Source organism: Adiantum capillus-veneris, chromosome 30 (assembly GCF_014529385.1).
Source record: "Adiantum capillus-veneris isolate H3 chromosome 30, ASM1452938v2, whole genome shotgun sequence".
In the NCBI taxonomy this organism is placed as follows: Eukaryota; Viridiplantae; Streptophyta; class Polypodiopsida; order Polypodiales; family Pteridaceae; genus Adiantum; species Adiantum capillus-veneris.
The window spans coordinates 58,267,591-58,411,769 of NC_140960.1; the positions used below are offsets into that span (position 1 = coordinate 58,267,591).

Below are 144,179 nucleotides of genomic sequence, written 5' to 3' on the forward strand. Positions count from 1 at the left end.
ACATACCCAATGGTGAAGCCCCTTCTGGAGTCAATGATAAATTGCCCGATACTTCCTTATTTCTAGTCAAGACCGTGCCTGAATGGAGTGGGAAGATTGTGAACTTTCTAGTTAATGGTTTTCCACCCAAAGAGCTTTGTAAGGACATAGCTCAAAAACTGCTAAAGAATGTGAACCTTATTCTCTTATTGCAGGAACTCTCTATAGGCTAGGGAAGGACGATATTCTAAGACGTTGTGCCCGTGAGGATGAGTATTTATACATACTGCAAGAAGCCCACATGGGTATAGCCGGAGGATATTTCTCAAGGGAGCTAACAGCTAGAAAGGTGTTGCAATCAGGCTATTGGTGGCCTACCTTATTCAAGGATGCATCACTCTTTGCAAAAGGATGTGATGAATGCCAACATTACAAGATCACACAACGAAAGGATAAGATGCCCTTACATACTATTAAAGTGACTCAACCATTTGAAAAATGGAATTTAAACTTTGTAGGCCCAATTAGTCCGGCAGCTCGTAGCACTCAATCTCGATATATTATTGTTGCCACTGACTATGTGACAAAATGGGCTGAAGCAAAAGCAACACAAAAAGTTGATGCAAAGACAATATCTAAGTTTCTCTTTGAGAATATTATCACACATTTTTGGATGCCCCTTTGAACTTGTGAGTGACAGTGGAACCCATTTTATAAATGAAGAGATAAAAGAACAAACATTAGACTTCATGATATCCCACCACAAGTCTACACCTTATTATCCACAAGCAAATGGCCAAGCTAAAAGTACCAACAAAACTCTCATCTCCATTTTGACAAAGACAGTTGAGGCTCATCGTATAGATTGGGATTTAAAGCTTACATCAGCTCTATGGGCTTATCTTACTTCTTACAAAGTGGTTATTAATTGTACACCATTCAAAATGGTATATGGCCAAGAAGCAGTTATGCAATGGGAGTTTGTAATTCCTAGTCTGCGCGTAGCTTCACAAGAAGGTTCGGATGGTAACCCTTTAGTTGAGCGCTTATACATCCTTGAGAGGTTAGATGAAGAAAGACAATTGTTTGGGAGTGCAAAATGCACTTGTGGAGAAAGATAGAAGGAAGAAATGGTTTGACCATCATTTAAAGAACAAAGATATCAATGTTGGTGATAAAGTCCTTATGTATGGAGTGCTTAATGAAAAGAAAAAGTTAAAATATTCGAGGAAATGACCATATCGAGTGTGTGAAATTACCCCGCAAGGAACCATTCGTGTGGAAACTCTAGATGTAATTGAAACCATTGGATTCCTCAATGGGAGTAAATTCAAAAGGTACTATGATCCTCTAAGATAGCAAGAGTTACAAGCCATCCATGAAAAGAAAGCGGCCAAAGAACAGGCAGAGCTTAAAAAGATCCAAGCAAGAGTTGAGGCTCGAGAAAGACAACAACATCTTGAACGCCACGAAAGCGTTTTTTGAAGACACAGATGATGATTCATTGGAATCTGAGCCACCTCTACAATATCCAATTGAACTAAATAGCCTCTATGGGAGAGTACTATATAACACATTATTGGATACGGGAGCTCAACATAATTTGTTATCCTGTGGAGTTTGGTGTCAGCTAGGAATGTTGGAATTAGGGTTGCAAGGAAACGCACACAGCTTGGAGAAGACGAAGGAAGCTCAAGGCACACAATCAAGAGTGTGTTACTTAGTGTGCAATAGAAAGATAGATAGCCCTAGAGTGATGGGCGTATATACAATGCACGGGGAAAATAACCTCCTAAAGAGGGAAAAAATACCCCGATAGTCCTAGTGTGTTCACACACATCACTACCACATGTATATGGTAACAAATCCCCCCTGGAGTGATGCGGTGAACAAGAGCTGGCACATATGTAAAGGAAAGTGCCATGCCCTGAGGACATGATCAGTCCACACAGGGGAGTAAGCCCAAAGCTTTGCGGAAAGCTTCGAGCTTCTCATGAGACAATGCCTTTGTGAAAAGATCTGCAAGGTTGTCCTGTGTTGGCACATAAGCCAAGCTGATCTCTCCTGCTGAGAGCCTCTCCCCAACATAGTGGTAATGCACCTCAATGTGCTTTGTGCGAGCATGAAAAACTGCGTTCCTCGCAACTGCCAATGCGCTCTGACTGTCAGTGTAGATAGTGTTGGCAGTGTCCTATCCAACACCTACACACTCAACCATAGCTGTGAAGATTGCCGTCTACTCAGCCTCACAACTCGAAGTGGCCACAATAGGTTGCTACTTGCTCAATCATGATATACATGAACTACCAAGCATGAAACAAAAACCACTTGTGGACACTCGCGTGTCAAAACAACCAGCCCAATTTGACAAAAGCATGTAAGTCTGGCAACAATGATCCCCCCTTGGGATAAAACAAGCCAAGATGTAAAGTGTCACTAAGGTAGCGAAAAATCCTCTTGACAGCCTGCCAATGCTTAGACCCTGGGCTATGCATAAATCTGCAGACCTGTGAGACTGAAAACTGAATATCCGACCTCGTGTTGCATACATAAATGAGACATCCAACAACAGTTTGATAAAGAGTGACATCTACAGGATCACCAGCATCATGAAGACTCAATTTCAAACCTATTTCCATGGGAGTGGCAATAGGTTTGCAATCCTCAAGTCCAAACTTACATAGCAATGACTCTATGTAATTTTTCTGACACAAGGCAATACCACCATCACACTGCTTAAACTGTATACCCAAGTAATGATGCAACAACCCCAAAATTTTCATCTTGAAAGTAGCATTCAAATCAGCCTTAAATTTAGCAATATGTCTCTCATTTGGTCCAGTGATCAACAAATCATCGACGTAAAGAACCACAATGAGAAGTACATCACCCTCACGCTTTACATACAATTTGCTTTCCATTGGATTGTTACGAAAGCCTTGTTTGACCAAATGAGTGTCAGATTTCTCATACCAAGCACGAGGAGATTGCTTCAACCCATACAAAGCCTTCTTACATCTGCACACTTTGTCCTCTTGTCCTTTCTTGACAAAACCGCAAGGCTACGTTACATAAACTTCCTCAAATATGTCACCGTTCAAGAAAGCAGTAACAATGTTTGATTGATGTACATCCCAACCAAAATGAGGTGCCAATGCACAGAGAAAACGCACAGTAGTCATACGACAAGTGGGAGCAAAAGTCTCTTCATAATCTATGCCTTTTTGCTGTGCATAACCCTTTGCAACAAGTCGAGCCTTATGGCGATCGATCTCACCATCCGCCTTGCATTTCAACTTGTAAACCCACTTCGTACCAATGGCCTTTTTGCCAGGAGGCAAATCACATAAACTCCATGTGTCATTTTTTATAAGTGCATCATATTCTGATTGCATGGCAGCCATCCAATCTTCTGAATTTTGTGCTTCATCAAAAGACAGAGGTTCCTCAACATCATGTAAGCTAGACACAGCCAAAGCATAACAATCTGATGCATAAGATGCATTGTGAGAGCCTGAACGAGTACGACTAGACAAAGGTGCATCCAATTTACTGTCATGCAATGTATGCACCAGCCATTTTGGCATACCTCTAGCCTGCTCATTTTCAACCCTTTCCTCATCAAGTACATCATGTACATCTGCATCAGTAATAGGCTGATCTGTAACATTTTCAGAAACCCCCATAGGCTATACATTTGCCTCATTGGAATTTTTATTCGTATTTCCACCACTAAAAAGAGGTAACAAAGTGTCATAAATGTTCTGTGAGCTTACATTACTGTCTCTAGTACATGACAACAAGGGTTGAACAGAATCTTCCACAAACACTACATCTTGTGAAACCAGAATAGGCTTTGTTTGTGGATGATACAACCTGTAACCTTTGCTTTCAGCACTATAACCAAAAAAAATACATTTGACAGCCTTATCATCCAATTTTTTGCGCTGTGTTTGTGGCACCAAAGCATATGCCAGACAACCAAAAACACGCATGTGCTCAATAGAAGGCTTTCTATCATGCCATGGTTCATATGGAGTAATAGACCGCAAAGCTTTCGTAGGACACTTGTTTAGTACATAAGTGGCACACATGATGGTCTCAAGCCAAAAAGAATGCGGCAAAGCTTGACTTTTGACCATACATCGTGCCATTTCCGTAAGTGACTTGTTTTTCCTCTCAGCAACACCATTTTGTTGAGGTGTATAAGGCACTGTACATTGGTGTTTTATCCCATGACTAGCCAGAAATGCATTAAATTCAAGAGACATATACTCCCGACCTCGATCGGAACGGAGGGTGCCCATAGTACATTTCGAGACATTTTTAGCCATAGCCAGAAATTGTTTGAAGCACATAAAAACTTCGGACTTCACTTTAAGCAAAAATACCCATGCATGCCTGGAGCAATCATCAATGAAAGTCATGAAGTAAAGGTAATTGCCCAAGGACGGAGTTTGCATGGGTCCACAAACATCACTATGCACAAGCTGCAACCTGCATGTGGCCCTAATTGAACCATCCTTTGGAAACTTCAAACAGTGCATCTTACCCAAAATACAGCCTTCACAAACATGTTTGACAGGTGCTTCAAGAGGCGGAGAAGCAACCGTATCAGATTTCTACAAAGGTAGCAAACTGGCAAAATTCAGATGACCAAAACGTGCATGCCAAAGTTTTGCATATGAAATAGCCCTTGAATCAACAATTGTATTTTCAAAATTTTGTCCACACTTCTCATACAAAGTGAGCTTATACAGCCCATGGTACAACACCCCAGATGCAACAATTTCATCACCAAAACTGAGATCATGACAAATACTGTATATTTGTCATCCACAAATTTGACTACAAGTCCAAGTCTAGCAAGTGCAGATATAGACAAAAGATTCTTCTTGATCCCAGGTACATAAAGTGCATCAACGAGTGTGAAAGAACTGCCATTTGCAGCAGTAAAGCACAATCTTTCCAACCCCGTGAACTGGATAAGAGGCATTGCTGGCACAAGTGACTGAATTCCCATGAGGGACAGACTCGAGAGAGGTGAACAATTCACGATGTGAGGTAATGTGCTTTGTAGCACCACTGTCAAAATACCACACATGTGAATCTGCAGCAACTGATAAGCATGCATCATGGACATCAACATTATAAGTGCACTCTGCGTTAAAAAGCCAATTCTACATCAACATCAGCATCACAGTCTCCTTTCACAGAAGACTCAACAATGGCTGCATTGTAGTGGAACCAACATTTGCAGTGGAACCATCCTCTTTCTTCGTAGCCTCTTTGGCCTTCAACTTAGGACACTGCTTGATCAAGTGATCATTAGCTTTACAATAATGGCAACGCATCTTCTTTTTGCCCTTATCACCAGAATTTCCAGACGAAGTGCTGCCAGCAGAAGCATTGGGAACAGAAGTTTTGCCACTCGCACCATAACCATAAGAAGTGGCTGCATTGTTGTTACCACCCTTTCTTTGAGAAGCAATAAAAGCATGTTCAACTGCATGCTGTCTAGTCCTGTTTTTTGTGGAAAGTGACTCTTGCAACAACAATGTGCATAATGCATCAAACTTGACACGTTCAGGATTTCCTTGGGCCATAAGTCTCCAAGTACTAGCAAAAGTCTGGTAAGAATCTGGTAAGGCATCACGAAGAGTCTGCACAAGGGAACCGTCTGAAATGACTTCAGTTGCAAAATAAGTTGCTCATTGATATCCTTGACACCAGCAAGAAAGTGTCCATATCATCTTCCTCGTGCACAATCTTCGACTCCAGCTCTTTACAAGCAATTTTAGCCTCATTTCAACTTGCATAAAGACCAGCCAAAATATCCCAAGCTTGTTTTGCAGATTTTGCTAAAAGAATGTGAAGAACAATGGTGCGCTTCACAGATAACGCAATCAATGCATGAGCCTGTGCATCCTTTACATCCCAACGAGATTATTATGTCATAGGCAAAACAACTCTAATAGCAGCAATTCTTGTAGCAAGACCTGCAACATCCTCAACATCTCCTGCATCCTCAGAACCAGGACGTACATCAATGCCCTAGACAATATTCCAGACGCCCTTTGACACAAGAACATGTTGCATCATGTAAGCCCACATAGATTAATTGTCCCCATTTAATCTGTCCTTAGCAGCAAACATCTTGAACACATCTATGTTGTTGTCAGCCATGGTAAATGTTGCACCTGATGTGAAAACTGCCCAAAAAGAGGAGAAACGAAGCGGGAACAGCACATGCTATATAGCACAAACCATAGAAGACTATCATACACCTGTTATGCAAAAAATGGCACTGACAAAAATTGTGCACAAAATGACAAAATAGCATGTGTAGTACTACCTGCAGCAGAAACGGAGGCCGAAATGAACCCGAATCAAAAATCTGACCTAAGAACGCTCGCCAAAGCTCACAGAATTTGGAGAAAGTGAGCAGGCGTGTACTGGAGCTGCTGACAACTGAGCCCACGAGGATGCAACCTGCTCTGATACCAATTGTTGGAATTAGGGTTGCAAGGAAACGCACACAGCTTGGAGAAGATGAAGGAAGCTCTAGGCATACAATAGAGAGTGTGTTACTTAGTGTGCAATAGAAAGATAGATAGCCCTAGAGTGATGGGCGTATATACAATGCACGGGGAAAACCCTCCTAAAGAGGGAAAAAATACCCCGACAGTCCTAGTGTGTTCACACACATCACTACCACATGTATATGGTAGCAAGGAAAACCACCCCTATCCACAAAGCACCATCCAAGTCAAGGGTGTGAATAAGAAGAAGACCACTGTTTTTGGAATCCTACACAATCCTGTTATTTATGACAATGGAACCGTGGTTCAAAGCTTTTTGGTCACGCCTGTTGGTACTTTGGGGGTAATATAAACGTGGGGTGCAAATGGATGTCTGCAGTCAAATGTAATATCGATTGGGAGACCGGGAGTATCACGACGCAGAAACCAACTCATGGCCCTACGGCTCAAGGAATAACACCTAAAATCGCACCTCTTCATAACACAAAAAACAACAAAATATTGCCAATCCAAAAAGTCACAACATCCTTGCCAGTAGCACAACCCTCTAAAGCTTCAACTTCCATGGCTACGACAAACAGTGCTACATCAAAGGATCCACATGATCTGACCAAAGGGTAAAAAGCAATGGGTCCCCAAGGTATCGTTATCGGACCCCCCTATGGTTCAAGTTAATTCACAAAGGAAACCTCGAAGGAAGGTGTCCACTCAGGTTAAGAAGGTGAAAACCAAATCATGTTGCATACGCAAACAACTACTAGAAGCCCAAGGCTACTATGGTGGAAATGATCAAATTCGGGTACCTAAACATAAATCGTGTCCTTCCCTATCCACTACGAAACCATGTGAGTCAAACCTTGTGATTCCAAAGCCGATGGAAGACCGTGTGAAGGGAAAGATCACAGAATGCTACACACCTATTCCAGAGCTAGTTTGGGTTCCAAGGCAAAACCAATCTATTCGGCTTAGCTTAGGAAAGGGGGAGTTCCATAAAGCTTCTAGCTCCTCATGTAATGCATCCATAGAGGTAAAAGCTTCTACACAACCTCACATACCATAGGAGCCTCCATGAAGCTACAAAAGATTCGACATCTCTCATTGTTCAATTATTACCGGATGCACTACTTCAAGTTCGCTCATGAGAGAGTACCTTACCACCCTTGCAATGAGGCACCCAAGGTAATAGAGAACTATTGGCTAAAATCCTCACCTATTATCAATTGGAATAATTGGTTTCAAAAGGTCATGACATCCTTTTAAAGTATGATCTACCCAAGGAAGGGGGGAGTCACGTTAGCCTATTGAATTATTTTCCTCTTACCCTTCTTTCCCTGACCTTTCGATTTTAGAGATTGTATATATATAGATACATAGTAACTAACCACCCTAGTTTAAAACAAAATAAAAATTAAAAAATAGTAAAGAGCAAGAGCAATTAGCAAACGAGTGTGCACAATACTAGTCAAAATCATTGACCCATGCCTACACATGTCACATCAGGTACATTGAAACAGAACCCTATGTCATCAAACACCTAACCATCCTCTATTTGTGTTCACAGATATGGCTGATTCTTATGAATATTCTTTTTACTTGTCCCAAGTAATGCATTTATGTTATCCTCATATTTCCTCTGAATTGGATTCGGTTGAAACACTCGCTTGGGAGAGAAATGTTGAGGAGTTAGAGTGGTTGGTCCGCCTCTTGACTACGACGGATCCCTATTCTATTGAGGAAGTTCGCCCAATTGCCCAAGTTCATCCGTTTGCCCAGGCTGAGTATGTACGCATCGTGACATTCCTAATACTATTCTGCACGGAAGAGGACAAGGACGATAATGGTGATTGGACAGACGAGACACACAGTCTTACCGAAGAGGATTACACCTACCTTGATGATGAGGATGGCGACCTACCGATCAAGCTCTCCAACCTCCACTTACTTTGATCCTCATCACTCGAGTGATGGAGGGTAGGTAGGACTAGTACGATAGGAGTGTTTCTGTTTTAGAGTTTAGTGATTAGCAAAGTTCTTTTTTCCCACTGATGTGCCTCTAGAAGATGTATGTTTGGTGGTGACTATTGTTGCAGTTTGTGACTACATAAGGATGCCTTCAAAGGATAACGACAATGGATGTCTACATGTTACAACGGACGTTCTCCATTATATCAGGTGTACTACTTCCTTTATCTATGCTTTCCATAGTTGCATGTTTGCATCTTGTCATTTGAGTTTCTAACAATGCATAAAATTTATGACGTTATGACATTGCCAATTTAGATGCTATAATTTTTTCAAATTTCTAGTATCTTGTTCTTCTCTTTGAGTTTGGTCCATTAGTTGGCTTTAAGTAGGTATCAAGACCTTAGGTTAAACTAGGCCACTTAATTGCTGACTTTAATTCCTAAATAGTCTATTAATTGTAGTAACTTTAGTAATGTTTTAAGCTATGAGGATATAGTTCTCTCTAGCTTATTCCACCTAACTGTGACTTGTGTTGTGGAAGTTCATGTGTTAAGCTAAAATTTGAGACCTCGAGTCTCTCGACTAGTTTATGCTCAAGCTGGTATTTGAGACCTCGAGTCCCCCAGCTACTTGTAGCAACTATGACAACAACAAAAAAGAAAAAAGAGAAAACAAAAAGCAAATAACACAAACTTCCTTGTGTTTTATGTTGATCACACTTAAGTGGTATAAGTGACACGATCACTAGTCTTTAGACCCGACGAGCATTCCTAGGGTTAACTACTCTTTAGTCAACATTTTTTAATTAAAGTTGGTCAATCTAGTACTTACTTTAGTCCTAGCTCTTGTGTACTTCTCTTATAGTCAACCTAATAGACCTTAATTCAATTGCATTTCATTCAGGTACTCCCCTTTCCAAGTTGGCAATGTTACAATTCATGAATTTTTCTTTGCATTTCCTAGAATATCATGCATGCATCTCACTTATTGCATGCCTGCACATGCTGCCTTTGAGCTTTCACAATGTTGTTTTTCTTACGCTACTACAGGTACTCCTATCGTGGATCCCAATGCTGTACTGTTATATTCCGAGGGCGGAATCTACATTAGGAAGGGGGGCATGTTAACCACCGAGGTCCACTTCTAGTAGTCATGGGTCGGGCTTGTCGGTCCAATAGAAAAATGGTAAGAGTGATCGCCGACGAGAGGCACACTCTAACTGGAACATTCAAGGGTTAGTTGGCTAAGCATGGACGGACAAGTGTGAATGGGCGAGCTTATATAAAAGTCACCTCAACCTAAAAATCACTCATTCTCTCATTTGTGCAATTGAAGAGTGCTCTTGCTCCATCTCCATCTTCTTCTTCATCTCCTTGTGTGTGTGTGTGTGTGTGTGTGTATATGCGTGAGAGAGAGAGAGAGAGAGAGAGAGAGAGAGAGAGAGAGAGAGAGAGAGAGAGAGAGAGAGAGAGCATTGTGACGGCACGGTGGTTGAGTGCGACACGACGGTAGCTCCCTTTTCTTCGCGGTGAGGAATCCTCCACGAAGGCGAGTGTATGGCGGTGAGTGACACACCCTTGCTCTCTTGAGCTTGCTAGATTAATCTGGTTGTGTGCTTGCATCCATTTGTGGCTCGCACACAGTGTACGGCAAGTCCCTTGCTTTGACACGTGCAACAAATTTGCACACCTACATAGAAGGGGGCGAGCCCTAAGAGTAGGGGATGAGAGAGAACACACACACACACACACACACTCAAGCCAAGCCCAAGACTCAAGAGGCATAAAGGACACATGTCAAGCCCCTAGCCCTGTTGCCCTCATAGTGTGCCTGAATCCTATTGGATGGCCTATAGGGGGACCCAATGAGATTTTTGATGCATTTAATTAATTATTTAAGCTCTCTCTCTCAAAGGGAAAAAGAAGGACACTTGTCTAAATGCTACCCCTATTGCTTGATATGATCATAGCTTGTGATTGGTCAGGCCTGGCTTGGACCAATAGGGTGCAAGCTAGAGTAAAGAGAGAGAGAGGTCGACTAAGGCAAGGGGGAGCCCTCCTTTTTGCACATTCTCCCACACACACATACACTCTCTCATGTGTTGAGCAAGAACTTCATCTCCTTTTCCAAGCTTGAGAAGTAGAGAGCCTACACCAACTCCTCTTGGCTATGGAATGCAAATCCAACCAAGAGCCATGATTCAAAGCAATGATTTCATCTCCATTACTATGCTATGCTATGCTCTAAGAGTAATGATATGTGAGAAGACTATTTCTTTCTCGTAAGATACATCTTTTCCCTCTCCCCTTCCCTCACTCCCTGCTAGCTCTCTCCACCTTTGAAGGTGCTTGAGGTCTTGGGATTGAGGTCGGGGACAAGTTAATGTTTTTGTAAGTTAGTTATGGGCATAATATTGGTGCATGAAGCTTATCATCTTCATGGCATCAACAAGGTCTCAAGGAACACAAAGCATGTATTGTACCAAGTCTTTTCAAAAGCCTTTTGGAGGGGGAACCGCGGCTCCAAGTAAATCGGGGCCTCAATTGTTGTCAATTTCTCTAATTCTCTCTCTCTCTCTCGCAAGTATTGTTCATGCCAAGCTAACTAGGTATAATGTGTATTTTGCTACCTTCAATCAAGTACTCTCCTTACGTTCATTAAGAATCCTCTCAAGGAAATGATCACTACTGCTACTTTAATTCCGCTACAATCAGTGTTATTAGCCATATTCCGTTACAATGCTTTCTCTAATATGTTTCATTTTTAGTCTAGCCAAAAACCCTTTAGAAGTACCATGAATATCTTAAAGCTCTATATGCCGAAGTAAGACTCTGTCTCTCTTAGCTAGCTGCTTCATCGTGATCCTTAAGTACTTGTCTTGCTTCAGCTAGTCTCCCCATTTGCGACTGATCTAATTGTTTTACATCATGACCATACACATCCATAATACATTCAATTGCATCCTTAGATTATTGTTTATTGAGGTTAGCCATATGTTTTCAACATCCCTACATGCGTGAGCAAAAAGATTACCATGCCTACAAAGGATGCCTCTTTCACAAGCAAGTGAGTGGTGACAACACTTTCAAACAATTTATAATGCAGCAGGTTATTATTCACCACTATGCAAAGAACCACAACTTTTGTATCTTTTCCCATTAAATAAGTTCTAAAATTGTAAGCTCTAGGTTTAGTCTTCAATGTAGTTCAAGTCTTGAAGAATCTCTGGTTCCCGTTTCACTTTGGGTAATGCATATGTGTACTCACGCTGTCTTGTTGAGTAGGGGCTTGAGTTCTCATGTGCACATGAGTTCCTATTACACAATTGCAGAACTTTATGTGCTAGTGTCAATGTGCATACACATCCCATACACACACATACCCTAACACACGTGAGAAAATGCATCTTGCTCACAAAAAAGTTGGTATAGACCTTTAGAGTCGTGCTTCCACATAAGTGCGATAAGTTGACATGCATGGTGGGAAATTTTCTTAGGATGTGGTCACACAAGCATAGTTATTCATTTTATTGATAACTTTGTCTCACAGTAATAAAGACGACGCAACTAAGCCCTCAGTTTGAGACATCTATGGTCACCCGCGCCATGGTTTGTTGAGATTACTGGTAGGTGCATGCAGGCTTTAACGTGTCGATGCACCCACTTGCGCGTGGAGAAAATATTAGCTAATGATGGGCCCACACTATGCATAACGAGTTGTATTGCTGAAGAGCCACACCGGACAACACATGATTGCGTCAACAACTGCTACCTTTATTAATGGTTACAAAATCGATAAGTTATGTAACTATGCCGATTTCAGCATAATTGCCAAAAGCTCATGCATAGTACAACTATGCCTACCCCCTTTCCTTGGGTGACTCTAACAAACATAGAAGACACATAATCATTTGCAAAAGCTCATGCATAGTACAACTATGCCTCCCCCTTTCCTTGGGTAACCATAGTAGACATAGAAGATGCATAGTTATCTGTACAAGGAACTAAGGCCCGTGTCTGATGAGGGCGGATGACCTTCCACCAGGCTGACGTGGCTCAATTAGCACGGTTGCCTTTGGCAATGACTATCACACAAGGCGGACAGACTCCATGGTTGTAGTCGATCTGGAAGCCAGCTCGTGTCCAAGATTCTCTGCTTTTGTGGGTGAACCCCCCCCCCCCCCCCCTTCCCCCCCTTGCCCGACACTTGCCCAAGGTACTTCTAAGCGCTGATTGGTTGCGCAATTTCCAACAGCCTATTTTCTCGTAGCTATTCTTCACTCAGTGTGAAAGTGAGGTCCGACATCCTTCGTGCACAGGAGAAAGGTGAACGCCCAAGCTTCGACAGGTCACACTTGGCTGCCTGCCATGTGTGACAGAGGCCTAATAACCATGCAGTGTGTGACCACCATCTTATCTACACAACATTTTGATCAATATCCACGTGGCAGCTAACAAAGACGGCACAAGGATCGCCAAGTAAGAAATGCTTACGTGTCACTTCTCAAGGGCCATGACTGTCATTTTTCTTTGATTAGGGCTTCTACTACGGAGACTCCATCGTCACGCAGAAGGAGATGCACATGCTCAGGTCCGCACGCAAGTGCACACACACGCTCGGAAACACACAGTATACGCATTTGCGATAACCGACCTCTTTCGTGTACACACACACACACACACACACACACACACACAGACACACGCTTGCTCATCAAACGCAGAAATTCACCCGCGATTGGAGGTTTTTAGAGAGCTTGAGCGCAGAGGGCTTGTCGTTCGGGATTTCCAGGTTGTATCACTTTCTAATACTTTGCATACCGTTTTCGACATCAACGTATACGAAAGGTTTTCATCGCAGGAAGACACTGTACATAAGCGCAAGAGGTACCTTTTGATTGCTACCTGCTGCTCTTCCGCTACAAGGCACCCTGCTCCTATCAGAAGGATTTCAACAGAGGGGCCAAGTCCGTTGTACAATAAACACTGTAGATACCTTTTGATTGCTATCTGCTGCTCCAAGGCACCCTCCTCCTATCAGAAGTATTCAACAGAGGGGCCAAGTCCGATGTACTATACTTACTGACACATTTTTAATATTTCCCAATTCAAAAGGTCTCCTACTTGTACAGAGTTTCCTCGTCTTCTACTTGTACAGAGTCCCTCAGAGCTGCCGAGACACAGCTATCTTCTTTCTCTTCACCTTTGTATATAGCCGCCTAAAGTAGCCAAACTAGGAGGAACCCTAACATCTGAGTACATCCTAACGAAGGCTTTCTCCTTGACCTGTTCATGAATAACTCTCCCCTATCCTTTCTAGAGCTTGTGTGGTTGTTTGTCATAGTGCGACATTGAAAGAAGTTCCTACAGGAGAATGCAGGGATTTGTGGACAGTGTCCTGGGAGTTGCAAAAGAGTAAGGAGCTCATTTCTTGAACAGGATAGATGCTTGTTTGTAGTCACTTCTTTGTCGCTCGTGCTCAACATACCTTGGTGTTAACATTTGCTTGTCAAAATATAACTGCTACTATTTACCATTATGCATTTTATACAAAGCCAATCTGGGCCTGTTTGGTATGTATGTGTGTGTGTGTTTTGTGTTCACCTTCCTTTTTTTTTTTTTGGGGGGGGGGTTTGTAATGCAGCAAAATCTTCCTCACTGCTGGTTTCTTGTGCATTCCAGGTCATTGAAAGCTTTTAGTCAAGAAGCTTTTAGCAACACCATAAAGCTAATCAATGGCATATCAGCTTTGATTCTTACATTTTTGCCGGGAAAGGCAACTATTTTGGAAGGTGTTCAAGGATGGGAGTTGCGGCCTACTTTAAGAGCACCTCGCTTACCTCGGTGGATGGAAGAGTATGACCTTAAAATTAAAATCAACCTTTTAAGCTTAATGAATGTGTATGAGGGACATTTAAACACTGAATTTTTTTCCTGATTGCAGTGGTGTGTCATCATTCAATCAGTTCATTCATGATTATGCTGCTAATTCAGATAAAGATTCAGATTCAGAATATGAGTCAGGGCTAGAAGATAATGACAGTTTTGCACCATCCTCGCCTTCTTCTCAATCTTCTCATATTTCAAGAGCAAGCTCTTTTCAATACGAGAGGAGAAACATGTTTAGTTTCAAGGCAGGTACATTTTCAAGGGCTGTACCTGGTTTTCTAAAGCAACTGCTTGGCATTTCTCCCACACAACAACCAAGAAGGGCAGATCCCCCCAGACGTAGTGGTTCATCTGGCAGCTTGTATCGTATGTATGGTTTAGCAAGCAAAGGGCTTACGAGTGTCAGAGACTTTGTTGTTCATAAGAAAACTGACAGGAGAAGAGGAATTATAGAGGTTTGTATGTGTGATTGCAATCTTATTGTATCAAAACTCAGCATGAGGTGAGCTCTTCACAGCTTTATAAGGTTTTGTACAGGATATGCAGCTCATTGTGGAGCTCTCTATTGAGAGAGTGTTTGATGTTGTCCGCAAGGTGCTTCTGTATTGCCTTTCGCCCTTACAAACTGTAAAGTTTTTGACTGGGAAGCTCTTTACTCATCCTAAGAGGAAGGAAGAGAGTGCAAAAGTTCAGACAGCAACTTTAGGTGATTCAAATCCGGCTCCTTCAATGAAAAAAGAGAAGTATCACCCAGCCATGAACACGGATGCACGTTCTTGTGAAGATTTCATCACGGATATTGGGTATGCTCTGGAGTATTTTGTGCAGAAATTTATCCATGCTCATATGTTAAAACTCATCAAATTGTAACTCCACAGGTATCCTTACGAATCGATACGAGTTGTGACTGACGATGGTTATGTACTTTTGCTAGAACGGATTCCGAGGTAAATAGTATTTGTAGACTATTTGAAAGACTAATGTTAATTCATGTTTAACAATGTGTTTACTACATTAGACATGTTAGTCCCTCACCGGATCCATCGTGCACACATGACATGACGCAAGCCAAACTCACACCTAGACACATAGTGTGAGCGGACATCAGGCTCACCTCCCAGGCATAGAGGCTCATCCCCGAGCCTGCAGCCAAGCGGGCTAGCCCATGCCACAAAGGCCGGGTGTCCCATACCATCGAGCCGACACCAATATGGGTGTGCGAACTGTCACGAGATTGTGACAACCACTATATATATTTGCTAGTTTCTTTCCCTTGATTTGTATTTAATTTTTGGGTCCCTCTTGTTAAAATCACAAATGCTTGGACATTGAATGGCCAGTGTGAAACGGTTGTTGGCCGAGAGTTTTACCCGCAGTCGAGAAGAGCAGGTCGCCACGAGATGGTCACCCCAGTCGGCACTAAAATCCGAGGAGTAAAAGGTTGGCTAGGTTCAAAGTTATTAAGACCCCTCAGCAAGACTTTGAGTTAGTGGGTACTAGGAAATTAAACCAAAGGGAGTCAAATGGACACATGGCAGTAGGGGAGCTGCATGCAGGCCAACATGTATCTTCCCGAAGCCTCATCCAAAAGGGGGCGCTCAAAGTTGAGACTGGGGCTGATTTTTGAACACAAGTGTGCTACACATTGTGTGTGAGTAGTGGCTGTAGATGTTCATAGCTTTAATGGAAAGCTTGCCTTCTCCCTTGACTCTCGCACATCTCGCTCTCCTTTTTGCACATATGGTAATGCCCCACTAGTTGGGCTTCTCAGATGACCATGTACAGTTCTGGGGTTTTATGCACGTTTGCCAAGGCAAGAGCGTTCTGTACAGGAACCGGATTAGCTTATTGCTAATCCCCTTCAGGTACGCATAATGGAGCCTTTTCTAATATATAAACCATTCGTGATTATGGTTGGGTTCACAAGAGCCGACGAAAGGCATTCAAAAAGGAGCATGACTCCACCATGGAGGTTGTCCATTGGCGCAAAAAGAAATTTCACTTCTCTGGACCCAGAAAAAAATTAGCGACCCCCCCCGCGGCCCCCTCCCTTTGGAAGAGCAATTCTATCGTCCACTTTTCAACACGAAACGTAGATCGGCGTGATTGAACTGAATCCAGTGGCTATGTGCTCAACAACACTACCACTAAACTAGAGCTCATCGGACATCAAAATCGTGCCGGATTAATTTTCATAGAGCTACCTCTTTCCCTCGTTAATGAAGGGAGAGTGGAAGAAAGAGTGCGAGATTTTTGTTGCCCGCTCTTATGAATCTAGCTTGTGTATGCAATGTGCATAATGTATGTATAATGAATAGCCTATCCTAGATTCATGTAGGTATATATATTTTTATTTTTTTCCCTTCTCATTTTAGTTTGTTTTCAAATGATAACGTACAATGTGCAACTTTCACCTTATTATAAAACCATTTGTGATTATATATGTATAATGGATAATATAAAGTTATATTAAAACACAACAAAAAATTCATGTGATTGTAGGTGCTTATTTAAACTTACTTCCCATAAATTTCATTCCCCCCTTAACTTAGTAGGCCTACATGCCTCTTCACCTTGTTTATGAGAGCATTAAGATATTCTTTTGCTTTTTTTTTTTGGTCAATGGGTCTTGTTCATTTTTTGATTTTATCAATGGAATATCACTAACTATTGTGAGTTGTGAAAAAATAAATATTCCTTTGCTTTAGTTTGTCAATCATTTTATTGTTTTTATTTTATTTTGTTATAGAATGCCAATGTGAATCTTTTACTATGTTGTTTAAGTGAGGTCCTTTGTAATATATAAGGCATTTGTGATTATATGTGCATAATGGACAATACAATTTTCTATTAAAACACAAAAAATGACATGTCCTCCCTTAACTTCAGCACGCCTTCGTAACTCCTCACCTTGTTAATTGCTGTCCTCAACAATATCCTCACTTACGAAACCGGGAAAGCGAATCCTTAACAATCTTACTGACTCCCTAGTGGCTTGGGATTCAGGACGATGCTTCCACTTGATCAAATATTCAGGGTCCACAGTCTTGGAAGACTTGCGAACCCTTTGATCAAGAATTGATTCGGGTTCAAGTGGAACGTACCAGGTGGTATCTTCCAAGTTTGGGACGTGCTTAGGAGGAATCACTAAGTAATCCTATCCTAGCCGTTCTTTTAGGCGGCTTACGTGGAACACGAGATGTACAACAATGCCTTGAGGCAAGTTCAACTCATAAGAAACCCCACTTATGTCACAAGATGGGCAGTACGTGCCAATAGAAAACAACAGACTGAACAAACTTTTAGCACTTCAATAACAACTGAACTGAGAGAGAAACGACACGCGACACGGAGTAGCGGAATTCCACCCCAGAGAGTATTGGCCCCAAACCTTGGCGCCCCTTTCAGTATTTCTTTATATTGCAGCAACACAGTACAAGCCGGTACTCCAGACTCTACACCTTCTCCACGAAGCATGCTAGAGAATGAGCCCTTAACACATATTTAAAGGCCCTTGGCCTATGAAAAGCAGTTTACATAAAAAGCCTTCAAACTCAAAAGCTTCTAGTCCAAAAGCAATTCCAAAAAGCTGCCAGCGTCAATCACGGAATTCCGTACAACTGCCACGTCAACAGTCAACGCAAAACGCGGAAATTCTTACAGCCCTGCCACGTCAGCATTGTCGGTGTAATTTCTAGAAATCTGCCACGTCATCAGTTTCGGGTCCTGCTTTATTTTAATTTTTTATGTCACTTGGGGCCCCATCGAACGGGGTCCCCATAAGTTGGTAGGACTTCTTCTTCTGTTTCTTGTTCTTCTTAGGGGTTAGGCACCTCGGTCGGCATTGCAAGTTGGCTCCATTCTTCAAAGCTTTGACATCAGTAGTTCGTGACATTTTCTTTTCTTGAAAGAGAGTAATCGTTCGCGATTACAGCATATCTGCAAAACAACTCAAGTTTTCCGAGGGTCATTTCGAGGGACAATCAGTTTGCTCTTTTTGTGAAGGAGTTAGCTTCTCCTTTCGGCTCTTTTGATCAAGGAGTTGGCTTCTCCTTTCGTCCAAGTTGGAACTCTTGATATGCTGGCGTAGTAAAATTAGCCATCACACCCAGACCACACTGATCTTCCATGGGTGTCTTGATGGACTAAAATTACATACCCAGACAATCTCATCTAGTTAGAAATTTTCAGTAGTTGGCACATTACAATGCAACACAAATGCTTACATATGCATGTTACAAGACACAACAAACAGCGACGCTGAGCACTCCCCCGAGACAAAAGGTCTGCGATATGAAGCTACTCAATGACTACCTCGTCACTCCCCCCGCAAATAATCTAAAAAGGTATGGGCCATGGCTCAGAGGAGTGTACAACTAGACGCTCCCCAGGCATCGGCCTGCGTCGTTCGAAGGTTTTCTAGCATACAACGGAACGCTCCCCAGACATCGGCCTGCGTCGTTATGAGGTTTTCAAACATACAATGAAACGCTGCCCGGGCATCCGCCTGTGTCGTTCCGAGATTCAAACAATCATTGAAACCAGTATTAGAACCAGAGTTAAACAGTTCAAATCGGCACCAAGACAGGTTCAAAACAGATACCATCCATTTCAAACAAGATCACCAAACAAGTTCAAACAGAACTCAAACTTAAAAAGCAATCTCGACATTAGCCGAGCTCGAAAAGTCGACCGACTTTCCATCCTGAAACCTACACCAAAAATTAGGGTTAGGTTTCTTCCATAAGGTCGTAGCCGAACACAACATAGTCCATCAGCTCTTGGACAGACAGTGTTCCTCTGGAGGCGATGTTAGTTATCACGAGGACGTGGCAATTATTAACTATGTCACGAGAACGTGGCAACTGCTAACCTTTGTTGTTGGTTTCTTTCCAATGATTTTTGTTTTATTTTTGAGACCCTCTTTTTGAAGTTGCAAATGGTCGGACATTGTATGGCCAATGTGAATGGTAGTTTCACCCGCAGACGGGAAGTTGGTCGGCATTGGAATTCGTATAGCAAGAGGATGTCTAGGCTCAGTCCAAGGTCATGTAGGTCCATGTTGACGTGTCGAAACCCTAACCCTAAAATCAAAAACCCTAATTTTGCCCAAAACCCTAATTCTGCTGAAATCCTAATCCTAAAATCAGAAACCCTAATTCTGCCCAAAAGCCTAATCCTAAAATCAAAAACCTTGATTCTGTCCGAAACCCATATCTGTTGAAACCCTAACCCTAAAATCAAAAACCCTAATTCTGCCTGAAACCCGAACTTTAAAATAAAAAAACCTAACCCTAACCCTAACCTTGATTTGCTGATGTGGCGGGCTGACACGTGGCTTGCTGTACGGAGACCAGCGCGATTTACGAAAAGCTGGCAGCTTTTGGCATTACTTTTTGGACTAGGAGCTTTTGAGTTTTGAAGGCTTTTCACTATAATTGCTTTTGAGGCCAAGGGCCTTTATATATGAGGTTAGGGCTCATTCTCTGGCATGCTTCCTGGCGAAGGTCCAGAGTTTGGAGTACCGGCTTGTGCTGTGTTGATGCAATATTAAGAAATACCGAAAGGGGCGCCAAGGTTTGGGGCCAATACTCTCTGGGGTGGAATTCTGCCACTCTGTTTCGCATGTCTTCTCTCTTTCAGCTCAACTGTTATTGAAGTGCTAAAAGTCTGTTCAGTCTGTTCTTTTTCATTGGCACGTGGTGCCCGCCTTGTGAAAGTGGTATCAGAGCATCAGGCGTGTGCTTTTCTGAAAGTATACCGGTCCTACATAAGAGCAGATAGAGCTATTGGAATTTTATTCGAGGTATCTTTGCCCTCCAACCCGGACTTCGCGCATCGGGCGCGCTCCCGTCTTCACCGCTCATGTCTTGCAGAGCATAAGCCATTAAGATCACTTGCAAAGAAGGATCCGATATTTGTTTCGAGTCACTGTTTTTCTCAAAAGCAGTGCCATGCAGATGTTGATGTTTATACCTACCAAGACGCACACTCCAAGTACTTGGCAAGCTTTCAAGTTTTTTTTTTTTTTTGCCCGAAGTTATATGGTTTCTGACATCTTCCTTCGGAGTGCAACTTCTGGTAGAGTAGGGTATCCTGAAATGCTTGCCATGGAAACCCTAGCAGATTATATCTTGAAATTTCTCGACATCTCTCAGTAGATGTCTCTTCATGAGCAGATGACCTTGGAGGTTTAGTGCGATTGCTATCTTGGGACTACCATCGCTGCCAAAGCAACACTGTTTGTCCAAGAGCTGACGGGCCATGCTGTGCTCGGCTACGACCTCATGGAAGGAACCTAACCCTAATTTTTCGTGCAGGTTTCAAGATGAAAAGTCAATCGACTTTTCGAGCTCGACTAATGTTGAGATTGCTTTTTAAGTTTGAGTTTTGTTTGATCTTGTTTGGTGATCCTATTTGGAATTTGTTTGAAATGGATGATATCTGTTTTGAACTTGTTTTGGTGCCGATTTGAATTGTTTGACTCTGGTTTGATATTGGTTTCAATGATTGGTGATTTTACTCCCGCGTGGAGAAGTGAGAAATACTGTTTTTGTATTGTTTGAACCTCAGAACAACGCAGGTCGATGCTTGGGGAGCATTTCGTTGTATGTTTGAAAACCTCGGAACGACGTAGGCCGATGTCTTGGGAGCGTTCCGTTGTATGCTAGAAAACCTCCGAACGACGCAGGCCGATGCCTGGGGAGCGTTTGGTTGTATGGTTGAACCTCCAAGCGACACAGACTGCAGTCTGGGGAGCGTTTGGTTGTACAGTCCTCTGAGCTCATGGCCCGGACCTTTTTAGGTTATTTGTGGGGAGAGTGACGAGGTAGTCGTTGAGTAGCTTCATAGCGCAGACCGTTTGTCTCAGGAGAGTGCTCAACGGCGCTGTTTGTTGTGTCTTGTAACATGCATATGTAAGCATTTGTGTTGCATTATGATGTGCCAACTACTGTATATTCCTAATTGGATGAGATTGCCTGCGAATGTAATTTTAGTGCATCAAGACACCCGTGGAAGATCAATACGGTCTGGGTGTGATGGCTAATTTTACTACGCCTGAATATCAAGAGTTCCGATCTGGACGAAAGGAGAAGCTAACTCCTTGATCAAAACAGCCGAAAGGAGAAGCTAACTCCTTGATCAAAAGAGCAGAAAGGAGAAGCTAACTCCTTAATAAAAAGAGCAAACTAATTGTCCCTCGGAATGACCCTCGGAAATTTTTGAGCTAACTTGAGTTGTTTTGCAGATATACTCCGCGATTACTCTCTTTCAAGAAGGGGAGATGTAACAAACTGCTGACGTGTCGAAACCCTAACCCTAAAGTCAAAAACCCTAATTTTGTCCAAAACCCTAATTCTGTTGAAACCCTAACCCTAAAATCAGAGACCTTAATTCTGCCCAAAACCCTAATCCTAAAATCAAAAACCCTAACCCTAACCCTAACCTTGATTTGTTGACGTGGCGAGCTGACACGTGGCTTACTGTACGGACATCAACGCGATTTACGAAAAGCTGGTAGCTTTTGGCATTGCATTTTGGACCAGGAGCTTTTGAGTTTTGAAGGCTTTTCACTATAATTGCTTTTTAGGCCAAGGGCCTTTATATATGAGGTTAGGGCTCATTCTCTGGCATGCTTCTTGGCGAAGGTGCAGAGTCTCGAGTACCGGCTTGTACTGTGTTGATGCAATACAAAGAAATACCGAAAAGGGCGCCAAGGTTTGGGGCCAATACTCTCTGGGGTGGAATTCCGCCACTCCGTTTCGCGTGTCGTCTCTCTCTTTCAGCTCAACTTTTATTGAAGTGCTAAAAGTCTGTTCAGTCTGTTCTTTTCTATTGGCACGTGGTGCCCGCCTTGTGACAGTCCCCCCGTTGCACTTAGCAAGTTGGTGGATACTAGGAAGTGAACTCAATAAAGGCATAAAGTCAAGGTGGGATCACCAACAGAAAGTATCCGATAGTTGGGCCACATTGCACTTTTGGATGCGGTCCCAATGAGGATAGAGGGTCAGAAGACTAGTGGGAGCCCAACGGAAGCATCTCCTAAAAATTAGGGAATTGCTATTTTGGGCCATGAAATGTGTTTGCGTCATTACCTTCGGAATGACAAGGGAAACATTTTACAGCTCTGCCGCGAAGTCAACTGGGTATGGAGTGCTTTCTTTCTATTCTATATGTAGTGTGGTGCTAGGAGGGATGCCCTGCACACTACACTGCTCTCTCCCCCCCCCCTACGTGCAGTTATGTGATGCCCCACAAGAGGGCTCTTTATTTGACTAATGTACAGTTGTGTGGGTTCATGCGCGATTGCCGAGGCAAGAGCCTCTTGCACAGGTATTGGATTAGCTAGTTGCTAATCCCCCGCAGGTACAAGTAAATTCGGAGAGGTTTCACGTGAGAAATCTCGTCTGATTCAAAGGGCAAGTAGCCCTATAAGTGCAGGAGTCCGAGGACTTGCTACGGATGCGACCGGCTCGCAAAACAGAGCCCAAACCAGGGAATTACAGCCTGCTGTCTATTTTTGCAGGTTTAGGGTTTTGGCCCTAAACGGTCCCTAATACCCCCAGGAGGTCCGGGGCAGAGTTACCCGGAACGCGGAACAGGAACGGCGCGGAACGGGAGGCTAAGAAAACATCCAAATATTTTAGCGTGATGTGTTTGAATGCAAGTAGTACTAGAGTCCTTTGACTAATATACCCACAAAAAACACGATTCGAAGACCATTCAACCTTATTATGACTTGATTGGGATGTGCGGCGCCCTGAGTACATAGCACATATACAACATTGAGCAAACACAATGCCCATACACAATGCTCTCAAATAATTGCAAGAGGAGTAGTAAGAGATAACACTTTGGAATTAATTATGGCTAACAAGCCTCAAGGGCCGCAAAGGTGCTACAAAAAAACCCAAGGGGCGCAAACCAGTGACCACAATACCAAAAGACTGAAGGTGACAAATACCATAAAGATGCTAGTAGCTACAAATGGCAAAGAGAGCAAGGCTCAAGCAGCCATACAAAAAGGTAAGGATAAATGGCAAAGACTCAAGACTCAAGAGCCACTAGCCTGAGAGGCCTCCCAATCCGTAGTAGCCGGTTGTAAATCATGCACATCCTCCCATTCCTCATCATCGAGCTCTAGGCCCGGCTTGATCTCAGCCACGGATGAAGTACCTGGTGTGGGTGGATGTGCACCAATGTGGCTAAAGGTACTCCACAATTGCTCCAAGCACGAGGTACTAACTGACTGGCTAGAATACGGATCGCCAATCTCTGAAGCTAAGGGCCATCATAGCCATAGTCCTCCCACCATAGCATTGAACCTATCTTCCTGCGATCAATCTAAGCATCTGGACTGCCAAATGACCCACACATCTCTCTGTACTGTCTCAATTGATCTCTGACAATGCGTCGCCCATCTCTGTTTAGAACCATCTTGTTTAAGATCTCTGTAAATTGGTTCATGCCTTCTCTATCTGTCTCTTGCCCTACACCTTGGAACTCTGGATCCACCATGTACGCTGCCCCATGTAAAGGAGAGGCATATGAATTCCACCTCGAGTTGCAAAGCGCATGGATCTCCTCATATCGCTCCACTTTCGGCTCAAGCTGTGCAAGCTGCTCAATCATGCAGTCCATTGCCTCATAAATCTTGCCAATGCAAGGATCCATGCCATCCAGAACTCAAAGCAAATGAACCACCGGTTTTACCTGTGCGTCTAGACTCTTGAGCTCCTTCCAGAACTCAAGATCCTCTGCCTTATCCTTGCACAAAATCCCTGCTACTGTCTTTGCATAGGGGGAGGTGGTGAACTCATCACTGATGAAGACCTGTCTGACCGCATTTTGACATTCAGACAGCTTGCGCACAAGAAGAAAGTTGAATGCGAAGCGGGTGTCTGAATACTTTAGAAGCACTTTGCCGCTCGACCTCTTGAGGTACTCACTCCGAACCAAGTTGTGATTGTTGATGAAAGTAACAATCTTCACTGCATCAGCAATGACTGGAATGATCCAGTAGCTTGCCGATGTCTTTTAGAAGGTTGTTCAAGCAGTGTGCCATGCAAAAGCACACTGTCACATGCGGAAGTGGCCCTCTATAATAGCTGCTGCTGCCCTATTTGATGCCTCCCCATCTGTGACAAAGGCCACCACGTGTTGCTCACTGATGGTTTCTATGGCTGTTGTCCACTCTACGGAGAGGACATTGGCAGACTCGCCACTCTCGGTGGCATCATGAGAGTGCACAAAGTACATCTCTCCACTCGAGTATGCGACGAGACCATGGATAGATCTCTTCTTTGTATCGCTCCACGCGTTGGCAATGAGGGAAACGCCATGTTTTGCCCAAAGACGCTGAATATTGAGGGTTGCTTTCTTCACAATAGCCTTCTCTCGATCGAGCAAAGTGTTCGGAGAGCCTCTGAAGATGGCGGCCCATATCCGGTGCCATACTCTCCTATCCGTTGCACCATGACTTTCCAATACTCCGACCTATTTCGATCAAACACAGAAGAGGTTAGTATCAAAAAGGTGGAACCAATGTCGACGATAACGGAAGAAATGAGAGAGAAGATTGATAAAGTATAAAACAATGAACATACCTCGCCGCGACAAATGGGATATGGTCGTGATAGAAGAATCGAGCCACGGCCGCATCCATCTCTTCCTTCTTCTTTGGGTCCCAAGAGGTGGCAAGGGTCCTTTGGCGACGAAGTGGACCTTGTGAAGATGCACCAACACCTACACCGGGTAGAGAGGAAGATGAGGGTCTTTGGATCAATACCTTTTGCGTGCGGGCTTGGCTTTGTGGTTGAATTGCCAGCTCCTTCCTCTTCTCGATGGTTATGTTGGTGCAAAATCTCACCTCATGTCCCGGCACTCGAAGAAAGTGTGCCCTCACTTTGTCATGCCCCCCTTTCCGCGTGTAAGAGCATAGCTTGCATGCCCAGAGAACCTCCCGCCACCGACAAGGTGCCCTCCGAGGTCACTTCATCCCACCACGACCATTCCTTTGCCTTTTGAGCGTTGCCCGCATGAATGGAGGGGGTTGTACGAGAAGAAGAGGCCATGGAATCTAGATGATGGAAATTGGAATGAGACTCGAGAGAGCTTGAGGCTTAAAGCCTTGAGACTCGAGGGCAAGAGAGAGCTTGAAAGTTGAGAGCCTTGAACTTTGAAGGCTTGATGCTTGAGAGCTTGAGAGCAAGATAGAAGTTGAGAGCTTGGTAGCTTGAGAGCTTGAGAGATTGAGGATTGAGCCTTGAGAGCTTGAGAGCTTGGTAGCTTGTGAAGGAAAGGGGTGAGGGCTTGGCACATTATATAGTTTTTGAGGGCTTACCGTTTTTGATTTTTAAGTTTCTGCCCGTTTTTGAACGTTGGCAGTATCTGCCCGTTTTTTTCCGTTCCGACTCCGTTCCGACTCCGTTCCGGTGGCGTTCCGGTCGTCCGTTCTTGTTTGAGCGGACTGTCGGAACGGCAGTCCGTTCCGGGACGTTCCAAGTTTTGCCAGCCGGTCGGAAGGTCGTTCCGGCGTTCTAGGCAAGGATTTACGCGTTCCCTGGTAACTCGTGTCCGGGGACACAAGGGGACCGTTGTAGAGGTGATCTACCGCATTTTTGGGGCAGAAAACAGAGAATTCAACGTGCTGCAGATTCTCGCCTTTTTGCAAAGTGTCCCTATGCGTCGGGAAAGTCAGCTATTGCGTGGGGATATTGTCTGTGAAGTGTCCTAGTGCAGTTATGTTGCCGAAATCGGGCTAGAACAGGTGGATTTCAGCCTGGATTATGCGGGACAGCTCATAGGAAATCACAGGTTTTATTCCCCGTGTTAAAAGTATAAAGAAATACCGAAAAGGGGCGCCAATTTTGGGGCCTATAGGTTGTCGGCGTCTGCTCGGAGCATTCTAGCTTCCGAGTCGTGTGTGTACTTAAGTGTTAATTCCCGTCGCAGGTTCCCTTTGCAAAGTGCTCTATGTATGTGTCTAAAGTAAATAATTTTGGGTGAAAGCCAAAGCCTACCGCCCCACGGGCCGGTTTCAAGGTTCCGTTGCCGGGACATGAATCAGTTTTTCCTCAAAGAGTGAGCCTCGGTTGTTTTGGGTAAAGACACGGAGTGTAAAAACGCGGGATTGTAGTATGGACGACAAAGGGAAGGGCATCATGGAAGAGGGTTCCTCTTCGAAGGACATGCAGGAAACTTCTATGGTCTTCCATTGGCGAGAGCTCATGGCCACGTCAGACTGTACCTTTTGTTGATGTGAACGTCCCTCCAGTAGTACAGGGCTTTATGACTGGGCAACTGGAGGATGATGCGTTCAGGACTCAGTTAGTTGCCGTGGTGAATGTCTTTTCGCAACTGGTGCAAAATCCAAGGTTTATGGAGTTTTTGCAAGCGCCACCAGTGCAACAGCAAAATAGGCAACCCACACCGCGAACGGAGCTTGTTGAGGCTCAAGCCCAAGTACTTCATGCAACTCAGCAAGATAGGGAACACTCGCATGTTGCGGAGTCAGGGGCTCCAAAACAGGTTCCTCCCGTCCTTGAACAGGTGGTTAGGACGCCTATTCCACAGGGTATGCCAGTTCAGTCCGCCACCTTCGAGAGCCCGCATGCTGTCTTGAATGAACAGGGAACTGGTTACTAGGCCATGCATCCAGTTTTTCCACCACCCACAATACATTCTGGGTTTTTCGGGGGTGGATCTGTGTTCCAGAGTATGGTTGGTTATGCGCCTGGAAGTCAGCCGTACATGCTAGGAACAATGTTTGGGGGTATGCAAGGCATGATGCCAAACCCCATGTATGGTACCATCGGCATGCAACAAGGTTTTCAGTGCAATCAGGGCCAGTTTGGGGTGCCATAGGGTCATTTTGGCATGGCTTGTTTTTCTGGACAGCAGCCAGATATGGCACCTCTGGCGCAAAATGTTAATGGCCAAGATGTGCCGATGATGCCTACTACAATGCCCATGTTACAGACTATTCCGTATGACAATTTGGGGGCACTGGAGAAGCCGAAAGCTTACAAAGAAGGTGGTGCAGCTGTAAAGTTCAGCACTTTCTGTGGCTTCGAGGATAAAGCAAAGGCTCTCACTTTCCCACAACTCCCGTTTTACCTGTGGGTAGTTCCTTTGTCGAGTACTTAGAACCTTGGCTCCAAACCTTACCACATACCTACGTCCCTCTTCATCATCCTACCCTATTGCCCATCCAATTCTTGTCAGACTCGTATCCACTATCACTATTACCGGCTTTCCACTCTCATAGTTTACCCTTCTTAGAGTCGGTGCTTGTTGTAGCAAATCCTTTAGCTTTCTTATAGCCCTTGCTTGTGCGTCTCCCCAATGAAACTTTTGATTTTTTCTTCACAACTGGTACAAAGGATCTACTACATGTGCATAATGTGGAATCCATATAACATAAAACACACATGCACCAAGAAATCTGTGAACTTCACTCACAGATATGCATACCTCCTTCATCTTCTGAATTGCATCAATTTTTGCTGGACAAGGTCGTCTCTCATTGGGACCACACATGTGCCCAACAATCAATACCTCCTTCACTCCAAACACAGACTTTTGTCCTGAGAGGGCAAGGTTCACCTCTTCCAGTCTGGATAGGATCTTGTCACAATCATCTATGTGTTGTGCCACAAAGTTGCGGCACCTCTTGGAATCCAAAGCTTTATCTTTATTACTTATTTCACATCCTTTGATAGGAACATCATCAAGAAAGGGCATAGTTACTTGGGGAATAAAGTCACGTAAGACCTTATTCATACCATTCATTATATGTGCAACCGGATTGGTTGCTCCCTGTGGTAAGGTACACATCCTTACCAAACCCAAAGGTGTTCTCATGGTAGTCAGATCCCTACTTTCCATTGCTAGTTGGAACGGATCATACCCTGAGTACAAATCTCCCATAGAATATATTGCCCTTCTTGCAAATGCTTTTGCAAACTCATCCACAATTGGCCCTGTACCCATATTCCTGATTGTGACTTTGTTGACTGGCTGCATATCTTGGATGAAGCGCAAAGCTCCATTCTTCTTTGATACTGTGAACCACCTGTTTGAGTATGGAGCATTTGAAGGCTCCAAAATACCCATCTTGATCTTCTCATTTAGCAGCTCAATTAACTTTGGTAAGTGAGCCTTTAGGATTGGCATGGGCCGTAAGTTCCAAGGTACATTGAGGGATGGTAAAGATCACCATAGGAGCAACAATGGTAGGATCTACACATCCCATCGCATGTGGCTTAAATGCAAATGCTTTTCCATGTTTAGAGAGCATCTCTTCAAAACATTCCCTTTCAACGTGTGTCAAGGAGTCCTCATTCCCAATCTTCCATTGCTTTAGAGACTCCTTTGTAAACCTGTGTCCAATTCCTTTTGGATTTCTGAGACTAGGTTGCAAAGAAGCCTGTTCTAACTTTTCCTTGCAGTCCTTTGGCAAAGGAAGTGCCACTGGTTTTACCTTCTTTGCCAGAGTCTTGTACTTGATGTCCACCTTTACTTCATGTTTTTGCTTCCTATCCTCCTGTTCCTTTTGAAATGCCTCAACCACATTGTACATTTAAAGTGAGCACACTTTCACTATCTCATTTTGGTTATGCGAAGGATAATCTACTATAGACTGCGGATCCTGTAATGTGTCCACAAAAGAAAACTCCTCAAACACACCTTATGTTTTCGTTGTTGTTAGTAGACCATGTTCCTTCCACTCCTTTTGTAGACTATGTACACTCTGTTTGCGGGAACCTCGACTCAAGTTCTCACATCTTAGAAAAGAGACATATCCATATTCTGTTAGACCTGCAAAACTTGTACAGAAAACCTCCTTGTGCGAGAACTTTTCGCTTTTTGTACCATCGTAGTCCCGCTCTATAATGGTACCTGGCCAAAACCCATTCTCTCTCGATAATCATAAAACTCTTTACTCAATGTGGACAATGGGCGCTCTCAAAGACTGTCACGATTTCTGTCATGATTCACACGGACAGGGAGAAATTGAAGAGCACGTTTTCTATCTTTACTTCTTATCATAGGATAAGCAGAACCATCATCCATTACCTTTGTTTCCATTCTAACCCCTACAATGTAGGGTTGTCCAAGAATGAGATCATAAGAAGATGTGTCCCGTACAAAGAAATTCTGCTCTTCCTCTACATCTCCAATAGTCACTTTCACACTAGGACAAGCTGTATATAATTCACCTGAGGAATTATTTGCTACCTTAACCATCCAGCCATGATCTGTGTCCATTGGTAATTTACACTTGTTGAATAAGCTCTTTGACATTATGTTTATTTCTGAGCCATGGTCAATCAAGGCAAACAAAGGCTCTTCAAGATCACCCACCTTGACCATTGTCCCTGTTGTAGATCTGGCCCAATGATTTTTGGAAAAGTGACTTCTTGAAATGGCTTCGTACTCCTCATCTCCATTTGAAAACCGTAGTTGCTTTGTTCTTCCAGAAGAATGGTAGCACCCTACGACATCCTCATCATGCTCTCTGTCTTTCCACCTGTATTACCTGTGTCTTTAAGCTTTCTCCTTCAGATTGCGGACGAATGGTGTCAAAAAGAGTTTGCCTCTTCCTCTTGATGATATCAATGATCTCCTCGTGAAACTCGCGTTTGGCTATGCCAAGGACCTCCCCCAAGGTAAACTCTATTTTGCTATTCAGAATTCTTTCTTCTAGAACTTCCTTTAAGTCTGTAGGAGCTTTAATATCAGACTGTAACTTATAAGTTGGAGTTTTAGGCTTACCCTTTGATGACTCCTTTTTCCTCCCAGTTGTACTTTCTTCCATAGTCGCTTCAGGTGGGTGTGCTTCATGTGTCGGAGGCGCTCGAGGAGGTATTGTGTCGCTTCTTGTTGTAATTCTTTTTGATGGTCCTTCGTCGCCACTCTCTCGCTTGCGCTTTTCTTCTACAAACACTTTGTCGTTTTGACATTTTGCAATATAGACATGCACTGACAAGGAGTCCATAGGGTTATTCCATCCTGTTTCTAGACAGATATAGTCACCTGCTTCATGTAGGACTTTTCTTGTAAGCTTCCCTTTCCTTGCTAGCTCCATAGCACTCGGCCACAGCTTACCATTTTCTTCAAAAATCCTCAATGGTTCAATCTTGACTGTATAAGTAGATGCCTCGGATGCAGAGATGGCATGGGTAGTGGCCATATCCTCTACCAGACTCTGCATTCCTTCTTTCCCAAAGTTACTCCTTAAGGGTAAACCTGTCTCTCTTAAGAGAATCTTCCCATCCTTGAAGAAGACAAGATCTTTTCTCAAAGCTTCACTGAAGCTTTCACATTCTCTCCTAGCATGCTCTGTGCTGTCACACCATATGCATCTATGAACAAAACCTTCTTTAGGTTGTTGTTTTTGCCTTGAAGATGGTGCCAATGGTTGCCCCTTCTCTTCAAGCTTTGTGAGATTTACTTTTAAATCCCTCATACCTTTCACAAGCTCATCTATTACAGCGTCATCAACTTTTGAAAGTATAAAGGAAGAAGGCTTTACCATCTTTTCAGAAGCTGTGGAGGTAGATGATGCACTACCAACAACCATCTTATCTCGTCTCCTTTGGCGCTTGGCAAGTAATGAAACAGCAGCTTCAACTTCGTTCCAATCTCTCTTCAATCCCTGCTCAACATCTTTGTCCTCAAGAAGTAGCTTCAATTGCTCCTGGAGCTCCTTTCCTGTTGCTTGTAAGAAGAGCTCTGTCTTTTCTGAGTCGAGTGTGGCCTTCTCTGTCCTTGTGAGTTGAGCATGTCGTCACTGAAAATCCCTGAGTAGCTTTGTTGGAGAGAGCCCCTCCTTCGGCTTGCCTACCCACTTCAGGAAAGTTCTCTTTGTTACTCTCTCAAAGTCTTCCATGAAATACTCCTCCTTCATCGCTAGCTTGAACTTCTCCCAATTTCTTCCATGCTCATTCTTGATTCCTCTCACATGCTCTCTAATCTCGGGAGTCACAACAAGATCAAAGCTTTGAAGTATCTCATCTTCTGGCACACGATGCAACTCCATCTCCTCTACATAGCCACGAAGATACTTTGCGACATCTTTCCCATTAAGCTGATCCATTTTGTGCACCACTGCTTGAATAGCTTTGGTTGTTGACACTTCTCGTCTTTCTGTAGCATGTTGTTGTTGCATAAACAAGGCAAATGCTTCAAACATTTGCATTGTAGCGGGATCAAAAGGCATACCTTGTTGCTGCGGATGATGAACACCCATGGTTGAAGTAGCTAATAGATCCCCACTAACTCACCCTGACAAACTTCGCGTCTGGTTCACCAAAAAGTGTGTCAAAAAGTCGGTCTTGCCAGGAAGGTGTCGGGCCTCTAGCTGTGAGGGTTTGTGGGGAGACTGTGAAGGCTTTCACTTAAGCAAGCTTAGTGTTTGTAGCAATTACATTGTGTGTAGCCATTGGAATCTTACACGCACACACACATACGCACACGTGAAACCCTCAAAACAAAACAAAGATGAAAACATCAAGGTTTTGATCGTATCTAATCAATGGTAAGATGAAAGGGTTCACTAATGCATTTATTGCAGCAAGTCGTTGTGCTCCAAATAGACTGCGAGTGGTTCTTTAAAACTGTAACTTAGTGCTTACAAAGATGTAGATGTTTTACCTAGTGATTGGAGTGAGCCGTGTGTACAATAAGTGAGGAGATAGAAGGCTTGAGGAATGAAGTAGCAAGCTCAAGATGTGTTGGGCTGAAATTGAGAAAAAGTTCCACTCAAAGAGATGGCTAGGAGGTTGGGTGATGGCTTGATAGAGTGGCTTGATTATGGGGATTGCTTGAGCACTTGATTGCTTGATGATTTGTTTCATACCCAAGTGAGGGGCAAGAGGCTCTATTTATAGGTGAACTTGCCCCTTGAAGAAGATATTTACTTAGAAATATCCGATATTTTCTAAGAAATATCCAAGAGATTTGTGTGAGAAGTGTCTATGTTTTCAAAATATCTTGAAATTATTTTTAAAGTTTTTAGATCTTTCTCTTCAAGAAATATCTAGAGGTTGTTCTAGATGTTTCTCTAAATATCTTCTCCTTGCCGCTACATGTCAAGGGTTAAGCCTCCAAGAGTTGTTGAGCTATGGTGGGAACATGTGCATAAAGTATCTTCATAAAAAATTGAGAGAGAGCTTGACATACATCATGGATGACATCAAACAAACTCGTAACCACTTTTTTAGGTCCATAATCACTCCAAAGTGCACCTACTATGTGTAGAATGACACCTCATGGGGTATACTATGACTAAGGCCACTTTTGGCCATGCTACACATCATATGCCACCTAGGATGCCTAGTAGATAGGAGGTATGTTTTATAGGCTCATTTCATCATGGCTCCAAGAAGAGGTTCACAAAGAAGCCCGGGATCATTGGACGAATCCCATTCCGAACAAGAGTGACACATCAGACTTCGACTAGCTTTTTGCATGCTAAATAGAAAATGCATATACTTATGCATACTAAAGGCATACACATAAAATCCATAATATTGTAGGGCTTAGCTTCCGTTGCCACTATGCACGTGCTACGGCACGACAGCACGCCAAAAATTGGCGTGAACTTAACATCCCTATCTGAAACAATTGATTTTGGCAAACCACAGAGGGGGTACCAATGCTTTATGAACAACCGTGCTACATCTTTTGCTGTGACTGTGGCCTTACAAGGAATTAACATGTAAAACTTGCTGAAACGATCAACAATTGTCAAACATTGAGTGTTCCTTGAATGCAAACTAGGTGGAAGGTTAGTCACAAAATCCATGGAAATATCTTGAAAAGGTTCATCGGGAATAGGTAGCGGAAGCAAGAGGCCTTACTGCTTATCCCGAGGAGCTTTACCTTTTGACATATAGTACACTGTGTGACATAACGAAACACATCCTTTCGCATTTGAGGCCAATAAAATAGTCTTTTTATTTTTTCCAAAGTGGTGTTCATTCCCCTGTGCCCACCCGTGAGAGAATCATGTGCATCATGCAATATGGTTGGCTTGAGAGAGGACAACACACATAGACGTTGACGAAGATACAACAAACCATCACGAATGAGATAGTTGCTTGGCCCTTGGGAAACAAGAGCCTGCAACCATTGCTTACTAAACTCGGAATCCGCATACTGGTTCTTCATGCTGTCGATAGACACACCCTGAATAAAAACTATGGATCTTGACTCAAGAGCCAAAATCTGTCCTTTGCAACTCAATGCATCTGCAACAGTGTTAGCTTTTTCAGGCACATACTCAATCAAACCTCCAAATTGCTCAAAAAATTGTGACCACCATGCTTGGCGATCACTCAAATGTGCACTAGGCATAGACTGGAGCCACTTGAGGGCTTGGTGATCTGTGCGAACTGTGAACCCTCTACCAGAAAGAAAATTCTTCCAATGCTTAAGAGAGTGAATGACAGACAAAAGTTCTTTATCATAAACTCAATTGTTCTTTTCTGCACTATTGAGCTTCCGGCTAAGGAAAGCTACGAGATGACCATGCTGCTGAAGCACAGCGCCTATGGCGACATTGCTTGCATCCGTCCATACCTCAAAGGGGTCATCCCAAGAGGCAAGGATAAGACACGGTGCTTCTGTCACCGCAGCCTTGAGAGGTGCGAAAGCCTCAACGGTTTGTTCGGGCAAGTCTACGCGCTGACGGCGAGTCTTTACCCCTTTCAAAACATCAGTCATAGGTACGGCAATGCGTGCAAAATTCTCTATGTGCGAACTAGATGCTTGACATAAACCAAGAAAAGAATGCACATCATATGCAGTTTTGGGCAAATGCCAATTACGTACCTGTTCCACATTTGCGGGGTCTAGCTTGACGCCTTCTGCAGAAATGATATAACCTAGATAAGTAACTTCAGTGAGAAAAAACTCAGATTTCTTAGTGCCGGTGGCGTGCTTCCAGGTATCAGATCAATGGTTTGATCTTCTGGCCCTCTGAAAAGCAATTGGTACGAGTGTGGAGAAAAATCTTGGCGTTCTTTTGATCAGGTCAAAACATATTTAACCTTTATCCAGCGTTCAGTTCTCTCCCAAAAGAATGAGTGAGAAACTGAAGTTTATCAAGTACAATCTCTAAACCCTTCATTTATCAAAGTCGCTTTTTCGGCCCGGTAGTCAACCACGGCGTAGTTCTTGTGGTACCAAGGGATCCTGAGTAGAACGTCACTCGCGTGCCCTGAACACCCCTGTCATTGCAAACGAAGCTTGCTAATGCTCGGTGTAATGGCAACATCCCATCTGGGTGCCAGTCGAACTACCTCCGCCTGTTGCGTCAGTCTGTTGGGCGTAATTTCCAAATCGAGCCGCCAATTCCAAGTGAAAAGAAGTTGGCCTTGGCTCCTTCAAAAGAGCCAAGGCCAACTTCTCGGCCCGGTAGTCAACCACGGCGTAGTTCTTGTGGTACCAAGGGATCCTGAGTAGAACGTCACTCGCGTGCCCTGAACACCCCTGTCATTGCAAACAAAGCTTGCGAATGCTCGGTGTAATGGCAACATCCCATCCGGGTGCCAGTCGAACTACCTCCGCCTTTGGCGTCAGTCTGTTGGGCGTAATTTCCAAATCGAGCCGCCAATTCCAAGTGAAAAGAAGTTGGCCTTGGCTCCTTCAAAAGAGCTTCCTGATCCTTCACTTTGCCCCAAAAGCGGCAAAGTTTGTACTTTCATTCATTAGATTCGGTGCGGGTCCCACGCCATGTGGTATTAGTTCTGTTTTTCTATCTGCCTTTTTTGCCACGTTCCTCAGCTGCTCTCGAACTCTCAGGCCCGTCGTCGTCTTTATCATGCTGTTCTTTCTGTGCCTTTTTAGGGCACTTCGCGGAGATATGTCCATGTTCCCCGCATCCAAAGCACTTCCCCTCTCTGATGAAGCGAGCTCTCTTCTCAGGAGTAAGCTTGGGTCGTGCATCCTTTTTCTCTGGGTTGCTCTTTTTCTTTCTACTTTCATTCCCAGAAGTCTGTTCGGCTCGTTGTGTCATGGCCTTATCTGTGGGGTAGGTCAAATTGCCAGAGTGAATGGCAAAGCCCCCCTTCGCATGACTCATCAACTCCTAAACAGAAGCTGACTTCTATTCCAAGCAGTGATCTCGGATCTCTGTAGGTAGACCCAAGGTAAACCGTTCAATCTGTTCTCTGAACAAGATCTTCTTGAATGAAGAGGCGGGTAGAAAAGAGCTTCAGAATCTTTCACAATAAGCATTGATTGTGTCTTTCTTGGTCATCCGAAGATGGTTCCAAGCAGCTCGTATATCTCGTTCATATTCTTGCGTCAACCAAGAAGAAATAAAAAGCTTTTCAAATTTCAGCCATTTAACTGGCGTACTCTTGTTAAAAGAAGCGTGGACCACCAAGTACGAGCATTCCCCTTAAGGTAAGAGGTAGCTCTCCGAATCTTGGAGTGCTCTGAATAGCGTCCTCCCACGAAAGCGATGTCAAACTGCTGTCTAAAAGACAAAGCCTTCGAAGCATTTGAGTATCTTGAAAAAGTATCAAAATTGATCGAGTGGCCACCTTCCTTAAACTCTCGGACTTTCTTGCTTTTATCTTCGAGAAAGTCATACTGGTTAGCTTTGTAAAAAAAATTCTTCTTGTTCACATAAAAGTTTCCGTCATTGGAATTTGAGCTGTTTGTAGACGAGTCCTCAGTAGAACTGTCAGTCTCTGGGCGAGATGTAGCCTTCTTTGCCTTTTTCTTGCCCTTTTCGAAGCTTTGTTTCTTGCTTCGCTTTTTACCTTTTCTGTCTTCTTCGCTCGAATCCGAGGAGCTAGAAGAACTGTCAGAAGAAGAAGAAGAAGAAGAAGAAGAAGAACTGGGTACTCCTTCAAATCGAACACGCTTCTTCTGTTTCTTTGCCTTGTCGAATGTCGACCGACGACCCAAATATCCTGGGAAGTCAGTGCCTTTCTTCTGCTTTTTGCAGTGCTTTTTGTCTTTCTTTTGCACGTCGAAAAGCTGCGCAATCCGTGCATCAACCACGTTCTCCAGTTCCTTCTCCGTATATTTCTTGGAGGCAGAAGGTTTCTTGAGAGCAGGTTTCGGGAGTGGTGTTGTGGTTCTCTGCCACTCCGTCTGTACCTCTTCCATAGAGGTCTGGTTCATATATTTTGCCATCTTCGGGTCCTTGGCAAAATTGAGCATCATCTTTGTTGCATCGCCAATCAATTGACGACGCTCCATCTCTTGCTGCTCCGTCTGAGTAGGCCTAGGTGGGCCATACTCTCTGCTGGAATCTTCGTTGTGATCCCTGCCCGCATCTCCAGATGCAGAGGGAGTCGACTGATCATTGCCTGAAGCCATAGGTGTTGCGGAAAAAAAGTTTAAAAAATTCGGGGATCGGATTTCCCGTAGAAGAGAAATCGGCCGTGCTCTGATACACTGTAACAGACTTGGACACTCCAAGTCAAGAATAAACCGCGACAACACCAAATAACCACTTCAAAACAATTCACAGATCACAATAGATTTGCACTGGCCCGGCGGAGTTCCGTGCCTAGAGATATTGGCCCCAAAGACTGGCGCCCCTTTCGGTATTTCTTTTTATATTAATCAATCATCAAAGTACAAGAGAGTGGTTAGGGTTTCACTCTCAGACTCTGCGTCCAGATGCTCTGAGAAGTGAGGCCCTCACCACTAATTTAAAGGTTACAAGGGATGCCCAAAAGCAGAGCCCCAAAAGCTTGAAAGCAAAAGCAATCGCTCTCTCTCTCTCACAGAGAGTCAAAACTTGAAAGCAAAAGCAATTGCTCTCTCTCTCTCTCACACAGAGTCAAAACTTGAAAGCAAAAGCATTCGCTCTCTCTTTCTCATATTGTAGAGAAAAAGCAAAATTTGCGTCACTCATCATTTTCCAAATTTTTTTTTCAGCCTCTGCGATTTCCGGAAATTGGTGTTTCTGGCAGAAGTTAGGGTTTGCAGAAATTTTAGGGTTTTTGGCAGAAATTAGGGTTTCTGCTGTCCGCCACGTCATCACTTTGTGACATGAATGCCGCTTGTGGCATGTGCTTCTCGTCGTAATTCACACTTTACCTGCACATGAGAAATGGGAGGCAAAGAATGCAGACGCTGCTCAACACAAATGATCATGGGAGAGTCACTCTTGGCATTCAATGTGAGAGTATTGACCTCCCAATGAATGAGAGATATGCTCTTGAAACCATTCAATGCCCAAAAGCATATCATATCTTGAAAGAGGAAACACGAGAATTTTCCTACGGAAAGCAGCCTGTCGAACTATAAACAACACATCAAGGCACTCTTTCGTGATGAGAGAGTCCATACCGGGAGCGAAGCCAGAGACCTCGAGAGGAGATTTCTGACTAACCTCTATGCGGGCTCTCATACTGCCCGATCAAACAATATGATAAAACGCTGACCCTTTACATGACCATAACACTTCATGAGAGACTCATCAATGTGTGTGTCAGAGACATGAGAATATTTAGCTTGGTTCATTAAAGTGCTTGTGGTATCTGTGGGTGCCTTAGGTTCTTTAGGTGGGGCTGTCTTAGGACAAGCCTTCTTAATGTGACCCTTGACGTGACATTGATAACATCTACCTTCCTTAGCATAAATCACTTGTTCTTGAGCCGTTATGTATCCTCCTATAATTCCTTATGCGGCTTTTTCATCTGGGGCTAGCTTAGGTTTTGCAGATGCTTTAGCTTTACCCTTAGATTCATTTTGAGAGTTCTTTTCCGAAGGATTAGAGGAAGATGGGCTAGAATTTTTACCATTCTTACCGTTCTTACCATTCTGCAGGGTTCTGAGAAATCTGAGAGGTTCCTTGAGAAGTCTTGTTCTCCTTAGGCTTTCCCTTATTGTGCTTCATCGCCTGTGCGAGAGCAATCGCTACCGCCTTGTTAAGATCGATTGGATCAAGTACCTCCACATCAAACTTGATATACTCGTCCAATCCATAAAGGAATGCCTCTTTGCGCTCCGCATTCGATTTGCGTAATTGAGTGCCGAGCTACAAAACACAATTAGAGAAAGACATAACTGGCATACCATTTTGCTTGAGACCGCGCCAATCGTCCTTCAATCGTGCGAGGTACTGGGGTGGCATAAACCGCGCCTTGAGCTTGTCTTGGAAGTCGGCCCAATTGAAAGAAAGGGGCACGCCGTCCTCTGCTTCCTCTAGGTGCACGATCAACTGTGCTTCTTGCCAAACGTGGTACCAATTAATGGCATCACGGGCAAGGTACATAGCTGTTGTCAAAACCTTGCTATTTCTTGTCTTCTTAGTTGTCGCAAAATAAGCATTAAATTGATGCAACCAAAGGTCGCCCACCAAGCGTGCTTCGCGATTCAAGATTTCCTGTCTGATTTGGCGGTCACGCTCCTCGGCTTTTTGTCGATTTGCTTTTCTTTCTTTTCGCTCCTCGGCCACCAAGCGTGCTTCGTGGTCCAAGGTTTCTTGTCTGTTTTGGCGTTCACGCTCCACGGCAACGCGATTCGCTTCTTGTTGTGCCATCACGACGCGATTTGCTTCTTGTTGTTGTGCCATCATGTCCATCATCGACTTGACCAAAGTCTCCATAGGAGTTGGTGCAATTCGTGGCATAGATGGGGACAGGGAAGGGTCAGAAAAACCTCCTGGTGGGGAAAATTCTTCTTCGTGACTGCCATGCTCATCACCTCCATGCGAAGTATCCATTCCGCTTCGGGTAATGACCGTACACTGAAGTTGTGGGTTCTTAAGTTCACAAGGAACTTGGGTTCTTGTGGGTCTTGGTTCTTGGGTTCTTGAGGGTCTTGAGGTTCTTGAGGTTGATCTTTAGCTTGTAATCTGTGTTAGAGAAGGATCTTTTATTCACCCGAGCGATACTCTTCTCTCCGGGCGCACCCCTTGGCGGCCTTGCGCTCACACCAAGGTTGCTTTTTCCCACCTCACGTTGAGTGGCCGGCCGCTAAGTGCACGGGCCGCTCGCAATGAGTGAGAAGAGGGCAAGGGGAGGCTAGACAAGCCCTTCTTTCTTGGGTTTCCTATCACTCTTCAAAAACACGATTAGGAATCGACACGCCCAAAGAGGACTTGAGTTACGTGCGACGGCAACAAGCAAAAAAAATTCTGTGGTTCTTTCTTGAGTGATACAGAACACTGTCAAAGCTCTGATACAAATGTAAGGTGGAGCGGAAATGAATGTTGAACTTTGCTCAAGATGAGTGCTTGAACTGTGCTCAAGGTTCCTTTTTACTTACAAAAGGGAGAGCCTTCCGTTCCTTTAATGAGAGAGTGCAAATGATCACAAACAAAGTGTATAGACATTGTGAATGAAGGTGCTAAGACTGAGAGATAGAGAGAGAGAAGAATAACGACACCAGACAAATTGTCAAACCCTCCTCCAAGGGCCCCTTTCTCGATGGCGAAAGAGGTCTATGCTATTGATTGCACAAATCTGGTACAAGACATTGATGCAAGTCGTGAAGTGATGATGCAATGTGGATCTAAATTTGGAGACTACGGCGACGACGAGAATGACGACGGCGACGACTGAAAATGCTATCTTCTGGGCTGTTCTTTATCTGTTGAATTCATTGGATCTTCTGCTGAATTGCTGCTGTGAAAACGCTGAGTTGCTGCTTATGAAAACGCTGTGGTGCTGCTGTCTACACTGCTGAAAACGCTAATATGTTGCTGTTCAAAACGCTGGTAGGCTGCATGGAAAAACGCTGGTTTTAGGGTCTTCAAAGCGCTGATCTGCTGAGCTTCAAAAACGTTGAAGGGCTGACTTCAAAATGCTGAGTTGCTGGGCTTCAAAACACCGAGTTCTTGCTTGAGAGAGAGAGAGAGATGCCTGCTGCAAGGTCACTAGCCTGTGCACTTCCTGCTCTTCTACCAGACTTCACTAGCGCTAGGTTTCCTTATATATTGCCTTGGCTCATTTGTCCTACCCAGTTCCCAACAAAAGACACTTAAAAATAATAAGTGAAAAATGGCTAAAATAGGGTAATGACCACTGGTTGGAAATTTGTAAGGTATTCCATTGGTTTGTTTGGAACAGTAAAATCCTCCTGAAGGGATGTCTTAGATTGAGACAGAGTAGTGTTTGGAGGTATATCCATCTGTAAAGGTTTATCAATAGAACAAATTGTGTCCAAAGATTCATTTGCAGCGACTAAAGTCGTGCTGCAAGAGTCTGTATCTGCTTTATCCTTTTTATCATTGAAGGCAAGGAATGGAGTCTTCAACTTTGAAAAATTATCATTCACCACTGCATTTGGTAGCTGTTCAGAAACGACGACTGTATTTTGCAAGGGCGGTGATGAGGCTACTTTTTCCGCCTAGATCACAGCCATAGAAGGGGTTTTGTGCTTGTCCATTGCCACACAAAAACCAGAATCATCTGAATCTTCAGCTTTCTCAGCGGGTATTAAGGCTTCCAATTGAGAAGGGGGAGGTCGAGGGAGTTGTTGCCTCTTAGACCTCTGAAGGATCCTCTTGCACAAGGAAAGGATCAATAAGTCTTCAACTTTACCACCATCAGATAAGAAAGACTTAAATGTAGGGCATGGCTCGCGAGGGGGAACTTGTCCAGCGTCGTGGCGTTCACGACCGAGTACTTGACTAAGGTCGGATATCTGTGCTGCTAAGTAAGTCCATCTTGATATCGTCGATGATCCTTTGGAAGCTTCATATTGCTGCTTCTGTTGCTGATGATTCCGATAAGAAGTTGGTTGCTTAGAACTATAGCATTTCCAAGAATATTCATGCTGAGACCATTGAAGTGTCGGAAGAAGATGGAAAATAAGCAGCATTAATCGTCCGAGAAGCGTAGGACGACTTTGAGAAGTGTTTTGCGTCTGCATCTATTCGAAGCGAGTGTGAATTGATGCGAAGCTCCTGGAAAGTGCTGCCATTTGCGCTTTGAGAACTGCTATCGGGGCCTCCGGCATAATATGATCGTTTCCATCTTGTGATCCGGCCATGTGATTGCTCAGCGGGAGTAACTGAAACTATGTGGCGTGATGATATGTCACATACCCACAATACTCTTGCTAGATGGGGTCTACATCTGGTGCTGGTAATGGATCTTGAAGAGGTTGAGGAGTAGGACCAGAGTCCATCTCTAGCAAGATCTCCTCAGGAAGATCGTCCATTGCACATACACTGCACTTGTACTGAGAGAATCTCGCGAGCGTGGGAGTGCGAACAAGAGGGCTAGCTGACTGACGTTTTTGTTAAACGCTGGTTGAGTGTGTTCAAATGGTCCCTTTTTAATTAATATAAGTGACCGACCAGTTTGGGCACCCACTTGGGGTTTTTGTAACAAACTGCTGACGTGTGAAAGCCTAAAGAATGGAGCCAACTTACAGATGTGGCCGAGGGGCCTAAATTGTCACAAGTGATGACGTGGCTGCCCGAGAGCAGAAACCCTAACCCTAATTTCTGTCAGAAACTCTAACTGTTGAAACCCTAATTCTGGAAACCCGAACCCTAAAACCTGCAAACCCTAATTCTGAAAACCCTAACCCTAAAATCTACAAACCCTAATTCTAGAAACCCTAACCCTAAAACCTGCAAATCTAATTCTGGAAACCCTAACCCTAAAACTGTAGAAACCCTAACCCTAACCCTAAGGACAGCAGGGAGAACTCTGAAAATTGCGCTGGCTGATGACGTGGCAGGTTGTACGGATTTCCGTGGACCAGATGCTTTTAAGTTTGAAGGCTTTTCACTGAAATTGCTTTTTAGGCCAAGGGCCTTTAAATATGAGGTTAGGGCTCATTCTCTGGCATGCTTCTTGGAGAAGGTACAGAGTCTCGAGTACTGGCTTGTACTGTGTTGATGCAATATAAAGAAATACCGAAAGGGGCGCTAGGGTTTGGGGTTAATACTCTCTGGGGTGGAATTCCGCCACTACGTGTCGCGTGTCGTCTCTCTCTCTCTCTCTAAATTCAGTTGTTATTAAAGTGCTAAAAGTCTGTTTCAGTCTGTTCTTTTCTATTGGCACGTGGTGCCGGTCTTGTGACAGTGGTATCAGAGCATCAAGCGTGTGCTTTTCTGAAAGCATACTGGTCTTGCAAAAAAGCAGATAGAGCTATTGGATTTTGATTTGAGGTATCTTCGCCCTCCAACCCGGACTTATTAGCCACTCCCACCCTTACTTTATCGCGCATCGGGCACGCTTCCGTCTTCACCGCAGTGTCTTACAGGGCATAAGCCAATTAAGAACCCAATACTTGGAATTCATGGATTCAGCAGAATATTTACAGTTTCTGCTCAACGAGCTTCACGACATTCTTTCGCCGCATCCTCAGCAGAATCTTCCGATGCTGCAAAGTATTCAACAATTTTTGAACTACATGTTACCCCCTCTGATGCCCCAGGTGGTACCTTCGCCTCCGGCACCAAAAAGTACGAGAACTCAACCGGCAACCTTCTCATCCATCTATTCCGATCGAGGGAGTCTTCAGGAATATGGTGCAACCATTTGACCCTGATCCAGTGCAACCGCCTTTGCCACCGCCATTGCCCCCACCTCCACCACCACCGCCACCAGGCTACAATGTTTGGAGCCCATATGGATACCCTTATTATCCATACCCGGGACATGCGCCTAACCAACCCAAAGATTTCAAAGACAGTGGCACGACGGTCAAATTTTTCACTTTTTCCGGGGTGAAAGATCGCAAGAAAGCATTGCAGTTCCTACAACAATTTTACAACATTTATGCTTTGGGGAACTATACAAAAGAATCCAAGATTTCTCGAGCAGCGGGATTTCTTAAAGATAATGCTATGCAATGGTGGAGTTCAATCGCGACACAACCGCATGCTCCAAGGACCTGGCAAGCTATCAAGACAGTTTTCGCACGTAGTTACATGACTTCGATGTTTGAAGTCCGGATTTTGGCAGAGTGGGGCAACTTAAAAATGCTTGCCACCGAAACCATGGACGACTATAACCAAAGGTTTCTCTACGTGTACCTTCCGGTGTCCTTTAAGTTCATTCCCTTGGAGGACCAGTGCGAGCGCTACACCATTGGACTACCATCACCATTGCAGGAATATTGTCTCTCCAAGCAAGAGCTTATGGACCATGCCGTGGTCGGCTACAAGCTCATGAAAGGAAAGTTGGAGTTTACCACAGAAGAACCTCCGGCCACTAACCAGAACTCTTGGCAACAACGAACAAATTTTCGGGAATCCCGTGAAAACCAACCTCAACGGCCTCGTTTGACACAACGTCAACGAGACGCCTTGTTACAAGAAGGCCGATGCTTCGAATGTTTCCAAACAGGGCATACGTTCAATACATGTCCTGAGCGGCCTCGACGTCCTCAATGCAATCTTCTGCTCCCACGACAGACAGATCCCGCGGCCACCTCCGGCGAAGAAGGCTAGACCCGCTATTGGACTTGTACCCGATATTTATGGTATACACCTCGAGAGTTTTAATGAATTATGCAGAGCTTATGGAAAAGTCAACGGCTTGAAAGCCCTTATTTTCTTTGACCTCGGAGCTATGGAAAACTTCATCCCATCGAGAATTCTCGAAGGAGATGCACTTTGATTATGATGGAGAGAGTGGAGAAATTGAAGCTGAGCTAGCCACGGGGCAAACTCAGAAAGTGGTACCGCTCATTGGTGCACTTCCACTGACTATACAAGATTATGATGGAAAAGCCGATTTCCACATTATGAAGTTAGGCAATTGCGACGTTTCTTGGGCATGCCCTGGCACGACAAGAATGATGCAAGTCTCCAGGCTCGGAACCGAACCATCACCGTGATGTAGAAGGGCAAGCCCGTTGTCCTCAAAGTTCGATTGTCCGAACAAAACCCTGAATGACCTCTAGTTGTTTTCTAGTTAGATACTTTTGAACATTGTTTGAGAAAGTATTGTTTGAACTTTGTTTGAAATGGATGCTATCTGTTTTAAACCTGTCTTGGTGCCGATTTGAAATGTTTGACTCTAGTTTCAATACTGGTTTCATTGATTGGTGATTTTTACTCCCGGGTAGAGAAGTGAGAAATACTGTTTTGGTATTGTTTGAACCTCAGAACGACGCAGGCCGATGCTTGGGGAGCGTTTTGTTGTATGCTAGAAAATCTCCGAACGATGGAGGTCGATGCCTAGGGAGTGTTTGGTTGTATGCTTGAACCTCCAAGCGACGCAGACTGCGGTCTGGGGAGCATTTGGTTGTACAGTCCTCTGAGCTCATGGCCCGGACCTTTTTAGGTTATTTGCGGTGGCAGTGACGAGGTAGTCGTTGAGTAGCTTCATACCGCAGACCGTTTGTCTCGGGGGAGTGCTTAGCGGCGCTGTTTGTTGTGTCTTGTAACATGCATATGTGAGCATTTGTGTTGCATTGTGATGTGTCAATTACTGAATATTCCTAATTGGATGAGATTGCCTGGGTATGTAATTTTAGTGCATCAAGACACCCGTGGAAGATCAGTACGGTCTGGGTGTGATGGCTAATTTTACTATGTTGGAATATCAAGAGTTTCGATCTGGACGAAGGAGAAGCTAACTCGTTGATCAAAACAGCCGAAAGGAGAAGCTAACTCCTTGATCAAAAGAGCAAAAAGGAGAAGCTAACTCCTTAATAAAAAAGAGCAAACTGATTGTTCCTCGGAATGTCCCTCGGAAATTTTTGAGCTAACTTGAGTTGTTTTGGAGATATGTTGTAATCGCGGACGATTACTCTCTTTCAAGAAGGGGAGATATAACAAACTGCTGACGTGTCAAAGCCCAAAGAATGGAGCCAACTTACAGATGTGGTCGAGGAGCCTAAACTGTCACAAAGTCATGAGGTGGCTGTCCAAGAGCAGAAACCGTAACCCTAATTTCTACCAAAAACCCTAACTGTTGAAACCCTAATTCTGGAAACCCTAACCCTAAAACTACAGAAACCCTAACCCTAAGGACAGTAGGGAGATTTTCGAAAATTGCGTTGGCTGATGATGTGGCAGGCTGTACGGATTTCCGCGATTTACGCTGGCAGCTTTTTGGCTTTGCTTTTGGACCAGATGTTTTTAAGTTTGAAGGCTTTTCACTGAAATTTCTTTTTAGGCCAATGGCCTTTAAATATGAGGTTAGGGCTCATTCTCTGCCATGCTTCCTGGAGAAGGTGCAGAGTCTGGAGTATCAGCTTGTACTGTATTGATGCAATATAAAGAAATACCGAAAGGGGCGCCAAGGTTTGGGGCCAATACTCTATGGGGTGGAATTTTGCCACTTCGTGTCGCGTGTCGTCTCTCTCTCTCTCTAAATTTAGTTGTTATTGAAGTGCTAAAAGTCTGTTTCAGTCTGTTCTTTTCTATTGGCACTTGGTGCCCGTCTTGTGACAGTTTTAATAAAAGAAAAGGCTTGCGCTGGCTGGTTATATACGTAAAAAACTCCAACGATTGACGAAGGGGCAGCCAGCGACGTGAAAAGGCGCACGCAGCCCAGGCAATCCAAGGAACTGCCACCCAGCAGTGCAACGCTCTGGGGAGAGGGTGCGCATTGTGAAGGGGCAGCAGCCAGTGAAATTTCAGCATGCAGCGTTTCCAGAAATCAGCCCAGTAGTAGGGAAAGTGTGCGCAAGGGTAGCAAAGGGGTGCGAGTGAAAGGTGCCGGGTGAAAAGGCTGCGAGTAAAGAGGCACTAGGCCAAGCGGCACGAACCAAGGGTGGTGTCTGTTCACATGAAGGGAATGGCTCAGCTTCGAAAGGATACATTCCAATGAAGAGGTTCGCGAATCGGACTCCATCACAAAACTTTCCCTGAAAATCAGCGAGTACGTGGCAAGACAAAGAATAAGGATGTCACTTGCTACCAATGTGGCAGGAAGGGTCACAAGAAACCCGATTGCAGGTATTTCAAGAAAGAGCAGGATAGGAAGAAGAAAGCGCAAGAGAAGAAGAAGAAAGATGAGAAGAAAGGGGAAAAATCAGCGGGTGATTCCTCCAAGGATGCTGAAAATGAAAATGCATCTTCTAGTGTGGTCATTGAGGAGTTGTCAGACGTTGAGGAAATCTTGGTTGTGGCTTGATGCCCCTCAGATTTGGTGATAGCTAATGTAGAAGACATGCTTATCTCAAAGAAAGATGTCATTGATGCATTGCTTAGTGCTAATGATGCCCTATGCCAGTCCTGGATAGTAGATTCTGGTGCGTCTTTCCATGTGACTCCATCTTTAGAGTGTTTTGCTACATATGCTGCAGGCAATTATGGCAAGGTGTACCTTGGTGATAATTTTACTTGCATATTGAGAGAATGGGTACCATGCGCTTGGCTCTTAACAATGGTCAAGAGCTTGTATTGAATGATGTCAGGTTTGTACTAGGCATTAAGAAAAGTTTGCTATCAGTTGGCCAGTTAGATGCACATGGTTTTATTACCATCTTTGTTGGGGGTTCATGGAAGTTGCTTAAGGGCTCTATGCTTGTTGCAAAAGGGTCTAAAAGAGGTACTTTGTACTACCTTCGATGTAAATCTTTGCTTGGCAAGTTTCTTGCTGTTGCTGAAGTTGCTTCACATACGGAATTGTGGCACAAGAGACTTGGCCATATGAGCCAAAAGGGTATTGATGTGCTTTCCTCTTTGAAGAGGGTTGATGTAAAGATTTGCTTGGCAAGTTTCTTGCTGTTGCTGAAGTTGCTTCACATACGGAATTGTGGCATAAGAGACTTGGCTATATGAGCCAAAAGGGTATTGATGTGCTTTCCTCCTTGAAGAGGGTTGATGTGAAAGGCAAAAACTTCGATTTTTGTAACGATCGTCTTTATGGAAAGCAAAAGAAATCTTCTTATTCCTCTGATGTCTCTCATAAAGCTAATCCTCTCGATCTTATTCACTCGGATGTATGCACTATGCTTGTTAAGTCTTTTGGTGGTACATTGTATTTTGTTACATTCATTGATGACTGTACTAGGAAAGGATGGGTGAGTGAGACTTTTAATGCTTTTAAGAAGTTTATGCTTTTGTCACTACTCAAAAGAGTGCTAAGCTTAAATGTCTGAGGTTTAACAATGGAGGAGAATATGTATCTGCTGAATTTCAGCGTTTTTGTGATGATAATGGGATCAAAAGGGAATTGATAGCCTTTTATAATCCATCTTCGAATGGTGTGGCTGAGAGGTACAACCGTACTTTTTGTGAGAAAGTGCATTGCATGTTGTCCACCGCTAATCTTTCCCAAGAGTTTTGGGAAGAGGCATTAAAAACTGTAGTTCATATTTGCAGTCACTTTTCTAATAGTACACTGAAAAAATGACATTCCAGAGGAGATTTGGTTTGGCAAACCTGCCTCTTATGACCATTTGAGAGTATTTGGCTGCGAAGCTTTTGTTAATGTACACAATGACTTGAGAACAAAGCTTGATATGAAATCCATTAAAGGAGTCTTCCTAGGTTATGGGGAAGAAGGTGAAATGGGCTATAGAGTGTGGTTATCGCAATTTAAAAAGGTAATTTGCAGCCGAGATGTAGTGTTCAATGAGGCAACATTGCTTAAGAAGGCTAGAAAATCTGATTCTGACAAGAAAACAGTCAGATTGCAGCCTTTCGTGCCACCCATTGATGTTGAAAAAGAGCCTCATGATGCATTACCGCAAGCTGAAATTGATAATCAGCCGGTTAACCTTGAGTCAAAAGAGGTAGGACATGATATTGATGCTCCTAGTGAGGATGGACAGCCACCTGAACTGGCTGAAGATGATTTTCAGCAACATGATAGAGCTGAAAATGAGTTGCCTCATGATGTAGAACCGTTGCCTAAGAATGTAGATCATTGGGTATGCAGGTCAACTCGTTTAAGAAGGCAACCGCAGAGATGTAATCATTATGTAATGTTGTTAGATGAAGGTGAATCTCTTACTTATAATGTAAGGTGCAGCGGAATGAATGTTTGCGCTTTGCTCAAGATGAGTGCTCCGAACTGTGCTCAATGTTCCTTTTGTTCTTATGGAAGGTAGAGCCTTCCGTTCTTAATGTGAGAATGCTATGATCACAAACAAAGTGAATGGACACTGTGCGTGCAAGTGTATGAGATTGAGAGATAGAGAGAAGAGAGATACGACACTAGAGACGACGTAAAAGCCTCCTCCGAAGGCCCCACTCTCGTCGGCGAGAGTGGTCTACTTATGATTGCACAAAGTGGTACAATGTTGATGCATGTGGCTGATGCAAATCTAGGCTATGTTGGCGATGACGACGGTGACGACAAGACCGACCTAAGGGCTGAAATTTGCAATCTTTCTACTGCTGTCCAAAAACGCTATAGGCTGAAATTTGCGACTAGTCCAAAAACACTGATTTGGGGGCTGTTTTTCTCTGTGGGTCTTTGACGCTGAATTTGTGCAGGTTTAGGGCTGAAAACAGAGGACCTTCAAGGCTGAAAACTGATGGTCTTACCGGGGCTGAATCTGCTACCTTTTTGGGTTGGTCTTGTTGGTCCTTCTAATGCTGAAATCTGCTAACGTTGGGCATGCAAAAAACTCCAAGCTGAAGGGATCAAAAACGCTAGATGCTGGCTTCTTCAAAAACGCTAGTTGATGGGATCTTCTTGGCGATGGTACCTTGATGCAGAAATGCTAGCTGAGGCTGTCTGGCGAGGGTGCTTACTGAAAACGCCAGTGCATTGGGAGGCTATGGCGAGGGTTGGTCTTTGCTTGGAGGAAAATCCACCAAGTTCTTGCTTGAGAAGTTGCCTGCTGAGCTTGGCTCATGTTGCCTCTTCTGCCATTTAGTGATAGCTTTGGTTTGCTTATATATTTTCTTAGCAAAATTGCTCTACCTACTTTTGTTGGAAAGTCACTTAAATTAATAAGTGAAAAATACCAAAAATAGGTAAAATAGGCTAAATGTACTGGAAAATTCCCCTAATGAAATCTGATGGATTCTGATGGGAATGCCTATGATCATGCTGTGTGCAACCAGAGGATATGCATCTACACTAAGTGTTCTAGACATGCACGGTCTACGAATAGACTTTCAAAAGTGCCAGATTACTTCTAAATCCAGACTGACTGGACTGACGAAACCCTGATCATGTTGTAGCTTGTCCACGGACACATAGGGTTGGATGTGTCACGTGACATCCCCTCCTTTTCAAAGTGAGGTACTGGTACCGAACTGTATGGCGTCGAGGGAGATAGCCAATAGCATCCGGTATCCTGGAAGGGACTCTTCGCCAGCCCACTCTGATGTGTGGGTTGTGGGGTACTTGAACTTCATAAAGGTCCGCAATGCTTGCTTCTTTGGGCCGCGCCAAAAGCGACACAAAGTCTTCTGTGGCTCCTTCGATGCTTCAACTTCGTCTAGAGTCGTGCTTCTTCCTTCCTCAAGAATCTCCATGCCTGAAACCATTTCCAACACAAAACCATGAACATACCCATTCCATGACAAGTGAGTGGAAAAAATCTTGTCTTCTCTAAAGACTCTGCATGCAATGTAAATGAACCAATAGACGGAATGCCAAACCGTTCATCACATACACACAAACAAGAAGATCGAATCTTTCTCTTATGATTTGGAGCAATCAACTTTGGCAATTCACAACGGAAATGCCCATGCTTCGTGCTCATACTTTTATGTGCTCTTTCTACAACTGTCTCATGCCAAGGAAGAGACAGGAAAGGTGACTTCCTTGAATGCATACTTTTCAACTTTTCATGAGAAATCCGCATACATTCGTGCTCATCCATGAGAGAAACGTGCTCAACATACAATATGTCATGCTTAGGAAAAGGGATCACATAAAGATGCTGACTAAAATACAGGAAACGATCACGAATGAAACACTCGAACAATGCGTGCGTACTAATCATGCGAACACATAATACTTCCTGTAAGGGTTCTTTGAACCTAAGCTTGAGAGCCAAGATCGATCCTTCGTGATTGATCGAATCTGCAATGAGGTTAGCTTCGCTAGAAAAAGCATCAACTAACACATCATCCTTGTGAACAATCACATCTTCTTTATGCAACTCATCATGCTTGTGAGAAATCACATCTTGATTATGCAAATCATCATGCTCGTGAGAATCACATCTTGATCATGCAAATCATCATGTTTATCTTTGTCATTCAAATCATCATGCAAATCATTGTCATTCAAAGCATCATGCTTATCATCATGCAAATCCTGGGTGTCATGCTTTGGAGAAAAAGAGACCGAGAGAGTCTCCTTCTCATGAAGCCGTTCAATCTTGTCCTGCATATTAGCAATGAGAGATGGAGAATGAACAATGTCCTCTCCATGAATGACAATGGGAGAATCACTTTTGGCATTGAGAGTGAAAGTGTTAGCCTCCCAATCAATGAGAGGGTTAGCATCACGAAACCATCGAATGCCCAAAATCATATCACATCCTGAGAGAGGAGAGACAACAAATCTTCTAGTGAAGGCAGCTTGTTGAATTGCAAACAACACATCAAGGCACTCCTTCGTGATGAGAGCGTCCATACCGGGAACAAAGCCAGAGACCTCGATAGGAGATCTCTGACTAACTTCTAGGCGGGCTCTCTCAACAAGAGAGGGACTGATCACATCATGCATACTACCTGGGTCAAACAATATGACAAAACGTTGCCCGGTCATATGACCATAACATTTAATGAGAGAATCATCAATGGGAGGGTCATGAGAAACTTGGGGTATACTCGTGTTATCATTAATTGCATTGACAGAGGAAGTGGGTTCCATGGATTCTTTAGATTTATTCGATTCAAGCTTAGGACATGTTCTTTTTATGTGACCCTTAATGTGACAATGAAAACAACAGCCTTCCTTAGAATAAGTGCTTTGCTCTTCCGACGTGATGTATCCTCCTACAATTCCTTGTGCTACCTTTTCATCTGGAGTAAGCTTAGGTTTAGCAATTGTGTTAGCCTTACCCTTAGATCCATTGGAAGAATTCTAAAATGTTCGAAGATTGGTTAGAAGAGTTACCATTCTTACCGTTCTTACCGTTCTGAGGGTTCTAAGAAGTCTGCGAGGTACTTGTGGAAGTCTTGTCCTCCTTAGGCTTTCCCTTGTTGTGCTTCATCTCCTGTGCGAGAGCAATCGCTACTGCCTTGTTGAGATCGATTAGGTTCAAGACTTCTACATCAAACTTGATATAGTTGTCTAACCCAAAAAGGAATGCCTCTTTGTTGCAAAACACGTTAGAAAAAGACATAACTGGCATACCATTTTGCTTGAGAGCGCGCCAATCGTCCTTCAATCGTGCGAGGTACTGAGGTGGCATAAACCGCGCCTTGAGCTTGTCTTGGAAATCAGCCCAATTGAAGGAAAGGGGCGTGAGTTCGTCGGCTTCCTCTAGGTGCGCGGCTAACTGTGCCTCTTGCCATGCGTGGTACCAATTAATGGCATCACCGGCAAGGTACATGGCTGCCGTCAAAACTTTGCTATTTCCTGTCTTCTTAGTTGTCGCAAAATAAGCATTAAATTGATGCAACCAAGAATGAATAACCGTAGCATCCATCTTACCATCATACTTACTGAAAGTCAACTTCTCTGTGACTGGGTTGTTGAATTTGCATTGTGGCTTGCGCCACTCGAGGAACTCCCACGATCTTTGGTTGGTTCGGATTTCGAGGCAAGTACTTGTCGAATCAATTCTTGAGTGCGTAGTTCTCTTTGAGCCTCACGCTCGATCTCCAAGGCCACTCTTTGAGCGGCACGCTTCCAAGGCCGCGCTTCGTGCTGCCGCTTCCTCCTTTCTTTGTTCTTTTCTTTCTTTTCGTTCGTGGCGCTCGCGTTCTAAAGCAATGCGATTTGCTTCTTGTTGTGCGGCAATTCTTTCGTCTCTTCCGTCGCGCTCGCGGTCCTTAGCGTCCTGTTGTTCTGCTTTGCTTGCTAGTTGTGCCAACTCAACTCGATTCGTTTCTTGTTGTTGTGCCATCATTTCCAACATCGACTTGACCATCGCCTCCATAGAAGTTGGTAGAACTCGTGGCGTAGATGGCGAAAGGGGAGGGTTGGAAAAATCTCTTGGTGGGGAGAACTCTTCGTCGCCTCTCTCATGCTCATCACCTATATGCGAAGTATCCATTCCGCTTCGGGTGACGACCATGCACTATGATCTTTGGTTCTTAAGTTCACGAGGAACTTGGGTTCTTGAGGGTCTTGGGTTCTTGGGTTCTTGAGGGTCTTGAGGTTCTTGAGGTTTTCTTTCGCTTGCAAACCGTGTTTGAGAAGGATCTTCTCTTCACCCGAGTTCTACTCCTTTCTGCGGGGGCGCACCCCTTAGCGACCCCGCTCTCACACCAAGGTTGCTTTTTCCCACCTCATGTCGATTGGCCGGCCGCTAAGTGCACGGTCCGCTCTCAATGAGTGAAAAGAGACAACTGGACAAGCCCTTCTTTCCTGGGATTCCTCTCACTCTTCAAAAACATGATTAGGAATCGACACGCCCAAGCGAACTTGGGTTCGTGCGACCGCAACAAGCAAAAAAAAAATTCTTGTGATTCTTGTGGTTCTTTCCTTGAGTGATACAGAACACTGTCAAAGCTCTGATACCAATGTTAGGTGTTGCGGAATGAATGTTTGCGCTTTGCTCAAGATGAGTGCTCCGAACTGTGCTCAAGGTTCCTTTTGTTCTTACGGAAGGTAGAGCCTTCCATTCTTAATGAGAAAATGCTATGATCACAAACAAAGTAAATGGACACTGTGCGTGCAAGTGTATGAGACTGAGAGATAGAGAGAAGAGAGATACGACACCAGAGACGTAAAACCCTCCTCCCAAGGCCCCACTCTCGTCGACGAGAGTGGTCTACTTATGATTGCACAAAGTGGTACAATGTTGATGCATGTGGCTGATGCAAATCTAGGCTATGTCGGCGATGACGACGGTGATGACGAGACCGACCTAAGGGCTGAAATCTGCAATCTTTCTACTGCTGTCCAAAAACGCTATGGGCTGAAATCTGCGACTAGTCTAAAAACGCTGATTTGGGGGCTATTTTCTGTGGGTCTTTGACGCTGAAATTCTGCAGGTTTAAGGCTAAAAACAGAGGATCTTCAAGGCTGAAAACTGATGGTCTTACTGGGGCTGAATCTGCTACCTTTTTGGGCTGGTCTTGTTGGTCCTTCTAACGCTGAAATCTGCTAACGTTGGGCATGCAAAATATGCGAGGCAGCAGGGATAAAAAACGGTAGTTGATGGGATCTTCTTGGCGATGGTGCCTTGATGCAGAAACGCTAGCTGAGGTTGTCTGGCGAGGTTGCTTACTGAAAACGCCAATGCATTGGGAGGCTATGGCGAAGGTTGGTCTTTGCGGAGGAAAATCCATCAAGTTCTTGCTTGAGAAGTTGCCTGCTGAGCTTGGCTCCTGTTGCCTCTTTTGCCATTTAGTGCTAGCTTTGGTTTGCTTATATATTTTCTTAGCAAAATTGCCCTACCTACTTTTGTTGGAAAGTCATTTAAATTAATAAGTGAAAAATGCCAAAAATAGGTAAAATAGGCTAAATGCACTGGATAATGGAATCTGATGGATTCTGATGGGAATGCCTATGATCATGCTGTGTGCAACCAGAGGATATGCATCTACACTAAGTGTCTGGACATGCACGGTCTACGAATAGACTCACAAAAGTGCCATATCACTTCTAAATCTAGACTAACTGGACTGACTGAACCCTGATCATGCTGTAGCTTGTCCACGGACACATAGGGTTGGATGTGTCACGTGACAAATAAAGTGGCTAAGTCATGCGAGTCAAGCAGTAAGTGGGAGCTTGCAATGCAAGAGGAAATGAAATCCTTGTATGCAGATGATACCTGGGATATTGTGCCATTGCCTAAAGGGAGAAAGGCTCTTCCTAACAAATGGGTGTACAAGATTAAGATCGTGGATGAAAAACCCAAGTACAAGGCAAGATTGGTTGCAAAAGGATATCCATAGAAAGAAGGAATTGATTTTTAAGAAATCTTTTCCAGTGTGGAAAAGCTTACGACGTTACGTTAGAGAACATGACAACGGTTGAGGACCGGATTTATGTGGAGCCGGTCCCCCCTCCAATAGGCATTTGTATTATGATTTCTCCCATAAAGAGAGACTTGTTACAATACATTCTTTGTGTTCCTTGTGACCTAGGTGAAGCAATGAAGATGGAAAGCTTCATGCATCACCATCATAGCATAACCTAAACTTGAAGAGAGAAAAAAAAATTCTGACAATTGGGAGCGCCATCTTACTGTCTGCCCTTTGATTGGACTGGTATGCTTTCAGAAAAGCGTAATCTCATTTCTTTCAGGAGGGCTGTCAGGTGTAGGGGAAGGGTTTAAGGAATTTAACTCAGATCTAGAAGGGTTTTAACTCAGATCTATTACTTCGTACAAACACAAGGCTACTTTACTTCACTTAGAGAATTGAGAGAGAGAGAGAGAGAGAGAGAGAGAGAGAGAGAGAGAGAGAGAGAGTGCACAAATGTTGCTACAATGCTGAAAAGATGAATACTAAATGTTGATGCTTCATGCAAAAACGCTAGGCTGATTCCGATGCTGAGGAATTGCAAACGCTAGGGCTGGTCTACTTGAAAAACGCTATGCTAATCTGATGCAAAATGCTCGGCTGAACGGATGCAAAAACGTTGATGCTGGGGTGCTGGCGATGGAAACACTAGGTGGTGAGATGTTTGATGAGTACGCAGCAATGTGTGCAAGTGATAGGCACGATGAGATGTGTAGGACTTGTGCTTTGGAGAGGAGGCACTGATATGCAGAAGTGGGGCGCTAGGGATAGAAGTAGCAGAGAGAGAGAGAGAACGCACGATGCAGTAGGGGGAATAAGTGAGAGTATGTATTGGGCTGTCTTATTCTCTTTATTAAAGTATAGGACCATTTTTAAGTTAGTGGCCAAGTTCAATGTGAATTGGCCAAAGGTTAGTAACCTTTAAAAATATACATTAAAGGGGTCATTTGGGCCTTTAAACCAAAAACCTCCCACTTAAAGGCATAAATGGCGCCTTTAGGCTACGTGACTTCCACTATCTGTATGCATAGCTGATGTTGTGCTTTGGGTAAGCACTTAGTGAGAGCATCTGCTTGATTTTGTGATGTATGGACCTTAACCAATGTAATAAGGCCATTCTCAAGCACTTCTCGAATGAAGTGATACCGCACATCAATATGCTTTGTGCGTGCATGAAACATGGCATTCTTTGCCAGACAGATGGCACTCTGCCTATCACAACCAAGCATAGGTGCCTTGTCAGGCAAACCAAAATCACTGCATAGACTTGCTAACCAAATGGCTTCTTTGGAAGCCTCAGTGGCTGAAATATATTCAGCCTCTGTAGTAGACAATGCAACGATCTTTTGCAATCTAGAACACCATGAAACAACACCTCCTGCAAGAGTAAAGACATAACCACTAGTGGATTTCCGTGTATCCACATCACCAACCATAGCAGAGTCACAAAATCCCTTCAACAAGCCTTGCCTTATACTTGGGTTTTGCATCAACTGTCTTGATTTTATACACCCATTTGTTAGGAATAGCCTTCCTTCCTTTGGGCAATTCCACCAAATCCCAAGTATGATTAGCATGCAAAGCTTTAATCTCTTCCTGCATAGCAAGCTCCCGCTTATCGCTGTTCTCACATGTCTTTGCCTCTTTATACGTAAGAGGCTCTCCCTCATCTGTCAACATAATGTAATGCAAAGAGGGATCATATCTACTCACAGTCCGTCTTGGACGAGTAGACCGCCTCACCCAATGATCCACATTATCCGGTAATGGGTCTACATCAGGTGGCATGATAAAATCATCAACAATGGGCTGCTGTACATCATTTTCAGCATTGTTTCGTGGCTTCAAATGCCCTTCAGGAGCCTCAATTTGCTGCCCAACATCTTCTGTCTCAAACACCACTGGATCATCTACATTTTCAGCCATATGTGGTGCATCCTTGAGTCAAGAATAGGCCTAACAGGTGGCTGGTCATGCTGAAATTTGACCTTTTTATGGTCATGCTTTGAGGCACAATAGTTTTGAAGCAGCCTTGCCTCATTAAAAACAACATCCCGGCTGCGCACAACCCTTTTGAGCTGAGGTAACTAAATCTTGTAACCCCTTTTGCCTTCTTCACCATATCCCATGAAAAGGCCTTTAATGGACTTGGCATCTAGTTTGCTCCTCAACTCAGGTCTAATATACACAAAAGCTTCGCAACCAAAAATGCGTAAGTGATCATATGAAGAGGCTTGCCAGGCCAAACCTCTTCAGGGATGTCACCTTTCAAAGACATGTGAGGGGATCGATTGCATATATGCATTGCAGTTTTCAAAGCTTCTCCCTAAAATCCATGACAGAGATTAGCTGTGGACAGTATGCATCTCACCCTCTCACAAAGTGTCCTATTGAATCTTTCAGCCACACCATTAGAAGAGGGGCTGTATGGCACAAAAAGCTTCCTCTTAATGCCCAAATTTTCACAAAATTTGTTAAATTTAGCACTTGTGAACTCCCCCCCATTGTCCGTACGCAAGCATTTCAGCTTTCTACCTGTTTGGGTGGTCACAAATGCATGAAATTTCTTAAAGGCAGCAAAGGCTTCATCCTTAGATTTAAGCAAATAAACCCAAATTTTCCTAGAATGATCATCAACAAAGGAGACAAAATAGCATGCACCTCCCATAGACTTAGTAGGCATGCTACGTACATCAGAATATACAAGATCAAGCACACAAGATTTACGAGAGACACCGGAGTAATAAGAATGCTTTACTTGCTTGCCATATTGACATTCATTACAAAAGTCAGCTTTGTGCCTTTAGCATCAAGCTTGTTCAAAGTACAAAGCTTAGAAAGGCCCTTTTGGCTCATTGGCCAAGCCTCTTGTGCCATAACTCCATGTGAGAGTTAACTTCAGCCAACACAATAAACTTGCCCAACGTGGCCTTTCCATGCATGCAGTAAAGTGTCCCTTTCTTTGTGCCCTTTACAATCAGCCTTGAGCCTTTAGTCATTTTCCATGATCCTCTCTCAAACAAGATGCTGTAACCATGCATATCCATCTGACCAACAGAAAGCAGACTCTTCTTGATTCCCGGCACATATCTAACATCATGCAAGACAAGCTCGTTTGTGCCATCTATGGAGAGATGCACTGTGCAAATACCCTCAATGGAACATGCATGATTGTTTCCAAGGTATACATGGCCATGCTTGCCTGCATCAAAAGTAGAGAAACACTCTTTGATATGAGTCACATGAAATGAAGCACCGGAATCAACTATCCAAGTCTGGGATAATGCATCATTGATAGTCAACAAAGCATCAATAAGATCACTCTTAGTGATCAGCATGTCCTGTGAATGAACATTAAGAGAGGCATCAAGGTCATAAGCATCATCATCTGACAAAGTGGCACACAAGATGTCCTCTACATCTGACAGCTCCTCAATCACAACACTAGAAGCCACATTGGCCTTCTCTTTGTCCTTTGAGCTATCCTGTGCATCTGTCTTGACTTCCTTCTTCTCTTTCTTTTTGTCTCCGCCATTCTTTTTCTGTTCTAACTCGGCTTTGTAGTACCTGCAATCGGGTTTCTTGTGACCTTTCCTGCCACACTGATAGCAAGTTATATCACCCTTGCCTTTGCTGGCATTTCCCCTTTCTTTACTCTTACTCTTACTCCTTTGTGCATAGACATTCTTCTTCTCTGTCCTGCCTCTAACCATGTTGGCAGAGCTGCCTCCCTCTCCGCCTGCTATCCTCTTGATTTCCTCATTCAAGATAGAACCCCTAACACCATCAAAGGTCAAATTGGGGTTATTCGACAGTGAAACCACCAATGTTTCCCATGAATCGGGTAAGGTTATAAGCAAGAAGATAGCTTTCAGCTTATCATAAAAAAGAGGCAAACGTGAATCCTGTAACTGCGACAAAGTACCTGTGAACAACGACAAGTGCTCTGCAGCGCTCTTGGACTCATCTAGCTGCATGCCAACAAGTTTTCACATCAAATGTACTTGGTTGACAGGCGTTGTATTCTCATACATTACCTTTAACTTCTCCCACACATCAAAAGCATTTGTGAGACCTTTCAAATCGATGAGTGTCTCATCGGTCATGGCCATTTTGATGTATGTAACTGCCTTCGTGTTCAGGCTAACCCATGCTTCATCCTACATATTCTGTGGCTTTACCTGTTCAAGTACCCCTTCACAATCTTGAAGAAATAGGATTCCCTCGATCCTGTCTTTTCAAAGGTCGAAACCTGTTCCATCGAACCTCCTAATCTCGAAGAGATTCTTCACATCCGAGGGTTAATACGTTGAATTTTTGGGCAAAATGCACCAAAACCGGAGTGTAACCTCACAGAAGTGTGCACTATAGCTCCAAATGGTCACAAGAGCAATTTGAGGCAAAATGGGTCAATTTAGGCACAAAAAACAATTTCTGAAATTTATGCGCAGGAAATTTCAGCGAGTGAATTTATACAATTTTAGTTGTTTTTAGCCTCACAGGACATACATAAGGCTAATGCACAGCCTTTAGAAGCATGTATGAGCAAAAGCTCCAATTTGTAGCATCAAATTGCAGAAAATTGAGCTACAAATGGTCATGCATAGCCAAAACTTGTCAAATGTGCATAAATTGCATCAATTTGCACTTTCCCCAATGTAGACGCATAAAAAATGCACTTGCAAAAACCTGTATAAATATGAAATTTGCTGAAAACACTTGTTTTGGGACCCGTTTTTCGGGAATTTCTTTGTTTTTGGGTAGCGGGGACCTAGTAAAGATGTTCCCACACCTTAATACATGATTTGCAAAACCTGTATTTTTCTGTCATAAACTGTAATTTGCTGATTTTGACCTAATTTCAGCTTGTTTAAGGTCAATTTGACTAGCCGGGAGCCCTCTAGTGTCCGGGGACAAGTCCTTTGGCGATAAAATTGCAAAATTTCGCGTGAAAGTTGACCTCCTTGGCTGAAAATCAGTGTTTGCAGGTTTGGAAGCAAACCATTATTTTGCTCTGATACGAGTTGATGAGTACGCAGCAATGTGTGCAAGTGACAGAGCACGAGGAGATGTGCAGGACTTGTGCTTTGGAGAGGAGGCACTGATATGCAGAAGTGGGGCGCTAGGGATCGAAGTAGCACAGAGAGAGAGAGAGAGAGAGAGAGAGAGAGAGAGAGAGAGAGAGAGCGCACGATGTAGTAGGGGGGAATAAGTGAGAGTATGTATTGGGCTCTCTCATTCCCTTTATTAAAGTATAGGACCATTTTTAAGTTAGTGGCCAAGTTCACACTGGCCAAAGGTTAGTAACCTTTAAAAATATACATTGAAGGGGTCATTTGGGCCTTTAACCCAACAGTGTTGTGGACGCTAGATGCCCTTGCACATACTAAGTTTTGGCCAAGTGACTTTTTTATAGTTTTTTTAGCCATGTGCCCTACCAACTTTTTATAAATGTCATGTCAAAGTCACTTATTAATAAATGACTTAAGTGACTGTTCATATGCCTATATGCTTAAGTAATGCACTGTGCGAGTGAGGGTGTGGACTATGACCTGCTTGATCATGCACGTCCTTCTAGAGGCCTACAAAGTGCCAGGCTAGATCTCTAACTAAGACTGATGCTAACATGAAGTAGTAGCTTGTCCATGTGGCTCGAGTGCAATGCGTATGTGACAAGGGCTTATAAAAAGAAGTTGTTGGTGCTACTTACTTTAATTGGATACCATCAATTGTGGCAAATCTACCAAAGCGGAAACTGTTTTCGATTTTGACTTGGTTTTACTGAGGATGTGTGGAGAAGCTCTTCCTTTCCTTTATATCTGTATTTTATGTCATCAGGTGCAATGTACATAGATCATACTTAAAACTCTCAGGTTAAATCTAGTGCTTCCTCTGTTCCAAGGTTCAATAAATGCAGAGAGCAGACTTTTGTGTTCTACATGTCTTAATATTTTCACTTCTTTATTTTGCAGGCCGGAGTCTCAAAAGGTGCTTTATTTGCAACATGGGCTTCTGGATAGTTCCTTGGGGTATACAGCTCATTTCAATGCCATTTTTGCTAACTTTTGTTGTCTTTGAATTTCCACTCAATCAATCCTGATTTGTGGGTTTCCAATGAAACTTGTAGGTGGGTATCAAGTGGGGTAGTGGGCTCACAAGCTTTTGCAGCACATGATAATGGTAATGTTTGGTTTCTTTGTATTGAAATGCTATTGGAAAAACTCAGAATTTATGTTGATTCATATTGAGTGTGTTTACTTTAAACCAAGTGTTGCTTGCTCATTGAGCAGGATTTGATGTCTTTCTTGGGAATTTTCGAGGGCTTGCATCTCAAGAACATGTGGATAAAAAAATCTCATCTCAAAGGTATGGATGCTTCAACTAGTTAACTGTTTTTCTTTGGCTGTGGCGCAGGTTAGTGTGTTCGGGTGGGTTGCATGCGAATAGTGCTCATGCTTTTGCACACTAGTGTGAGTCGGGCTACGTGAAGTTGCAAGAGATTTTCATGCTTACCTTAGCTAGAACTTCTTTAGAACGTAACTAGCCCACAATACTATTTTATATTGGCCTAGGTGGTTGTGAGTTGTCGTGTATGTAAGGTGAGTGCCTCCTAGTGTGTTGGCTCATTGCATCAAATGGCTTTCTTTTATGCAACTTTGTGGAATGTATTTTTAATTATGGAGGGAGCCATTGACCTTGCAATTTAGTTTATTCAATATTTAGTACATTGATGTACTATTTTATGTAAGCCTAAGGTGATAGGTAGAAGTCTTACAACAAGGTAATGAAATAATAGACAAGGGTTTGATATGACGTAGTACTTTTCCATACTCTATTCTAGGACCACTTGTTTGAAGAATGACAACACATTCCATATGTGCAGAGATCATCTATTTCCTAATAAGACTTTGACTTAGAATTGTTCTCTATAGATTGCAGAGAGCTCTCCCCCTGGCAGTTGTACCTTCTGATATCAATATAAAAGAAACAGTGAAAGGGGTGCTAGGGGTTTGGGGCGAGTGTATTTGGGAGTGGAACTCCGCCACCCCGTGTCTACTATGTGGATTCTCTGTCTCCCCCTCTGCTTCAAGTTGTGCTGGAAGTGCTTAAGTGTGTTCTAGTTTTGTTCTTTCCAGTTGGCACATGGTGCTTGTCGGTTATAGTGGTATCGAAGCTTCAGTCGTTTGCTATGTTGACCAGCAAACCGGTCCTGCCTAAACAGACAAAGATGGCGTTTTTGGATTCTAATGAGTACTTGTAGCACCTTCATGACATCCTCTTGAATTATCCTCGAAATTTACCTATTGTACAAAACTTCCAATATTCATAAATTACATGCTACCGCCATTCATGCCTCAAGGTTACCATCCTCCAACAGTAATTTATGAACTTCCAACAGTGCATAAATTACATGCTACCGCCATTCATGCCTTAGGGTTACCATCCTCCACCACCTTTGCCGCCATCTCCTGTTTCACAATTGGAATCCATGTGTATATCCTTATTATCCACCTCTAGTACCTGCAATGCCTCAACCTAAAGAGTTCAAGGATAGCGGATCTACAATAAGTTTTTTCTCTTTTTCAAGAGTGAAAGATCGGAAGAAAGCATTGAAGTTCCCTTAGTAGTTGACATTATCTATTATCTATTCACTCGGAAATTACACAAAAGAATCCAAAATTTCTCCAACAACTGTTTTCTTAAATACAATGCTATGCAATAGCGGAGTTTTTAGTCACAAATCCTTACGCTTGGCAGCTTTCAAGAATATATCTGCTGGAAGTTACCTAACCTCCCTATTTGAAGTACAACATCTTGCAAAATGGGGTAACTTGAAAATGATGACTATTGAAACCAAGCAAAAAAATTTGGACATATATCTTCTCGTCTCTTTCTTTAAAATCTTAACCTTGGACGATCAGTGCGGGTGCTATACTAACGGCTTACTTTCTCCACTTCAAGAGTATTGTTTGTTCAAGCAAGTCTCTACTATACAAGAGCTTATGCACCATGTTGCTGTTGGTTACAAACTAATGAATGGAGAACTTGAATTTATAGGGAACAAGGTGGAAAGGTACGATAAGTACAATATGAAAAAACTTCAAAAAAGGTTGTGCAGTATGGGTAAGCACTACCAATTCAAAAAATTCATTAGGTATTGAATACAAGTAGACATACATGTGGACTTATGCATGCTTGCATACATGTAAATGCATGTATACATACATACATGCATATCTAGACTATACACACATACGTACATGCATGTATACATCGTATGTACACAACCCTAGATACATGTAAGCATACGCGCATGTTGTGTATTTGTGTGCGCGCATAATAGCAACCACTGTGTAAATTACTGAATATTGGTAGCATATTTATTGGATGGTGTGGGAAGACTTGTAAATATGTGTTTGGAATGCGACCTTGCAACGGAAGACTAACCAACCCCTAAAGAAAATTATTGACCACAATCATCACAGGGACGGGCACCACGTGCCAACAGAAGGGAACAAATTGAACAACTTTAAGCACTTCAAATAGCACTGAACTGAAAGAGATGCACCACACACGAGACGCGGAGTGGCGGATTTCCACCCCAAGAGAGCACTGGCCCCAAACCTTGGCGCCCCTTTCAATATTTCTTTATATTGCTTTAACTCAATACAAGCCGATACTCCACGCTCTGCACCTTCACCCGAAAGCGTGCCAGAGAATGAGCCCATGGCACATATTTAAAGGCCCTTGGCCTATGAAAAGCAGTTACATGAAAAGCTTCGAACTCAAAAGCATCTGTCCTCAAAAAGTGGCGCTAAAAGCTGCCCAGCCTAAGTCGTAGAAATCCGTATAGGCTGCCACATAATCACAGTCAGCATGAAATGCGGAATTCCATACAAGCTACCACGTCAAGAGTCTAGGGCAAAATCCGGGTCTTCCGCACCGCCGTGCCACGTCATCAGCTGCTACGCAATAGTGTGTGGTCCTGCTTTAATTTATCTTTATCTCTAGGCTCTTGGGCCCCATTGGATGGGGTCCCATAAGTTGGTAAGACTTCTTCTGTTGCTTCTTCTTATGCTACTTCTTCACTTGGGTTTAGGCCCCTCGGCCGCTCCATTCTTCAGTGGCTTGACACGTCAGCAGTTTGTCACAACAACATTCTAATTCTAGGGATTCCCGTGACACTTAAGACTCCGCTTGCACGACCTCGCCTTACTAGACACTCTTCAACATGAAGTTAGGCACCGTGATGTGCTTTTGGGAATGCCTCAGCATCATAAAAACGATGCCACCATTCATATGCGCAATAGAACCATTACCTTGAACCAGGGTGGCAAGCCAGTCATCTTGACTTCTAAGAGTCTTACTTATGGAAATCAACCCGAATGATTATTGCTTTTGCTTGTATCTAGACACTTTTTGAAACTTGTTTGAGAATACTGTTTGAAAATTGTTTGAAATAGATAATATCTGCTTTGAACTTCTTTTGGTGCTAGTTGAACTTGCTTGCTTTTGGCTGCAATGCTAAAACCAGCACGTAGGGCGGTAGACTTTGGCTTTCACGCGAAACTTTACTTTAGACTTTAGGACACAAAGGAACTTCACGAATAAACATGTGGCTGGAATTCAACACTTCAAGACATTGCACGACTTGGTAGCTAGAGCGCTACCAAGCAGACAACGACACCCTGTAGGCTCCAAAGACTAAGATTGGCACCCCTTTCGGTATTTCTTTATTTTTATGAAACTTGAGAAAAACCTCTAAACTTCTACAAGCTGTCCCACTTTTATTGGGCTGAAATTCCTCTACTTTAACCCGATTTCGGAAACATAACCACAGTAGAAGTCTCCACCGACAAAATCTCAAGTACACTGTGACTTCCACGCACTTTATAAAACCTGGCGAGAAATTACAGCATGCTGAATTCTCTGTTTTGCGCTCCGATTCGTGTGCCGATTACTTCTGTGGATAGCCCTCGAGCTCTCGCACATGAAGGGTCACTTGCCCCATGAATTAGACGAGATTCCTCCCTGGAAATCTCTCTAAATTGTCCGGTACAAGCACCCAATGCTGTCCCGAGGCTCCCCAGGCAAATAAATGATCCCAACGCTTCCACTTAACCCTCACCTAGAAGTCCAAACCTATCCATGGTTGTAATTGCAGATTTTTGACCCAATTTCGCTAGCATCACGATGCAAAAATCCTTGTAGGTCAAAAGTACACGTCAAGGACACTTTTCCTTGCGGTATAGAAGCTTTCACCAGTGAGCTGCAGGTCAATTTCAGCATGCTGTAATTCCCTGTTTTGTCACTGTCAGGTGCACAAAGCCCTGTTTAAGCATCCCACGGCTTTCTCGAGGCTCCCTTGGCAATGTTCTGCAGTTTAGGTGCGAAACCCTAAACCTGCAAAAAAACACAGCAGGCTGTAATTTTTGTTTTGGATCGTTTTGGGCAGAGCGAACACGTCTACGTGGGTGTCAGACGCTCCCGCACGCAATGGGATAGTTCCCCTGTAAATCGGAAGAGTTTTCACACGAGAAAACTCTTTGTTTTCGCATTCCTTCACGATGGAATTGGGCGTACCTGAAGGGGACTAGCAGTTAGCTAATCCGGTTCCTGTACAGAAGGCTCTTGCCTTGGCAAACGCGCATAAAACCCCCAGAACTGTACATGGTTATCTGAGAAGCCCAACTAGTGGGGCATTACCATATGTGCAAAGGGGAAAGAGAGATGCGCGAGAGCAAATCGTCACGCTACATAGAGCAAGGGAGAAGGCAAGCTTTCCAATAAAGTTGTGATCACCTGCACCCACTACTCACACACACTGTAGCATAGTGTGGAGCAACTCAGCCCCCTCTCACAAAATGGGTGCCCCCAGCTGGGATGAGCTTGGCAAGTGCACTTGGAGCTGCCAAGTGTCCTATTTGCCTCTTTTGAGTTAATTTCCTAGTACACTGCTCGGATTCTAGTGCCGATTGGCTTGACCATCTCGTGGCGATCTACCCTTCCCGACTGCGGGTGAAATTCTCGGCCGTCGGCCGTTTCACATTGGCCATACAATGTCCAGCCATTTGTGACTTCAAAAAGAGGGTTTGAAAATTAAATAAAAATCATCGTAAAGAAACCAACAACTAAGGATAGCAGTTGCCACGTCCTCATGACATACCCCCTTCTTGAAATCACAAACATCTTCGATTGCATGTCATATATACATGCCAATGATGATCTTGTGTTGTTAGCACCCTTTTATCATCGCATGTACCCGCATGCTGGGGTACTGTGGGTTCTGCGGGTACTTTTGGAGATGAAAACACCTATCATAAGGGTTACTGGTCAACAAATTTCTGTGACCGCCGCCATAGATACGCCAGCCTGAGCTTAGTCTCAGATACTAACGGCAGTCTGGGCTTCTTCTCAAATTATGACTCTACTTTGGCTGGTCTTTGCTACACCCAAACAATATCTGTGGTGAAAACAATCCCAGTGCTGATGGACTGAGGTTTGGTTCTGGAATCTTCTCCAAAGGGTCAATGACGAGGAAAATGGATGCAGCTAGATGCCAAGAATAGAATGCCTAATGCAGGGATTGGGAAAAGAGATCAAGGTGATACTCCGTCCATGTCCGCATAAGAGGCAAGTAGATCCTGGTACTCAAGATCTGGGTTCTCGTGTATCCCATGTCGATCTTCCTTCAACGACAGGGCAATGATGATAGGGTCAAGTAAGTCCATTCTTTTCTATTGGCACGTGGTGCCCGTCTTGTGACAGCATCAGTACCGATTAGCATCAGCATCTCAACATTTAGTCATTGTAGTAACATTTGTACAAGAATAAAGAAAGTACTTGCTTTGGCAACAGATCAAGGGGCCCCTTGAGGGTTGGGACCCGACATCCCTGTGTCGTCTCTCTTGTCTCTCTCTTTCTTTCAGTTTAGTTCAGTTCTTTCAAGTAAAGCAAAGTGTCCCTTGTGTTTGTGTGCGGAGTACTAGATCCAAGAAAAATCCTTTTTCTCTTTCGCTGCACCTGACATTGGTATTAGAGCTCTGTGCGTGCTTCATCTTCGCGAATTCGAGGGAAGAACCTAAAGAAGAACCCCAGAAGAACCAAGACTGAACAGACTTTTAGCACTTCAATAACAACTGAACTGAAAGAGAGAGAGCACACGCGACACAGAGGGGTGGAATTCCACCCCAGAGAGTATTGGCCCCAAACCTCGGTGCCCCTTTCAGTATTTCTTTATATTGCATCAACACAGTACAAGCCGGTACTCCAGACTCTGCACCTTCTCCAGGAGCATGCCAGAGAATGAGCCCATGGCCTCATATTTAAATGCCCTAGGCCCAAAAGCAGTTTACATGAAAAGCCTTCAAACTCAAAAGCATGTGGTCCAAAAGCAATGCCCAATAGCTGCCAACGTAAATCACAGAAATCCGTACAACTGCCACGTCAGCAGTCATCACAAAACGCGAAATCCGTACAGTTGCCATGTCATCATGTCAACGTAAAATCAGGGTTTTCCGTACAATTGCCACGTTCAGTTTCTGTGCAAGTCCTTGTTGTGTGTGGGTCCTGCTTTATTTTATTTCCTTTATGTCACTTGGGCCCCATCGAACGGGGTCCCATAAGTTGGTAGGACTTCTTCTTCTGTTGTTGCTTATTTTCTTAGGGTTTGGGCCCCTCTGCCGTGATCTACAGAGTGGCTCCGTTCTTCAATGACTTGACACGTCAGCAGTTTGTGATAGATGCTATTGATGCTGGTGTTGGGTATTGAAGTACTGCAGGGGTACTAAGGTTCTATGTTGAGGTCGATGATATCGACGAGGTGTTGATGGTCTATGTCAACAACGATGATGTTGACATGGGGTACTGTTGGTCTATGTCGATGATGTCGACAACGGGTACTGCTCGTCTATTTGACGACGACTACGACCGTCACGGACACGACAATGTCGCCGTGATGACGACGACGACACGAGGCTAGGACTGAAATCTGAAAACGCTAGGGCTGAAAATTGAGATCGTTGGGAATCTGATGCGATCGGGTACGGTCGTTCTAAGGGCTGAGAACTGAAAACGTTGACTGATCCGTAAGGCTGAGAACCGGTGCTGATGTAAGGGCTGAAAATGCGATACTATGTAGTGACGATGACGATGACGATGACGACTGATGATTGATGACGACGATGGTCGTTGTCAAGTCAAGGACCTGCGATGACGATGACAATGACAATGTCGACGATGACAGCGTCAAGGCGCGATGGATGGCTTTCTGGCGAGGATCTGCTGTTGGGAATGGAATTGGGGATGCGATGAGGCGAAAGGGATGGTACTGTTGCAAAAACGCTGGTGGCTGAAATCTGCTCCAAAAACGCTAGTGCTGCTCGGATACTGCTCTGAGAGAGAGACCACCTGGCGGGTGCAACACTTGGTGCACCACCTTGTGTTGCCTCCTCTGCCTCTACTAAGTGCCCAATGGGTTTCTTTTATAGTTTCTTAGCAATTTGCCCTACCTACTTTTCCAACAAGTCACTTATTAATAAATAAGTGAAAAATGTGTATTGTGGCAAAAAGGGTTCTATGCTCTTCTGGAAAATGCTCATGCTAAAATGATTGTACAGTGCAAGAGAGGGTATGCAACTATGACCAGCCTGGGTATGCACGTCCTGCTAGAGGCTCACAAAGTGCCAGGCTCAGTCCTGATGCTAGACCATGGCAGCACAGTAACAAGGAACGGGCGAAACGGCTGCTTACCGTACCGAAACGGCGTTCCAGTCGGCCGAAGCTGGCGAAACGAGGACGAGAACGGATAGACGTTCCGGATGCGGCACCTGATAGCGGAACGGTTGGAATGGCCTACTAGAATAGGGAGAATAGGCCGGAACGGCCGGGGAGAACGGGCGCGCAGCAGTTTCAAATTTTGAAAACGGATGGGCGCCAGGCTGTTTGGGGGGGGGGGGGGGGGAGGGGGGGGGCGGTTCACACTTAAGCTTGCAAGACTCCCCGGCGGGGGGGGGGGGGGTCCTTTTTTCTATAAAACTCACCCTCACCCCTCACACTTTCATATGCCTCACTCTCAAGCTTGAGCCTCGAAGCCACTCTCTCTCACCTTCCCTCTCAAGCTTGAAGTGCCGAGCGGCAAGCCACTCTCACTCTCACCCTCTCTCTCTCAAGCTTGAAGCGTCAAGCCACTCTCACCCTCTCTCTCAAACTTGAAGCCACAAGCTCTCAAGCTCCCTCCCTCCATCGGACATCCCTCTCTCTCGAGTTTCAAGTCTCAAGGCTCAATCCTCAAGCCTCAAGCGCCATCAATATGGCACAAGCTTCCGCATCACATGAAGGTTCCTCGGTTGTTAAGAGAGGAAAGAAGGATGAGCCTCCATGGTGGGATGAGGTGCATTCCGAAGTGTTGGGCAAAGACGGCGGTGCAAGATCATGGACGTGCAAACTATGTGGCTTGCACCGCAAATCCCGGACAAGCAAGTCTCGAGCACACCTCCTTCATGTAGTGGGGGAGCAAGTGAAGCATTGCAAGAATGTTGATGGCCGAGAAGAAGAAGGAGCTTGAGATCAAGGATGCCATTATGAGAGCCAAAGCAAATGATCGACCCAAGCGGCAAGCCATCGATCCCAATCACTTGGGTTTTCCTTCTTCTACCCTTATTCGCAAGATTCCGTTGGAGGTAGTAGTGCGGCGGCTCAAACATCATTTCAAACGATTTTACCCTCTCTTCCCACCCATCGTTAACGAACTCTAGATGCGTCATGGGATCCAAAAAAGGAGGAGGATGTGGATGCCTATGTTGCCCAGTTTTTTTATCACGACCATATCCCTTTCATAAAGGCTCGGTAAGTTCCAAGTTCTCAATGCTTATACATATTATGACCATAACTAGTATGTCCATTGTCCATTCAACATTGTCTTGACTCTTGACATTTGTGACATGCATGTGCTTCAGGACTTGCTCGTCGCCAACAGCCAATCGTGAAACCCGAATCAGTCCTGCAAGCCTAGCTTTGTGCGTACCTTCTTGCTGCCTCCATCGTCCCTGTCAGCTTGCACTTGCGCTCGTCTCCAGCCCTTCGCCATAGGCATGTTCATCATTTGCTGCAGGTTGCCTACTTGCACGCTGCTCCACTTCCTCATCATGTCGCTGGTGCTGCACATCACTGATGTTTTTCCCTCTCCTTGCCCTACCACTTGTCACCGACATCATCAACTCCCAACGGCTTGCTCGTTACAGAGGTAGCCTGATTTAGGTCTCTCTCTCTCTCTCTCTCTCTCTCTCTCTCTCTCTCTCTCTCTCTGTGCTTGACTTCCATGGTACCGCATCACCTCCATCAACACAGAGCTTGTTGGGACTGCCGTCTCTGCTTGGAGAAGGCTGCTTCTGCAACCTTGCTTCTCCTCCTCCTGATGCTGCAAACTCTCTAGCAGTTGTTCAGGCGTTTCTCCCTATGTCGGCCTTGTTGGTCCATCGGCGCCCTGCGTGCTTCAGGTTTGGTTACCTTCATTCTGTTATGTTGCTTTTCCTTTCCTTTTTTCTATTTGTTATGCTCTTCGTTTTGTGTGGGTGTGTGTATGCGTGTTCCTTTTGTTTCCCTCCCAGGGCTAGCTTCCTGGGGTGCGTATGTGTGTTCGTGTTGTGTGGGTGTGCGTATGTGTGTTCCTTTTGTGTGGGTGTGTGTATGTTCCTTTTGTTGCGCTCCCAGGGCTAGCTTCCGGGTGTGCGTGCGTGTGGGTTTGTGTGCATGGAAGCTTGTCATTAGAGTTTGTATGGCTATGTGTTTGAGTGGTTTCCTTTGAGAGCTGGCTTTTGGGGGCAGTGTGTGCGTGAAAGCTAGTCCTTCAAGTTTGTCTTGTTTTTGGTTTGCTTTTTCGCTTCTGTTGATTTATTTTTCCTTTTGTTTACTTTCCTTTCTTTCCATTGGCGTCTTTTGGGCTTTATTGTTTCGGCTTGGGTTGGGGTGCTCTTGTGACCCGGTTGGTTTAGTGGTTGTCACAAGCTTGGGCGCCCCAAGTCTATAATCTGTCGCGACACGAGAGAGAGATTTACTTAAAAGTACTTCACAGACAATTCACAATTTAATTTCGAGGCGACACGGCCCGGTGTAGTTCCGTGCCCAGAGGTATTAGCCCCAAAGACTGGCGTCCCTTTCGGTATTTCTTTTATATTAATGCTTGATCAAAGTTATAACTGCCCGCGGGACCTTTGCTCTCAATCTCTACGTCCAGATGCTCTGAAGAATGAGGCCCTTGGGCCCTTTTTATTCTTACAAGGGATGCCAAAAGCAAAGCCCCAATAGCAATTAAAAACTCAAAAGCAATGAGTCCCAAAAGCTTCTGTTTCCAAAAGACCATAGCAAATTGTGGAAATCCGTACAGGCTACCAGGTCATCAGTCATCGCAAAAAGCGGGATGCCGTACAGGCTGCCACGCAATCTGTCAACGCGTTTCATGGGCGTCCGGACTCCGTACGGTTGCCACGTCTGCATGTTGTACAGTCTGCCACGTCATCTACTGCGACGTTTTCTGTTCGTATTGTTGTTTGTATTGTCTGGCCGAGCAGTACTGCCACGTTATCATTTTGTGACATACCCCTCTCTTGAAAGAATTGTTATCACCCTCGATTACGCATGCAAAGAGGCCATAAACCAATTCTGTAGACACTGACTCTAAGTACCGACGCACTAGACAACACACATCCAACACTTGTACAGAGACGACAGTCACATCACGCCACATTCTGATCACAGTCAAATCATATTGAATCTAGGACCGCGATTCTTGGCGATGTATTTTGCAATCGCATCTAGATCCGCATCGAACCTCACTAATGTCGATTCAACTAATCCCATATCGCGATCATGTCCATGGATTTTGAGATCGAAATGCTGCAGTCATTTGGTCAATCATTCCACTCCAGCACTGTCGTGTGCGAGTAATCATTTCCAGGGATCCCATGTCGAAGTACTTATTTCATAAAGTCATGCAGCAGAATACTGTAAGCACATCAGTATCCCTCAAGTCCAAAGGGAATCAGTGACTTTATTCCATCTAGGTAATCTGCGACAAAGGAGCAGACTAACTCCCCTCTTGTGCAGTCCCGCCTGCAGCAGATTCAACCCGCTGATCTGTGGGAACTCTTGGAATAGCCATAGCTAGACCAAAAGCGTCGAGGTAAAGTTCCAAATTTGAGGAGTATCATCCATTTCGCATTCAATGCCGGATGGTTCTTAACTAAGAACCACCGTTCACTTAACCTTTCTCTTTCTTGTCTTGGAAAGCCTGTATCTGTTTCAAGAAGAGTATCTTCTCGCTCTTTTTTATTTCAGGTTCATCCGGGAGCTATCACTGCTCCAAAGCCATCATCATCATCTCATAATCATGTTATATGCACAAATAACACGTTCTTCCATACAACATTGGTTTCATCCAAAAATTCAAATCTTCTTCCAAAAAGTTTTATTTCATAAATTCATACAGCAAAATAATGCTAATTCATCCATAATGTTCTATCGAAAATCTGTTCTGGAACGAGTATCTCCTCGTCCCATTGTATTTCCATTCTGTCAGTCGTGCTTATTCTTGTGCCTTAGTCATCCTTATTCTTGTGCCTTGTTGGGGAACCGTGCAGCGATATGTCCTTGTTGTCCACATTCAAAACACTTTCCTGCTTTGAAATATTCATTTCTCTGGTCTTCTGTCAGTCGAGATTGTGTGTCTGTCTGTTTCTATTGTGACTTGTTGAAGGTTCATCTGGTGGGAAAGTCAAGTCACCCAAATGCATAGCGAATCCCCGCTTAGCATGTCCCATCAATTGTTGAATGGACTCTGACTTCTTCTCAAGACAGTAGTCTCGAATTTCATTGGGAAGTCGATACAACAAAACCGTTCAATCTGCTCCTTAAAACTGATCTTCTTGAAAGAAGAAGGTCGGAAGGAAAGTATCCCAAATTTTTTCACAGTAATTATCCAAAGTGTCACCCCTGATCATCCGAAGGTGGTTCCAATCGGTTCTCACATCTCATTCGTACTCTTGAGTGAGCCGTGGAGAAACAAAAAGTTTCTTGAATTTCAGCAACTTTGTCGGTGCTGCTTTTCTTAACAAAAGAGTGGACCACCACGTCCGTGCATTGCCTTTCAAAAAGGATGTTGCCCGTCTAATCTTTGAGTGCTCTGTATAGCGGCCTCCAAAAAATGCTATATCAAACTGTTGGATACAGGCTAAAGCCTTAGGAGCATCTTGAAACCCTGAAAAGGTTTCAAACTTTACTGCTTGCCCACCTCTTTGAATTCCTTGGCCTTCTTGCCCTTGTCATCGAGAAAATCATACTGATTGGCTCTGTAAAAGTGCTTCCTTTTTTAATAAAACATATAGTCCGCTCATGGTTTCTTACCCTTTCTGTCCTCATCACTCGAGTCAGAAAAGGATGAGCTATTCAAGCTGTCAGAAGAAGATGAGGACGAACTGGACAATGCTTTGAAGCGTATATGCTTCTTCTATTTTCTTGCTTTCTCAAAAGAGGATATTTGGCCCAAGTAACCAGGGAAGTCAATTCCCTTGTTTAAGTTTCTGCAGTTGCTTCTCCTTTGACCCAAATAGTTGGTTGACTCGTTTTTCGACAATGTCCTCGAGTTCATCTTTAGTAAACATCCATGGGGTTGGAGGTTTCTTGATTGCTGGTTTTATTGGTGACTCAATGGCTTTCTGCCAATGAGTATGCACTTCATCCATCGGATGCCGGGTCATTGGCATATTGTGGGTCCTTGGCAAACTGGGCATTTGCTTTGCGCACTCATCAACCTGCTATTGACGTTGCATCTCCATGAGTTGATATTGCGTAGGCCGAGGTGGCCCGTATTCGTTCTCTGCTAATCCACTTGAACTTTCCGTACCGCTTCCCGTTTTCGAGGTGGCAAGAGGAGTCGTCTGATTCTTGCATGAATCCATGTGTGTCGCGAGAAGAAGGATCAGATTGCCCGGTAGAAGAGAAATAGGCCGTGTGCTCTGATACTAGTGTCACAAGCTTGGGCACCCCAAGTCTATAATCTCTCGCGACACGAGAGAGATTCACTTAAAAAAACTTCACAGACAATTGCTCTGATACCATTGTCACAAGCTTGGGCACCCCAAGTCTATAATCTCTCGCGACACGAGAGAGATTCACTTAAACAAACTTCACAGACAATTGCTCTGATACCATTGTCACAAGCTTGGGAACCCTAAGTCTAAAATCTGTTGCGGCACGAGAGAGAGAGAGATTCACTTAAAAATACCTTACAGACAATTCATAGTTCAAATTTCGAGGCGACACGGCCCGATGTAGTTCTAGCCCAGAGGTATTGGCCCCAAAGATTGGCACCCCTTTTGGTTTTTCTTTTATATTAATGCTTGATCAAAGTTACAAGTGTCCGCGGGACCTCTGCTCTTAGACTTTACCTCCAAATGCTCTAAAGAGTGAGGCCCTTGGGCCCTTTTTATTCTTATAAGGGATGCCAAAAGCAGAGGCCCAAAAGCAGTTAAACTCAAAAGTAATGAGTCCCAAAAGATTCTATTCCCAAAATCTGCCAGCAAAAAGCACCAGCACAAATTGTGGAAATGCGTACAGGCTGCCACGTCATCAGTCAACGCAAAAAGTGGGTTTCCGTGCAGCCACGTCAGCAGTTTGTCAGCCTGTTTCACGGGCGTCCATACGGCTGCCATGTCAGCATGCCATACAGCCTTCCATGTCATCATTTTGTGACAATGGTTGGCTAGCTACTTTTCTCTCTGCTCGCTCTACCCAGATTCTTCAGCCGGTTTTCACTTGGATGCTGATTCCAATGCCTCCTACACTGTCTTCAATAGGTTCTCTCTCCAAATATGGTCTTTAGGAGCCACCTTCAGCAAGTGGACTGTTCTCTATTCATATCGAAAGCTTCTAGTCAACTCCGGTGCAACGCTTTGCTACCCACCTTGTGCCATCCTCCTGCAGTTTTTTTGGTGATGTTAGCCATCTCTTTACCCCATCTTCGTCACCAACTGCTCTCTACCTTCTGTTCCTCCATCGGGCATCTGCCCTGCGCCGAGCTTCTTGTAGTTGCTCTCTGTCATCTTCACCGCTGGTGTCTTTTGGTGGCTACGGTTCTTGATCTACAGTTGCTGAATGGGCTTTTGGTCGAAGTGCCTATCTTTTAGAGGCTACTATCACCGTCTCAAATTAGCTGGCCATGGCATTTTTACTCTCTTTAGGAGAGGTTTTTTACCCTGGCTTCCCTTCTTTACCATTTGGCCATGTGCCTCGTTGCCAGTTTTCTGTTTGAAGCCTTCGGGTTTGCTATAAACAGTGATGTACTTGCCCTCAGAATAGGCACCATTTGGGCGTTCTAGGGGATTTTCAAGTAACAGAAGCTGCCTCTTTTCAATGCGAGAGAGAGAGAGAGAGAGAGAGAGAGAGAGAGAGAGAGAGAGAGTTGTGTATGGACAGCCCAAAAAAATAGTGTGATTCCCACGATCGAAGTGGTGTAAAACAATGACAATCGTACGGTGCTGACGTGGTAGGCCGTACATGATGACATGACAACTTTTTAGCACCAGATATGGAAGCAGTTGATTTATCAGTTTTTGGGGAGTTAGTTTTTAGCATACTGCTTTGGCCCTGGACGCCTAGCTTTTGGGCCCAGTTGCTTTTGTGTCTCCCTACAAATTAGAGCCTTGGGGGCATAGTTACCCGGAACGGGAAATTGGAACGGGGAACGGCAACCGGTAGGAACTGCCATTCCCTATTTCGGACACTCACGTCTGAAACATGGAACGAGGATTTGGAACGGGAAGCTAAATTGGGAACGGGGAACGGCGACCTGAAAATGGTCATTGGGTCTACTCTGGCGAATTAGTGCATGGTTGCACAATTGCAGATTAGACTCCGTGGCTATTGTACTTTGTGACTATTAATACAAAAAGAAGTACCGAAAGGGGTGCTAGACTTGGGGGCAAAGCATCTAGAAGTGAAACTCCGTCACGTTGTGTTGCGACTACTACATTTTGGTTCAAAGTTAAAATTGTTGAAGGTTTTCAGTTCTAATTGTGTGTTTGTTGTGGAATTACCGCCTTGTCAGTGCCAAGCCGTTGTAATGGTACAAGAGCTCTATACATGGCATGGATCATGACAGGAATGGGAAGGTGTCACGTACTCATTGCACTTGAGCCACGTGGAGAAGCTACTGCTACAGGTCAGCATCCGTCTTAGTTAGTATAGCTTAGGATCTAGCCTAGCACTTTGTGAGCCACTAGAAGGACATGCATGATCAGGCAGGTCGATAGTTGCATACCCTCACTTGCACAATACAGTCATAAAGTCGCCTTGTATGTGAACAATCACTTATAATAAAAACCTCCTTAAAACCCAGTCGTGGGGGGGCATGAGACCGCTCAACCTACCTTTTTGACCCTTTATATGTGAGCCTGGGGCTATCCCTTAGGCCATCAGAACCCAGTACCCGCAGGGCATCCAACACCCACAATCATCCTCAGCATCCCTAGCGTTTTGCACCACAGCCAGCGTTTCCAAGTTCAGCCCATTGTTTTCAGAATTCAGCACCAGTGTTATCAGCCCTTAGCCTCATCGCCATTGGCAATACCCTCATCATTAGATCCATGGCATTTTGGCATTAGCATCAGGACCTAGCGTTTTTGCAGTCATCCGTATGAAGCACTCCTTATTTATCATTGAGCATTTAGCCATTGTATTATTAGCATTTGTGCAAGTAATCTGAAGCAAGTACTTACTTTGGCAACAGAGAAGGGGGCCTCTTGAGGGTGGTTAGAACCCGACATGCGGTGTTGTCTCTCTTTCTCTCTCGCTCTGCCTCTCTTTCATTGTGTTCAGTTTAGTTCTCTCAAGTGAAGTAAAATAACCTTGTATTTGTGCGAAGTACTATATTTGAGCTAAAATCCTTAAACCCTTCCGCTGCACTTGACCTTTGTATCAAAGCTTTGGATGTGCTTCAGTCCCGCGAACTCAAGGGAAGAATCAAGAACCCAAGGAACCTCTCTTGGATTTTTTTCTCTCTATATCAAAGAAGGTTCGCGACCCTGCCTCGGACTAATACGTGTTGCCTACATATATTAGCTACTCCCACCCTTAGTCCATTGCGCATTGGGCGCCTTGCTGTCTTCATCACTATGTTTTTGAAGGAAGATCGGCATCGGATACATGAAGCTCCAGATCTTGAGTACCAAGATCTAGTAGCCTTGTATGCGGATGGGGAAGGAGTTGGAGACGGGATTCCTTAGTATCAACATGTGGAACATAGCCTTTGTGTGGTTCTTGTTTGTTCTTTGCCATGGAGTCTGTGACTGGAAGGATCTATCACCCTTTTGACACATCAATGATCAACAAATCACCTAAGAAGAGAGATCCCTAGCCGGTAATTGCTGCCACAGGTCTGAGAAGGTACGGTTGGAAGTCTCTTCTGCATTCGCATTTGCATGTAGCGTGCATTTTTTATTTTTATTTTTATCTACAGAATTGCAGCATGCTAATCTTATGATTCTTCTGCTGTTTAGTGTCAACTTGGCTGTAGTGGCATTCCCTTGAGTTGTGTTACATTTAAATATATGTCCACCTCTTTGAAGTTTTGAGTTCAACATTGTTGACTATTTTATTCTCAAGTGTGTGTTGGTAGTTTTGGATGAGCATTTACTCAGATCATTCTCTCTGTGTTTGCAGATACTTTCGATATTCTATTAATGAGCATGGCACGAAAGATATCCCTGCTATGATTGAGAAAATTCATGAGATAAAAATGAAGGAGCTTAATGATTTGAATCTAATCGCCTCTGAAGACTCTGGTTATGTCACTGATCAACCATATTCAATGTGTGGGGTAGCACATAGCCTAGGTGGTGGTGGAATGCTCATGTATGTTGTGACAAGGCTGATCGAACATAAACCACATCGCCTGTCTCGCCTTATCCTTCTCTCCGCAGCAGGATTTCACAAGGAGGCGCCTTTGCTGTTTGACCTCTATCAGATCGTGTTTCCGGCTTTGGCACCAATCGCTGCAATATTGATGCCTGGCCTCTACATCAAGACGTGGATTTTCAGGGGCCTTTTCAACAAGTTGGCACGAGACCTTCAAAATTATCCGGCTGTTGGAGGGCTTGTACAAACGCTCTGTAGTTATGTTATTGCAGGAGGTGATAGTTCAAATTGGGTCGAGGCACTAGGACTGACCCATTACAATGTGTATGACATGCCAGCGGTTGCATATAGAGTTATTGTACATCTGGCACAGATGCGCCGTGCAGACAGTTTTCAGATGTTCGACTTTGGGTCTGCGGATGCCAATAGGAAGGTATACAGAACCCCATACCCTCTAGATATTGGGAAACACTATGGATTGATTGACATTCCTGTGGATTTTGTGGCTGGCCGCAAGGATAAGCTGATCCCAAGGTCCAATATAAGGCGGCATTATCAGCTTCTTCGAGACAGTGGAGGCACTGCTTCTTACAGCGAATTCGATTATGCACATCTTGATTTTACTGTGGCTCACAAGGAGGACTTAGTGGCTTATGTGATGTCGAAATTGCTCTTGGTTACCAATCCATTGACTCCATCAACTCCATCGACCAGCAGGGCTCATATTGCTAAATCTGGCCGTACAAAAGGAGAGGTTAAAAGAGATTCAAGGAGGTTGAAGAGTAACAGGCAGAGACATTCATCTGACCTTGCAAATGGTATTGATAAGGTGGGAACTGCTACTAGCAGTGACTCTGGAGAGGGGTGTCCTGAAGAGGATACAGACGGAATAGTGGAAATATGACGCTTTCTGAAGTTTTCTGGAGAGGCTATTGTGCTTTCAGGTTATTCTTAAGAGTCACAATGTTTTGATTGAGTGCTTTGAAAGACCAGGCCAAAATTGAATGGGTAAGTGGTCGTATGTTCAGATATAGACAATTGACTTAAAGCTATGAAGTTGAGTGTTAGGTGTGTTGCCAGTTGCAGTTTACCTATCAGCTAACTATTTGTTGAGACGGTTATTTATCTACTATGGTAATGGAGCGAGCAAAACACGGCGACCGCTACTTCGCGATGATTTTGTGATTATGGTGATGGATATAGACACAACAAATGGATTACTTGCAAGCAGTGAATTTGGATGTGTTTATAGCCAGTTGTGGCGGAATATCGGCAAATAGTTTATCACAATTTTCATTACTGACCTTAAGTTAAGCTGTGGTATTAGCGAGCGAACAGTGTGTTAGCTACTTCATTATATTCTGTTTATGGTGATGGATATAGATGATGAATTGCAAGGTGACAAATTGACCGTGTATATTGCCAGTTGTGATTTAATAATTTGTTACACCTGGCATTTATTGATTGTGTCAAGCTGTGGTTTCAGCGAGCAAAACACTGCGACAGCTACTTTATAATGATCCTTTGGTTTTTCCCCTCAGTTTTGACCAAGCTTTGTGCGACCTGTAGATCTTGAGGGGTTTTTTCACCATTGGTTATAATCTTGTAATTTGGCTTTATACTGTATTGTGATTGGCCGAGTCTGTCGTCGTAATACTTTTGTAATATAGAGTCAAGCCTTCCTTTTGAGAGAGAGAGAGAGAGAGAGAGAGAGAGAGAGAGAGAGATGAAATGAAATGTTTTTTTAATGTCTTCAAAAGGCCAAAATGACCTATGGGACCAGAGCATTACAATGTGGTGGATCTGATGCAAAGTCAGAATAACAAAATGAAATGACAAAATGATCAAATAAAAATACTATGAAATCTTAAGCTGGTAGGTGTGAACTAAGCACCTTCAGGAAGATTTGTATTGGCTTTGTGGAGAGGGCCCTTTTGGAAGATTTGTATTGGCTTCTACTTCGTGGTTGATGATTGACTGATACCAAGGTTTTAGTTTGGTTAGCCTAACATGGTTTTAGACAATGCTTAATTATGAAGGCACTTAAAGAGATAGATAATGAAGGCACGTCAAGAACCAATAGAGATAAGAACAGAAATTTCCTTGTGTACTTATAATGAAAGCACGCCAAGAACCGACGAACAAGATTAAAACGGACAGTGGCTTGCAAACGACCTAATTACATCGTTATGATAGCAAGAAGAAGATGTGTCGAGAATCAAGTCAGATGGCCCTCCACACCTCCAATTATGACCCTTGCACAGATAACTACATCTATGGCAGTCAAGTTCTGAGTCAAAGAAACAAGTTGCGACAACTGCGTAGGAGTTCATGGCTGTCATGCATGGTTGGTTGTCATGTGATGAGAGGCGCAGCTTCAAGCAATGTCTGTAGCTTATCTGAACTCCTCGGGTGGAAGCCTGAGGTGTTGAAAATTGCAGCGACTAGTCTCAAGAAGTCTCAACCTCAAGTTTGAGTCGCTTCAAGATACAAAATTTAAAATTGGGTGAAGATAAGAGCGACATTAGCCCCCTTCTCTTCTTGCTTTTGGGTATAGTGTGTTTAAGTCATAGCTATAAAGACTCATCGCAACCCTATCGAGAGAGTATGCAAACGCTATGAAGGGTTGAAACTAAGGCAGCCTTGAATACAAGATCCACGAAGTTAGCAACTAATCATGGCTTGGTTAAAGCCTTCGTTTTGGCTTTTGATATCCAAAGACATGATATCCTTTGTGGGAATCACGCAAAGCCAAGCAAGGCGCACAGATGGTTGGCAGGTTTCTAGACAAAAAATCAGAGATTAATAGGAAGGATGATGAAGAGTGAGAATAGACAAAGCTCCATGAGAATGGAAGGACCAAAGATGCCATGGTGCCGCTTAATAAACACCCCCCATGGGGATTAGCCCATGCAACCAACTCTTGGGTCATGGCAAGGTCGACCAGCAAGACCAGTGCACTCATATGGCAACCCACCAAGCACCCTAGGACTAATGGCATGACCTAGCAACAAACGTGGCTAGAGAGGTTGTAGCAAAGGGCAACACATCCCTAGGCTCCAATGATATTGACATGAAGAAAAATAACAAAGTTGTGCAACAATCGAATAGAATTTAGGTTTGTTATGACTTCATTCGCATGCCTGTTGAAAGTACAAACTGGACTTTCGTTTCTTATAAATTTTGGAGGAGGATTGTGCCAACTACATTTTTGTATGGCATTCACTTCCCTTGTGCACTATCTATTTTTGGTATAATGTTGGAGCATTTTTATAGTATGAAGATTTTAAAAAGTGTTTTGCTTTTGCTTGTAGTTCTTCAAAGGCTAGTTGTCTTTTCAATTGCAAACTTGTTCAGTGAGCATATTAGGTCAAAGATAAAATATAATAGTCCTTTACACATAATGAGTATTTGTTTTTACTATAATGATTATAGTTTAGTTCTAGCATTAGAAATGGCTTGTTATCATGTATTTACGGCTGACTTATAGTGGTCAAAATAGAATCTTTCATGCACCCCCTTTCCACTTCCAAACCCTAAACCGACCCCTATATCACCAAATAGCTCTTGACGAGTAAAATCTATATCATCGGATAGTTCTTGATGAATAGATCACCAGAGTCCGCTAAGTTTGAAGCTCGTTTACAAAAATTCTACAGCACACCCAGTTTGGAGGGGAGGTGATGGCCCTTTCGAGATCCCAAAATTCTCCTAAAGTAAGCATCATTGTTCCAAACTTTGATTAGTATTGAGTTAATTCATATGCTTTCGAACTTGCACTTACAAAATCTGTCATACTTTTCTTGGGGATATTAGCTTCCCTCTATTGTCTTAATTGCTCCCCATCTTTTGCAAAGCTCAGCTGATAGCCACTTGTTCTCATTCATGTTTAGCTATCATTTCTTCTTTTTAGCCTTCCAAGAATTTATCTTACTAAATGTGGTTTGACTAGAGATCGTTTCATTCTATTGTTCCTTTTCATGTTTCCTTGTTTGCGCTTGCATCATAATGTTAACTTGGGATACCTACTCAATCTTTGATCCGTTTGATGCCATGACTCCAATCATGTTCATCAAAGCCTTGCATTTCTATTAGTTTTTTTGGGATAGTATAGTGTCAAACAAGCTCTCCCACACCAAAGAAAATCCCTGAATTTCCATCGTACCTCCTTTAGGACATTTTCTTTGCCAATGATCTCCTCCACTTTTCTAACATGGCTTGTTATGTTTCAGGGCTTGGTTTTGGCTAGGGGGTATTGTCAGTTCTAAACTCCTCCACTATCAAAAGTAATCAAGAAATATTCTTCTTGTGTTTTGAATCGTGCTTGGTGTATTGCAAGTTGGTCCATACCAAATTTTACTTGGGCCCTCTCCCTAGAGTAGGTGTTGACTAGGTGCTCTATAAGTTTGACTAGATTCCTCATAATAGGGAGCTATAGGTAGTAATGCTTGCTTGTCTAAAATATTTGTTGGTTGGGCATATCTTATTGGGACTTGGTTGTGTCCAAGGAATGGGGGTTGGTGTCCCAATACAAGTTGACGCTTTTTCACTCCATCGATTAGTCCCACCAAGTATCTAGGTGACGATTGTGCAATTGGGCTCGTTACATATGGTCGTTCTCTCACATATCCTTAGTTATAACATTGCTCACTTGTTTGTGATTGATCAATATGAATCATGGGAGGGGCTTGTTGATCAAGCAATGCCACCCATATTATTTGATTGCATAACGATGGTGTATCAAACCTATACTAGTTGTCAAATGGCTACCTGCGGATTATAAGGATACTACATGGGACTAATCCATTTCTACTCTCTTGCACACCATTTGAGTTGTCTGGGTGGATTGGGCTAGCATGTTGTGTTTGTGGGCGGTGAGGTGTTCACTCGTTTGGACAAGAAGATGGTTTGTAGTTGGGAGAAACGTATGTGGTGTAATGTAGGAAGTGTGAACCTCTAGATTCCTCCCAAGACATGATATATTGGCATTGTAAAAAAGCCTTGCTCACTTTGCGGTCTATCAACGCATCATGAAGCAAGTGTAATGCATCCCCTTGATCCATCCTGCATCCATCTTGACTTTAATAGTTTTGTGTGTCTTTAACTTCTGCTCGCTCAATTCTAGGTAGTCAATGTGAAGGGTCCAATTTGGGGAAAGAAAGCTCTAATGCGATGAATAGATAAGCACTCAAGTAGGGTGTGATAAGACTTGTGACCTTGCTTAGGGCATAAAGTGCATAGACAAGACTCCTAAGTGGTGCCCCACGCCTTGTCTCATATCGGAGAATAGGAGAGATGCGACAGATGAGTGTGATAGTTCATATTGGACTGAAGGGGAGGGGCTTGAGCATGTAAGGATGGGTACCAAAACCTCTAGGGCTCATGAGGATGCTCAAGCGGAGTTGTTGATGAGAAAGATGAGTTAAGTGTTTAAAGCAACACAATCAAATTAAAAGGTATTCCTAATAACGGCTTCAAAAAAATTAAAAGGTATTCCTAATTCAAAAATTCCCTCAGAAACAAAAAAAATGATGCGCTAGTCTATAGCACATAGCAACAGTCAATGACAAAGCACGTAGATTTGCAACAGTATTAGTTGGGAAGGACGAATACAACACTGAGAGAGAGAAATGAAATGAAATGAAATGTTATATTAACATCTTCAAAAGGCCAAAGTGACCTATGAGACAAGAAAGTTACAATGTGGTGGATCTGATACAAAGTCAAAGTCAAAGTAACAAGATGACAACAATGAAAAAAATGAAATGACAAATGTCACAATAAAATACTATGGAATCCTAAACTACTAGGTGTGAACAACAGCTAGCTGGGATAGCTAGATCACAAGAGATCCAACATCGGTCTCGCTGGCGGATCTCATCAATCTCCTCCATGGTCAGTAGTCTGACCGGGTGTCGTGCATGTCGAGCCAAAGTGATCCGAATCCTCTGATGCAGCCTCCGTCGATGCTGTGTAATCCTCCGCAGTCGTGGGCGTCTGGATCTTCCAAGCTCAGTCGCTCGGTCGATCAGTGTGCCTCTGGTGTGAGACGACGAGCTCTGCTGTGGTAGTAACTCCTCCGGGTGTCCAGTGGCAGCTCTAAATAAATCTGTGATCTATCTCTGGGACTGGCTAGCCTCTCCTCTCATCAGGCTCTCTCTGTGTCTGCGTAGCTCGAGAAAAAACAAACCCAAGCGTCTCTGATCCTCGTACTGCATGACTCTGGAGAATGGTCCAAAGCCCTCTTTGAACAAGCAATGGAAGCGGCCTTGTATCTCGTAGTAGACGGGGCAGTGGCATGTGTAGTGCAACTCTGTCTCAGGCTCGATGTCACATAGGGGGCATGTCCTGGCCTCTGCTGGTACTCCGCTGTATCCCCCAGTCTCGATCCGCAGCTGGTGTGAAGATGTACGTATCTGGCCGATAGCACATCGTATCCCATGAGACAAGTGGGTGTCCATGTATCTCGGCCTCGTCACAAAGCCATCAACCGTAAGCTGGAGGAGATGCTCTCTGTAGAAAGCCATCTTCGTGCCAGGAGCTAGCTGTATCCATGTCCTCCTTGTGTCTAGCTGAGTTAAGTCCTGGCGGATGAGCCTGGTGATCTCGGACTGTGTAAGAGTCAGAGAGGGTGCATCCAGTGAGTACTGGAAGGGAGGCAATCTGTTTATGCTGAACCCATGCGCCTAAAACCATGATGTCATCTCCCCATACCAGCATGTTGTATCTCCCTGCATGGCTAACTGTCGAGAGGACTCAAGTGCAAGGCGAGCATATCTGTCTCTGGGAAGTTCCCACATGCGGTGTATGAAGGAGACCGATCTGGTGAGCGCCTCAACCACTAGTGGGGGGGCAGCTAGCTCTGCTCGAACAATAGCACGTGGTACTGAGGCCTTGGCTCTAATGAGCCGTGAGATCATAGAGACCAGAGGCTTCACCATGTCCCCCCATCCATCATTGCGGCCTGTCCTCCCGTGATGATCTAATGAAGGTCCCTAGATCTCAGATCCATAAAGTAATGCAGAAGCCACTAGAGTGTCAAAGAGCCAGAGCTTCGTCCTAGGCTCCTGAAACTGAACCTGTGAACAAATCCTTTCCAATCTACCCAATGCTGCATGGGCTCTGGTCAGTCTAGTCTCTGTTGCCCTCCTCAATGAAAATGTTGGCCCACTAAAAACTACTCCAAGGTAAGTGTACGCATCTGTATACTCCACAGTCGCCTGGCCATATGTGAATGCTAGTGCTGACCTCCTGATCCACTGTGGGGTGGTATTAAATACCATGACCTTGGTTTTACCAAGGTTGACAGACAAACCACTTTCCTGAGCAAACCTATTCAAAGCATCCAAGTGACGTTGCATCCCCTCCGGAGAGTCGGAGATCAACACAATATCATCAGCATATAACAATAATGGAATCCATGTCCCTTCCATCTGTGCACCTCTATCACCATCTCTCTCAATGTAGTCAAAAACCTCATCCACATACATACCAAATAGAGTAGGAGAGAGCGGGCAGCCCTGCTTCACCCCAATAGTGGAGTGAATCGGGGTGGATAGACCCTCTGAGGTGCGTACCTACCCCACTACTGGCCTGTATAATGCCATGACCCCCCAAATGAGCTCTGTGGGTACTCCCATCTACTGTAATCCGCGCATCAATCTAGCTCTAGGCACTGTGTCAAAAGCTAGAGAGAGAGAGAGAGAGAGAGAGAGAGAGAGAGAGAGAGAGAGAGAGAGAGAGAGAGAGAGAGAGAGAGAGGATACTTTAAAGAGAAGAAAATGTTAAATGGAAAATAAGGAGAAGAGAAACACCTCTTTATATGGACACAAAAGGTCTTTTGACTTTTCACATTCATATGTCTTTTGACTTTCCACCTTCATCTGTCTTTTCATTCCCTAAACACACCCTTCACTTGTACACTTAATATGTTTTGAAAGAATTTTTATTTTTATGAGATTGAGGAGACCTAATAGAGTGCAACAAATGAGGAAATGTAGAACCCTCGGGTACTCTTAAGCATATTTAATCCCATCATGGTAGGATTGGAGTCCGTTTTCATTTGTTTAGCAATAGACCTGACCCTTCAATGTCTAGATTGATTCTAATGTACTCAAGGCAAGCACAAGGGATTGATTAGATAGACTAGAACCAAAATTTCACAAAAAAGTGTGATTGTTTTCTCATGTAAATAGAATACAAGAAGCCGAAACAGTAACCAACATGTTTCTCGAGAAACATACAAAATGATTTCCCAAGGTTTGCATGGATCAACAAGACAACACAATATATAAAGAGTCATGATTTCCCATTCGAGTCCTTTAATATTTTCCCAATCAACAAGTTGACTACTATTCTTCTATATAGTTGCACTCCTAACTACTTATATAGTTGGAGCATTGAAGAATATGTATCTATTACTTGCACATTAGGTTCATTCACATGTTTTAGCAAGCCTAGATTTTCTCACTCAAACTAATCGCCACTCTTTTTTCTAATACCATCCCCTTTCATCTTGCACTTCAATCAATCTACGAATGGTGGTACTTTTTTACGGTCTCAATATTGTGCATAGAGATACGATAAATGATGGTGAAATTGGATATGGTGGATAAGCTAATGCACCATTCGTAATAGAATCATAAGTAAAGAGATTACAAAAAGATTAATTACACACTAATGACTCAATGCAATAGAGGCATAAACTAGACACAACTACTATATTAATTTCTTATTGAGAAGTGTATACATAAACTCAATTTATAGCCTTGAGCTAAGAATCTTGCACACATAGTGGGTAGCATCATAGGCAAGCCAACTAGGACTGCTGACTAGGTTTTCCACATAGGACAAACGTATGGATTTCACATGGGCTATGTATGATTCGGCTTCCACATAAGAAGAGAGTGTTCTTACATACACAAGGTGTAACAAATCTCACAAATAACAAACCTCCCCTTATGGGTTTTGTTGCACATCACTCATACAATCCTCTCAAAACACAGGGGTTATGGCACACAATACACAAGCCTCCCCTTAGAAAAAAGTAGGTAAAGGGACTCACAATACTCCCTACAGACAAAGAGGATAAAGTGCACACAATACACAAGCCTCCCCTTAGAAAAAAGTAGGTAAAGGGACTCACAATACTCCCTACAGACAAAGAGTGTAATCCTCACAATATGTCATCAATGTTATAAACTACATCAACAATGTTTTCGTGATTATCTATGTCTCCAACAACAAGGTTGATTTTGGCTTTCCCTTTATCTTTAAAATGATCGACGTGAATTGTTACTTGTAGAGATTTATCTTTGAATCCGGCATACTTTGTAGCATGGTTATTCTTTTCCACAAATGCAACAGGGGTTGATGTCATAGAAATCCTTTGAACTATGATTGCTCCTACCATAATGTGTGCACTTCAAATTGCATGTGGTGTTTCTATTGTAGTGGTTGGATGTGACAACTAGAGTTCCTTCTATAGGTTGTGACTAGATTTTTCTCATGCTCTTGAAGAGAGCTCATTACATTTTCAATTTCAAGGACAGGGTCTGTTTCTTTGAGCACTTGACAATTTGTCCAAAATTTGCATTAGGTACAGCTTTGACAAGCATAACAACTTGGTCATCATTGCCTACACTACTTTTAATATAATTTAGTTGTGTGAGTGCATATAATTTTGAGCATGTTGATGAGAGAACGTACATCTTACTCGATCTCCAAGGCTAATCCATAGAGTTTTTTTTGAAAATGCAATCTTGGAATCTTTAGCAACAATGCCAAAGTGTTGCTCTAAGGTGGTCCATGCCTCGTGTAGAGTGGTGCACTTGTAAATATAATGCACAAAATTATCAACGAGTGAAATGCCCAGAGCGTCGACAGATTACTCACCTTACAAATTGTGCTAGGATGTGTCTCCTTTCTACTCTTCCACCTTTAGTGAGTGTTTTTACAATTGACAACAACTATTTGCACATAAAATAACCTTTGGTTTTTACCTACCAAGTGTGAAACCCTTGGCCATTAAATTTGTTAGTTCTTTTCTCACCTCCCATGATAGTGCAAACCCTTGTGAGTGAGAGAAAGGTCTTCTTCCCCGAATTTTTAAGGTGTTGTCTAATTTTCAAAATTACAAAATGATATCACCTTGCATGATAGATTTGGCATGAATAATTTGAATGGGTTATAAATTATTTTACAAATGGAAAGCACACGCTTTCAATTTAAGATCTTGTGGATTGTGTTGATGCTTGGTTTGACCCATATATTTAAACTAAGAGAGATATCTTAAGCCCCTGGAGATAAACAACTTCACACACTATGGTTTTGAAATTTGGAGGACCTCGCTTTGGGAATAAATTCTTATGGTCAAGTGCGTTGGATAATCAAAGCTCACAAAATGCAATATGCGAGAATAGGGGCTTGGAGCAAAAAGACCTTGGTGGGAACAAGATTTTAGTAACACTAAAATCAAATTCCTCCTTTTTGTTTTAAAAAATAAGAATAAAAATTATCAATCTTTGTTTTATAGAAGTTTCTACTCATGCACCAAAGCTTACAAGGATGGAGAGGACAAGGCTAGAGGGAGGTCAAGAGGAGGGGGATTCAATGGGAACGAGGGTGCAAGGAGTAGATGCATGTCGATTGAAATTATGTAGCGGGTAACCAACAAACAAAGGTGATGTGATGACAAGGCATTGATGTGGTGGGTGTGCTTGCCCAAGTGAAAGCTCTAGGTGTAAGATTTTTTATGAAATTCAAAAATATTTGAACCTTAACTTTGCAAGCAAGAAGAGTAGAGTATCAATATTTATATCAATCATTGGCTTTGTGTATTTTTTGCCAAGGTAGATGTTGGTGTCTAAAACCATGATAACAATTAAGTGTTTAAGCACAAAAGACATTCTAGAATTTGTGGAAGAAGGTTGGGGTGAGAAAATATTGAATGAAGTCATTTGCAAAGTCTAAAATAGCTTCATTACTTGTAAATGTATTATCCATATTCAGAACTCCATCTTATCATTTATTTTACGATTGGTGGCATCACATGGGTGGTCAATTGATCCCTCTGAATCAAAACATGGATGATTATGCTAACAACCCATCAAAGACATTGATGTGTGTATGAATAATGAGCATGTGGACATTTTGAAGATAAATCTATGTACGCATTGTAGCAAGTAAGGTAGGATCTACAAAATGAAGAGATTCATTTGTAGCTTGTTATTTTCAATACATGGCAAGAAGGTATGTGGATAATGATTTTTTGTTTTTACCAGTTTTTGCTTATGAGTACTACATTTTGTTATTGTTCTTATGGCTTGTAGTCCCAAGAAGAAATGGAAAAAGTATTTTGCAAGGACGTGCAAGAGGGGATTGCACATCTAATCTCGAGTTGGTGCCTATTCCCAAGTTAGATCACACTCTGTTGCCTACATGAGACATGTTGTACCCATTTTTGCCTTTAACTGGTATTCTATACTAAATATCTTGATATGAATGAAAGTTACTTATTTGGTGCAAATGGATCATCTCATTGATTTCAATTTTTGTGAGGCTTTATGTGGTTGGATGATGTGAAAGATATTTCAATGTCTTGTATATTTGGTTTTTTCATGCATTCAATTTTGTTAAAAAATTGAAGCTACCTATGTGTTTGATTCTTGTGGACCACTACTCAAAAGATTTCCCTTGCTACATGAAACTATAAATAGATCAATCGGGGTCCCACAGTCACACAATCACGCTTGTGAATGAGCAATAGGGATAATATATGGCCAAGGATGATAGCCCGTCGTCCTCATGTCATGTGAGCAAGAAGTAGAAGAAGAAAGAGGGAAAAAATCATGAGCAAAAAAAAGACCATAGAAGAAGAGGAGGAAGAAGTAGTAGAGGAGAAAAAAGAGGAAGAACAGGAGGCAAAGCTAGTTTTCATGATTTCATCTTACCTGAAGAAACTCCCACCATGGTTGGCCAAATATTTATGCCCTTGAAGTATAGGGCTAGAAGATGACATGGATTATGCTTTAGGGTTTGAGATATTACTTTCAACACAATTGGACTGAACGTGCAAAGTTAGACCCAAGGATTGTTACAATTGGTAATGAAACTGAAAGATTGTATTAGGAGTTACATGAAGGTTAGAAAAATGAATTGGATTGAACATGCAAAGCTAGACCCAAGAACTATTACAATTGTCAATAAAATTGAAAGATTCTATCAGTAGTTACATGAGAGCTAGAGGAATGAGATTATAACACTTGTACTAATGTTGCAGTGGAATCCCTCTCTTAAATAACATGTACTTCCTCTCTTTCCTTGATTTATGATCAAAATGTTTAACTTTACAAGAGGTATAGCTATACAAAATGTTCGTTTACAAAAGGGCATGCTTTCCAAAATGTGTGGGGCTCTTGGTGTTTTCTAATGCTACATGTGCCCTCCTTGAGTTCTTCCATGGGGTGGGTGGCTCCTTCTTCTTTTGCTCCTTTGCCTCCTTAGCCTCTTCCACCTTAGCCTTTGGCTCCTTCTTCTTCTCCTCCTCAGTCTCTTGTTCCTCCTTAGCCTATGTTTTTGTTCTTCTTGGACACTTTCCACATGCTCCTTCTCCTTCTTTGCTACCTTGATCTACCCGTCTACTCTCCCTTTGGTGCTTGCCTTTGACTTTGGTTTTTTTGGAGGGTGCAACTTGGCCCCATTCGTGGTACTTGACCTCTTCCTTGGGGTCTTTTTCCAACTTTTGGCTATGATGTTCCTGTCTCTGGTGGCTTCTACACACTAAGCGTATAGTTGAAAATCTTTGCCCTAACCCACCAAGCATGGTTTTTGGGTTAACAATCCTTGTTGATCTAGCCAAGACAATAACCAATACTTTGTTAGCTTTCAACAAGTATTTCAATGTGTGTGTGCAAGATTTCAACTGACAAATAAATTATCCTAATCTCCTTGTTTCGATTACTTTATCATTTGTTATAACTCTCCATCCACATGAGAAGGACTCCAACTACAAGGGGGTTGCACAAAGAGGTGGAAAATGAAAAGGCATTACCTCACTTCACTCTAAAATATTAGAAAACTATACCTTGATGTTTAGGAGTTCCATATTTCCCGTGATCTTTAGAATAGGTGGAAAATGCTCAATTGTCTATGCAAGCTTCAAGCCTTGAGGCAGCACTATTAAATATATACAACATATCAATCCAAGACTTATTTCAATTAAAGTAGAAACAAAAGACACTTGCAACCTAGCCATTCCTGGGGCTCTATCAATATAATTCAAAATGTGGCATGCTTTGTCAATGATATCAATGGATGTGAAGCTTCAATGTGAAATGTGACCAAAACAAAGTAGTTGGTGAAAATAAAAAATTAAACCATCAAGTTCAAATAGCCTTTGTGAACAAGCCTACCTCTCATGATAAAAACTAAGCTCACATCCCAAACAAAACATTGGAAAGCCATTTCTTGAGTTCATTGATAGATTATTTGGTCCTCCAAAGCGTGCAAGATGGTAGAATCCATCGCCTCCACTTTTAGGTAGGGAAGTTTAGGGAATGTAGATGGTGGGAATGTTTTCTTAGTTGTGGCGGCTGTGGACTTGGTAATTTCTAGAGACAGTTAACATAGTAACTAGTACATTGCATAGTGGGCTAGAGTCTAGTCGAGAGTCTATAAATAGGGGCCACTACTTCATTTTTTGGATGACTATTCCTGGATTCTAATTCCTTTATCTTGCCCATGGTCCTCATTAGTCTCATGGTTTGTCCATTTTCCTTAAATAGCACACCGTTTAGATGGTCTTGTTGGTCCCTTGGGTTGCCCTTGTGGCAAACCTTGTCTTGGTCCTCTCACTAGCATTCTTTGCATATTTCTCATCATGTCATTCATTTGTTTGAGCATATCATCTATATGGCATTGAGAGGAGCTGCCATAGTGGGTTCTACTTGTGGCGGTACATTAGATGTATTTTGCTTATTCTATGTATCTTTCACAATGCTTTCTTCGCTAAAAATCTCGCAGTTATCCCCCAAGTCTATCGCATCCAGGATGCATGCTTCTTCCAAGGTAGTGTGTTCTTGTATATCATGCAACTCCTTGTTGAGTAGACCTTCAAGTAACAATGAGACAAAACTCTCCTCAGTTGGATTTTCCAACTTTGATGGATGTATATTGCCTCATTCTACTCACATAGTCTCTCATCGACTCTCTATATTTTTGTTTAAAGCTATAGATTTGTGCTACCTTACAATCTTGATTCCCATCTTCAAACAAGAAGCAACAAATACTTTAGCCAATGTTGGTAAGTCTGTAATGGATCCAAGAGGTATGGTTTGAAATCAAGTCAAAGATTTAACTTCCAGGTCATTCCAAAACCCTCGAACTAAGTATGAAAGTCAAAAATTCTCTTTGCTCTTAGCACTTACCTGAAGCTTGCTAAGTGGTCATATGGATCTCCAAATCCACTGTATTTTTTGACCCATTTTTTAAAGTCAACTGGTGTGGCCCTTTGATTATGCTAGTGGGCACCCGCTCTCCTAGCCGATGGTCCTCCATCTAAGCCTTCAAACTAATTGCTTGGCAGCGGTGACTCATTTGGCCCTCTTCTGGCTCTCATGTTACCCAATCTTCCTCACTTTGCGATGGTTTCTACTCCTCTCACCGAATTCTTATCATTGAGGTGGATTCCCTAGGTAGCATTGCAACTGCTGTTTGTCCATGCTCGGGGGGTGCACTGTGTAATCATGTTAATGTATAATGTGAGTTCAAAAGGAGGGGTTTTGCAATGCAAAAAATTTAGGCAATTTAACAGAGATACATTAAAATAAGGGGTTTTTATATTCAGTTTTGAAAAATTTTCCTAAAACAAGGGGTCATTTTATTCATTCAAACATGTTAAAAGAGGGTTTTTTTAATACCCTACGAATGCACGTTATATAGGAGGGTATTGAAAGGTGAACCCCTCAAATGTCCAAGCTACCAAAATATCTTTCTATCTGCCCAATTTTTTGATCTATTTCAAGCCCCATGTCCATGATCATTTTCCTAATCAAGTAGCCATGATTTTGGTATGTTTGACCTCTCTCAAGGTAATCATAACAAAGTTATTGTTTTAAATATCCCTAAAGAGGTGTACAAAAGGGTTTGCTACTCCTTTCTATAGGATTGGTGCCGACGATGTGGGAGCAAGAAGAGTGCATGAGAGAGTGGGGAAGGGAAGAGATGATGGGTGGAGCTCACTTTATGGGAATAGAGTGAGTGAGCCCCTTATTGATAAGTATATAAAGAATAAGGCATGAGTACATGTGTAAGTGGCCGGACATGGTGAGTGGACGAACTCCACGAAGGCACATGAGCCTTTACCCCAACAATCTCCCGCTAAAGGCAACTGTGCTGATAAGTGGATATTACTAGCCAAACTACTAGTGTGCACAAAGAGATATATATGAGAGACTCTCTCAACCTACACCCATTGGATCACTCCGTAGATGTGCATGTAGTTGTATCTGCTCTAGGATCAAAGAAGTGTGTGCAACACTACTAGAGCCTGCACGCAAGTCTTGCAAGTATTCGATGCTAACTTGCAATGCTCCACAATATATTATACTAGTGTCAATCATCGAACGAATAATAATGCAAACTACAAATGCTCCCACTGCAATTGATATCTTGGGTCTCAACCTCAAAAGGTCATACATGAGTGTCTTGAAGGCTGATAGCAAATGCATAATCTTTGCCATCATATCTATGCCAATCGCATCAACGTGTGTGAGACGGTGCAGTTTCAACAACTTTGCAGACATGTACTCATCAAGGAGATACTAGACACATATCTTTAGTGGATGAGATTTAGAGTGCTATTCACAGAATTTTTGTAGATGCAGAGTTAGAGCGACCATGCTCTAGCAAGACATAGTAGATTGATCCTCTCAGGACAGAGATGCCTCCTACCGTGGAGATAGGTGATATGGATTTCTTTGACATGCCCATGCTAGAGGCTGATATGGAGATGCTAGGACATGTGGATACAATCCCTATGGATGATGAGGGATTGACAACTACCCTAGTGTAAGGATTGACACGTCCATGCATGACTAGTTCTGGTGGTGATGCATTGAAGGTTGAGATACCTAATGTGGATAGATTGGCAGAGGTCACTACACATGGAATGTGACTCATTGCTGTACTCCCCTGACTAGCAAAGCATCAAAATCTATCACCACCACCGACGATTTCTCAAGTCATGCACTCAAAGAGCTACTCTAATCTACATGTATGTCCTTAGAACCTGCATGCACAACTATCAAAGTGTCACGCTGCTCATCAGTAAAGTGTACTTGCCTAAACTACAAATGTCTGCATGGCAATGGACTCACAGAGAATATGACGTCTCTAACACCAAGAACATAGAGAAGAGTTGAACGAGCACCACAATGGCCTCGTGCTATCACAAGAAAACCTCTCCTCATCAAGTAGCATTCATTAATCAATTGAACATGACACCCATTATCTCTGAGCTGTGAGATGGAGATCACACTCCTACGAGCATCAGGCACATACTGAACATCATGGAGCACAAGCATACTTCCACTGGTGACGTGCAAATGAATTTCACCCATACCATGAACACCATCTTGTCTTAGAGCTAAAAATGTATTAAACCACTCCCTGCGAGGAGTAGCATGGCATAAAGCATTGTTGTCCAATTGCCAATCATGAGACAAAGTCCATGCATGTCTAGGTGAAGCTGCGGAAGTAAGAGTGTCTACCACACTTGTAGAAACAACCAACGGAATGCTCCTTCGCTATCTCCAACGTCTAAAACAACATCTCCTCATGTGCCCTGGTCTGTAACAATGCCAACAAACCACATTTCTGCACCTCTAAGATGTGCTTGATACATCAATTTGTGTATCCAATGACAAATTGTAACTGCAAGATGCATAATTGAGTGTAAAATGAGTCTATAAATCATCCCACACAGAGTGTAAATGCACTGTCCACAAGAGCATAACCGCTTAATACAGTGCAAAAAAAACCAGCCGATCAAACACCTGCCTCCAACATTATGGCAAATATTGCATAAAGCGCATAACTCTCTACTAAAACCAAGAACCAATCATGCATAAATCGTGACCATACACAATGAGAGTGCACCACCCGCATAAGCACAAGCCAAAACAATGCCAAAACATTATGGCACAATGTCAAACACAATGGCAAACAATATGTAAATCCCTCGATCGAAATCAATGAGAGTGAAGCTCCCACAATGTCAATACATGAGTTGTACCTGCTACACAAGACACTACAAATCTATGAGCTAATCGCCAAGCTCACCCAGTGCATATCAAGGCATACATGCACTAATCTCCCACTTGCAAAGAATATCGTATGAAAGCGGTGAGTGCAACTTGCAATCAGTACCTGGATTGCATCAAAGAACTAGTGGGAAAAATTTTCTAGAGTTTAGGCAATAAAATGGGTATCAAATGCAAATAACCAACAATAGCTGCCCACTCAAAATCATGAGCAATAAAATGTGCATCAAACTGCACTCAAACATGCACAAAATCTATGCAAATTGTGTCATCCAAATGTTCATGAAGAGATCCACATATGAGTATAAATGTGAGCATGTCCACATTCAATATGCATCATATCCCCCACCTAAGAGAAAACTTGATTCCAATACCACTCTCACACCCAAGAGAAAATCATGTGCTGAATCCATGACGCACAACAAACAAAATCTGGTAACAAAAATGGACAGAGCAAAACTCCCGCAATACAAAAATTGTGGGCTACTATTGCAAAAATTTTAGAGGTCAAAATCCATCTACATGGACATCACCATCACGTCTAAAGCGTGCCAAAATGCGAGGCTACACCCTGACCTTGTATAAATTGCATTCGACATGCAAGAGTTCTACAAGAAACACTATATGACTGCAAAAAAAGCATACATACTTGCAATACACTCTCCTCTCAAGCTTGGGAATGTCCCTCAAGCTTCTGTGATCATAGATCTGGTGGTTGCTCACCAAATTCAAGGTCCCATAGAAAGAAAGTGCACCATAGCCAAAAGATCACTTCTTTGTAGCACGACACCCATTGCAAAACCAACGCTTTGATACCACTTGTAGTTTTGGTACTAACAGTATGGGAGTGAGAAGAGTGTGTGAGAGAGCGGGGAAGGGAAGAGATGCACACACAATATGGGCGGAGCTTCACTCTATGGGGATAGAGTGAGTGAGCCCCTTATTCATATGGCATATAAAGAATAAGGTATGAGTATACGTGTGGGTGGCCGGACATAGTGAGTGGTCGGACTTTGGGTAGGCACATGAGCCTTCGCCCGAACACTTTCTCCCTAATTTTGAAGATATACATTATGTTCAAGGGTGTCAAATGACATAGTTTATCATGAACTATCAACAGCAAATCTATCACATTTTGTCCTCCCAACAATAGACTTCTAGTCTTGGGTTATCATTATGTTTATGCTTTAGAGGTTTGACATTAACCCCATCATACCCTTCTAACTCTAACATTGATGGTCCCTCTTTGTTGTTGGTGGTGACCATGTCTAGGATTAGTGTATCGACTTCGAGTCCCCATTTGTCCATAGTATTAGGATTCACAATCTTTATGTAGTGCATTCCATTTTGGTCTATATAGAAGGTTACCTCCTTGTTGGCTCTAAACTCCTCTTCAAATTCAACAGTATGGTCATCGACTCTAACCACGTACTCCTCATTAGGATCTAGCATTGTCGCATTCTTTTTGTCTTGAGGCCATCATGTGTGCTACTTATGCACTAAACAGGTGTCCTACAAAAGCTTTGCAGTCTATAGATAAACATGAGCTCCATACTTGTTGGCCTTGTAAAAGGTCAATATATGCTTGAATTTCAAGGAGGTCCTAGAACCCAAATGAGTGGAAAAGGAAGATATTTCTAAAATAAAGTTGAAGTAGGTATCTATTGGCACTTCTTCAACTATGGTCTCTAAGGGCCCCCTTGGTTTACACTCTACTCAGTGGACACTTTGCTCTTTGTTTCTTGATTAAAACCCTGATTTGCTAGTACACGGACTGACCTAAGATACATAAAGACCAATAATACTCAATGAAACTAAAAACCTGGCCGATAGAAACACTACCAATCCATTTCAATTTTTTGTAATTATCCTTTTTTGAACTACCTCTTAGCTCAAGCTTGATCTCAACCAGTCTTGTAAAATCAAACAATCTCCAAGACAATCTATTAGTCACAAGTGTATACAATAATTTTTGGTTAGAAATTTTAGTCTCAACTTGCAAAAATAGCCAACGGAGCAGTCTACAACCTTCTATTTCTAAACACTCAATTTCAAGTAACAAACAGTGTGGCTATTTGGTGGCCTTTCAAGCTCACCTTAGGAGTCCAAAACCTAAAAACTCTGAAATTTCATGGAGCAACCCATTGATGACAATTTGAAAGATGAGATAAGTCAAAAATCTACCGTGATATCTACTTAACCTACTCCAGTCAAAACAACAAGAAGATAGTGGAAAGTGTCTATAAACACTAGTTTTTCTTTTTTTTTAATAATCATGAAAAGAGTATCGATTTTCAAACTCCGACATAGCCTAGCTCCTCAACAACTTGATAACAACCTAGTCTTGCCTAAAGGTCTATGATAATCCAAGGACACCTTACATAGCTAAAGACGACGCTCCTCAACTATGCAGTTTCTAAAAGATGGCATTTTTCTCTAGGTGAACCTAGAGGAAGTGTTGGACAATGATATATCAACGCTGAGGTTTTCTCTAGTTAAAGTCACCTCATCCCCAAGATTGGCGCCAAATGTAAATTCGGGGGTTGCCAATCCTCACTCTATCTTATTGTAGAGATAGTGAGAACAACATTTATAAATGTCATACCGTAGGATGGAGTCAACACGATTAGTGCATGCAGGTTGTCAATCTCTTAAAAACAACCCTCAATTCCTATCTACTCAATGCTACAAGAGATTGTCAATTTTTTAAAAACACACTCAACTCTATCTACTCAATGCAACCCTCTACTGTATGTCAGACAACAAAAACTAGTCTTAACATGTGCAAGCAAACCTTGATGATTCACCAAGAAAATGAAGTCCAGTCATCACCAAACTTGTAGGTCAGGTATATAGATCCTAAAAACATGTGATTAGGGTCTCAAATCCATGTTTCAATCACTTTCCAAAAAAAGGCTTATTATCTATAGGGTTATTTTGACCTGCATGTTTTGGCTACAAATGCACTCAATAGCTTAGCAATGTTGTCTTAATACCTCTCCTATGCTTAAAATACAATTTAGATGCTTAATCTTGAGTTATGAATAGATTAAGAAGAGGTTTAGCTACAACAAACTCATGGAATCATCACAAAAAACTTACAATGTTTCATAGAGCCTTCACATGTGAACATGTTGAAGTAGAGTGTTCACCTACGAACACGTTGAAGCAAACAACATGCTTATTATCAAAAAACTTCATAATAATTTTTTACAAAAATTGTCTTTTATATCTTAGCTAGGGTTGTAAAAATATCAAACAGACTCAAATCTAGGTAGAAAGGGGTTGGAGATTACATATGGGTAATTACAAGTTGGAAGTTCGTAGCCCCAACTACCAACTTTACAATCTAGTAAAAATAAACAAAATCAAAACTTTGGGCATGACGGGTTTTTATATAAAAAATTAATAGAGTTACAAATAATGAGCTCAAAATAAGGTTTCTTCGTTTGTTTGCTGCTAACATCCACTTTTCCTTGTGTTCTAACACGTTTTCCCAATTTTAGAGTTTATGGTCCTTTTGCTCAAAATATGGTCTTTGACCCAATTTTATTGACTTTTGCATCTCAATTGGATGGTGTCTTGACCTACTTACCCTTATCCTATTAAATTGAAATGAGCTACTGCACTAAAAATGAACAAGACTAGAATTTACAACCAATGGTGGTGGAATGGAACAACACTCTTAAAAAATGAGCAACTTGGCAATTCAAAATGCTTTAAATTAACTTTTAGCTATCACAAGCACTCTTTGCTATCAAATGAGAGATCTAGCTAGTCCTCGACTCCTAGACTCTATCAAGTGACAAAACTCCATTGAACCACTATTGTGCTAGTGATAATGGAATGGTTTTTCTAAAATGTAGATGAACACAAGTACCATTACAAAGTCACTCGACCATCATAAAATTGATTTTTTTGTAATAGCCCCAACATTAGTGGTTTTCCATGACGAACATCTATAACATACCTATCATGAATCAACAATCAACAATTAGTCAAACATATGGCCAATTTTGAGACCAACTATTCACCTTACGTTTTCTTAGTCATATGAGCTTGGAATGCTTCAAAGCTCAAGAAGATGATGGGCTAAAGCTATCAAAACAAACTTGGACCATTAGAACCTAATTCTATAGGTAACACAAATCACAATCCTCTAGTATAGGTATATAGGTCATCAAATGATGCATAGAAACAATCTAAGAATTTCTCCAAAGGCTTAGGATAAGTCTCATAACAAAAGACTATCATTTAGACTTGAGTACATCCTTAATATAGCAGAATAAGTCTTTTCCATCATTGACTTCATTCTTCATTACCTAATAGCAATTATACCCAAGAGATAAATCAAGAGAAGAGAAACATTATGAACTTGATGGAGCTTGATTTGGATTACTAGATTACAAGATATATTGATTACATAATAGATCTACTCACCTCATTGCTTCAATGTACAAAAGATGTTTCCGTGTCCTACTATTAATCGGCTTTCATACCTAGGGATTTTCAAAAAATGACCTCTAGGATCAATTTCCATGGGCAAATATCATTACATCAGAAGCTAAGGAATCAAAAAATCAACTTGATGATTATCTTAGTAAGGGTTTTATTCGAATCAATTCTTTTCCATGGTCATCGCCATTGCTCTTGGTGAAGAAGAAGGATTTTTCTATGCATATGTCTATAGACTATCATGGTTTGAATAAAGCTACCATAAAAAACAATGTAGCTCTTCTATTATTGGTGTATATGTGCATAGGCACATCGAGTATTAGGCCTTAAGCTTAGCCGATAGAAATATCATGAGTGGCATGGACAATGTTGTGACTTTTGTAATGATTTAAGCACTCAGGTCATGAGTGGCATGGACAACACTCTGCCTTTTTGTAAAGCATTTGGGTCATGCTTTAGGGTCATATGTTAATACATCATAGAGGTTTAGGGTGTTATATGCTAGAATAGTAAGTTTTCAAACCTTGATGCATTAGGGGGAAAAGTTAGTTAACCCTCTAAAAATGTTTTCATTACAACAATGCAGTATGTGCTCTCTTGGTTGTTTAAGCACTTGCTCTTACTTCTAAGATTGGCTTGTCATAGGGATTTCTCTTGGTTATTTTGAACCTTTGTTCTTACTTCCAAGTGGACAAGAGATGTAATAGAAAACCTCTTGCTTGTATATGAGATGATACTCTTACCTCTTTCTTGTATGAGATAATACTCTTACCTCCAAGTAGACTCTATCTATAATTAAATCATATAGTAGGGTTTGCTTAGCTATTATTATAGATGGCTGAGACAGTCTCACTGGGTGGGAACCAGCTCCTGTGAGACGAACAGTGGATCAGTCACTAATTACCACGACAGTTATCACAGTAATTCCCAAGGCATATAAATAGGACCCATTACATTGTAATCGGGTTGGCATTTGTCGGCTATACTTTTGCTTAGCTTTTGATTCATAATCCTTAGTTCCCGAGCTGTTCTTGAGCTCCAACATCTTTATCTGTAATCCTAAATACAGCAGTCCAGTGTACTCCAATCATACATACTTTGTACTCATTCTCTCTGAGTCTGAATTTAAATATGAATCTGAACATCATTCTCAGTACTTCAGTCTGTTCCTCATTCTAGTAGATGTATTCCAGTCCAGTTTCTATTTCCTTTTCCAGTCTACTGCTTGAACTAACACATCACCCGTAGTTGTAAACTTCTAACACTGGAATCAGCTATCTAAAGAGATCAGCTCCAATTCCATTTTGGTGATCACGATGGCTAGAGTTGTTGCTCGTTGACTAGAAAACTCATCTCCCAGTTTGAAGTTTTTCAGTTGCAGTAATGGCACCCAAAACCAGTCGTGGCCGAAAACCATCCTACCATGTTGACCCTATTCTTGAGGAGTCAGAAAGAGACTCTGACCCCAAGCATGAGCTGGTGACTCACACTGAGACTCAGGAGGAGCACAGTCAGGCTGATGAGGCACAAGACTCACAGCATTCTAGTCAGTCCAGACGCAGAAGGGCAGAAAGGGAAGCACGCAAGGCTAAAAGTTCTCGATCCAGGCAGTAGGACGAGGGTGCCAAAGGAAGTAAAGGAAGTTGCCATACTTCCAGTAGACAAGCCAGGGAGGACACAAAAACTGAGACGGAGGCAAATATTCATTGGGATGTAGATACAGACAATTGTAAGAAAACCCCAAAGAGGTGTCCAGACTCCAAGATGAGACGAGGAAGGCCAACAGTGATCGGCATGATTACACATCCTCGTTGAAAATATATTTTCCCATGTTCAAAGCGGGCAAGAAGGATGATCCAGATGTTCACATCCAAGCTTTTGAGCAGTATGCAGAGCTGAAAAATATTGATGAGGATGACTCGGGTGAATACTTTCCGCAAACGCTGAAGGAGGCAATGAGGAAGTGGTACTACCATTACCCGGCTTGCCAGCTCAGCTCCTATAATAAACTACTTAAAGCCTTCAGACTGGAATATTCCGACAACAGAGGTGATGAGGATATTCTTTGTGAACTGGATAAGATTAAGCAAAGGAAATTGTCAGTCCAAAGCTATGTTTAGAAAATCAAGGAGCTGACAAAGCAGCTGCAGGAACCACCATCGGAAAAGCGACTGCGAGCATGGTTCTTGAATGACTTTCACAGCAAGAAGCTTAGGGAGCAAGAGGTGCCAGCACCGATGAAGAAATTCAATGATTTGGTGCAGCAAGCCCTGAAGCTGGAACAACAAGCTAAGAAGGAAAATGGTCATAAGAAGAGAAGGTCCAGTAGTAGCAATCCTTCTACTGATGACTCTGATTCAAGCGGAGTTTCCAGTAGTTCTGAGAGTAGCTCCGATGAGAAGACCAAGGATAAGCCTAAAAAGGGGTCTTGGGCTAGAAAGATTGAAGAGATGGCTTGGCAAATTGTTGAGATTAGCCAGACCCAAAAACCGGTGAAAGAATGGAGACTTGGTGTTCAAAATGTAAATCTAAGGACCATGTTTCCAATGAGTGCCCACAATGTACTTATTGTAAAGCCTATGGCCATTTATGGAATAACTGTGGCATTAGGATTCATCATTTCAAAAAGGGCAAAGACTTGTTAGTGGTGGCATTTACCAATGCCAAACCAGTAAGAGTGGAAACTACCAACGCTTCTCAGGAGGAGAAACCAGGTACCAGTGGTACTGGTCCAGGGCGCGTCAGATACCAAGAAGGTACTGGCCGGGCCGGGGGCGTGGTAATTTCCAGAGCCTAAGTCTGAATTTCTATACTTATGGAAAGTATGTTAATTTCGTGGCTCAATGTCTAGAAACACATGGGACTGCGGCTACTGAGGCGAAGGTACCAGAGCCAGTTCCAGTACAAGCAGTTACACGAAGCAAAGGAGTAGTGATTGAGGAAATCCCAGAGATTCCAGAAAAACCAGTCACTACTGAAAGCAACAAACGGGCGCAACAGAGAGGTATGGAAAGGCCAAGGGTAAAGAAAAGGTGGTTGATAAATGGCAAGAACAGAGAGAACTAGCGGCGAAAATCACAGAGGATTTAGCCAAGAAGCTGCCAGAGCAGCCAGAAAGTTATGAAGCACAGGTCATCAAAAGATACCAGCCCAATCTTTTGAGACAGATCAATCAAAGCCCAGCATGCCTGAGACCATGTTGGCTGCAGTACAAGGGTTGATTGAAGAGTTGGGATCTGATAGAAAAGCTGAAAGCACTAAAATGAAGGAATGGCATTGTGAAGATATTACCAGTTCTTCAAGCTCCGACAACAACTCTGACCATGAGAAAGAGGAAATTCATGTCAAAATCTGTGACAGAATCCAAAAACTCACTGTGGAGTTGGAAGACATTAGAAGAACTTTGCCTGAAGCAGTGAAATTCATCAGACAGCGAAGGAAGCCTGAGGCGGAGGCCAGGACAGTTGACTTGGCGGCTGTTAGAGATAACATCATGGGAGTACATCTTCAGCAGAGGCATCACAAATCTGAAGCCAGCACCTTTCAAAGTGCGTATGGCAGATCATCGAGTAGTGCAAGCTACTGGTATGATCGAAAATATGCCGATACGAGTGGGCAAGAAAAAGTTTAAGGCTAGTTTTTTAGTTCTCGATGTGCAAGGAGCATATGAAATGCTACTAGGGCGTCCATGGTTGCAAATGGAACAGGCTGTTCACAACTATGCTAATCAAACTTTGACTCTACAAGGGGCCAGTGGCAGAATCCAGATTTAGACTAACAACACTAGAAGTTGGAGAAAGGAGCTGAGACCTAAAGAACTATGCCAGAAGTATAAGATCAAGAAGATTGAAAGGATGTTAGCAGCTCTAAATATTTTTTTCTTAGCAGAAATGGATCTTAATGCAGTTCTACTGAACAAGGAGCAGGCTGACAAACAGAAGAAATAGTTTCCAGACCAGTTTACTGAACTCGATTCAGGAGAATGTTTAGTTCAGTTGATTGGAAGACCGGAAAAATCAATGGAATACAGCACGCCAGATAAGCCAGCACATTCTGGGGAGGACACGGTAAATTAGAACAATGATTTGGAACTCAAAGGGCCGTCTTGGGATTACGCCGAAGAGTCAACCAAGAGAAAAGGTGGCGGGCCTCACTGGTTACTCCTAGATGACCAAGAGATTGAGGAATGGAATCTAGGATCTGAAGACAACCCTAGAATGATAAAAAACAAACATCTCAAGCCTACAATGCAGGAGAAAGCACGCAGAATGTTCCAGCATTACAAAGATGTCTTTGCCTGGGAACACACTGATCTAAAAGGGGTGGATCTAGAGGTCTGCCAGCACAGGATACCACTGAAGCCAGATGCTAGGCCAGTAAGACTGCAGCGGTACCGAATGAATCCCATTTATGCTAAAAAGGTCAAGGAAGAGATTGGCAACCTTCTCAAAGCTGGGTTCATCACTGAAGTAAGCAGTAGCAATTGGTTGTTTCCTATTGTAGTTGTTCCCAAGAAGAATGGGAAGTTGAGAGTATGTGTGGATTATAGGAAACTCAACGCTCAAACCATCAAGGATCCATTTCCATTGCCCTTCATAGATATGTTGCTTGATGAGATTGCAGGGTATGAGATGTACAGTTTTATGGATAGATACAGTGGCTACAACCAGTTACAAATTGCTCCTGAGGATCGGGGGAAGACCACTTTCATTACATAGTGGGGAGCATTTATGTATCTGGTAATGTCATTTGGCCTATGCAATGCACCAGCCACTTCCCAACGATATATGATGGAGATATTCAATGAGTTTCTTCATCGGTTTCTCGCCATATTCATGGACGATTTCACTGTATATTCAGCCGAGGAACAACATTTACTATTCCTGGAAATGGTTTTTAAGCGCTATCAGGAGAAGCGGATTTGTCTAAACCCATTCAAATCTGTTTTCCTAGTCTAGAAATGCCAGCTACTAGGACATGTAGTATCCCGCAATGGAATAGAAATGGCCAACGACAAGATCGAGTGCATTTAGCAGGCCAAGGCGCCCAGGAATGCATCTGAGTTAAGTTCTTTGTTGGGATATATTAACTTTTACAGAAGATTTGTACATAAATTTGCTTCCCAAGATTTACCACTGTATGAGCTCACAAAGAAAACCAGCAAGTTCAATTGGACTGCTGAGTGTGAGGAAAGTTTCCAAAACTTAAAAAGTGCCATTATCAGTAAACCAGTCCTTCAGCAACCAAATTGGGATGTTATCTTCCATGTACATGTGTGATGCTTCGGGGCTGGCGATGGCGGCGATACTAGCCCAGCCAGATGGAAGGACTGACTATCCTGTCTACTTTGCCAGTTGCAGATTCAGCCAGGCTGAACAAGGTTATACAACCACTGAACGAGAAGCTCTAGGGATGGTTTTTAGTGCTACGAAATTCAGCCATTATTTGCTAGGAAAATTGTTTCATTTCTATGTGGATCATCAGGCCCTATTATTCTTGATTAATAAAGTCATTATTCAAGGCATGCTAATACGGTGGATGATGTTCCTTATGGAATTTGAACTTCAAATTTTCCATAAACCTGGCAAGAACCACTGTGGTGTTGATTTCCTCTTTTGGAGTACGGAGGGGTACTCTAAGTGTCTTTAAGAGACGAACCAGTGGATGCTGAATTATTTCAGCTGGAAGCGGTAGAATCAGTCGATCTTGAATTATATGAAGTATATCAGTTTCTTTCTCAGGGTGGTTTTCCAGATGACTAGAAGCAAAACCATAAAAAGGCTCTGGTTATCAAAAGCTTAAAGTTTACCATCATTGGGGGCTCACTCTACAGATTAGGTGTCGATGGTATTCTTCGCCGATGTGTGCCTATGGAGGGGAGAATGCAAGTTATCTCAGAGGCGCATAATGGAGAATCTGGTGGACACTTTTCGACAGATGTTACTTACAAGAAGATTCTGCATGCTGGTTTATGGTGGCAAACATTGATATCCAATGTCAGAAGTTTTTGCAAAACTTGTGACATATGTCAAAGAATGGGTAGACCCACAGCTGCAGACATAACTCGCTTAACACCAGTACAACCACTGGGTGTTTTCATAAAATGGGGTTTCGATTTTATGGGACCTTTCAAGAAGGTTACTCCCAGGAAGAATAGGTATATAGTGATGGCTACCTGCTATGTAACCAAGTGGGTAGAAGCTAAGGCTCTTCCTGACAACACAGCCAAATCCACTGAAAGATTTTTATTTGAGAATATTGTCTGTCGCTATGGCTGTCCTGTGGAGATTGTGTCAGACCAAGGGACACACTTCATCAATGACACTATGGAGATCCTTATGGATATGGTTTCAGTCAAGCATCGGAAATCCGCACCTTATTATCCTAGATGCAAGGACAGGCCGAAAGCAGTAACAAAACCATTAAGACTATTCTCACCAAGATTATGCAGAAAAAGCCAAACTAGTGGGATTTGAAGCTTCAGACTGCTTTATGGGCATACAGGACAGCTTATAAGGTCACTACAGGATTAACACCATTCAGAATGGTATATGGCACTGAAGTTGTTGTCCCTATGGAGTTTGTTATTCCAAGTCTCAGAATGGTTGTAGAATATGGGTTAGATTTTAATTACAATCTTAAGAAGCGACTGGAGGAGCTTGCCCAGCTAGATGAACTGAGACAACGGGCTATGCTGGAAAAGGAGATTGTTCAGCAAAGAAGAAACACTGGCATGACCAAACGATTAAGGTCCAGGAGTTTCAGAAAGGGGATTTGGTACTCCTATATCAATCCAAATTGGGTCCTAAGAAGCCGAATCTAAAGATAGCCTGGGCGGGACCATTCGAAGTGGACTGGGTTTTCTCCAATGGTACGGTAAGACTAAAAGACCTATCTAGATTACTACTGCCAGGGGTGTATAATGGAGCTAACATCAAGCTCTACTATTCAAAAGCCAGAGAGCCTTGCCAGGAACAGGGTACTGAGGATCTAGGCACTGAAGACCAAGAAATTCCAGAATCAGCTATCTTGGGACTTTTTCATGTGCAACCAGTTCCAGTTCCAGTTTCAGACCAGTACCAGCACTACCAAGCCAGGCTTATACCAAGACCAAAAAAGTGGAGAAAAATTTATCAGTTTTTAGGGGACTAACAGTCATATGGAATATCAGTGGTAATCATTTCAATGACGGGCGAAATTCTTGTCCAATGCATGTCTGCCACGTCAGTTACGGTGCACAGAAGTCTAGGAACGGTAAGTGGTGGAGCTTTTATGGCACGAACGTGTATAACAGTAAGGCGAGTAGGCGCTTTTCCTCGCAAATCTCTTGCACGACGCTTACCTTCTGTTGTCCACTCACCATCGCCGAGCTCTGAAGTTTCTTCACTGTAGCCGCAAACCTCGTCCTTTGAGGAGACCGTGGATTGTCGTCTGACCTTGCCAACCACACCTGATACGGTTTCGAAGAATCAAGTAAGTCATCTTCTTCTTCACCTGCTTCATCATCTTCACGGTGCATGGGTAGGAGGGAACTGTCAGAAAAGATGCAGGAGACTATCAATGAAACCCAAGCCCTTATTATTGCTACAAAGGCAACTCTTCCACTCATCCCGCATAGCAAAATTCAGCGCTATGTGTTTTCTTAGCAAGCTAAGGCTCTACTCCAACTGTGGGACTTGCATGTGGTTTTGCAAGCCACGAGGATTGAGTTTGACACACCCATCATAAGGCAAGTCTTGGACTCTTTTAATGCTGAAGATGGCAGTGCTGTGATCTATGGCCAAAAGGTGCTGTCACACAAGAAAGTATTGCTTTTGCATTCCGTATGCCAAACGGGCCCAAGCCATCTATGGCAACTGCAAAATAGATCAGTGCATCTCTGAAGGAGGATGATGCTGCTAAGAGGAAAAGGAAAGCCAGTGCGCAAGGGATTCCAGTTTGCAGGACTGGAAGCTCCCGCTACCTACCGATTTGTGGTTGAAGCTGTGAGCCTGAAGAATAACCCGACATATGTGTCAGAGAAACTTTTTGCTATGCTTTTAGCAAAATGACTGGATTCCAAAGTCTCTATCAACCTCTGCCAGATATTGTCACATAATGTGCTTCAGCATCTGTATTGGGCAACTGCTCTAGACACCCATGATCAAGTGAGAATGGCTTGGATCGATAAGCCGTTTCCACTATCCAGAAATATAGATTTGTTATCGGATGAAGAAGAGCCAGAAAGTCAGTCAACCCCCACTGGATAGAAAAGGAAGGCTAAACAAGATGAAGCTGGCAGTTCAAAGAAGCCGAGGATGACACTGACTAAAAGTACTACCCTCCTGAAGCAGTTGGAAAGTCAAATCAAAACAGTGTCTACTGAAAGGATTCCAGTTAACCAGACTGAACAACATACTGACCAGACCACTGGTGGAATCAACCAGTCAGCATGTCAGATTTCAGTAACCACCAATACTAGACAAGATCAGTCCGAAAGGGCCAGTCCTGAGCAATCAACAGACCAGATTGATAAGGGCAAAGGCCCAGCCTCTCCAAATCCACTTGGGCGAGTATCCATCCCATACAATGAAGAAGCCCTACACTTGACAAAGAAAGACGGGTTACAACAACTGCAGACTCATCCGCTCAAGGGACGTCTCCTATTGGAGAAATCTGATTATGTTGCATTACCTTATCTGACTCCTGTCATAGTCTATGAGCCAAGTAATTCTGACCTAGTAGCAGTTAATGATGGTTGTTCAGTACTCATTGAGTCATCATGGAATACTATTGTCAATTGCATGGGACAAATGCTCGATGTTGCAGGGTCAGAAGATGGACTAATTAAGGTAAAGATTGAATTAAGGGAAGCTGAGGAGCAGATTGAAAAGATGGAGCAAGGGAGAGTAGCCCAGAACCTGCATCACACTATCCTTTAGGCTCACTCAGATAGGACTATTCAGTAGTTACAAAGTAAGCTAGCCAAGGTAGAGTCTGAGATGCAGACCATACGGAAAGAAAAGATAGAAGTTGAACGAGCTGCTGATCGGTTCGAAACCATGCTGAGAATGAAGCAGGTTGAGTTCAACTCTTTACTGATCCGCCACAATGCTCTGAAGGCCACATTAACAGAAAGATATATCTACAATAATCTGGCCGAGATCTTGAATCCAGCGGGCAATGCTGTTTTCATCATGGATAACTTGAAGTCTCTTATGGAGACAATGCAGAGTGATTTGCAGGATAAAGTTACTGAATATAACAGTGCTCTGACAAATCAAGCTATCCTTGATTACATTGAACAACAGAGTACCATTGAAGAAGATGAGGATAAGGAGGAACAAGAAGCAGAGAAGGAGGATGAACTACACGAAGGGCATAATGATGATGATGATGATGTCTCTCCTCCATCTCCACCTCTAGAACCTGGTACTGGTGGTACAGGGCCAACTGGAGGAAATCAGTCATAGGCAGACCAGCATGAAGGGCAGCGGTCGAGTAATCCGCTAGGAGAGCAACAACCCAGCAACACTGGGAATCCACCGGCACACCAGTCACAACACAGCAGGGATGCTAAAGGGAAAGTCAAAGCTATGACTGAGGGACCAGCAGGTGATGAGCAACATTCATTACAGCTCATCATGCTGAACAAGAGATTGAGACATCAGTAGGCTCCTATAACCAGGCGGTATTTGAAGGATGATGATCTTATCTCTGATCTAGAGCGCTTTCAGCAACTGTATGCCGGCACCAGGGAAATGGTTGAGCATTGGAAATCAGCTGCTTTCCATGATCAAGAGGCCTGCCAATTACTTGCACATCCCAGTACAATACAGCTGTTAGAAAGGGTGCCTGAATGGATACTAATTGTTGAAGAGAGAGTAACCAATCCACATTGGCAACGGCAGTCTACTGCAGATTGTCACTCTCTGGCCATGGAATTAGAGCTTTTGTTGGGGAACAAGTCGACATATAAATGCATGAAGGATGTCAGGAATCAATTGAAAGAGGTCTTAGTGCAAATGCAGATTGCTAGGGGAGTTCTGGATCAAAGGGTGTGGACCATTCTTGAAGACCAGACTGCCACCAGCAAGGGACCTCAAACTCGAATATCAGTGGGAGAACAGGCAACTGCTCTCCGGCGACCGTTTCAACTCGTTAAAGTAACTAGAAAGATGATGCAGCAAGAGAACCAGGCTGTCCTTCACTTCTTGGAATTTGTGCATGATTCCCCAGTTCTCTTGTATGCTTTACCAGCAAGAGAGGGAGAATTGCCAAGATTTTTTCCAGCACTTTACCCTCAACATCTAGAACCAGTCAATCGTCTCACATATTTCAAGATTACTGATGATCTTCAAGATTGGTATGAGCGATCGACTATGGAATGGAAAACTTGGCAAACACTATTCAACGACGCTCTCCAACTGCATGATCTCCAGGAGCTGAGAGATGAGGTGAAGAGAATCAAAATGTGTATGGGCCAGTGGAAAATTCATATCAGAGGCCTCACTAAGATCACCAACCAACTGCTACAACTCACTGTTGAGGCCTCTAAACTGCCTAAAAAAGGACATTATGGCTAAACCAAGCCTAGGACCACAGTACAGAGAGATGGCTAAGATTCTTTTTGAAGCCCGGATCAAAACCAATCATCCTCTTCCAGAAGGATGGATCCATATAGCCTCGCATTGTCACAAACAGGCCAAAACTCGGCTCACCAAAGGCAGACGCACGCTCTACAATCCCGACACCAAAACTTATTATCCTCTCACGCCTTATGAAATTGAGATGACCTTAGAAAGGCAGGATTAGCTTGAGTAGGAGGCCATTTACAGGCTCATTCAGAAGGAGAATGCTAGCATTGGGACTTCTCAGACGCCATCCAGGCCAAACGGTAAATGGAAGCGGGTTCAGTGGAAGGATACTAGGTAGTTCCATCTCAGAATTCAGTCAAGGATTTTCCCGATGGTCTTCGAATCAGACGGTGGATTTTTCCAGCAGTTTTCGCAGCAGACGCTGGATTTTTCCACTCCGGGGTTGGTGTCACTTGGCTAACGGCCCTTGGAATTACAATTATAAGGGCGGCATGCACTCAATGACCTAGCACTAGAAGAATCAGACGATGGATTTTTTTTCAGTCCGACTTGGCTAGATGCCCATGGAACTACAACTATAGGGGTGTCAAGCACTCAACGAGCAAAATTCCAAAAGAATCAGACGGTGGATTTTTTCTCGGAAATTTTGGAATCTTGCCAAAATTCAAGAAAGGAGGGAAGGATTTAGATGGTTGAGACAGTCTCACTGGGTGGGAACCGGCTCTTGTGAGACGAGCAGTGGCTCAGTGAGGAATTACCACGACAGTTACCACAGTAATTCCCAAGGCATATAAATAGGACCCATTACATTGTAATCGGGTTGTCATTTGGGATGGCATTTGTCGGCTGTACTTCTGCTTAGCTTTTGATTCATAATCCTTAGTTCCCGAGTTGTTCTTGAGCTGCAACATCTTTATCTGTAATCCTAAATAAAACAGTCCAGTGTACTCCAGTCATACATACTTTGTACTCATTCTCTCTGAGTCTGAATCTAAACATCATTCTCAGTACTTCAGTCTGTTTCTCATTCCAGTAGATGTATTCCAGTTCATTTTCTATTTCCTTTTCCAGTCTACTGCTAACACATCACCCGTAGCTGTAAACTTCTAAAACTGGAATCAGCTATCTAAAGAGATCAGCTCCAATTCCAATTATCAAGCCTACGCTCTTATTTCTAAGTGAGCATAGGTGGTAGCTTACTTTAGGATTAACTAGTTGTGTTTGAGCCAATGGCCCTTACCTCCCAAGGAAGAGAAGTTCATTGGTGAATTTAGGCATTGCCTAGCTGTCTCTAATCTTTGGTTTTACCTTTCTGTTAATAAAGGATTGTGTCATTAGGGTCTCTTGATGTTCTAAGCGTCCCCTCTTACTCCCATGAGACATAGATAGAGGATTATCGTAGATCATTAATAGTTTATAGCATGCACCACATAGAAAAGGTATAATATTTATCAAAAGCACTATATATTGTGCACTATATGACAAAGCTATAATATTTTAGCAATATGGTATATAGCATGCACCATATACCAAAGCTATGATATTTTATCAATAGTTCATAATCCATGCATCAAAGTATAATAATTTATCAATGGATATAATTCAAGCACAATTTTGTAGTAGTTAATCAATAGGCTAAACTAAACTAAATCCACAAGTCATCATGATTTAGATGAAAACCTTCTACCACACCATGATAGAAAAGCATAGAAAATCCATGAGCAAAGTTGAATAGCTCACCAATAGCACAAACTATCCATTATAGAGCACATAGCTAAATAACTCATTAGTAGCATATATCACATGCCATATGGCACATATCTGCATAGCTTATCAATAGCACATACTACATACTTTATAGCACTAACTCCACAAGCTACATGATAGCCTCACAAAACACGACAATAGAAATGCATACATAAGTCTTGTATGGCTCTCTCAATAGCGAACTTTGCATTGTCCGAATCTGATATAGCAAGCTCCACTCTTTTGAGTGCTCTATCACTCATAAGTTGAGTCTCCTCCCCATGAAACTTCTCAAATTCCATGGATCTACCAAACAAAATTGACTGAAACCTCCTTGTGAATGTACCTTGATGCACCTGAGAATTGATCTCCTACAACACTTTGCATTAAAGCTTCCCACTCCTTACAACCATGAACCTTTTTGGTACACATCCCAATGATGGTGTATAAGCCTCATCAAAATATTGTACGACTTTTTGTGGTTGCCTACATGCGGCTTTGGGTAGGTGAAGATGCATGACCAATCTTCATCTAAAATGTAATTTTCCCATGTATTCTATAAGGATCCACACCGTCAAGGGACAAACCCCTCTCCTCATGAAGCTTATACGTAGAGTGGCAAAATGTATTTTTCAGGGGCAAGGGAACCTATTTAATGTGGGAGGTACAAAATGAGGGCTCAAATTTCACGATGGTGAAATCCTTGTCCTTGCATTTATGTTACCATATACATGTGGTAGTGATGTGTGTGAACACACTAGGACCGCCGGGGCATTTTTTCCCTCTTTACGAGGTTTTTTCCCCCGAGCATTGTATATACGCCCATCACTCTAGGGCTATCTATCTTTCCATTGCACACTAAGTAACATACTCTCTATTGTGTGCCTCGAGCTTCCTTCATCTTCTCCAAGATGTGTGCGTTTCTCTGCAACCCTAATTCTAACAATTGGTATCAGAGCAGGTTACGTCCTCCCGGGCTTAGTCGCCAGCTGCTCCAGCACACGCCTGCTCACTTTCTCCGATTACAGTGAGGTTTGGCGAGCGTTTGCAGGTCAACAAACATTTCGGGCAAGCTCGTAGATCTTAGTCTGCTCATATTTTTTATTCGGGCTCATTTCGGCCTCCGTTTCCACTACAGGCAAGTCTACACAGGCTATTTCGTCATTTTGTGTAGAATTTCTGTCAGTGCCATTTTTTGCATAACAAGTGCCTTACAGTCTTCTACGGTTTGTGATATATAGCACGTGTTGTTCCCGCTTCATATCTCCTCTTTTCGGGCAGTTTTCACATCAAGTGCAGCATTTACCATGGCTAACGACAACACAGATGTGTTCAAGATGTTTGCTGCTGAGGACAGGTTGGATGGGGACAATTACCCTATGTGGGCTTACATGATGCAGCATGTTCTTGTGTCAAAGGGCGTCTGGAATATTGTGCAGGTCATTGATGTACGTCTTGGTTCTGAGGATGCAGGCGATGTTGAGGATGTTGCAGGTCTTGCTGCAAGGATTGTTGCTATCAGAGTTGTTTTGCCTACAGCAGAACGAGCTCGTTGGGATATAAAGGATGCGTAGGCTCATGCATTGCTTCTGTTGTCTATGAAGCGCACCATTGTTCCTCACATCCATTCAGCAAAATTTGCAAAATAGGCTTGGGATATTCTAGCTGGTCTTTATGCAAGTCGCAATGAGGCTAAAATTGCTTTGCTGTGTAAAGAGTTGGAGTCGAAGATTATGCATGAGGAAGATGATATGGACACTTTCCTTGCTAGTGTCAAGGTATCAATGAGCAACTTATTTCTGCACATGAAGTCATTTCAGACAGTTCCCTTGTGCAGACTGTTCTTGATGCCTTACCAGATTCTTACCAGACTTTTGCTAGTACTTGGAGACTTATGACCCAAGGAAATCTAGAAGTTGTCAAGTTTGATGCATTATGCACATTGTTGTTGCAAGATTCACTTTCCAGAAAAAACAAGACTAGACAGCGTGCAGTTAAACAGGATTTTATTGCTTCTCAAAGAAAGGGTGGTAATAGGAATGCAGCCACTTCTTATGGTTCTGTTGCGAGTGGCAAAACTTATGTTCCCAATGCTTCTGCTAGCAGCACTTCGTCTGGCAATTCTGGTGATAAGGGAAAAAAGAAGATGTGTTGCCAATATTGTAAAGCTAATGATCACTTGATCAAGTCGTGTCCTAAGTTGAAGGCCAAAGAGGCTAAGAAGAAAGAGGGTGGTCCCACTGCAAATGCTGGTTCCACTACAAATGCAGCCATTGTTGAGTCTTCTGTAAAAGGAGACTGTAATGCTGATGTTGATGCAGAATAGGCTTTTAGCACAGACTACACTTACAATCCTGTTGTCATGATGCATGCTTGTCAGTTGCTACAGATTCACATGTGTGGTATTTTGATAGTGGTGCTACAAAGCACATTACCTCACATCGTGAATTGTTCACCTCTCTCCTCCGTACCTCATGGAAATTTAGTCACTTGTGCCAACAATGTCTCTTATCCGGTTCAGGGAGTTGGAATGATTGTGCTTACTACTGCTAATGGTAGTTCTTTCACACTTGTTGATGCACTTTATGTACCTGGGATCGAGAAGAATCTTTTGTCTGTATCCGCACTTGCTAGACTTGGACTTGTAGTCAAATTGTTGGATGACTGATGTACAGTTCATGATCTCAGTTTTGGTGATGAAATTGTTGCATCTGGCCTTTTGTGCCGTGGGCTGTATAAGCTCACTTTGTATGACAAGTGTGGACAAAATTTTGCAAATGCAGTTGCAGATTCAAGGGCTATTTCAGATGCAAAACTTTGGCATGCACGTTTTGCCAGTTTGCTACGTTTGAAGAAATTTGATATGGTTGCTTCTTTGCCACCTCTTGAAGCACCTGTCAAACATGTTTGTGAAGGCTGTATTTTGGATAAGATGCAGCGTTCTAAGTTTCCAAAGGATGGTTCAGTTCGGGCCAAATGCTGGTTGTGGCTTGTGCATAGTGATGTTTGTGGGCCCATGAAACTCCGTCCTTGGCCAACTACCTTTACTTCGTGACTTTCATTGATGGTTACTCCAGGCATGCATGGGTATTCCGGTTAAAGTGAAGTCCGAAGTTTTTATGTCCTTCAAACAATTTCTGGCTATGGCTGAAAATGTCTCAAAATGTACTATGGGCACCCTCCGTTCCAATCGAGGGGGGGAGTATATGTCTTATGAATTCAATGCATTTCTGGCTAGTCGTGGGATAAAACACCAATGTACAGTGTCTTATACACCTCAGCAAAATGGTGTTGCTGAGAGGAGAAATAGATCACTTACAGAAATGGCAGGATGTATGGTCAAAAGTCAAGCTTTGCCGCATTCTTTTTTGCTTGAGGCCATCATGTGTGCCACTTATGTACTAAATAGGTGTCCTAAGAAAGCTTTGTAGTCTATTAGTCCATATGAAGCATGGCATGATAGAAAGCCTTCTATTGAGCACATGCGTGTTTTTGGCTATTTGGCATATGCTTTGGTGCCACAAACACAGCGCAGAAAATTGGACGATAAGGCTGTCAAATGTATTTTTGTTGGTTATAGTGCTGAAAGCAAATGTTACAGGTTGTATCATCCGCAAACAAAACGTATTATGGTTTCATGGGATGTAGTGTTTGTGGAAGATTTTGTTCAACCCTTGCTGTCACGTACTAGAGACAGTAATGTAAGCTCACAGGACATTTATGACACTTTGTTGTCTCTTTTCAATGGTGGAAATACGAATGTAAGTTCCACTGAGGCAAATGTACAGCCTATGGGGGTTTCTGAAAATGTTACAGATCAGCCTATTACTGATGCAGATGTACATGTACTTGATGAGGAAAGGGCTGAAAATGAGCAGGCTAGATGTATGCCAAAATGGCCAGTGCACACTTTGCGTGACAGTAAATTGGATGCACCTTTGTCTAGTCATACTCGTTCAAGCTCTCGCCATGCATCTTATGCATCAGATTGTTATGCTTTGGCTGTGTCTAGCTTACATGATGTTGAGGAGCCTCTGTCTTTTGATGAAGCACATAATTCAAAAAATTGGATGGCTGCCATGCAATCAGAATATGATGCACTTATAGAAAATGACACATGGACTTTATGTGATTTGCCTCCTGGCAAAAAGGCCATTGGTACAAAGTGGGTTTACAAGTTGAAACACAAGCCGAATGGCGAGATCGATCGCCATAAGGCTCGACTTGTTGCAAAGGGTTATGCACAGCAAAAAGGCATAGATTATGAAGAGACTTTTGCTCCCACTTGTCGTATGACTACTATGTGTTTTCTATGTGCATTGGCAACTCATTTTGGTTGGGATGTACATCAATCAAACATTGTTACTGATTTCTTGAATGGTGACATATTTGAGGAAGTTTATGTAACGCAGTCTCATGGTTTTGTCAAGAAAGGACAAGAGGACAAAGTGTGCAGATGTAAGAAGGCTTTATATGGGTTGAAGCAATCTCCTCGTGCTTGGTATGAGAAAGCAAACACTCATTTTGTCAAACAAGGATTTCGTAACAGTCCAACAGAAAGCACATTGTATGTAAAGCGTGAGGGTGATGTACTTCTTATTGTGGTTCTTTATGTCAATGATTTGCTGATCACTGGACCAAATGAGAGACATATTGCTGAATTTAAGGCTGATTTGAATTTTACTTTTAGGATGAAAGATTTGGGGCTGTTGCATCATTACTTGGGTACATAGTTTAAGTAGTGTGATGGTGGTATTGCCTTGTGTCAGAAAAGTTACATAGAGACATTGCTATGTAAGTTTGGACTTGAGGATTGCAAACCTATTGCCACTCCCATGGAAACAGGTTTGAAGTTGAGTCTACATGATGCTGGCGATCCTGCTGATGTCACTCTTTATCAAATTGCTATTGGCTGCCTCATTTATGTATGCAACACGAGGCCGGATATTCAGTTTGCAGTCTCACAGGTCAACAGATTTATGCATAACCCAGGGTCTAAGAATTGGCAGGCTGTCAAGAGGATTTTCCGCTACCTTAGTGGAACTTCACATCTTGGCTTGTTTTATCCCAAGGGGGGATCATTGCCGCCAGACTTACATGCTTTTTCAGACTCAGATTGGGCTGGTTGTTTTGACATGGGACTGTCCACAAGTGGTTTTTGTTTCATGCTTGGCAGTTCATGTATATCATGGTTGAGCAAGAAGCAATCTACTGTGGCCACTTTGAGTTGTGAGGCTGAGTACAGGGCAGTCTTCACAGCTATTGTTGAGTGTGTATGGCTCAGACGCTTTATGGCTGATTTGGGTGTTGGACAGGACACTACCAACACTATCAACACTGACAGTCAGAGCGCATTGGCAGTTGCGAGGAACCCAGTTTTTCATGCTCGCACAAAGCACAATGAGATGCATTACCACTATTTCAGGGAGAGGCTCTCAGCAGGAGAGATCAGCTTGGCTTATGTGCCAACATAGGACAACCTTGCAGATCTCGTGAGAAGCTTGAAGCTTTCCACAAAGCTTTGGGCTTACTCCCCTTTGTGGACTGATCATGTCCTCCGGGCATGGCACTTCCCTTTACTCATGTGCCAGCTCTCATTCACCGCATCACTCCAGGGGGGATTGATGAATTAAGCCTTATTACTTTTTGGTAAACGCTATTCTCTATACAAATTGTCTAGCATACACTTCATATGCTTGCTCATGTTTTACCTTATGCACTTCTCACATAATTGCTTATCTTTTAATTTGTAGGCAGGCCTTGTGATTTTATCACTTTTTTATCATACTATTGCCGCCCCGCAGGCCAATACTACGTAGAGAGAGAGAGAGAGAGAGAGAGAGAGAGAGAGAGAGAGAGAGAGAGAGAGATGCGTTTTGTTTTCTATCACCACCATCGTAGGCCTGTGTGTGTGTGTGTGTGTGAGAGAGAGAGAGAGAGAGAGAGAGAGAGAGATGCATTTTGTTTTCTATCACCACCATCGTAGGCCTGTGTGTGTGTGTGGGAGTGAGAGAGAGAGAGAGAGAGAGAGAGAGAAGAGAGAGAGAGAGAGATCTTGAGCACCAATAGCAGTCAAAGTCGTAACAACAACCATGGGAAAACACGTGGTACGAGAGTTGGGCAAAAAAGGCCTTGGAAATGAGTGGAAGAAGCCCTTTGCAAACTGATCCTCCCATGCCGAGGGCATTGTTCTTGAGAGGATTGGTATTGAAGACAAGCAGCCCAACTCTGCCATTCAAGAATGTGCCAGGGTTTAGCTTATCAAGGATGGAAAGATTAAGATTGTTGCCTTTGTTCCAAATGATGGTTTCCTGAACTACATTGAAGGAAATGATGAAGTGTTGATTGTTGAGTTCGATCATAAGGGACATGCTATTGGTGATATTCTTGGAGTGCGGTTCAAGGTTGTGAAGGTATATTCTGAAGTGTCACTCCTTGCCCTCTTCAAAGAAAGAAGAAAAGGCCAAGGTCTTAAGATCTGAGAGGATGTGTGAAGGTCCAACAGGATTCCTACCTTTAATTTCATGAGATGAGACAACTGCTACTGTGTGTGTGTGTGTGTGTGAGAGAGAGAGAGAGAGAGAGATAATATTGAATGGCCTACGGCGGCGATGGGTCATTCAAAGTGCAAAACACAACCATAGCTAGCGTAGAACAAGCATCAAAGGATTCTTTACTTCTAACAAAAGCAAGCAAGTAGAAGAATCCATGGCCTAATCATGTGGAGTCTCGACCACATCCACTATAGTAGTAATTATGATAGCAATAAGCAACAGAGGGGGAATCACCACCCAACACATGAGGAGGAAGCTATCTACCACAACAATGCAAATTTGCTCTGCTAGACTTCACTTCATGTCTGCCATCACTGGCATCAATGGTGGCAAGAGATAGTGGTAGCCCAGGTGTGCAAAATATCCCTAGGTTTGTCGCGTTTAACTCCACCTACTGCTTGGTGCTATGATCTTGTTGTGATGTACCATCGACCCCACTTGCTTCTGCACATTGCTAGCACAAGGCCGACAATTTTTGACAGGGTTGGCAATTCTAGGTGCTCTAGATGTCACCAACGATCTCACGCCTACCACGGCCTACTAGCCAACGTTGCTCTACAAGCTTCAAGTAGAGTTTGTCTCTCTTGACTAGAAGTCGGCTAAGGAAACAACCTCCACTTGTCAGTGACCCTCTCTACCTTGGACTACACGTGGCCATGGTTGATGCAGCTTGCTCCTAAGTGTGTCGGGGCATACTTGGCATAGTTATATGTTACAGAGAATTGTGTCTCGTGTGACCACTCCCTAATTGGAAGCATTTGTCCAATACTTGCTTCTTAAATATTCACCTTATCCATTAGATCTTTAGGTTTTTTACCTTATCAATTAATATGTTTTTTGACCTTGTTCATTGGTTAAATGAGATCGAGAGCTTCACACTTTGAAATACTTTGAGCACATGTCTGAGCACATAGTAGCTTTAACACAATGCATACATTACTTTGTTTACATTTTGAGAGAGAGAGAGAGAGAGAGAGAGAGAGAGAGAGTATCATAAGAACTTTGAGACATTTGTAGTACACGTTTTTTCCCTCTGAATAAGTTTCTGTTGAGAAGCGGGGTTTTCCCCCATCATGTAGGGGATTGCCAACCCCCTTTGACCTCCCAACAAGCCCTTGTCAACAACTAAACCTAGCTAGGTGTATTGTGCCTTCCTTATGGAAGCTCATGACGTGGCAGAAAGTTACAATCTTAGGATTATTTTTGGACTTGGCCTCAAGCTTATATATTACCGGCTCTGAAGAGTTTAGAGAGAGAGTTCCATCACAAGCCTATCACCAAGGCACAAGAAGAGAGAGAGAGAGAGAGAGAGAGAGAGAGAGAGAGAGATAGAGAGATGTCATTGACAAAAATGAACAAAATTTCAAAGGCTCTTTAAATTCATTTGTGGTACAAGGTACATGTAGTGATGCACTTGTGGTCAAGTAGGTGCTATTGCCCCATAATGCTACCTTTAAATTTTCTCGATTTTGAGTTTGCTCGTAAAATGTTCGCTTGGACTACGGAACTCTTCTGTTTGTGTGTGTGTGTGTGTGTGTGTGTGTGTGTGTGTGTGTGTGTGTGTGTGTGTGTGAGAGAGAGAGAGAGAGAGAGAGAGAGAGAGAGATCTCAACTTATGAATATCATCTCTGTATCATTCCAATTTTATTTTATTCTTCAAATCTTTAAAATAATTTGGGATTCTTTAGACATTAAAAGTTTTCTAAACCCTCCACTTATCCACACATAACCCTTCCCTCTATCCCTACACAATGCTGACGAGAGAGGATGCTTGTAGCCCAACATAATGTTAAAGAGCAGCCGCTCATGTGTGTCTCCCTTCATTTGGCAATGTGCCTCTCTCTCTCTCTCTCTCTCTCTCTCTCTCTCTCTCTCTCTCTCTCTCAACCCAAGCCCTCAAGATCAAGAGAGAGTTATCATCCTTAAATGTTAGATTGACAAAAGCATGCTTGAAGACTATGGGTATAATGGTGAAAAGTGACAAATTGAATCCACTAAGTTTCTAGCAGAGAAAGAAATGTAGGCCATGATCTTCGCTACAATGTGAGAAAAGTAAGTTTGATGTGAAAGTTGAGCACTCAATTAAGGTATGATGCTCATACCCTCAAAAAGGAGCTCTCCTATAGCCGCTCAATGTCCGTCTCACATTTAAGGGAGTGAGAGCTAAGCCAAATGGCCAGTATGGTATAGGTTGTAATAGAAATGGCCTATAAACTTTGAGAATAGCGGAATTAAAAGAATTAGAGTAAGCATTTTTGTGAGACTACTTTGAGAACATAGAGGGTGAACTTAATTAGCATTAGCAACATAACCATAGTACTTAATTAACTTGCCATGAACAATACTTTTGCAAGAGAGAGAGTTTAAAGAACTTGACAACAATTGAGGACCGGATTCATGTGGAGCCGGTCCCCCTCCAATAGGCTTTTGTATCATAGATTCTCCCATCAAGAGAGACTTGGTACAATACAATATTTGTGTTCCTTGTGACCTAGTGATGCAATGAAGATGGAAAGCTTCATGCATCACAAGCATAATATAGACTTTGTGAAAAGCATTAACCATCCCCAGCCTCAGCCCCAAGGCCTCAAACACCTTCAAAGGTGGAGAGAGCTAGCAGGGAATGAGGGTAGGGAAGAGGAAGAAGAAACATTCATAGGAGAAAGAAATAGTTCCTCATTTATCATCACTCTTCTTGCTTAGCATACATAATAGCATAGTAATGAAGATGGAGAAGATGGCAAGCTTAAGCGTCAGAGCATGGCTCTTGGTTGGATTTGTATTCCATAGCCAAGAGTGTTGGTGTAGGCTCTCAACTTCTCTACAAGCTTGGAGAAGGAGATGGAGCTCTTGCACTTTGCAACTCACACACTGAGAGAGGGTGTGTGTGTGGGGGGGGGAGAGTATACCCCCCAAGCTAGCCCCCTCCTTGATTTGGTCGACCCCCTCTTCTAGCACCACCTTGCACTTGATTGGACCTCCTCAAGCCTATCCAATCACATGCTTAGTGCATATCAAGCAACAAGGGTAGCCTTGGGACAAGTGTCCCCCTTTCCCCTTTGAGAGAGAACTTGATAAATGCATAAACAATTAACTAATTAACTAAATTATAATTGGACCCTTTGGGAGGCCAACCAATAGGCTTTAGGCATACCATGAGGGCAACATGAAGAGAGCTTGACAAGTGTCCTAGATGCTTTCTTTGTACCAAGCTTGCCTTGAGGGTGTGTGTGTTCTCTCTCTAGCTCCAATGAGGGCTCGCCCGCCCTTGTGTAGGGATATGCATTGACTTTTGAATACCTTACCCCCTCAAGCACCTTAGTCATGGAGCACCTTAGCACCTTAGTCATTAAGCACCTCGAGCACCTTAGTCAGCAAGCATGATAAGCCCTCAAGCACCTTAGTCAACAAGCACACAAGCACCACAAGCTTGGGCCGGGTTCCCACATCAAGCACAACCCTAGCTTACCTAAGCTCAAAGAACTTTTAACACTAACCTTTGGAGGTCTTTAATGAAGCTAACCCTAAGGTCTTTAAGCTCCATTAGCTATCCTTTTTCTTTGACAGACCATCTCTCATTTGGACCCCTTTACCATTAGCCCCGTGTTGAGATAGACTTGTAAGCACATGTCTATATTCTAACCCTTGTTCTCATTTATTCTCCCACATTAAATGATCACTTTAATATGAGAAATTCATTTGGGTTGGTCAGATATTAGACTTTATGACATTACCTCTCTCTTAAAATCATATTCGTCCTCAACTATGAGGTAGAAGAGATAAAGCCGTAGTCATTATCAATGTTTCTTAGCGGGTAGAGGATTTATTTTGACCCTACAACATCATTCCAAAATGGATGAATTATCCATTTGGTGCTTGGGAGACGTAGATGCCGCAAGCATGTCTGCTCTTTAGTCCATTTCATTCTCCCAAGTGCAGTGACAAATTCTACTTGGTATTTGAGAGACGTCGTCATCACAAACATGATTCTAAGCATGCATACTAGTTAAATTTGTGCACAATAAAAAGAGAATTAGTCTTATAAGACAAAAACATTGGTCCTTAAAAGGAAACATGTACATTTGCTTACTCTAATGTAGCATTGTAAGCATTGAAAAGGTTCATACTATCCTTAAGTTGTTCTCCTTGCATCCATCTAGCATCTTCAAAAGGATAATTTTTAAACTTAATAAGATATTGTCGGATAATCTTACCATGTCGTAGTACTTTGTCTTCATGCCAAAGGATAGCTTTGGGTTGTAGCACCTCTTCTTGGTCTTCAATTTCGAGAGGGTTTTCAATAATTGGTTCAGTTGGTGGCTCTCCTTTGTAGGGCTTAAGTAGGTTCACATGAAAAGCATTGTGTATAAGCCAATGGTTGGACAGTTTTTGTTGATAAGCCATCTCATTGATTGGCTTCAAAATTTGAAAAGGACCATAGTATCATTTTGCTAGTTTAACATAATACTTTTGATGGCCCGTAGGATTTTTGCTCGTTGTGTGCCTCAATCAAGCCTTGGGAAAATTAAGAAAGACCCAATCATTTTCTTTCAACTTTAAGGCCCTTATGTGCTTGTCAACAATAGCTTTTTGCCTTTGTTGAGAGATGAATATAGCATCCTTAATCTTTTGAAAATATTTTTGTAGGTCACGGCTATACTCATCGGCAGCAGCGAAAATCTTCCCATGTACTTTAAGTAGCAAGGAGCTTTTAGGTCTTCCCTCTATGATTTCAAAAGGTGCTTTTCTCATAGAAGTATGGATTGTATTATTGTATGCATACTCTATAAGGGGTAAGTACTTTTTCCATTGTGAGCATTGATCTACTTATGTAACATAAGTCTTTAGTAGATCGAGTATCGTAAGATTGGCTATCTCACTTTGGCCATCCATTTGTGGGTGATAGGCCAAAGAGAAATTCAATCTTGTACCTAGATTTTCAAAGAGACCTTCCCAAAAATTATAGGTCATTCGAGGATCTCTATCTGATACGATGGATGTTGGCAATCCATGGTGTTTAAAAATTTGAAATATGAAGAGAGTTGCCATTTGGTGTGCCTTAATAGTCTTTTTGACAGGAATAAAGTGTGCTTGTTTGTTAAACCTATCGACTATTGTCCATATCCCCATATTCCCATGGATAGACTTGGATAATCCAAAGATAAAACCCATGGATATACTCTCCCATGGTAAATTAGGGATTGGCAATGGCTAGAGTAATCCAGGTTGCTTCCCTCTATCATACTTAGTATTTTTGCATACCACACATTTTGAAACATACTCTTGTATGTCCACTTTCATGGTAGGCCAATAGAAGTATGTCTCTACTCCTTGAAGAGTAGTAATGCCTCTATGCCTCGCATAGGAACAAGCATGGGATTCATACATAACTTTCTCACGAAGGGAGTAGGTAACACATAGCCTATTGCCATGGAGAAGATAACCATCTTGCAAGGTGAATGGTTACTCTTTCTTCCCCAAAGCAAGGGCTGACATTATGTCTTTAAAGTTAGGGTCAGTAGTATACTCATCTTTCATAGAAGATAGATCATTGTGAGTTGCTATAGAAACGGCATTAACTTTTGGTCATCGTGAAATTTCATTGGCCACTTGATTGTGCTTACCAAGCAATGTGAGCAATATGAAAATAAAATTGTGAAAGAAAATTTTCCCACCTCATTTGTTTGTCAGAAAGCTTAGTTTGCATCATGAAGTACTTAAGACTTTGGTGATCGGTTCGCAAATAAATGGATTCCCCAATAGATAATGCTTCCATGTGTCAAGGGCATGTAGAACAGCTAAAAGCTCTTTCTCATAAATGCCAAGGACCCGTTCATCCATATTGAGCCTTCGGCTCTCATATGCTATGGCATGTCCTTCTTGAAGGAAGACTGCTCCTAGGCAATCACCACAAGCATCACAATGGACCTCAAATGGCTTTGAGAGATCGGGAAGCAGAAGGACTGGTTGGGAGGTAAGCTTCTCTTTGAGATTGTCAAAAGCATTTTTCTCCTTAGCAGTCCATGAGTACTTAATGTTCTTCTTTGTTAAGTCATGTAATGGATCTACTATTTGAGAGAATTTTGCTATGAAGCGTCTATAATATGCGCACATACCAATAAAGCTTCTTGGCTCATGTAGATTCCTTGGATTAGGCCATGCCTTTATTACCTCCAACTTTTATGGATCCATACGGATACCTCCTTGAGAGATAATATGACTTAAGTATTGAGTCTCTTGAAGAAAAATTTTGCTTTTCTTTTGATTGATGAAAAGCTTGTTCTCCCTCAATGCTTGAAGAATCACCTGGAGATGTTGCTTGTGTACCTCCAAGGACTTGGAGTAGATGATGATATCATCAAAGAACACTCCAATGAATTTACGATAGGGTCTAAAGGTTTTCTCCATTAATCGATTGAATGTGGCTGGTGCATTAGTCAAGCCAAAAAGCATGACTAGATATTCATAAATACCAAACGTTGTACGAAACACGGTCTTTAGGATATCTTCATTCACTATCCTTATTTGATGATAGACACTTTTAAGGTCAATCCTAATGAAGTAGGTAGAGCCTTGTAGCTTATCAAACAGATCTTCTACCCGAGGTACGAAAATATGTTTTTGATAGTGATATGGTTTAGTGCTCGATAGTCCACACACATGCAGTATGTACCATGTTTTTCTTTTGCACTAAAAGGACTACAGAACAAAAGGGAGAGGAGCTAGGCCTCATCATCCCTTTGTCTACCAATTCTTGTACTTGTCTCATGATCTCCTCTTGTTGAGCTTGGGAAACTCGATAAGAAGGCTTGTTAGGCGGTGAGCTTCCTGGTAGGAGCTCAATTCGATGGTCATCATCTCCTCGTTTGGGAGGTAAGTCCATAGGGATATCATCAATGAACACATCTTGGAATCCTTTTAGAAAATTAGACAAGCTTAACTCTTCTTGATTACTACCATTTACATTTGATGAAACATTAGGACCTTTTAGGGACTCTTTGACAAAAATCATGTACACAAAAACTGAGCTTTTCATTGATTTATCAAAAGCAAGAGGATTTATAAGTGGTTTAGTACGACCGGACTCACTAGCACCTATATACATGCTCTTTTCCTGTAGGTGAAGTAGATTCTTCTTTCAGGGAACTTCATGTTGGCAGCCATGTGGTTGAACCATCCTCATGTTGGAGAGGAGAGATGAAAAAGTCTTCTTTGTCGACATAGCTTTGGACATGAAGCCTCAACTTCCCAATCAAGGGAGTAACGGAGGCTTGTTGTCCCTTGAAATTTGTATTAGCAGTTACAGTATCTCTCATCTCAAAATCTTGAATGCCCAACTTAGTGGCCAACTCCATTGATATGAAGTTGTGAGTAGAGCTAGGGTCAAACAAGATGAAGGCATCATGCTCCCTTACCTTTTCCCAAGCATAGGAGAGAGGTAATCCTTTGCAATGAGCATCCTCTTTTGGATCTTCGATAGTGGAAGCTCTAGGAGTCTCATTGCAGGCATTTCTCTTGGGGCAAGAAAGATAGCCATGTCCTTGCTCCCCGCACTTAAAACATTTGCGGTCCTTGCAAAAAGCTTCAAGCTCTTCAGGAGAGAGTTTATTTTTTCCTTTGTAAACTCCCTTCTCCTTGGACCGATTGTTGTTGTTGTTATTGGAATTTCCTTAGGAAGAATTTTGGGCATTAGTTTTTTCCCTTTGCATCACTTTTGTCTTTGTTTTCCATGGGCTTGACATTCCTTCTAGCCCCTTGTTGGAAATTGATGTGCAAAGAAATCATAGTGTGGTGGATTACTACGGTGATAGAACAAAGCCGTTGGGAGTTGATGTACTCAGCCATCTCTTCAGGTAATCCCGCACATAATTGTTGCTTTTGTTTGGCGAAGTCTACCTTTTGAAAGACAATAGCCTTGAGATGTAAATCCCAAAACTTGTCCGTATTTGTGGATAGACTCATGGGAGAGAAGCTTCAAATTCCGCCATTCGGTAAGCACTTTGTCCGTTGCATCGCTTGCAAGAAATTGCTTCATGATGAAAACTCATAGAGTTTTCCATGTCTTTGGGGCTTCATCGTTGCCATGAAGGCTAGCCCACCATTGACGAGTAGACTTCTGGAAGATCATAGCTACATGGTGTAGCTTGGAGGACTCTGTGAAGCCCTCATCTCTAAAGGCCGCATCAAATTGCTGGATGAAGGCCAATACTTTGTCCACAGCACCAAAGGTGCCATCATAGGTGAGAAAAGAGATACTCTTTCCTCCCTCTTTGAACTTCTTGAGCTCTTGGGACCTTCAAAATGCATGGTAAGATTTGCGATGTCCTCCCCTCTTGTATTCTCTAGGAGAATAGATGTAGCTTTCGTCGGAAGAGGAGGAAGGTGAAGAAGAAGAGAAGAGGGTGACCTCTTTCTTACCCTTTGAGGAAGGTGAAGAAGAAGGAGAAGAGGGTGACCTCTTTCTTACCCTTTTCTTCCTTTGTTTTCTCTCTTCCCTTTTGGAGTGACGAGGAGAAGGACTATGGGTTGACCGTTTCCTCTTGGGAGGAGTTGGCGATTGTCTAGACCTCCATCTTCGTGGAGCCACATCTTCAAAGGAACTTAGGGATTTGCTTCTTTCTCGTTCTTTGGATCCTCCTCTCTTATGGGAGAGAGTCTTCTTTTCATGAAGAGGCCTCTTAAGCTCTCTCTCCTCTCGGAGAGGAAAGGAAAGCCCATAAGCACGAAGTTGTTGTGTAACTTCGGCTTGCGTTGCAACCTAGTAACAAGATAATTGACAAACATGGGGCATCATCATTAGCACCTTCATGTACAAATCAAAGTTATCAATGTTCATTCTACTCTCTTGGTTATTCTCAGCCATGCTAATTAAACTTATGTATAGATATACTTTGTGTTTTGGTACCCTCAAAAACCTTAGTCTCTACTCTTCTTTACCTTTAAAAATCAGTTCTCAAGCAGCCACACCCGTGGTTTAGACACTGTTGATTGCAAAGACTAATGGAGAGGGTCTAACATTGCTCGATTGATTATGACTCCTGTTGAGCTTGCTCGAAGCTCAATAATGGTTAAGCCAAAGGCAAGCCCCGAGAGGCTCCATTATTAAGACTATAGTTCCCAACGGTGTACCTCAAACTAAGTCCTTCTCAACCAAGATAATAGATCCCTGTCCCACTTACCCTATTGCAATAAACAGGCCCAACCTTTCATGGACAACTTAAAGACCTCTCTTCTTAAGCAAAAAAAGAGAAACCAATAGTCCTGATAACAATGTAATGGATATGGCCTATGAAATTTGAGAATAGCGGAATTAAGAGAATTAGAGTGACCATTTTTGTGAGACTACTTTGAGAACATAGAGGGTGAACTTATTTAGCGGTAGCAACATAACCATAGTATTTAATTAACTTGGCATGAACAATACTTTTGAAAGAGAGAGAGTTTAGAGAATTGACAACAGTTGAGGACCGGATTTATGTGGAGTCGGTCCCCCCTCCATTAGGCTTTTGTATTATAGCTTCTCCTATCAAGAGAGACTTGGTACAATACAATCTTTGTGTTCCTTGTGACCTAGGTGATGCAATGAAGATGGAAAGCTTCATGCATCATGGACATAGCATATACTTTATAAAAAGCATTAACCATCCCCAACCTCAGTCCCAAGGCCTCAAACACCTTCAAAGGTGGAGAGAGCTAGCAGGGAATGAGGGTAGGGAAGAGGAAGGAGAAACATTCATAGGAGAAAGAAATAGTTCCTCACTTATCATCAGTCTTCTTGCTTAGCATACATAATAGCATAGTAATGAAGATGGATAAGATGGCAAGTTTAAGCATTGGAGCATGGCTCTTGGTTGGATTTACATTCCATAGCCAAGAGTGTTGGTGTAGGCTCTCAACTTCTCTACAAGCTTGGAGAAGGAGATGGAGCTCTTGCACTTTGCAACTCACACACACTGAGAGAGAGAGTGTGTGTGTGTGTGTGTGTGTGAGAGAGAGAGAGAGAGAGTATACCCCCCAAGCTAGCCCCCTCCTTGCTTTGGTCGACCCCCTCTTCTAGCACTACCTTGCACTCTATTGGACCTCCTCAAGCCTAGCCAATCACATGCTTAGTGCATGTCAAGAAACAAGGGTAGCCTTGGGACAAGTGTCCCCCTTTCCCCTTTGAGAGAGAGGACTTAATAAATGCATAAACAACTAATTAAATTGACTAAATTATCATTGGACCCCTTGGGAGGCCAACCAATAGTCTTTAGACATACCATGAGGGCAACATGAAGAGGAGCTTGAAAAGTGTCCTACATGCTTAAAGAGGTAAAGTCAAACTCTTTAAAGGGCCCTTTTGTGAGTCCAAATTTTGTCTAATGGGACTTTTAACACTAAACTTTGGAGGTCTTTAATGAAGCTAACCTTTAGATCTTTAAGCTCTATTAGCTAGCTTTGCTCTTTGACAGACCGTCTCTCATTTGGACCCCTTTGCAATTGGCCCCATGTTGAGATAGATCTGTAAGCACATGCCTATATTCTAACCCTTGTTCTCGTTTATTCTCCCACATTAGATGATCAGTTTAATATGAGAAAATCATTTGGGCTGGTTAGTTATTAGGTTTTTTAACATAGATTGTGGATAAGGGAATATGCTCAAGCATGTAAATGGTGGAATATTGTCTGCATTTACTTTAAAATTGTAAATTCAACCTCTCATGTGGAAAATTATTTGTTTAGATGATTTTGATTCAAAGTCCATGTTTATATTGTTTAAAATCACAAAATTACAAGGGAAAGTTTTTCTCTTATGCGAATTGTTATTGAACAAACAAGCGCACTTGCTTGGTTGCCTACATGCTTTGTGCTTCTTAGGGCTTCAATATTGCTTGGTATCTAGTGTATCCTTAACTATTCCCAATAGTGCAAACACTCTATTGCCTTTAAATGTCTTTCTCCTATCAAGTATCAAGCTAGCTCAAAGTCCTCCAACGTGCTGAAGAGGATTCTCACTTTGATGTATTGTGTGTGTGTGTGTGTGTGTGTGTGTGTGTGTGTGTGTCCGTTATTGCAAATTAGGCATTGTTGTCACTCGTGTTAGGAGGAGCTTCTATGGTTTCCCCACCAACATTCAATTAATGAGTGCTTTTGCCAATGACAGCATACTATCCTCAGTCCACTCTCCCCTCTAAGATTTTGTACACTCCCTCTTGCCTGATTTACGATCAAATACAAGTTTTTTTTATATCTTGCTTATAACAATGCATCACATTAATGCTTTAAGCAATGACAATTTGGCTATGGATGATGGAATCTAAATGTTCTTTCATAGACTCCAACAAGGTGTGCCCCTCTCTATCATGTTGGGGATGATCAACTAAAGAACTTGATACTTGATTAGCTGCAAAGGCTTGCAAATAGGCTTGTAGAGCTTGGAAAAGCCTACCATTGTGATAGCTTTGGTAGATTCTCTTATTCTTGTCCTATGAATGGAAAAAGAGACATGCATTGTGCATGAATGTGTGCAAGACCACAATTGTAGACTCCTCCACTCACAACTTTCATCAATTTAGCTAAATATCTCGCATGTGTCCTCTCTCTCTCTCTCTCTCTCTCTCTCTCTCTCTCTCTCTCTCTCTCTCTCTCTCTCTCTCTCACACACACACACACATGTAGCTCTAAGGAATGGAACCTTTTCCATGACCTTTGCCTCTCAAAGGAACTAGAAAAAATACCCTTATATAGCCGACCGAGCCTCTATATATAGGACCCCTATACTTATGTGCATCTCTTGGAATAGGAAACTCCCTAGCCCATGTTTTGTAATGAAATTGGCCTATTTAATTTGAGAGTAGCAGAAATTAATGAGAGTACTTTTGAGAAATGACTTTGTGAGCATAGCGGGTGAACATAATTGAAGATAGCAACATAATCATAGCAATTAGTTAACTTGGCATGAACAATACTTTTGCAAGAGAGAGAATTTAGAGAACATGACAACAGTTGAGGACCGGATTTATGTGGAGCCGGTCCCCCCTCCAATAGGCATTTGTATTATGATTTCTCCCATTAAGAGAGACTTGTTACAATACAATCTTTGTGTTCCTTGTGACCTAGGTGATGCAATGAAGATGGAGAGCTTCATGCATCACAAACTTAACATAAACTTGAAGAAAGCTTTAACTATCCCAAGCCTCAGTCCCAAGACCTCAAACACCTTTGAAGGTGGAGAGAGCTAGCAGGGAATGAGGGTAGGGAAGAAGAAGAAGAAACATTTTGTAGGAGAAAGAATTAGTTCCTCACTTATCATAACTCTTGTTGCTAGCATACATAATAGCATAGTAATGAAGAAGAAGGAGATGGCAAGCTTAAGCATTGAAGCATGGCTCTTGGTTGGATTTGCACTCCATATCCAAGAGTGTTGGTGTAGGCTCTCAACCTCTACTTGCTTGGAGAAGGAGAGGGAGCTCTTGCACTTTGTATAGCACACAATGAGAGTGTTTGTGAGTGTGTGTGGGTGAGTATACCCCCTAAGCAACCCCCTAGCTTGCTTGGGTCGACCCCCCCTTGTAGCTCATGCTTGAAGCTCATTGGACCCCTCCAGGCCTAGCCAATCACAAGCAGGAGGCATTACAAGCAGCAAGGGTAGCCTTGAGACAAGTGTCCCCCTTTCCCCTTTGAGAGAGAGGACTAGATAAATGCTAAATCAATTAATTAAATCACCTAAATTATTATTGGACCTTGGGTGGCCAACCAATAGGCTTCAGGCACACTATGAGGGCAACATGAGGAGGAACTTGACAAGTGTCCCTTTTGCTTTCTTTGTACCATGCATGCCTTGTGTGAGTATGTGGGTGTTCTCTCTCATCCCCCCTCATGTAGGGCTCGCCCCCTCCTTGTAGGGATTGAATCTTTGACTTTTTGACACCTCAAGCCCCTCATGCATAGGCCCAGTTCCCACCACAAGCTTGGCTCATAAGCACTTTAAGCTTGGGCTGGGTTCTCACCTCAAGTGCAACCCTAGCATCTCAAGAATGTCAAGCACCTCAAGCATCTCAAGCACCTCGAGCACCTTAGTCATCAAGCATGACAAGCAGGACAAGCACCTCGAGCTGGATCGGGTTCCCGCGCCTCAAGCTCAGCCCTAGCTTACCTAAGGTCAAAGGCCTTTTACACACATTATTGGAGGTTTTCAATGAAGCTAACCCTAAGGTCTTATGCTCCATTTGTTAGCCTTGCTCTTTGATAGACCATCTCTCATTTGGGCCCCTTTACCATTGGCCCCGTGTTGAGATAGATCTATAAGCACATATCTATATCTTAACACTTGTTCCCGTTTATTCTCCCACATTAAGTGATCAATTTAATATGAGAAAATCATTTGGGTTGGTTAGATATTAGATATTAGATTTTATGACATGTTTCCATAGCTCATAGCCATTGGGACCTTGTTCTGACATTACATTTTTAAAGAATCCTCCTCAAAAACCTCAATGGAAAAGATTTTACTAAGCGCACCAATGCTTTCCTAATAAATATATGTGAGGTTGAATTATATGCTTGTAGCAAAGGTTGAACATTGTAAAATTGTATGATTGCAATTAGACAACTAGAACCTTTAGAAATATTGTCCCTTTGGTCAAAAGGGATCTCAACCCAATAAAAGAGCCTACCTTGATCGAGGTGGCCATCTCAGCAAAACTTAATGCTCCCACTCATGAAGCAATTATTTCTAGAAACTTGGAATTCTTACATGGTAGCACCGATCAAAAGTGAATGATTAGCTGTTTTGTTGTGACACATTAAAAATTTTGGTGTCGTGTGTTTAAGTCAACGAGTACATTTACTCTCCACATGTAGAGTAAATCCCCAAACTTGTGCCATTCTCTTGAAAAGAAGAAGAGCCTTGTGTAGATGGGATCCCACAAAATCTCTAACTTCACAATGTATTGGGCTTACATCTATACATGTAAAGAATCAAGGGATGTATTGTTGTACAAAACTTTGAATTGAGTAATCAAAACATGATACTACATATGACTAGGGCTAACCCAAAGTGCACACTTGGTAGTGTAGTGAGAATGAAGCTTGGATTGAATTTTCACCAAGGTATTACAATCATAAACGACACCACATTGGCTCATAAAGGTCCTGGTAAAATCTGTAATAAAATTTCTATCGATGAAAAACTTAAAACTACAAGTTTTGTCATACTTGCATTGAGAATATCTCTTATAGAAGTCATACAAATACTTGGAAATCTTGAAAAAGAATCACCTGATTGAAACACATTTGGTGCCCCATACCACCAAGTATGCAACAGACAAATAACACACTAACAAAATTTCACTCATACCCGACTAGTTAATGCACTCTCGGCCTCTCATATCATTAAGGCAGTACAAACTATGAATTACAACTCAAATTCTTGATAATAAGAACAATATTCAACATCTTAGTCAACATGCTCATCAATGGCTTACTAAAAGCACGTTTCTTTTAATTGTAAGTAAAAAACATTACTATGTGTAACCCTTGTATCATCACATAGGAAGATGGAAAAACCTTGCCATAGGAAATCAGGTACAATTCTTGTGGGCAAAGAGACCGGTCCAAGTATGCTAAACCCTACTATTTGGACATAGAAGTGACATATTCCATATGTTGCCCGTTTACTTTTTCAAATAGGCTTTGCCTAACATCGCCATGTGGTTGGTTTGGTCATACAGCACTTATATAACACCACCTTGTGGTTTTCTGTTGGTCATAAACCACTACATCTTTGCATAAATTACAAATATCTATGACATAGTGCATATAGACAATGTATGATGGTAAGAGCATTCTCAAGTGGCTCCCTTGATCACATTGATACAAAACAGACATACTTGTCATCTAGTCATGGACACTTCAAGAAATGAAAGGCTTGCAACTCACCTTGGCAAACCGTAATCAGAATTGGTAGTCGATGATTTGACGTGCTTTGGCCTCAATCCCTTCTCATCTCATGGGCCAACTCCCCATGTGAAACATGGATGGTACCGATGCTTATAGATGGCATTGATGGTGGCAAGTCCCATGCCAAAAGGTCAAACAAGAAGATTGACATTGGCTCTCATACCACGGTACACAAAGTCAAATCCTGCCCACAACCTCTACCTCTCGAAGGGACTAGAAAAATCACTCTATATCTCCACCCATCACCCTTAAATAGCCAACAGAGACTCTATATATATGTTCCCTATACTTATGTGCATCTTTTGGAATAGGAAACTCCCTAACCGCTATTCCCAATGCTCGTAGCCTCTAGGATCCTTGTCCAAACAATTGCATACCTACAATGGCACAGTGGTACATTTAACCACAATGTTGCTTTTGACACAAGGATGTCATGTTCAAGCATGGACACCACAACAAGCTGTACATCTTTTCATTACTCGAGAACTTGATAGCCTAAATCTATTAATGACCCAGGGTGAGTGATCCCTCTGTGTCCTTTGGTGATGTTCTGAATCAAGAAGTTGAGGAGAAACAATGCAAGCCAATAAAAGAGTGGACATCTTACACCCCAAAGTGGCTGTAGTTTATGAAGATATTTTTATGGAAGGTGATGTGGGGGGCTCTACCGACGTGCATAAAGATCTAGGAGAGAGGAATTGGGTCAACAGATCGATGCGCGGGGTGCAGGTTAGCTAGTGAGGATTTGGCCCACCTATTCATGGAATGCCATGCGATCAGAGGCCTCACAGGGAAAATTTGTAAGTGCGTCCAAAGGACATGGCGGATCAGATTCTTCAAGACTGATTTGTTCCTTGGTGGCAAGAAGTTGGGAAGTCCTACTCTTCTCATCTGCACTCAAATTGTCAGGTACTTCTTATTTCACCATGTGTTTGAAGGAGATCTTGGTGTGGCAAGCTTCTCAAAGATAATACAAGAAAGCAGAGTGGTGATCTATACGCTTGGGCGGAAGCAAGACTCGAGACTGGCATAAGGCTACCCATGCCATGTTGTCAACCTGTGATAAGTACTTCACCTACTTTGTTAAGCCGATGATGATAAGCCTCGAGAGGCGGTAGACACGTGTAATCTTCAGCACCTCAAGGCTCCGCCTAAGCTTGAGGTTGTTTTGTAATTTTATGGTGTGCTTAATACAATTCACTAACAAATTGTGAGTTTTTCTAAAATAAAATAAATTTCCCCCATCCTCTCTCTTTCTCTCTCATTTTTCTACATGTAATCTCTATCTTATACTTTCTTCCAAAGGGAATATCATTATGTCATAATGATGGATGGGATGAATGTGCCACCATAAGTAAGGCAATGCCTCAACGGTCATAGAAAGGGGAGGGGGGGGAGGGGGACTCAAGATTAAGTAACACAAAGCATTCAATGCGGGGTGGTGAGGGGATCGACGGCCCGAAAGTTTAAGGCAAGATCTCGGGACAGACTAAACCCGAAGAGAGCAAGAATCGAGGCAAAGCAAAAGATTAGGGATCCACTGCCTGATTTTAAACCCACAACCTCGCGGCCTGGGTTTTGGGTCAAATGGGCTAACCAACACACCCGCTTGCACATGATGTACCCCTACCTGTTTGTATGACACACAACCTCGCAACCTAGGTTTAAGGGGGTTAATTTGTGTCCGGGTTTAGTTTTAATGTGACATCTTCGACTGCAATTTCCCTGGGTTTTTTGTGTGCACTTGCGAGTCGTCACCACCCCTCATTGAATGCGTTGTGTTATTTAGTTTTTGGGTTTGGGGGGGGGGGATGTCGTACAATAAAAGTTGGAGGCTCGCGCCTTACGTTTAAAGATGACATTAATATTGATGGGAGCAAGCATGCGAGCCATGCCCACTTAAGGAAAATGCAAGAGCAATGTGCAAGCACGAAACACATGTGAGCTATTTGTATGGTATTCTCGTTACTCTACAAACGATGAACTTTCACAATGTGGAAAATTATAAATTCCTATGGGATATTCCATCTAACGTAAGGACGAAAACCTTGGATCAAGACTAGAGATCCATGTTTAGAACAAAAGTATTGTTCCACTACATAAAAGAAAGGCACTTCTCAAAATATCTCTCTTTATTCTTTGTGTGTGTGTGTGTGTGTGTGTGTGTGTGTGTGTGTGTGTGTGTGTGAGAGAGAGAGAGAGAGAGAGGGAGACAAGTGAGAGAAGGAGATAGAGATACATGTGAAGATTTAGTGTTCCATTTTCGAAGGAGCGTTACATATCTTATATTTTATCACTTATTACGTCTCCTTCCCTCTCTTATTAACGAGAATCTTTTGAGATTCCCTCCCCCGTTCCCAAAGGAAAAGCAAGCTGCCATCCCCCAACCCTCCTTTGGGCACCCCACAGCCTGAGCCCATTCCTTCCTGCTTGCGAGCTGCACCAAGAGAGATGTGTTTGTGTGTTGGCTGTTGTGCGTGACCTGGTTGCAAGAGAGAGGCAATGAGGGAAAAAGAGACATGGACCGCAAACGAACTGAGAGGGGGGATATGGCAAGTGCAGTTGGTGATGGCAATTGAAGGCATACACAGAGGCGATTACAAGGAGCTCGCCAAGGTCGATTTTGCATTGCTCCAGCACTTGCAAAGAACTGTCTAACCATTGCCCCACACACACACACACACACACACACACACACAAACTTTGCCTCGTGTCTTGTCATCCCCTCTCCATCCTCTGTCGATGGCTATGCCAATTGCGTCTTCCATGTTTGGTTGTCTAGACATGCACCTCATTCAACTACCCCCTAATATTTTGCCATAAATTCCCAGAATGCCCTTCAAAATTGTCCAAATTCCCCGAACACTCCTCATTGTGAGATTAAATATCTCCAAAGATTAGAAAAAAATGTAGCTTTCCATAAGAGAGCGATTGTCTATCAATACAAGATGCTAAAACTAGAATTTGAATTGGTTTTAGTGAGGTATTGCTACTTTAAACACATTTGGAAGGCAAGGAACACTTGAATTTTTGAGAACTCTCTGGAGGTAGCTAAGTTTGTGGAGATAGTCCAAGAAAACAGAGTAACGATCATCGCCATTGGGAAGCAAAAGAACTCAAAAGAGTGGAGTAAGACCCTCAAGGATGTTGAGAATGTGTGAGATCATCCATTGTCAAGGGGTGGCTCCCCCATCAGCCGATGTATCTAGAATCCAGTGAAGTGGTCATGGTTCGTCATGAGCATGACAAGACTCTGTAATTTTTGGATATGGTAATATAATCCACTCACCGTTGTGAGTTTTGCCAAAAAAAAAAAAAGAATTTAAGTTGGTTCTGTGGGCTTTGGAAATGAATTGCTTCATCATTTTTAGACATAAGGTGAATTGTGACAAATAACATGCTAAGCACTCACAAACGGATCTCAATTGTAAAAAATTAATAAAGATTAGAAACTCTTGAAGAATCCAACGAAAAAAGATACAAGGGAATTTTTGCAATTTGAGGAGTATTTTGAAAATTTTCACAAATTAGAAGGGTATTTTGGTCATTTTCCTTAAAAGACATTGCACTCGACTCTTTCTTAATCGTGGCTCGAATAAGGCAGCCCTGAACTTGCCTTCGTGGCTTAACACATCCCTCCCCAACTAGGCATTTCCACCTGCGTTCATTCATCGTCATTCAATCTGCCACCTTTTCAATCGCGCACGAATCTACACATGAGCAAGCTTCCACTAAATGAAAAAATTATGCTCCTCTTGCTTTTGCTTCTACGTTCTCAAGCTTCCAAATATATACCAAAATCACTAGTACATACTATTAATTTCAAAGAAAAAGTTTGCCCTTTCCTTTTACCTTTCTCTTAAGTCCAAGGAATCTTTCAAGATTCCTATTAAAAAAACATGGGTGGAGACCTACTACCATGTTTTCAACCACCAATACATTCTGGCTCATTGCAGTTCATTAGCTGGAATCTCAATATTCCTTCTCACTACAAAAAATATAGTTTGCAAGATCGACAAATCATTGTAGAGCAACCGATGTGACGTTTGGGGGACACGAGTGGCTCTTTTCCCTTTTGCTTCCGTTCTTTTCTTTAACTCCAGAAACGCATCTCCTTAAGATTCCACTCAAATAAATGGTTCTAAAATTGAACCAACATACTACCATATTATGGAAGAGCCTTTTCATGTGTTCCACGTGGCAGCATATGGGGCGCGAGATGTTGAGTAGCATGGAACAAGAGTACATTGGGAGGGTGCAGCAACTGTTGGAGGAAGACGAGTCGAGCGGGGGAGTGGGGAGTGCACACGGGAGAGAGAGAGAGAGAGAGAGAGAGAGAGAGAGAGAGAGAGAGAGAGAGAGAGAGAGAGAGAAAGAGATTCCATTCCTGTTACGGCGAGCTCCTATTGACGGGAAGCCGAGTGTGTGTGTGTGTGTGTGTGTGTGTGTGTGAGAGAGAGAGAGAGAGAGAGAGAGAGAGAGAGAGAGAGAGTCCATGGTCATTGTTGATCAAAGAGAGAGCACCTAGCTGGGAAGGAGCAGAGTAGGTGCTGGGAAGGAGCAGAGCACCTAGCGGCACTTGCAGCTACCAGATACTTAGCCTCTCTCTCTCTCTCTCTCTCTCTCTCTCTCTCTCTCTCTCTCTCTCTCTCTCTCTCTCTCTCTCTCTCTCTCTGCGTGTGTGTGTGTGCACAATTGGGTGCTCCTGGCACAGATAGTAGAGCCTCAAATTCATTCTAGAAGGCTTTTATATCTTTGTGAAGCGCCTGCTCTTTGCAAACATGAACGTGCAAATGTGTGCATATTGCAAGCGTGAAAGCATCAACCTATTTGTTCGCAAAATACATGACTATCATTGCTAGGGTTTGGAATGGTTGTATTAAAGTCTACGTACTTTGACAAATGACTGCGTCACGTAACTCACACAGCAAGGAGCCAGAGAGAGAGAGAGAGAGAGAGAGATGGAAACTGGTCGGCAGGCAGCACGCCCAGCAAGGTGTGCATGTGTGTGTGTGTGTGTGTGTGTGTGTGTGTGTGTGTGTGAGAGAGAGAGAGAGAGAGAGAGAGAGAGAGCTTGAAATCAAGCCAAGCGGATGGAATCTGGAAACCACACGGGCCTGCCGAGGCTTGTGCCAACTGCTGAGAGAGAGGGGGGGACATAGCGCTTATAACTTGAGACAACGCCGACAAGGCTACTCAAAGAGAGAAGTTGCATCTGACGGGGCACATGGGAGGGTATGCTAGTGCAACACTTGCAATGGGCGGAAGAGCTCAGACACTACTATCAAATTATTTCTTTATGGTAGAGTTTCATGTTTCATAGATCTTACACGCCATGAGAATTGATCATGGAGTTTCTTATTTCTTTTTTTTTTTGCGAAACTTACATTTGTGTATGAGATATATTAATAATCAAAAAATTTACAAAGCAAGTCCTGCTCAGACCGAGCCAAGACATCAAAGGACCAGCATGATTCATTTCATTTCTGATATGATGGGCTTTTGAATTGAGAACACAAAGGCATGTTGAATGACAAATGCACTGCGAGGCTATGAGTTTGCCATGGTATTTCATGTATAATCCCTGCACTATTCTCATTTCACACAAATGAAGGCAATTGTGAGGAACAAATGGTGATGAATGTGTGAGGGAATGTGTGTGTGGGTTGGGTCGCACATGAGTTCATATTTGCAAATATTTCTTTATATTATACAAATAATGAGGGCTTTCCTTGCAAAATCATTTTGAAGACCTAGGTTATTGCTTGGGCATGATCTTTTGGTGTAGCACTCTCAAATAGGATTTTAAAATAATATTTTCCAATATTGCCTTCACTTCCTAAGAACACAAACGTAATGCTTTTATTGGCTAAGAAGGCCATTGAGGAGTGGTAGAGAAAACGTGCAATTCTTCTTTGCACCTCTCACCATCCCCCATGGTCACCATCACATTAACTTTGAATGAGGAAAATGTTCAAATGAGAAATGACTTGCATGTGAGTGAGTGAGTGTCTGTGTGTGTGCGCATGCGTGCGCACACATGCATCTCTCTCTCTCTCTCTCTCTCTCTCTCTCATCCATCAAAGTGTTTGGAAAAAATCTTTTTTCCATACATACAAAATTTCTTTTCTTGAATTTGCCAAGAAATTTTTTTAGAAAATTAGATTTATTTCTCAAGTTTTTACACTATTTTTCTCTATTTTGGGATGAAATTTTTCCTTTTTCTCTTGCTCTCAATCGATAGTTTTGAAATTGAAAACGACACAATATAAAGCTGAGACACATTTTTTCCGAACACTATCAATTAACATGTCAAATGTATCACTCAATTTATTACAACAAAAAATGTTGCCTTCTTGAGGCCATCGTGAAGTCCTCACCTTGTTCTTCTAGCTTTTTAAATGGATAAAAGTGACACTTTACTTGGATATACATGAAGACAACTCAAGTGCATTGGTGGTGTTATTTGAACATCCCCCCCTTACCACAAAAACACATAATCACACACATCAACAACACTATTTTTGGCATGAAGAAGGCCATTTGGGGGGGGGGAGAAATGGTGCAATTTTTAAACCGTTGATGCAGAGGTTGCCAATGGTGGACACACGTCCTCTTGGCTTGAAGATGAAAGTATTGTAAACATTATATCTTCTTTTTAAATTGTAAATGGGTCTTTCTATCATTGTAATTTGGTACCTTTCATTAAAGTCTCCCTTGACTTCTTTGTTTTTGGCTTGCAGAAGGCCATAATGGGGTGGGTGGATTTTTGGTACAAATTGTGGACCATGGATGGAAGTCGATCGGATGGAGGACACGTATACAATCTGCTTGTTTTTTAATATTTTTTCTAATTTTTTGTGAAAGGTGTTGACATTTGTGTACCTCTTTCTTTAAAGAGGACCATTGAAAATTGGGTCACACACAATCTTTTTCGTCCTCTTTCACCTTTTTTTGTTATTTTATTTTGTAAAACTGTCCTTTCATTTAAGAGCACGGGCTCCATTTCATAAAAAAGTTCAATATGCCAATCAATTGAACTATTTTTTAAATTTTAATTTGGTAAAAATTCTTTAATTTAAGAGCCTTACATGTGTCCATTTCATTAAGTTGTTTTAGTATACCAATGTGACCCTTCACCTTGTCCCTTTGAATGGGTCCCTTCATTTAAGAACCTAATGACTTTCTTTACAAGTTTTTTATTTGAAACATATCTTTTTCGTTGTATATTTTTCTTTCATTTGATGACAACTTACAATTAAAAAATTTTAAATTGTATTTACATGAAAGAATTGTAAACTATAAAAAAATTATAAATTTTTCACATAAAATTATAAATCGTCCTTAAATATAAAAAAATCTTCACAATTGATTTTTTTTTCAATTTTTCGTTTTAATAGACAAATGTCACCTTGTTACTTTAGTATAACATATATCATTATTAAGGATTAGGTTTAGACAGTTCCAATGTTGATAAAATGCATTTCAAAGGAGCAACTCATCTATACATGTCACATGTAACACTTGATTAAGAGAATTCAGCAAGAAGAAAAATGTCATTAGATAGTGCCATCTTCAAACGATAGCGATGACGCACACACACATCAGTGCTGACGAAGGCATTGACAAATTCTCACGGCAGCTGCTTTGCCAGCGAACTCTATTTCTCAACCATTATCACAAATTACTATTATTTTTCATCAAAATGGCCTTTTATTTAAGAGGTTGTTCACACAAAGCAACGTGTGCAATGTGCATGCTGTCTTTAACGACAACAATGATGAAGCACAAATGATGAAGGGATGTATTTCAAACCATATTGATGTATATGTCAATTGAACCCGTGGCATTGAACCCTACATCCGTCTTCGTGAGTATGATTATATTTTTTGTCAAGACGTATATCATTGAGATTCTTTACTAACGGGATTAGACACTGCTGCGCTTGTGTCGACGGTAAGACCTTTCGACAAGCCCTATTTTGTAAATGCAGCTCTCATGAGGTTATTGGGAAAACCTAAACCCAAGGTTAGCTAGAGTTACCCAAAAACTCTAGGGTTTGGGAGTAAACCAAAAACTCCGTGTTTTGGCTGCTATGCCTACCTCCACCTACGAGAAAGGGGAGGCTCTCTTGGTAGCGTCAGGTTATGGGTACACCTAAAACCCTTGGTTGTGAGAAAACCTAAAACTCACGGTTTATGACTATACCAAAAACTCGTGGTTGAGAGTAAACCTAAAACTCTGTGTGTCATGAGAGTGAGAATCTAGTTTGAAGGGGGCGTTGTGATGACGACTATGCCAAGTTTGGCTGAAGGGGGCGATTGTTGGGGTCTTGCAATGAAATGGGCCATGGAATGTACAATTGTCCACATCCAAGGCGACTTCCGGGAGACATATATCCCCCTAGACTGCCTCCTCTCACTGTGCAACAAGAACTAGCTCAAGGCCCACAAATCCTTCGTCGACCACCACCACCAGCAAATATACCTCCCGCCCCACATGAGGAGGAAGAAAGAGGAGTCAACATCATCAAGCTAGAAGAGGTAATAGATGAGCTTACTCTAAACTTTGATGTTATGCCGGCAGAAAAACGCACAAGAGCACATGATAAGGATGAAGACATGAGAAGAGAAGGAACAAATTCAGCCAGAAGGGACAAGAAAAAGAAGTCAAAGATGGAAGAAGCTGAAAGTAGCAGGAAGAAAAGATCAAGACAAAGGAAAATTGGTATCAACGACTTCCCATTGGGAAAGGAGCTAGAGCCCTACAACATCCTGGAGGATTTACAAACCCAAAAGCCAAACATTTCATGGCCTCAACTTCTACACCTATCAGCCAAAGTAAGAAGGCAATGGCCATAGTTGGTAAGTATAAGAATTCCAAAAAAGAAAGCAAATCTTTCCATTAAGGTTGTGGCCTCAAAGCTACAAAAAGATGTGGAACCCATTGTGGATGCTTACATAAGGGGTAAAAAGGTGTCTAATGTATATGTTGACGGTGGAGCTCAAATGTGTGTGATCACGGAAAAATCAATGAACAGGTTAGGGCTTGAAATTACAAAGTCCTCTAATTGTCAAGCTAAGCTAGCCAACAACTCAAGTGTGAAGTGTTTGGGGATCATTGAAAATGTAAAAGTCTCTGTATGTAACATAGATGCACGAGTGGATATGTATGTCATGCCAGCTAAGGGGGAGGGCTATCCCATCATCCTAGGGAGGCCTTGGCTCATTGTTGTGAATGCAGATCAAAAATGGGGAAGTGGTCGTTTGATTCTTAAGAAGGGTCAACCGGTGGTGTATGATTGGCGAGAAGGAAAGCAACTAGATATCAACTATGAAACCACGGCAGATGAAGAGAGCGAGGAGGAGAGTCCTTACTCAAGTGATGAGGAAGCATCAACCAGTGAAGAGGAGTCTTCTTTGGAGGTAATGGGAATTGTATTCAACGTCAACACCCAAGATGTTTCTCTAGAAGAAAAGCCAACAGACAATCACACACGAGGGGATGAAAGATGCCACCACCTTGAAGAAGGATTTGAGAAGATGCTTGCAAAAGATCTTACTTGTGAGGAGAAGAGGTCCTACATCAATATGTTAAGGAGGTATCCCAATTTGTTTATCACTGACTACTCACAAATAAGAGGTGTAGATGTAATAGAGCATCGAATTGAATTGAAACCAGAGACCAAACCCGTGGCTCAAAAGTTAAGGCGACTAGGATCTGTGCAACAAAAGGCTCTCCTACAAGAAGTGAATCGACTCTTGAAGGCTGGCTTCATATATCTAGTATCCAACTCCGAATGGGTATCACCTATTGTAGTCACTCCCAAGAAGAATGGTAAGTGGAGGGTCCGCGTGGATTACAAACCCCTCAATGCTGCGACAAAGAGGGACCACTTCCCTCTCCCTTTCCAAGATGAAATTTTGAATGAAGTAGCAGGTCACGAATGCTACACTGTGTGTGATGGGTATTCAGGATATTTTCAAATTAGAATAGCAGAAGAGGACCAACCAAAAACCACCTTCATCACACCTTGGGGATGTTTTGCATTCAGAGTAATGCCTTTTGGGCTCACCAATGCTCCTAGCACCTTCATGAGATTCACAATATTTGTATTTCAGCCATTCTTTGGAAAATCTATAAGAGTCTTTATGGATGATTTCTGTATTTATAGTTGTAGATCACTTCACTGCCAAAAGGTTGAAGAGGGGCTTAAGAGGCTCCATCAATTTGGGGGACAACTCAACCCAGAGAAGTGTCATATCGGTGAATCTCAGGTGGTTTTGCTAGGCCATGTGGTTTCTTCACAAGGAATTCAAGTGGATCCCTCTAAAGTAGAGGCCCTTTTGTCATTATCTCCACCAACAACAACTAAGGAGCTAATGACCTTCAACCACAAAGTGAGGTACATGTCTCGCTTCATCCATCTCCTAGCAGAAGCCATCGCCCCTTTGCATAGGTTGGCAATCCAATCTACATTTGAATGGGGGAGGGAACATGCAAAATGTTTTGAGGAAGTGAAGGGCATTCTTAGCTCTCTCCCAATCCTAATGCCACCAGATCCAAAGGAGACCTACTATGTCACTCCAAGTGTAGGTTTCGAAGCAATTGGTGTTGTTTTGATGCAAAAAGATCCTAAAACATCATACATGAGGCCGATCTATTTTGCAAGCAAGGTGATGACTCCGGCCGAGAAGGGATACACTGAAATGGAGAAAGTGGTCTTTGCAATCTTGTTTGCGGTAAGGAAGTTTCGATCGTATCTTCTCCCTGTGCCATTTGTTTTTGTCACCTTAGAGCACAATCTACCATATGTAGTACAACACATGAGCCTCTCATCTAGAATAGCAAAGTGGGTGCTTGAACTCCAAGAATTTGAATACACTTTCCTTGTAGAAGATAGCACAAGAGCAGGACTTGCAGACATTCTCACCTACAAAGTGAGAGAAAGGGAAGGATCACGACTACAAAGAGAGGAAGGCTCAAAACAGTTCAAAGTGAAGGAGATTGATAATGCCCATACTTTATGCTTTGACGGAGCTTATCAACACCAACAAGACAAAGCAGAAGGGGGGATCATCATTTTGAACCCACAAAAGGAGGTAATGGTTAGAAAAGGTATCACTCTACCCAATGTTCACTCTAACAATGAGGCTGAGTATGCTGCTCTAACCCTTGGGTTATAAAAGGTGATTCTTTGCTAGTGGTCAGGCAAATTCAAGGGACTTGGAGGTGCAAGAATCGTACATTGTTTGAGTGGCTTAGTAGTGTAAGAGCTTTGATGAAGGGTTTTAAAGCAACACAGGTACAACACACTGTGAGAACTCATAACAAGGAAGC

General features: G+C 42.7%; 1 protein-coding gene across 4 annotated transcripts; it reads left to right on the forward strand.

Moving 5' to 3' along the window:
* Nucleotides 1-13,000: 13,000 nt before the first annotated feature.
* Nucleotides 13,001-78,545, forward strand: LOC147418023 (uncharacterized). 4 transcript variants are annotated; one of them, XR_015187237.1, is made up of 10 exons: nt 13,001-13,900; nt 14,168-14,341; nt 14,430-14,829; nt 14,912-15,177; nt 15,253-15,321; nt 60,311-60,367; nt 60,466-60,518; nt 60,629-60,704; nt 77,052-78,254; nt 78,327-78,545. XR_015187237.1 is itself a non-coding variant. In XM_086506543.1 (10 exons), the coding sequence occupies exons 2-10, from the start codon at nt 13,860-13,862 to the stop codon at nt 78,148-78,150; spliced, it is 2,235 nt and encodes a 744-aa protein (XP_086362669.1). In that variant the 5' UTR covers nt 13,001-13,277; nt 13,347-13,859; the 3' UTR covers nt 78,151-78,545. The 4 variants fall into 4 exon arrangements, 3 of the variants coding, with proteins under 3 accessions (XP_086362669.1, XP_086362670.1, XP_086362671.1); XM_086506543.1 differs by having other exon boundaries at nt 13,001-13,277; nt 13,347-13,900; nt 77,052-78,545; XM_086506545.1 differs by having other exon boundaries at nt 13,030-13,277; nt 13,347-13,555; nt 77,052-78,545.
* The last annotated feature ends 65,634 nt before the right edge of the window (nt 78,546-144,179 follow it).

What these genes read in the sequence shown, in the direction of transcription:
- LOC147418023 (XM_086506543.1), top strand. Translation starts at nt 13,860, where the DNA reads ATGCAGGGATTTGTGGACAGTGTCCTGGGAGTTGCAAAAGA. An exon ending in TTACCTCGGTGGATGGAAGA is followed by an intron (nt 14,342 to 14,429) that starts GTATGACCTTAA and finishes TCCTGATTGCAG; the next exon opens with TGGTGTGTCATCATTCAATC. An exon ending in GATTTCATCACGGATATTGG is followed by an intron (nt 15,178 to 15,252) that starts GTATGCTCTGGA and finishes GTAACTCCACAG; the next exon opens with GTATCCTTACGAATCGATAC.